General features: G+C 49.9%; 8 protein-coding genes and 1 long non-coding RNA gene across 11 annotated transcripts in view; 7 read left to right on the top strand and 2 right to left on the bottom strand.

Moving 5' to 3' along the window:
* STAT5B (signal transducer and activator of transcription 5B) overlaps window positions 1–55,329 on the top strand; it is a 65,756-nt gene extending 10,427 nt beyond the window's left edge. Inside the window, exons 2-19 of one of the 2 annotated variants that reach the window (XM_042965388.1) lie at window positions 28,471–28,608; window positions 32,048–32,204; window positions 33,333–33,422; window positions 34,601–34,775; window positions 38,465–38,595; window positions 38,855–39,006; window positions 39,508–39,663; window positions 40,091–40,270; window positions 40,655–40,742; window positions 40,821–40,943; window positions 42,404–42,496; window positions 44,796–45,002; window positions 46,038–46,132; window positions 46,233–46,363; window positions 47,215–47,385; window positions 51,640–51,691; window positions 52,024–52,131; window positions 52,663–55,329. In XM_042965388.1, coding sequence (XP_042821322.1) covers window positions 28,481–28,608; window positions 32,048–32,204; window positions 33,333–33,422; window positions 34,601–34,775; window positions 38,465–38,595; window positions 38,855–39,006; window positions 39,508–39,663; window positions 40,091–40,270; window positions 40,655–40,742; window positions 40,821–40,943; window positions 42,404–42,496; window positions 44,796–45,002; window positions 46,038–46,132; window positions 46,233–46,363; window positions 47,215–47,385; window positions 51,640–51,691; window positions 52,024–52,131; window positions 52,663–52,789 — 2,364 coding nt within the window. In that variant the 5' untranslated portion in view covers window positions 28,471–28,480 and the 3' untranslated portion in view covers window positions 52,790–55,329. Of the gene's footprint in view, window positions 1–28,470; window positions 28,609–32,047; window positions 32,205–33,332; window positions 33,423–34,600; window positions 34,776–38,464; window positions 38,596–38,854; window positions 39,007–39,507; window positions 39,664–40,090; window positions 40,271–40,654; window positions 40,743–40,820; window positions 40,944–42,403; window positions 42,497–44,795; window positions 45,003–46,037; window positions 46,133–46,232; window positions 46,364–47,214; window positions 47,386–51,639; window positions 51,692–52,023; window positions 52,132–52,662 lie in introns of those variants that run through there. The other variant, XM_042965389.1, reaches the window with a different exon arrangement.
* A 5,751-nt stretch (window positions 55,330–61,080) lies between these two features.
* On the top strand, window positions 61,081–65,475 carry GHDC (GH3 domain containing). Of its 2 annotated transcripts, XM_007087660.3 has the most exons (10): window positions 61,081–61,175; window positions 61,368–61,452; window positions 61,638–61,918; window positions 62,216–62,337; window positions 62,486–62,987; window positions 63,384–63,576; window positions 63,677–63,748; window positions 63,822–63,955; window positions 64,325–64,410; window positions 64,679–65,475. In XM_007087660.3, exons 3-10 carry the CDS (start codon window positions 61,651–61,653, stop codon window positions 64,895–64,897), a joined length of 1,596 nt encoding a protein of 531 aa, XP_007087722.2. In that variant the 5' UTR covers window positions 61,081–61,175; window positions 61,368–61,452; window positions 61,638–61,650; the 3' UTR covers window positions 64,898–65,475. The 2 variants fall into 2 exon arrangements, with proteins under 2 accessions (XP_007087722.2, XP_015395526.2); XM_015540040.2 differs by having other exon boundaries at window positions 61,081–61,452; window positions 61,607–61,918.
* A 1,517-nt stretch (window positions 65,476–66,992) lies between these two features.
* On the top strand, window positions 66,993–68,580 carry HCRT (hypocretin neuropeptide precursor). The gene is made up of 2 exons (XM_042967400.1): window positions 66,993–67,299; window positions 68,142–68,580. Exons 1-2 carry the CDS (start codon window positions 67,279–67,281, stop codon window positions 68,511–68,513), a joined length of 393 nt encoding a protein of 130 aa, XP_042823334.1. The 5' UTR covers window positions 66,993–67,278; the 3' UTR covers window positions 68,514–68,580.
* Window positions 68,581–70,980: 2,400 nt separating this feature from the next.
* Window positions 70,981–88,209, top strand: KCNH4 (potassium voltage-gated channel subfamily H member 4). The gene is made up of 17 exons (XM_042967353.1): window positions 70,981–71,056; window positions 72,955–73,188; window positions 73,511–73,657; window positions 73,783–73,916; window positions 74,728–74,971; window positions 75,319–75,476; window positions 78,215–78,422; window positions 79,422–79,616; window positions 80,038–80,237; window positions 81,869–82,118; window positions 82,707–82,951; window positions 83,601–83,639; window positions 83,841–84,193; window positions 84,468–84,574; window positions 85,186–85,259; window positions 86,482–87,189; window positions 87,982–88,209. The coding sequence occupies exons 1-16, from the start codon at window positions 70,981–70,983 to the stop codon at window positions 86,875–86,877; spliced, it is 3,060 nt and encodes a 1,019-aa protein (XP_042823287.1). The 3' UTR covers window positions 86,878–87,189; window positions 87,982–88,209.
* A 1,705-nt stretch (window positions 88,210–89,914) lies between these two features.
* On the top strand, window positions 89,915–113,107 carry RAB5C (RAB5C, member RAS oncogene family). Its single transcript, XM_007087658.3, has 6 exons — window positions 89,915–90,034; window positions 108,468–108,722; window positions 110,231–110,382; window positions 110,589–110,711; window positions 111,626–111,719; window positions 112,459–113,107. The coding sequence occupies exons 2-6, from the start codon at window positions 108,557–108,559 to the stop codon at window positions 112,572–112,574; spliced, it is 651 nt and encodes a 216-aa protein (XP_007087720.1). The 5' UTR covers window positions 89,915–90,034; window positions 108,468–108,556; the 3' UTR covers window positions 112,575–113,107.
* Window positions 113,108–114,096: 989 nt separating this feature from the next.
* HSPB9 (heat shock protein family B (small) member 9) lies at window positions 114,097–114,802 on the bottom strand. Its single transcript, XM_007087657.3, has one exon. It carries the CDS (start codon window positions 114,605–114,607, stop codon window positions 114,119–114,121), a length of 489 nt encoding a protein of 162 aa, XP_007087719.1. The 5' UTR covers window positions 114,608–114,802; the 3' UTR covers window positions 114,097–114,118.
* Window positions 114,803–115,338: 536 nt separating this feature from the next.
* On the bottom strand, window positions 115,339–122,527 carry LOC122233435. The gene is made up of 5 exons (XR_006210980.1): window positions 122,304–122,527; window positions 121,762–122,074; window positions 117,836–117,889; window positions 117,000–117,190; window positions 115,339–115,749 (listed from the first exon to the last, which is right to left on the bottom strand). It is a non-coding gene; the product is annotated as an uncharacterized LOC122233435 (long non-coding RNA).
* KAT2A (lysine acetyltransferase 2A) lies at window positions 115,756–123,448 on the top strand. The gene is made up of 18 exons (XM_042965584.1): window positions 115,756–116,265; window positions 116,405–116,528; window positions 116,863–117,008; window positions 117,115–117,204; window positions 117,495–117,676; window positions 117,772–117,963; window positions 118,856–118,962; window positions 119,167–119,277; window positions 119,361–119,497; window positions 119,584–119,792; window positions 120,003–120,129; window positions 120,994–121,104; window positions 121,577–121,720; window positions 121,984–122,098; window positions 122,194–122,230; window positions 122,309–122,372; window positions 122,509–122,593; window positions 122,722–123,448. Exons 1-18 carry the CDS (start codon window positions 115,828–115,830, stop codon window positions 122,913–122,915), a joined length of 2,613 nt encoding a protein of 870 aa, XP_042821518.1. The 5' UTR covers window positions 115,756–115,827; the 3' UTR covers window positions 122,916–123,448.
* Window positions 123,449–123,776: 328 nt separating this feature from the next.
* DHX58 (DExH-box helicase 58) lies at window positions 123,777–132,141 on the top strand. Its single transcript, XM_007087656.3, has 13 exons — window positions 123,777–124,044; window positions 124,174–124,342; window positions 124,549–124,750; window positions 125,134–125,324; window positions 126,078–126,194; window positions 126,798–126,924; window positions 127,081–127,272; window positions 127,933–128,186; window positions 128,695–128,844; window positions 128,932–129,093; window positions 129,841–130,031; window positions 131,105–131,201; window positions 131,497–132,141. Exons 1-13 carry the CDS (start codon window positions 124,025–124,027, stop codon window positions 131,680–131,682), a joined length of 2,058 nt encoding a protein of 685 aa, XP_007087718.1. The 5' UTR covers window positions 123,777–124,024; the 3' UTR covers window positions 131,683–132,141.
* Window positions 132,142–137,925: the final 5,784 nt, after the last annotated feature.

Below are 137,925 nucleotides of genomic sequence, written 5' to 3'. Positions count from 1 at the left end.
TTGCTAGGTTTATGGATTTTTGTCCTTGTAATTCCATTAGTCATGCTTAATGACTTCTCTAAATGTTTATTATGTGTTCATTTGGGAGTATCTGGTAAAGGAAATCTCTAGTGAAAGATACTTTCTCTTGGGTATATGTCATTGCTAATACAAGAGACTTGTGTTCTGCCTTAATTAAATTCACATTAAGTAGTTTCTTTGTAATTAAATTTAGTGTTTAAAAGCATTTTAACATTTTAAGAAGTTTAAAGAAGAAAGATGAAAATAAGTTACAACTTGATGTTTTAGGAGAATTCTGGAGCACAAGTATTTAGGTCTTAGCACTTTTGCAGCAAATAATATTACAATCTTAAAAAATTATATATATGTATTACATATGTATTACATATATATAATTTTTAAGGTTACATATGATTGTATATGTACATATATATGCACATATATATGATTTTTAAAGATTATATATGATTTTTAAGACTATATATACATATATGTGTACATATGTATGTATATACAATACGTATGTATGTGTATATGTATATATAGTATACATATATATGTACAATATATGCACATATACATACATACATATACATATATATGTATACATATACATATATATGTATACATATATATGTGTGTGTGTATATATATATATATATATGTATATATTCTAGGCTTATATATAATAAGCCTAGAAGATGACCTACTTATTTTTTTATTTTTTTAATTAAAAAAATTTTTTAAAGTAATCTCTACACCCAACGTGGGGCTTGAACTCACAACCTCAATTTCAAGAGTTGCACACTCTACCAACTGAGCCAGCCAGGTGCCCCCAACTTACTTACTTTATGTATAATACAACTTGGTAAAAATCTTACTTCACCTGGATTGTGCCTTGTAATTTATCATAATGGAACTTGCTGTGACAGAACTTTAAGTCAGTTTTGAGAAAACTAAAACATAAAAGAAATCATATAGTACTTTTGAGTGCGTTTTAAACCTAAATCCATAAGTAGTTAATTCAAATGTATAAAGACAAATAAATATTTTTGTGTATTAAAGATAAAACCACAAACATATTGCTCAAAATGCCTTCATAAATAGATCCTGTTGATACTATGGTTCCTTTTTGCTTATTCTTACCTCCTCTGCCTCCTGAAAATGTGATCAATCTTATTTAACCCAAAACTATGTTTTCCTTTGGCTTCAGTTCATTTATCATTGCTGATTTTCTCTGTAATCTGTTTTATCACTATGATATTATTATGACCAGTTAGAATAATTCTCTTTCTTCTTTTATGTACCTGAATCACTTTTACCAAATTATGAGATATTTTGAAAATCCTATAAATTTGGAGCCTCAAATTTAGCATATATATTTTATAATATGGCATCAGTAAATTGTAGAATATATTTGAATATTAATATACAAAATGATTCATTGCTTTCTTCATTTAGAACTAGATACTTGATTGTGTTCTAGTCTTTATCTGATTTTGAGAGCTTGGTTATCCTCACAAAGATTTCTTTTCCAAGTCTATAAGTCTTACGGTTACCTCTTTAATGGAGTTCAAATATATGTAAGATTCAAAGTCTGTAGAAAAATTACTTCCTTCAGAAGTTAACATTATAATTTGTTTGAAATTCTGTAATCTGCTTTTTGTCTCTTAGCTGCCAGAGGGCTTTTTTTTAAATCAATAATTTATTTTTTAATTTACATCCAAGTTAGCATATGGTGCAACAATGATTTCAGGAGCAGATTCCTTAATGCTTCTTACCCATTTAGCCCACCCCCCCTCCCACAACCCCTCTAACAACCCTCTGTTTGTTCTCTATATTTAAGTCTCTTATGTTTTGTCCCCTTCCCTGTTTTTATATTATTTTTACTTCCCTTCTCTTATGTTCATCTGTTTTGTATCTTAAAGTCCTCATGAGTGAAGTCATATGATATTTGTCTTTCTCAGACTAATCTCACTTAGCATAGTACCCTCCAGTTCCATCCGTGTAGTTGCAAATGGCAAGATTTCATTCCTTTTGATTGCTGAGTAATACTCCATTGTATGTATATATACCACGTCTTCTTTATCCATTCATCTATCGATGGACATTTGGGCTCTTTCCACACTTTGGCTATCGTTGATAGTGCTGCTGTAAACATTGAGGTGCATGTGCCCCTTCAAAACAGCACACCTGTATCCCTTGGATAAATGCCTAGTAGTGCAATTGCTGGGTTGTAGGGTAGTTCTATTTTTAATTTTTTGGGGAACCTCCATACTGTTTTCCAGAGTGGCTGCACCAATTTGCATTCCCACAGAGGGCTTTTTGAGGTTGTGTACATCTGTGTATTTAAAAACACTTCTGGGGCGACTGGAGTAGCTAGCTCAGTCAGTTGAGTGTCTGACTGTTGATTTCGGCTCAGGTCATAATCCCAGGGTCTTGGGATCGAGTCCTGCATCAGGCTCTGTGCTGAGCATAGAGTCTGTTTAGGATTCTCTCTGTATATTTGTCTCTCTCCCTCCTCCTCTCCCTCTCCCTCCCCCTCTCCCTCCCCCTCTCCCTCCCCCTCTCCCCCCTCCCCTGTTCATGCATACTCTCTCTCTCTAAAATAAAATAAATAAAAATAAATACACTTCCAAAGTGAGTAAAGAAATTTATTCCAAAATTTTCCAGTAATTGGGCTACCAATCAGGATAAAACTTAGTGAATATTTGTTGACTGGTAAATGAATGGGCTGTATAATCACATATGCTTTTAAGGCAAAATTAGACAAGATACCCCATTAAACTATATTTGCCAGAGATTCTTAACCATTTGGGGATTAGGGGACCTTTTGAGACTCTAATGCAACCATTGACTCTCTTCCCAGTAAAATACGCATAAACATAAAATTTTGCATACATTTCAAGAGGTCCATGGACTCAGGTTACAAGCCCCTAATATAAACAAACAACCAGCCCTCCATTAACACAGGTGGTGGAGGTGGGCACATATGGAGAAGAGATAGATGATCTAAATTTATAAAATGTGGACTGACTTAGAAACCTCTAGTCTGATCTTGTTACCTGGGGACTCAAGAGGGACTTATTTTCCCCCAGGAACTCAATAAATATCAATCTACTTCAACATTTTAAAGGTCTGTATTCCATTGGATAGCCCCAGCATAATTTAGTTAATCCACTAATATCTATTCATGGATATTTAAGTTGGGGACACCTGGGTGGCTGAGTTGGTTAAGCGTTGGACTCTTGATTTTGGCTCAGGCCATGATCACAGGGTCATGGGATCAAGCCCATGTCAGGCTCTGTGCTGGTCATGGAGCCTGCTGGAGATTCTCTGCCTCTCCCTGCTTGCTTGCGTGCATTCTCATTCTCTCTCTCTCTCTCTCTCTCTCTCAAAAAAAAAAAAAGATATTTAAGTTGTTTCCAGTTTTTCTCTTTTATAGACAACAGTGTGGTGCAGATTCTTAGTCTGAGTGTGTTTTTTGCATTTACTGTACCATCCTTTTAATGTAAGTTCTACAAGTGGAGTTGCTGAGCTCTCTGCATAGATAGTGCCAAACCACCCTCCCAAAAGACCACCCCAGTCAACATGCCTAACAAGAACTAGTTCATGAAGGGGATGGCCATTTCCCCACATCTTCCATAACTGAGCGTTGGTAACCTTCATATCTTTGCTAGTCTCTCATATTTGTATTTCTTTGATTTCCAGCAAGGTTAGATAGTGCTTCACATGTTTATTGGCCATTTTGTTTCTTTGTGATTTGCCTTTTTTTTTTTTTTAACATTTATTTATTTGGGGGGGGAGGGGCAGAGAGAGGAGAGAGAATCCCAAACAGGCTCTGTGCTGTCAGCATAAATCCCAACATAGGTCTCAATCCCACAAACCATGAGATCATTACCTGAGCCAAAACCAAGAGTCAGATGCCTAACAGACTGAGCCACCCAAGAGCCCCTGTGATTTGCCCTTGTATACAATTAGCCTGTTTTTCTATATAGCTGTTTGAGTTTTCCCAAAGATCTTTCTGTCTTGCATATTACAAATAATTTCCTCCCAGTTTTTTCTCTTCTTGGCTTTCAACTTTGTATAGTATTTTTTGCAGTACAAAATGTTAAATTTTTATGTTGTCTAACAGCTTTTTCTTCTCTGATCTGGTTATTAAGACATGCTTAGAAAAACCATCTCTACTGAGAGATTATAAAATTTTCATTTGTATTTTCTTTTAGAATGTTGTGTGGTTCTGGGTTTGGTTTTTGGTTTTTTTTTGCATAAAGTTTCTCCATCCATCTGGAATCTATTTCTCTGTAAGAAGTGAGGTGGGGGGCGCCTGGGTGGCTCGGTCGGTTAAGCGTCCGACTTCAGCTCAGGTCATGATCTCACAGTCCGTGAGTTCGAGCCCCGCGTCAGGCTCTGTGCTGACAGCTCAGAGCCTGGAGCCTGTTTCGGATTCTGTGTCTCCCTCTCTCTCTGCTCCTCCCCTGTTCATGCTCCGTCTCTCTCTGTCTCAAAAATAAAATAAACGTTAAAAAAAAATTAAAAAAAAAAAAAAAAGAAGTGAGGTGGGAATTGTAGCTTTGTTTTCCTGAAAACAGTATATTTAGTGGTCACTCACCATGTGCCAAGCACTGAGCTAAATGTTTTACATGTATTAACAATTTTAACCTAAATCAGTTCCAAATATCTGGCCAATTATCAAAAGAAAAAAATCCACCATTTCCCATCAGCTCCTTCTTTCTCTACTGATAAAGCACATGCTTATCATATATTCTAAGTTCTTATATCTGTTCAGATCCATTGCTTCTCTCTCCTGTTCCAGAGATCAGTTTGTCTCTGCATATACCACATTGTTGTAATTATTGGACGTTTTATTTGGATCATTACATTTTTTTTCAGAGAAGTCAGGTGAGAATTTTCATGGACTTCTTTGTTCTTTTTTTTTTTTAAGTGTTTTTTTTTTTTTTTTAATGTTTATTTATTTTTAGAGAGAGAATGAGAGAATGCGGGGGAGGGGCAGAGAGAGACTCCCACGCAGGCTCCACACTGTCGGTGCAGGCCCAACGTGGGGTTCTATCCCATGAACCGTGAGATCATGACCTGAGCTAAAATCAAGAATCGGATGCTTAGCCAGCTGAGCCACCCAGGTGCCCCTGGACTTCCTTTAAAATATGCATTAGGACAGATTTTTAATCTGACTCAAAGTGAATTTCACATTCTTTGAGTAGATGGTAGATAATCACCAGTAGTTCCATTAAAGATAACACTAGATTTAGTCTTAAACCTATCTTCCTACAGAGATGGTAACAGAAAGGTAATTTTTTAAAAACAATACTTTGTCCACTCAACTCAAATAGTGTAATTTGATTCTGACATCTCAGTAAGTATAGTAAAACTTTATTTTTTAAATTTAACTTAAAAGCTTAGGTTTGCTGGGGCACCTGGGTGATTCAGATGGTTAAGCGTCTGACGACTTCAGCTCAGGTCATGATCTCACCGTTTGTGAATTCAAGCCCCACACCAGCCCTCTGCTGTCAGTGCAGACCCCGCTTCGGATCCTCTGTCCCCCTCTTTCTCTGCTCCTCCCCCACTTGCACACTCTCTCTCTCTCAAAAATAAATAAACGTTAAAAAAAAGAAATTGGGGCACCTGGATGGCACAGTCGGTTAAGCATCTGACTTCAGCTCAGGTCATGATCTCACAGTTTGTGAATTCAAACCCCACGTCGGGCTGTGCGCTGACAGCTCGGATCCTGGAGCCTGCTTCGGATTCTGTGTCTCCCCCTCTCTCTGCCCCTCCCCCGCTCGTGCTCTGTCTCTCTCTCTCAAAAATAAATAAACATTAAAAAAACTAAAAAACAAAAACAAATAGGATCTCGTGCCCTCTGGGAACAGAAGCTATTCTTACCTGAAGAAGATGGTATTCCTAAAACTTCCTACCAGACCCCCACTCCAAAGTACACAGAAACGTACACATATGCACTTCCTTTTTGTTAAACTGCTACCCTGAGGCATGGTTGAAGCATTATCTACCTCCTGGAAGTCCTCTTTTTTTGAGAACAGGAGACTAGTCTGTGCTGTGTGGTAGCTGGTCTGGAGAATAGACAGGGGTAGAGGAATTATTTTGTTACTTAATGGTATTCCTGACTAGAAATTTTAACATCTTTTCCTTCAGAAACAAAATTATAAAGGGTAACTAAGTTTTCTAAGATTGTAGATCAACTGAGGTTTTGCGGTTTACCTAGGTATTTTTCATCTCTCTAGAACTTTGTTCCTATGGGAAAATGTTCCATGTTCCAAACAACACATGTGCAAATGAGTTTTGGAACATGAGTCCATTTGTAAGGTGATCGGGAAGAGGATATGGGGAAGATGTTGGGAGTTGCCTATTGTTTTTATTACAGAAAGGTGTAAGGGCCTGAGTATTGAACTTTGATGCGTTGACCTAAATTGTCTCGTCACCTCTATGACCCTGCAACCCTGGAACTAAAACATAAAACAGCTCATTCTGTTGTAGGTGTAACTCAGCTATCAAATCACTTTTAGGTAGAGTTTTTTGTTATTTTGTTTTCCTTCTGTGTGTGTGTGTGTGTGTGTGTGTGTGTGTGTGTGTGTGTGTGTTGTTGTTGTTGTTTAAACTGAATTTTCCTAGAAAAGAAAATTTTTTGATCTTAGCTACTATTCATTTTTATGGTGTACATAAAGTTGGTGCTTGGAATTTGAGATCTTCTGGTTACAGATGAAATTTTTTCCTTTCAAAAGAGAGTTCTCCTCCAATATTAGTTTAATCTTTGGAGATAACCTAAGGAGGGGAGTAATTTTTTGTTCTCTGGAGATGAGATGATAACTCCAACTGTGTGTGAAAGACTGAACAAACAGAGCTTCAGAAGGCTGACTTGATAGAGAGATTCTAGAACCTAGTAATGCCTAAGCCCCGCTTCCTTCCATTCTTCAGTCTTTTCTACTTAGTTTATCTTAATGATCTTTTTAGATTTCTGATTGTAGAAGGAACCTTTGAAGAAATGGATGGAACTTCTATGTTGCTTTGAATATTGGCTGACCTCAAAGCCATATTAGTTGGCTTCTTAATGTTCAATAAAACATTCTAGCTCTTACTACTAGGTAGGCCTTAGGAACCCCTTTATTTTAGTTTGGTGTCTAAATACGTTAGTTATATTAAATATATATATTTTAGACATCCTGATAAAGTCTACTGAATATAAATTATTCCTCAATAAAATTGAGGATTATTTCCATAAAGAAAAAAATCCTTTTTTCCAAGTATGACAGCCTATTTTAGAATATTTAAGATATTTCCTTAAAAATGAAAGTTTTAAAAAATTGTTATGCTTTAGGGAGTCTGATTCTTTTGTTTTAAAATTCATTCTACTCATTATGTTGCACAAAAGATTGTTGTGTTGAATTGAGAAACAGGTGGGGCATTTTCAAGTATTTCAAAATATTTTTGTTATACCTAGGTTTTCACCCTAATGGTACTTGTTATTTTAGTAGAATGTGACCTATATTTTATTCCGTGGGAAAAAGAAGAAACGAAGTGTTTGCTAGTCACCTACCATCTTGTGCTGCTATGCATTGATAGGTAGAAACTTGAGTCCTATTGAGTTTTTAACTCTCTGCCCTATATTTTTAGTACCTTGTAGAGATGGAATCTGCAAATCATCTTTGAAAGATAAATGATTTGATTTGATTGTATCAAGCAGGAAAGCTATCCTCTATATCAAACTGAGTATCTTGAAAAAAAGCTAGACTAATACCACACTGAAATGATCTTAACTGTGGAATCCTTTATTAGACCTGATTTGTTTTGCATGTACTACATAGCTCCGTAGAGATGACCAGCTTTCAACAGGGATGAACAGATGTCCTGGTTTTATCAGAAATTGCTTGCACATTGCCAGGCCTTTCACAAAAGCCAGTCCTCAACCTCCATCTGATTTTGTTGAGGTGCTTTTCAAACGTTTCCCCAAATGTTGGTTTGAATACACAGACTTTTAGTGTTTACTTGTAAGATTTTGTAATAGTCCGGTGGTATCCTTTACACCCAACGGGAAAAAAAAAAAAAAAAAAGGAAAGAAAATTAAAAGGCAAAATTAGGAAGTATAACATAGTGTGTGTTTATTTGAATTTTCAAGTGTTTAATATCTGATACTAGAGTCTAAGTTTAATAAAAGTCATGTCTGTTTTTTTCACTGCTGTATCCTCAGTACCTAGAACAGAACCTGGCATCTAACGTGCTCTTTATAAATACTTACTGTTTCTGTGAGGGGGTTTGATCCACTTTTGTTTACAGTAGACAGATACAGTAGACAGATACAGTAGACAGCCAAAAACATTGGCTGGTGTTGAAGAGACCTTAATTCCATTTCATTTATTCCCCTTTAATCTCAATGGACAGCGTGTGTATCCAGAGACCGCTTCAGCCCTCAGTAGGGCTGAAAGTGTATGCCTTTTACTGTGGAAGAAAAACGAGAGAGGGGAAAACCAATTCCCTATATTTCCTTTGGATTTCATTTACCGGTTTAACTAGTTCAGTTCCATTAAGTACATTTACATTGTCTTGCAACAATTGTCATGCACCTATCACTGTCTATCTCCAGAACTTTTTCATCATCCCAAACTGAAACTGTATCCATTAAACAGTAACTCCCCATTCCCTTCTCCTGCAGTCCCCAGTATCCACCATTCTACATACTTTCTTTAGAAGTTTGACTATTCTAGGTACCTCATACAAGTGGAATCATGTAACATTTGTCCCTTTGTGTCTTTTTTTTTTTTTTTTTTTGTCTTTCCCCTGAGTTTTTAGTTTTTGCTTTGTACCTAGACCTAGCCGGTGATGCATACAAAATAAGTATCCAGACAACTTAATTCAGCAGCTTGTTGCATACCACTCGGGGGTTATTAAAGCTTTGAAAATGTGATTCCTAATCTTTATGTCTGTAGGCTTATCTCCTCCAGGGCTTGCTGATAAACCTGCACTGACAGTAATAGCAGAGATTAGTCTTTCTTCATGTTTCATAAAGCAAAGTGTTCTCTTCTTATAGACTGATGATGAACTGGAAAATTACTGGTACATTGTTGTAATTGTTTATACCGACATTAAGACAAACTCTAAGGGACAGCAGCTCTGAGAGAGGTTTAATTGTTGCTTCATTAAAAAAATATGTTCATAACTTGTTTCTTTTCTGTTTTCTATTCTCATTATATCTTCTCGTTCCTTCCCTCCCTTTCCTTTCCATGCCTTCCTTCCTCCCTCCCTTCCTTCCTTCCTTCCTTCCTTCCTTCCTTCCTTCCTTCCTTCCTTCCTTCTTTCTTTTTCATTATTATTTTCCTGAGTAGTTGCTGCAGAGACAAGCAGATGCTATGGCCCAAATATAAATAAAACAGTCCACGGCTTTCTATCATTCTACCTGGAAGGAGAGGGAGAAAGAGAGTAAGAGAACTAAACTGAAGGAGGAAATATCCCTAAGTTTTTTAAAGGACAGAACCTGGTGTGTTGAGAGAAAAGAGAAATATACTGCTCCCAGTATATTTATATTTGTCTGATGGGTAAAGAAAGAAAGAGAGAGGAGGGATAGCCTTGGAGAATGATTTGAAAAGCAACCTGTGCAATTTCTTTATTTATTTTTTAAATTTTTAATGTTTATTTATTATTGAGAGACAGAGAGAGACAGAGCATGAGCATGGGAGGGGGAGACACAGAATCTGAAGCAGGCTTCAGGCTCCAAGCTCTCAGCACAGAGCCCAATGTGGGGCTTGAACTCACCAACCGCGAGATCATGACCTGAGCCAGAGTTGGATGCTTAACCGACTGAGCCAACCAGGCGCCCCGCAACCTGTGCAATTTAAATTTTAAGTAGGATCTTAATCTTAATGTATGCACTGTTTTAGAGCCTCCTAAACAGAACATAGAACATAGAGCCAGTAAAGAGATTTTCTACCACTGTATGCCTTGCTCACTGACTCTGGGCAGATCTTTTCTGCTATCCTTGACTCCGTTTTTTCGACTTGTAAAATAGAGGGTCACCAGTTAGGTTCATAACCTTTGGAGTTTGGGCCGAAGCCATTAGAATATGAAAGCCATTTTGATTATTTATTTACTTTAAAATTTTTATTTTTAAGTAATCTCTATACCCAACATGGGGCTTGAACTCACAACCCTGCGATCAAGAGTTGCATGCTCTACTGACTGAGCCAGCCAGGTGCCCCTGGAAGGTATTTTTTAAATTCAACTTTTTTTTTTTAATCTACAAATGCAAGTGTTACTATGCCAGAGACAGAAGTATTGACAATGAGAAATTATCCAAAACCAAGATTAGTTCCTGTTAGAAAGGTGGAAATATTTGTCATGGAATTCAATAACTGTCTTCTGGGATTTCTGTGACTTTCAGGATGTTGGGGAAATATTCCAGTTCTTGTTTAAATATTAATGAATATAGAGGCCCCTGGGTGGCCCAGTCAGTTGAGCATTCGACTCTGGCTCAGGTCATGATCTCACAGTTCACGAGTTCGAGCCCTGCATCGGGTTCGCTGCTGTCAGTGCAAAGCCCACTTTGGATCCTCTGTCCCCCTCTCTCTCTGCCCTTCCTCTGTGTGCCCTCTCTCTCTGTGTCTCGTAAATAAATAAACATTTAAAGAAGTATTAATGGTTATAGGTTGCCATTATTGCCCTGCCCCCACTTCTCCCAAATTTAGATTGCCAGTATTTCTAGTTTACTGGTCATAAGTAGATTTTTGCATTTCCTATTTCTTGTCATAGGGCCCTCTTGCAGTTCAATATGCTTTTATTGGCCTTACTTTGGTTTTCTTTACAGCAGCAGCTGCTAATTAGTGACAGCTTTTGAGCAAGCAGCTTGTCATTTTTGGCAGGGGTAGGGGACATCCATAGCAATTCAAGACTATATTTTCACTTACTAAATTTACTTTGCTCCATGGAAATATATCTTAAATAAAAAATAGTCTGTAGCCAAAGGTGGCTGTATTTACAGAAATATCTTCCTGAGTTGGCATTCGGTCCTATAGCTGAAGAATTCTCAGGAGATTAAAAAATAGGTTCAGTGTCTATCAGACCGATGCCATTAGTCCTGAGTCATCCTTCTAACGTTAATCTACATTCTGGATGTAGAGCCTCATCATCTTGTTTTGGCATAATAATAAACCTTTCTGGATTGTCTTTGGTAGTATGCATGGTAACCGAAGGAATGAATTGTTGATAAACGTTGTGCCTTCCGTTTATACTCAACTTCTTTCTTGACACATAATTAAAGGAAAGAAATGGTTTGGTTTGCATAAAGGAGAAGCTTTCTTTGGAATTTCAGCTTAGTATTAGCACCATCATATTTCATGTAATTCTCTTTGAAATTGCTGCAGTGAGGTGTTGGCTCTATTTTACAAACTTGTCACGATATTTATGGAATGGTACATTGCGATTATATTTACCTTGATTAGCACCAATGATGAGTCAAAACCTCCATCACAGTTTCTATAAAGTGTGATTCAGTCCCATTATTCCCGTAATAAGGATTCAAGTTAATGACTTCCACAGTGTTAAAAATAACATCTGAAGGAAATAACTGACCTACTATTCATTTCCCCCAATTTAGGGTTTTTCTGGTAACACAGAATTCTACAAAAATTATATTTAACACGCAATTATTGATTACTATGTACCATGTACTGTATTGAGGAGATCAAAATGAATGAGACATGGTTCCTGCCCTGGGATAACATATAGTCTAGTAGTTGAACAACACATAACTCAAAGTTGCCTTGGTTCTTATGTCCAGAGTATAAGGTAAATTCTAATTCTAGAGAGATAAAGCATCGCCTCTTTTTAAAAATAGGATGATCAAAATGATAAAAGGCATAGGATACAAGTATTATGTTGATTCTTTTTTCAGCTAGAGTTATTGAAGACTGTATGGGGCACCTTTCATAAGAGTATGGAATTGTCAGGTGTCCTTGTCCCAGATTTTCCCTTGATTTATTGCACAGCACTATTAAATTCAGAAGTTGTCTTTCACATCAGAGTAACTACTACTTAATGGCGTGGCTTAGTGAACCCACATGATCTCCTAACATTGAATTAATATTTATTGTGCACTGTGCACACTCACATAATTGTTTCTATATTTGTCATACTAGCATGTATCAACTATTGCAGGAATTTATCATTTGTACCTTGTTTGTAACTTCATGTGTGCATCAGTGTTAGGTAAGTCGATGTTTAATTATTGATATAATGTAAATAGTTACCAAGATAACTGACTTCAGTAGTTTTTAAGATCCTGTCTTACCTCCTAGAACATTTCACTAGTTGTTGTCTCATTTGTATTAATGATATTGTCCCTTTCATGAGAAATGTTTTCTTCCAGCAGAAAAACCTGAGTTTAGGATGATCTCTGGTAAATATTGATGATGGATGGTGATGTATCTAAGGGAAACCCAACTGAGGAATTCAGGAACAAATGTAACAAATGTAACCACTCTGCTGCTTAGAGGAAATGTCACAGTGCTAATTTCTGACCACAGGTGGTCAGGATCTAGGTTTTGGCCTCTTTGGAAAGTTACTCACCTCCAGAACAGTTCTGGTTATTCTCCTCCCACTCCATTTTACAATCTGAAGCTTTTAGCTGATTTCTGATTGAGTTAGAGGGGTGAAGATGAGCCCCCAAACACCTAACATGGCTTCTTTTGATTTGTTTGAAGGTTTGTCATCTCGATGTTCTCTGACCTTTAGGAAAGGGGAGTCCCATCTAAAGCATTTTTGGATTGTCAAATAATTTTTCACATCTACTTGTGAGTTGTACTTTTTGTTAATTCATTTTGTAGTGTTTATCATAAAGCAGTCTTGGGCCACAGGTATCATGTCAGGAGCTAGGTGTGGACCATTGAGAGCATGAGCCCCGAAGCGGGGCAGCCTAGGTGCTAATCCCTGCACCTTCACTTGCTTGACGCAGGACTTTGGGCAAATTCCCTCTTGAGCCTGTTTCATCTATAGGAGGGGGATACTAATCATATTGCCTCATATGTTTGTCATGAGTATGTGATATGCATACAGCAGTGCATAATGTAGTAAGAGCTCCTTGAACGTTAGCCGTTACTATTGTTAGTTACTCTTATTACTCTCTGGCTTGGACCCTCTTTTTTCTCCTTTCCCAAGCTAATCCCTTTGTTATTATTTAAGTTTTGATGATTAAGTATAGGAAAGGCTTGGGAATTTAATAGTTTATTTTGGTTGCAACATGAAACAGTTTTTGTTTCCAACATGAAACAGTTTTATAACCTAACTGCAGTTAGGTTATAGCGTATGTAACAAACTAATAAGTTTTTCCTTAAACCCCAAATTGTCTTCCTTTCAAGCGAGGTATTGTCAAGAGTGGGTTACATTCTCTTCATCATCAAAGCCTAGAATCTTTAGAACAAGACTTTGTCTCAGAAAAAGCCTCCTGTCTCCGTTGCCACCACAATCTGAAACTAACGAGGTAGAAACCACATAGAGACCTATGACATGCTGTAGGAGCCCTTGCGAAGACCCGTCACATTTTCTTCTAGGCTGTACGTAGGTAGTTAAGCCAGGAATCCATCTGGTTGAGAAAACTTAAAGAAGTTTTCATTTTTCCTTCCTTCTCCTTCACTTTTATTCTCAAAAGGGTCTAATTTTGTTGCCTTTAGGAAGATTGAAAGTATGGATGCTTGCTTAATTTAAAGAAGCCTACATGAGAATGCTGTGTTGTTTCTTTGGGAGTGGGAAGACTTCAGTCTTATTATTCCATTAATATTAATTATTCAGTAATTAATTACAGAATTAATATTCAGTCTTACTCCATAACTGCTAGGGGTTACTACCTAAAGAGGATTTAAAATCATATTTTCTGTCCTCTTCCCCTTTTTGTTATTAGTCGTATAGCCTTTTCTCCCCCCATGTCTGATCTAAGAAACTATATAATCATATATACGCTTCTGCTGATTGTCAGCATTGAACCTGGCCATTGCCTTAGCATGTTTGGCAACTGATGTGACTTCAGTTTGAGAAAAGGAAAGCTAAAGATTTATTTTTATATCAATCAACTAGGGAGCTTATATGTTGTCACATTTATTATAGCCAAAATACTATTTTATTTTTAGGTGGAGAACTCTGGAGCATTGGTATAAAATCTGGGATGGTTCCAAGTCTGTTCTTTTCCTCATACTAAGTCCACATTAAATCTGGTAGTTCTTAACGGTTCCATTGCCGTTTAAAAAGTGTAGCTCTGTGTGATCTTATTGTCTTTAATTTAGTCAAGTGAGACACTTTACATTGCCTCAGTTCTGGGTGTCACATTTGCTTTGTTTTTCTTTGGAGCTTTACTGGAAACCAAATGCTCTTGCGTACTAGCTGCAGAAGCAGGAGGGGAAGTTGGCAAGAATTAACTGCTTTCTGTTTGGTCTGTCTGAGGCAGCTGACCTTTTGGAAGGAAATCGCTGCTCTTTGCTTCTTCCTGTAACAGTGCAGCCTGTGAAAGAACATATATGCACAGGAGGGTTCTGCCGTTATCCTGGCTGATGTCTTGGGGCATAAGCTGTTATGCTTTCACTGCCTCTGTTCTGTGCACTCAAGTTCACGGTGCTAAGTTGTGTAGAAATATCCTCCTCAGTACATAGCGAGAGAGAATGCTTTTCCAGAAAAAGTAGTTTGTTTTAGCAAAAGTAATTGTATTGCAGAGACCCAATGTTAATGCTGTGGTATACGTGGACAATTACTTGGTGCACAATTTTAATTCATCTTAGTGTTGAACGTTCTGATATCAGTATTACCTCTTATACCAGACAACCTTTTTTCCTGAGAGAACAAACATTTCGCATTTTGATTTTCTGAGATGTGAGCATTTATTTATATACTTACTTATTTCAGTTTATTTATTTATTTTGAGAGAGAGAGCTTGAGCAGGGGAAGGCAGAGAGAGGGAGAGGGAAAGAGAATCCCAAGCAGGCCCCGCACTGTCAGCACAGAGCCTGATGTGGGGCTCAAACACACAAACTCTGAGATCATGGCCTGAGCTGAAACCAAGAGTCAGACCCTTAGCCAACTGAGCCACCCAGGTGCCCCAGTGTGAGCTTTTATTTAAATGTCATTTTACCTCAGAATTAGAATTAGCTTCTTAACATACCTGCTATCCATTGTGGGACCACCTTTCCTACAGGACTTGTTTTACTTAAACACAGTGAGCATTTTACCCCACATACTGACATCATTTTCCAAAATCTGCAGTCGGGCTTCATAAATGGGTTATCAGCCAGTGAGTAACAAAGGAACCAACTGATGGGACATTTCTCTCTTAAAGAGCAGATTTTAGTCTTCCCTTATTTTAACCAAAGCATATTTAATTTTTTTTTAACGTTTATTTATTTTTGAGTCGGAGAGAGACAGAGCATGAACAGGGGAGGGGCAGAAAGAGAGGGAGACACAGAATCCGAAACAGGCTCCAGGCTCTGAGCTGTCAGCACAGAGCCCGACGCGGGGCTCGAACTCACGGACCGTGAGATCATGACCTGAGCCGAAGTCGGATGCTTGACCGACCAAGCCACCCAGGCACCCCAAACCAAAGCATATTTAAGTTCATTGTTTTGTTTTGTTTTTTGAAATGATTTATATTTAAGTAACTGTAAGCAAAAATGAAGTTGATTATGATTATTGGTAAATGCAAAGAATACAGCTACATGGAAAGAGGGCAGAATACTGTGTTCTCCATTTAGTTGGGGTTCACTGGATAGGTGTGCTTTTCCAACATATTATTGGTTTCTCTCCTAGTGTTTACTGTTGATAGTAAAGATACTGTTGATAGGTGAGCATTAGTGTTGATGTGCAGAAAAGATGTAGGGAGGGAGAATTAGCTCAGGGCTTCCTTAGCAAGATTTCCCTACAGTGCTTCTTTTCTGTTCTTGGAAACTGGTCTGATCTGTTCAACCTTCCTGAGATAGTGAAGAATCCCAGAGGGAGTGCAAACCTTGCTTAGGCTTTGGGTGTAGGTTCTTGACACAAAATCAGTCAATATCAACATAATAGGAAGACTTTCCCCCAGTTCTGTTGGCCTAGGAGCACAGTGAGGAACTGATGGCTAAGGCCTTCCGGGATCTGATCTTGTAAGTATAATCTTCTATAGCCTTGAATTGTTACCTTTGAACTATCAAGGGCCTTCACCTAGGCCAGTTGTGTTCAGGTGCATCATTAGGGATAATAGAAGTGTAGTTTTTGTGGGGCGCCTGGGTGGCTCAGTTGGTTGGGTGGCCGACTTCGGCTCAGGTCACGATCTCGCGGTCCGTGGGTTCGAGGCCCGCCTCGGGCTCTGGCCTGATGGCTCAGAGCCTGGAGCCTGCTTCCGATTCTGTGTCTCCCTCTCTCTCTGCCCCTCCCCTGTTCATGCTCTGTCTCTCTCTCTCAAAAATGGATAAAACGTTAAAAAAAAAAAAAAGAAGTGTAGTTTTTGAAAAGAAAATCTTGCACTGTTGTGAGTGGTTTTCTGTGTATTCCATTCTGTTTAATAATTGGTACAAGTTTGCAGGGACATTTAGTCATATTGTGGATGAAAAATCATCCAAACATGAACCTAAGTATGTAGTATTTCTTGTCTTGAAATATGACTTTCCCATTCTTTTTTTTTTCTTTCAATTTTCCATGTTTCTTTCAGAAGTCACAATAAAGCCTTCTAAATTCAAACTCCATTACCCCTGAGACCACTAATATTCAACCTGGTCTAAGTTCTGGTTTACCCATTTTTTGCCCTATTGGTACTTTGAACTTTTTGGTATGAACATTTTCAAACATACACAAAATAAGAGAATAGTATATAATGAATATCCATAAATTCATCCCTCAAGTTCAAAAATTACCAAAGTGTTCTTAACCTTTTTTCTTCTACTCTCCACAAACACACTGTTTGGTTTCTTCTGGACTTGAAATAAATACTTCAAAGTATATTTTTGTGCCGTTTACTTTTATACCACTTTTAAAAGAAGGGTTTGTTAAACGAAAGAATAACATTAATAAAGTTATTGAATGCAAGGCAACTTAGGGGATTTAAATAAAATGTAAATAGATGTCAAAATTACAGATTAATCTTAGCCATTAATAGTCTTGAACTACTACTTGAAAACACATTGTGTTGCTGTGTATTTGAAAGTGATAGAATTGTGCTTCTTTTGGGGGCGCCTGGGTGGCGCAGTCGGTTAAGCGTCCGACTTCAGCCAGGTCACGATCTCGTGGTCTGTGAGTTCGAGCCCCGCGTCAGGCTCTGGGCTGATGGCTCGGAGCCTGGAGCCTGTTTCCGATTCTGTGTCTCCCTCTCTCTCTGCCCCTCCCCCGTTCATGCTCTGTCTCTCTCTGTCCCAAAAATAAATAAAAAACGTTGAAAAAAAAATTAAAAAAAAAAAAGAATTGTGCTTCTTTTGAAAGAATTGCGATTCTGAATTTTTATTTCATGCCCTACTTAAGTCTACCTAACTTGTAAGAAAGTGCCATAACCTGGATATTGTCATGTAGGAAGTATTTGTTTCTATGTCTTTTGTGTGTCCCTTTGTGGTTGGTTCTTGTGGAATGAGTAGTACCAATTGCTCATGCTCATTAAATTTATATTTCAAATTTACATTTTAAACAAAATTTAATAAATCAAAGACTTTATTAAAAAAATTGTACCAAAATGCCTTCACCTAAATGGAACAACTGTTTATAGTTCTCTTTGACCTTGCTCTGTTATTTGTTCTTTAGCATACACATTGTGTATACTTTTCATTAAATATTCTTTTCTTTATATTTAAAAAATATATGTACATTGCCTTATATCTCAATATTGTGTTCATACTTTATTTAAATTGTCACACAATACTCTATCAGATTAATATATTATAGTTTAACCATCCTCCTATGTTGAATTTAGGTTGTTTCCAGTTTCTTACCGTTGTATATTATCTAATTTAACTAATGCTTGTCCCTGGGAATTGCCCTAGTGTAAGGTGCTCTTCAGAGCAAATTTTGTTAAATGGAAACTTAATGCTACTGTAATTCTCAATGGTAAGAGGGAAGATGTGAACTTTAATGAGGAAAATATTGGGAACATATAGAGATTTATTAATAAATTGCCCTTTTTGAATCAAAACAAGAAGGAAGGGATTATCTTTCATTTAAATGGTACAGAAACTGAGTATATTGCGGTAGGAATTTTTGTTTCCTGAACTAATTCAAACTATACAAAAGCCACATTCTAAGATGAGTTGGTCTTGATTAACAGTATAAAATGGGTACAGCTATAAACATTTATTAGAAATTCTGAGGCTAACATAGGGCTACATGGCAGTCTCACATCATTTCTTACTTTCCATAATGCAGAAGGTCATTATTTGTGGGCTACAGAAAATGTTTTTAGTTATCTGGAAAATGGCATTGATGTAGCTTCTTCCCAAATGGGTTGTTCAGGTTGCTTAATGGATTTCAACACAGATGATAATGCACGTGTATTCGAGCCGGAGGCCAGCGTGGCATGAAGGAGTCCAGTTTGTATAACAGTGTCCTACCAACTTCAGCACAATGTCTCAGAAGTCCAGACTTTTATGTACTGCCAGGGACAATTTCAAGATGACAGTCAAACCTCTGCTCTGTTTTTTGTTTTTCTTTCTTGCAATTTTTGCCCTTAATTTTGATTTTGAAAAACTTCTAAATTACTGAAAAATGGAAAGGACAGAACAATGAACGAACGCTCATGTACACTTTGCCTACATTGATCAATTATTACCTTCCCTTTATCACCCTTCCTACCACCACCTTCCTTTCCTCTTTCCTTTGAAAGCCTGCTGCAGCCATCATGACCATTTTTTATCCTTAAATGCTTGAGTGTGTATCCACTAAGAACAAGTCCAGTATCGCCTCAATGCCATTATCGGTCTCAAGAAATTTAATATTGACAGAGTAATATCCAATCTATAGGCTATATTTAAATTCAATTTGAATTTAAAATTTTAATTTTTAATTGTCCCAGTAATGTCCTTTAGAGATGTGGTTTGTTTTGTTTATTTTTAAAATTATGCCCTAGGTAGTTATCATGTCTCTTAGTCTCCTTTAATCTAAAAATTTTTAATGTTTATTTATTTTTGAGAGAGAAGGAGACATAGACTTCGAAGCAGGCTCCAGGCTCTGAGCTATCAGCACAGAGCCTGATGCGCGGCTAACTCAGGAACTGTAAGATCATGACCTGAGCCAAAGTTGGACGCTCAACCGACTGAGCCACCCAGTCACTCCTAGTCTCCTTTACCATTTTTCTGTCTTTCATAAGAGTCTTACAATTTGGATTTGTCTGACTGTTACATGAGTAGAAGTGAAACATTAATTTGTGTATTCTTTTCAGTAGATCACATTTGGAGGCATATGCAACAGCCCCCCCTTATCCACAGTTTCACTTTCTACAGTTTCAGTTACCCACGGTCTTTCTGACATATTGTCAGAAGGTTAATAGTAGCCTAATGCTACATCACTTTGCCTACGTCATTCACCTCAGTTCATCTCATGTAGGCATTAACATCACAGGATGGATGGGTGTGGTACAATAAGATACTTAGACCACATTCATATAACTTTTATTATACTACATTGTTACAATTGTTCAGTTTTATTTTTAGCTACTGTTTTTCATCTCTTACTGTGCCTGATCTATAAATTAATCTTTATCATAGGTATGTATGTATAGGAAAAACATAGTATATATAGGGTTCCGTGCTATCTGTAGTTTCAGGCATCCACCGAGGGGTCTTAGAATATATGCCCTGCGTGTAAGCGGGGGGGACTACTCTAATGTCAGTTTGTTCCATGACTGAGGATATTTGATTATTTGGTTGTTCATCATTTTCTTCCACTGAAAATGTACTTTTCCCTTTGTGAATAATAAGTAATAGGTGAGGTAACACTTTGAGACTGTGCATATCCTATTCCCCAACAAGTACCACCTAATGGTTTTAGTTGCTATGATATGATCCTTGTCTGAGTCTACTCTCTTTATTTTTGAGGTTGCGTTTTTCACTAAGATGCCTTATATTTAGGTGAGCATTTTAAATACATGATAATCCACTAAGACTTGATCTGTATATTTCACAGATAGCTCCCTCTCTCTACCTGTCCTCTGCTTCTCCATCACCCCCTTTCCTCTCACTCTTCTTCCCAGAGCAGTACGTAATGATTTGGCTGTGACATGAAGATTTGTGACTGATTGTCTTCCCAGAATATTATCATCTCTGTGTTGCCTGGGCAAATTTTGCCTTGTTTGCTTCTTTGTGAGCCAAATGCTTTGATTCTTTCTGTTCTCTTCCCATCTGTTTAATAATCTGATTTTGTTAGAGAATTGCCTTCCTGATTGCTTATAAAGTAGTGTTTAGAAATTTTTTTAAAGAGCAGATGGCTCTGGTATTGACCTACTTTTAGATGGGATCATTTTACTCAAACCGTACTTGATATTCAGTTTAATATGAGTAAAGTTTTAATCCACTGTTACTGCTATTTCACATTTTTCTGTCCCTCCAAGTTTCTACTACTAGGTTAGGTGACCACCACCACTTAGTATATGTAATAATGTTGGTATTGACAGTAATGCAGTAAACGTAACTAAGGAACTGCTCTTTATATTCTGTCCAAAGTCTTTAAGTATTAAATGGTGCTGGTATAGTTAACAGTTTTGAATCCTGATTTCCTTGCCTTAGACTTTTCAGATCAGAAGCAATGTTTATGTATCTCTTATTTCATCTGCCAACTAGCCCAAGCCTTTGCCCAAATCAGAGCCTTATCATATTGGGTTTCTTACTCTAATTTATTTTTCTTTTAAGTTATGAAATATAACAAACATACAGAAGAGTACAAAAAATAATATGACAAACCATGACAAGTTCTCAGGGCAAAGGCCACCTGATAAAGCGGTAGACTCCCCAGATCCAACACAGACCAGTGGTGTGGGACCTGGAGCAAATTTTTCATCCCCAAAAGAAATACATACTCATTAAGAGTCACTTCCCATGACCGCAGCCCTTGGTAACCACCAACTTTCTTTGTGTCTATGGGTTTGTCTGTTTGGGACATTTCATATAATGGAATGTATAATAGGTAGCTTTTTGTGTCTAGCTTCATTTAGCATAATGTTTTAAGGTGCATCCATGTTGTAGCATGTGTCAGTATTTCATTCCTTTTTATGTCTGAATAATACTCCATTTTATCCATTTTATTTTTCCACTTATATCCATATCATCCATCCCTTCGTTGATGGACATTTGGGTTGTTTCCTCTTTTTCGCCATTATGAGTAATGCTGCTTTGCATATTTGTGTACAAATTTTTTGGACATAATGCTTTCAGTTCCCTTGGGCATTTACCTAGGAGCTGAACTACTAGGTCATATAGTAACTCCATATTCAACCTTTGAAGAACTGCCAGATTGTTTTCCAAAGTTGTTATGCCATTTTACAATCCTGTTTAATTTGTTGAGCCTTGATTTCCTCATCTGTAAACTGGGGATAATAATAGTGTCTACCTCCTAATATTTGTGTGAGGATTAAATGAGTAGATTCATAAAAGCATTTACTGTTATAAATAATATATAATTTTTTTTAATGTTTATTTATTTTTGAGACAGAGAAAGACAGAGCATGAACAGGGGAGGGGCAGAGAGAGAGGGAGACACAGAATTGGAAGCAGGCTCCAGGCTCTGAGCCATTAGCCCAGAGCCCGACGCGGGGCTCGAACTCACGAAGTGTGAGATCGTGACCTGAGCTGAAGTCGGACGCTTAACCGACTGAGCCACCCAGGTGCCCCTGTTATAAATAATATAGTAGATATCCAGTAAATGATAGTAAATGATAAATCTGGATGGTGGATAATAACAGTAGTAAATGTTATTTTAATTCATTTTGGATCTGATTTCTGAAATTTATTTTTTATTTATTAGATGAATCAAAATATTTGTTGCTAACAATTCATACTTTAATTAGTAGGGGTCAGGTGTGTCCTTGGAAAAGGCACAACTTCCTGCTGGCTTGGTCTTCTCTGTCAGAAAAGCACATTGGAATGGATGTTCTTTCTTTCTTTTTTGAGTTTATTATACTCAGTCTTGCTCTTGTTACACTACCCTTCACAATTCTTGGGGTTCTAATTCAGTGGTGGGAGAACAGCCCTCTCAGTGTGCTCACTCACTCTTAAAATAAATAAATAAACATTAAAAAATTGGACACAGGGAGAAGGAAGCCAACTTTGTAAGTTTAAGGTTGTAAAGTCAGAATAATAATTGAGAACTTACGGTGAACCAGGCACTGTTTTAAGCATTTATACATATTAACTTATTTTTACAACTCCCCAAGGGATGTATTATTAGCACTGTCTTATAAATAAGGAAACTGAGGCACAGAAAGGTACAAGAAGTTGAATCTCACAGAACTCTGTTTAGGTGAATTTGCCATGATCTGCAAAACTCTAACTCCCATTTTAGAGACTTTAGTCCCGGGATATGATGTGATGGGGTGGTGGTTGTGGTGGGATGGAGAGTAGGAGTTACAAAATGCTTTAAGGGGGGCGCCTGGGTGGCTCAGTCAGTTAAGCGATTGGCTTCGACTCAGGTCATGATCTCACACTTCGTGAGTTCGAGCCCCACATCGGGCTCTGTGCTGACAGCTCAGAGCCTGGAGCCTGCTTCCGATTCTGTGTCTTCCCCTCTCTCTGCATCTCCCCTGCTCATGCTCTGTCTCTCTCTGTCTCTCAAAAAATAAATAAATGTTAAAAAAAAATTTTTTTTAAATGCTTTAAGGTACACATGAGGGGCACCTGTGTGGCTCAGTTGAGCGTCCGACTCTTGATTTCAGCTCAGGTCATGATCCCAAGGTCGTGGGATCAAGTCTGCATTGGGCTCTGCACTGAGCATGGAGACTACTTAAGATTTCTCTTTCTCTCTCCCTCTCTGCCCTTCCCTGGCTTGCATACAGGCCCGTGCTCTCTCTTCCTCTCTTAAAAAAAAAAACAAAAATTATGCACACAAGCCCAGTGCAACAGATCCCTACACACATTTTAACTCCTCCCACTCCCACCCCAAACTAGAATTTATTCACTCAGTTGGCGTATATGCATTGGGAGCCTTCAACTGTCATGTACTCTATACTTATCTTCCTCCACAGTTTAGCTTGGAGGACCTTGGCACCATGACCTTGGCCACAGTGTTCTAGAAGTCTTCAGAGAGAGCGATGTTTTTCTTTTTCTTCTTCTTCTTCTTCTTCTTCTTCTTCTTCTTCTTCTTCTTCTTTAAACGTTTATTTATTTTTTGAGAGACAGAGGGAGCATGAGCAGGGGAGGGGCAGAGAAGAGAGAGAGTCACAGAATCCGAAGCAGGCTCCAGGCTGTAAGCTGCCAGCACAGAGCCCAACATGGGGTTCGAACTCATGAACCATGAGATCATGACCTGAGCCAGAGTTGGATGCTTAACCGACTGAGCCACCCAGGCGCCCCTAGAGTGATATTTTTCTTGACAAAGGTTTATATTTTACTTTTAAAAGGGAAGGCATCTAATAAGAGTGTATTTATTATTGAGACAAGATTATTCCTAAATCCCACTCACACATACCATTTATTAGTGGACATTCATTTTTATGGTTTTCAGTAAGACTGTAACATTATGAGCTATTAGACTTTGAACTTTTTTTAAACAAGTGCCTGACAGTCTGCTTTATTTGAGACTCCTAGGATATATCCAAATATATAGGGTTGATTTCCGCACGTTAGGCTTTTGGAAAGTATGACATTCTGCATCCAAGGCTAATTTGGGTTGTTTGGAATGCTTATGAACACTAAGAATGCAACTAAGCAAAACTCAACTGATTCTCATCTTTGGCTAAAAATAAGATTGTGAATCCATTTCCCAGTCTTTAGAGAAGCCCCTGTGATGATTTACCAAAGATACAAACCACTTCCTTGTCAGAACATCACACGTTGAAGACAGAGCTGCCTGTAAATAAGCAGAAGAAAGCCTGTATTGAGGACAGTTACTGCATATGTAGAGTAGTATTTGGTGGCAGAATGAATACTGGTGACAAAGGACAGGGTCTCAGCTCATGCCAGGCGTAGGCATAGCTTAATGATGGGTGTGAAGAGTTTGGGCATGTACGAGGGAAAGCGCTACTTAGGTTCTAGGTTCTACTGATACAGTGGGGGTGGGGTGGGTTTTTTCTCCAAATTGTATATTTTAAATTGTTACATGACAATTGCAGTAATTCATCTTCTATTCCATGCATATATAATTCTTAGTTAAAAAGTAAAATGAAAATGATGCTGTACTATTTATTGTACCTTTATTTTATATGTTCTTGATTAGTAGGCAAAATCTACTCTCCAGCTCTATCAAAGCATTTTTATGTAGTGAAATTAAAAGTATTTTGTACTTATCAAAATAAGGTGGTTACCACCTTATATTTACCAGCTATTCTTCAAATAGCATTTTAGAAAATATTACAACATGTTCATATTTAGAACCATAAAAAACATTCTGACAGATTCTAAGAGTTCAGCATTCTGCTCTTTGATAATAAGTGAAAACTAATATAAAACTTAAGACACAATGGTATGATATTTATATAGTACCCCTATATATATGGCATATTACCACTGTACTTCTTTCTTAAAGCAATAATGGATACTTGGAATATGCTCAACCAGCAGGATATGTGAAATATTTAACACATATGTATTTATTCACTAGCAAATATGTCTTGATTACTTCCTTACCATGGCAGCCATTATACTTAGGCATTAGGGAACACAGTAGTAAATAAATGTGCTCCCTTCACTCACTGTTTTTTTTTTTTTTTAATGTTTATTTTCGAGAGAGAGATTGAGAGAGACAGAGTGTGAGCATAGGAGGGACAGAGAGAGAGGGAGACACAGAATCTGAAGCAGACTCCAGGCTCTGAGTTGTCAGCACAGCCTGATGTGGAGCTCAAACCCACGAACTGTGAGATCATGACGTGAGCCAAAGTCGGACGCTTAACCAACTGAGCCACCCAGGCCCCCCTCCCTTTACTCACTGTTCTTAGACTTCAGTGGGGAAGATAAACAAAAATAAGTTAACAAAAACTAAAAAGTAAAATTACACATTGTGGCATATGTTATTAAGGAACAAATAGAGTATTGTTAATACAGACTCATCTGAGTTATAAAATCTGTTCCCTTTTCTGGCCTTGGTACTGTATTTCTTTCCTTTTTTTTTTTTTTTCTTCAATTTTTTAATGTTTATTTATTTTGAGAGTGAAAGTGAGAGCAAGCATGAGTGTGGTGGGGAGAGGCAGAGGGAGAGAGAATCCCAAGCAGATTCCATGCTGTCATCATAGAGCTGGATGCAGGGCTTGATCCCACGAACCACGAGATCATGACCTGAGCCAAAATCAAGAGTCAGATGCTTAACCAACTGAGCCACCCAGGTGCCCCACCGTGGTATTTTATACTGATACCTTGTTCCACAATAACTTTAAAAAGACCTGATGTATTTGACCAAATTGTGTGTATACATTTATTTGTTCACCAACAACAAAAATTTACGGAATGCTTATGTGCCAGGCACAGTTCTAGGCCCAAGAGAAACAGTGAACAAAACAAAGTCATTGTGTTCATGGTGATTTCACCGTAGTGAGAAGGCAGTAAACAAATACATGATAAATGTCGGGAATGATAAATCATGTGAAGAAAAGTCAAGTAGACCAAGAGGATACAATGGACCAGAAAATACTACGTTCTTTCAGTGGCCTAAGGGGCCTCTGAGGAGATCAATGTTTCCCCCCAGTTTTTTGTCTCTTGGGTCAGTTCAGCTAATGAATGGAAGATTCAAGAAAATTTTTGTATCTGTTGGTATTGTTCACATACTCATTAAGACTGCTAGTGAGGTCCTACTTCTTTCCAGTTCCTTACCACCAAAAGAGATGAGTGCCTGAATTATGTTCTTCATTCCTTCATTGTTCTTCCATACACTTCAGTGCCTAAAACCTCCACCCAACCCATCCATCCCTTCACCTTTTATCCAAAAAACAAGCCTTTGATATCTTTTCCAATTTTCCAAAATCTTGGGATATGATTCATTTAATTAAAAATTATATTGTACAATTAAATGTCTTCCAGATGTTGGATTATAACATGGGATTGCTTCTGGAGAGAGCTCTTTTATCCGAGTCTTTCTCCTAGTAAACTCCCAGCCATTGAAATTTGATGTCTTGGATGATCTTACAGTGATCCCAGCTTTAATGCCCAAAGCCCTAAATAAAATTGTACACCGCTCAAGTGTTCTATAGCACTGCACAAGTCTAAAATAGGTAACTGGCATCCACCCCACACCTCATTGTTGGCTAACTGACTTGTCCCATAAATAGCTCAGTGTTATACGATCGCGCAACTACAACTAACAGAGAAGGGATTTTTGTTTCCTAACACACATGTGTAGTCTCTGGTACTCAACAAAATCAAGATTTGATTTACTGCACCCTAAACGTAATATACTTAAGAGAATTGTGCAAATCAGTAGCCAAATCATTTTGGATGGATTTCAAGTTAGCCTTGCCTGACATCAAATTCTACCCTGTGGATCATAGTATTAGAGCAAGATTCAGTTTTACTACCTTGTGTACATGAAAGTGATGTTGCTGCCGCAATCGGGTTGATCCCAGAGAGTTTCTGCCAAATGAATTAAAAACTCTCTGGTAAGTGGCCAAAATGAACAAATCAGGAGACTATAGATGCTGGAGAGGATGTGGAGAAACGGGAACCTTCTTGCTCTGTTGGTGGGAATGCAAATTGGTGCAGCCACTCTGGAAAACAGTGTGGAGGTTCCTCAAAAAATTAAAAATAGACCTACCCTATGACCCAGGAATAGCACTGCTAGGAATTTACCCAAGGGATACAGGAGTGCTGATGCATAGGGGCACTTGTACCCCAATGTTTTTATAGCAGCACTCTCAACAATAGCCAAATTATGGAAAGAGCCTAAATGTCCATCAACTGATGATGAATGGATAAAGAAATTGTGGTTTATATACACAATGGAGTACTACGTGGCAATGAGAAAGAATGAAATATGGCCCTTTGTAGCAACGTGGATGGAACTGGAGAGTGTGATGCGAAGTGAAATAAGCCATACAGAGAAAGACAGATACCATATGTTTTCACTCTTATGTGGATCCTGAGAAACTTAACAGAAACCCATGGGGGAGGGGAAGGAAAAAAAAAAAAAAAGAGGTTAGAGTGGGAGAGAGCCAAAGCATAAGAGACTCTTAAAAAGTGAGAACAAACTGAGGGTTGATGGGGGGTGGGAGGGAGGAGAGGGTGGGTGATGGGTTTTGAGGAGGGCACCTTTTGGGATGAGCACTGGGTGTTGTATGGAAACCAATTTGACAATAAATTTCATATATTGAAAAAAAATTCTCTGGTAAATCTGAGAAGGCATCTTGGTAGTTTTATAAAACCTTTTCTAGAGTCAAGAGCATGTTTTAAAAATCTACCTACTATTGGAATACAATGGTTCTTGTTTTTAACTCTTAGCTGGAATGTATTGTTTTTATGTCAGAGAGATTTTTAAATACTATAACAGAAGATTGTTTCATAAATTCCTTCACAGTAACTCAGAAAGTGACACTTGGGGCATTTTTCCAGATAAATCTGTGTCCTTTATGTGTAAAGCATTGCAGCTTAGGTAACTAGTAATAACACATAGGGTTCAATTCATGCTTTAGATATTTTCACTCTTCTTTTACTGGGTCTTTTTCAAAATAGCACATTTATTACATTTCTTAAAAGTCAGAATACCAGATCCAAAACAAGTGATTCTTTTAAAAAATTGCTAATTATTTATCCTGTTGAAATGCTGCTTATTATTATTTTTATAATGTTTCTTTATTTTTGAGAGGGAGAGAGAGGGTGGCGGAGGGGCAGAGAGAGAGGGAGACACAGAATCCAAAACTGCCTCCAGGCTCTGAGCTGTCAGCACCAAGCCCGATGTGGGGCTTGAACTCATGAACCGTGAGATCATGACCTGAGCCGAAGTTGGACACTTAACCGACTGAGCCACCCAGCCGCCCCAGAAATGCTGCTTATTATTACTTCAAGTTTGGAACAAAAGTAAAGAATATGTGATATCAAAGCTATAGGCAGTTCTTCCCCTAATGTTGGCTTTGTACTTTTACTTGTAGGACTTCAGTTTGTTTTACAGTCAGAGCTTCATAGACCCAGTTATATACCTTCCCATGGCCACGTTGAATGTGTACATTTTGAAACATCTTTAAAGCTAAAATTCAGTTCAAAAATACTGATCTACCAAGAAGGGCTTAAAAGCATTTGTCTCTAGGTTTTATAACTGTGAATATTTAGTCTAGTGGATTTAAAAGCTGAAGGGAAAAAAAACCAAAAACCCCACCCAAACCACTGATTGTTTGTTTAACAGGTTGCAAACCATGGCTGTGTGGATACAAGCCCAGCAGCTCCAAGGCGATGCCCTTCATCAGATGCAAGCATTATATGGTCAGCATTTCCCCATTGAGGTGCGACATTATTTATCCCAGTGGATTGAAAGCCAAGCTTGGTAAGTGAACAGTTTTTTTTCTATCAGATTTAGTGAAACATGGGCATATGGGAAGGAAAACATGATGGAGACTTTAAAAGTTGTACATTTTTTAAATAATGACGTGGGGGCGCCTGGGTGACTCCGTCGGTTGAGCGTCCGACTTTGGCTCAGGTCATGATCTCACAGTCTGTGAGTTCGAGCCCCGCATCGGGCTCTGTGCTGACGGCTGAGAGCCTGGAGCCTGCTTCCGATTCTGTGTCTCCCTCTCTCTCTGCCCCTTCCCTGCTCATGCTCTGTCTCTCTCTGTCTCAAAAATAAATAAAAACATTAAGAAAAAAAAAATTAAAAAAAAAACAAAAACGACATGACCCATAAGACCCATAGCTTAGATTTTAAGCAGGTGGAATAACTCTTAGGATTTTTAAAATAGGATTTCCCCCCTTTAGTAAACTCTGGCTAAAAGCATTAGAGTATTGCTGCTAATAAACAACAGTTAACAAATATGTTTTGAGTGCCTCTAGGGTGTAAGATAGGAACAGATAAAGCCCTTGTCCACAGGGATGCCTGGGCGGCTCAGTTGGACGTCCGGTTCTTGGTTTTGGCTCAGGGTCATGGCCTTGCGGTTCATGGGGTTGAGCCCTGTGTTCAGGCTCTGCACTGACAGTGAGGAGCCTGTTTGGGATCCTCTCTCTCCCTCTCTCTCTCTCCTGTCATTGCTGGCGTGCACTCGTGCACACACTCTTTCTCTCTCTCTCTCTCTTAAAACAAATAAATAAATAAACTTAAAAAAAAAAAAAATGAAAAGCCCATGTCCACAAAGAATTTAGTGCTTAATGGGGCAGCTAAGGTATGCATATGCATATCACTTAATAAAATGTATTGATAACAAATTAACAATGGAGATGTTGGTGTTTTTAAAAATTTTTTTAAATGTTTATTTACTTTTGAAACAGAGAGAGTGTGAGCGGGGGAGGGGCAGAGAGAGTGTGAGACACAGAATCCGGAGCAGACTCCAGGCTCTCAGCTGTCAGCACAGAGCCCGTCGCAGGGCTCGAACCTACCGACTGGGAGATCATGATCCAAGCTAAAGTCGGACACTTAACCGACTGAGCCACCCACGTGCCCCTATGTTTTAAAGTTTATGCATACCCATAAAGGCTAAAAGCCAGCACACCAAAATATTAACGATAGTCATGTCTTGGTGGCAGATTTAACAAGCGTGTTTATTTTTATTTTCCGAATTCCTGCTTATATGCGCAGAGAGAAAATTGTTTTTAAATTCTTTCAGAATTAGTATAATGTAGTAGATTGACAACATTATTGCAGGCTGTTGCTGCTCTGCTCAGGGTCTGGGAGCATGTTGGGAGGCCACCAGCCTGTCTGTCTGATCTGACGTGCTCATCAGCTACTTCACGCCCCCCACCATCATGGCGGGGTGCGGTCCTCTCTGGCAGAGCCCAGGAGAAGCCGGCCACTGTCTGGGGAGAGCTGGGTACCTGTCAGTAATGCTGCCTTGGAATAATTGAGGTTATGTGTTAGTAACAGATTTCTGTTTGAAAACTAGAGAGCACCAAAGGAAGGCAATTTTCTGGGCAATTTAAAAAATCTCAGCCTCGTGTAATGAAGTGATAAGAAAAAAAAAAGAGCTAAATATAAGCATGTCGGCTGCACCTTGCTTAGTGTTTTTCCATTTCCTTTTCATTTTCTTTCCTGTTTTAATGATTTGGAGAGTTCAGAAAACTGTTGGTAGAAAGTTTCTGGTGATTTAAAATTTCATTTAGTAGATCTCCCATGTAGTTTCTCACCGAATGAATGTTAAAAGACTTGTGTTGCTATGAAGGAAAGCCTGAATTTTATTTATTTTGGTTTTCTTAAGAACATAAAGATTTCAATAAAAAAAATGTTCAGTTCTTCATGTTTAAGCTAAGAAAGGCTTTTTTTTCCCTTTCTTTTCTTTTTTCTTTTAAGCAAAGAATTGTGTTTTTTTATTTTATTTTTTTTCATTTATTTATTTTTTGAGAGACATAACAGAGCACAAGTTGGGGAGGGGCAGAGAGAGAAGGGGACACGGAATCTGAAGCAGGCTCCAGGCTCCGAGCTGTCAGCACAGAGCCTGACGTGGGGCTCGAACTCACAAACTGTGAGATCATGACCTGAGCCGAAGTCGGACGCCCAAACGACTGAGCCACCCAGGCGCCCCGAGAATTAAGTTTTTAAGTACCAGAACCAGTACTTGATTTCCATGAGTTTTGCTCAGAGACAGGATCTTCTCAAGAGTGGGTTCCTCAGACAAGGAGCATTATTGCCAACCAAAACAGAGGTGCAGCTGCCCTCCATTCCTCCCAGCTTTTATTTAGTACATATTTTATTTAGTTCAGAGAGCATACGTATTTAAAATTTGGCTTTCTCTACTGTCTTTGCTTAGAGTGCAGATTTGGGCGTATTATGTGATGAACTACATTATCAGTGTTGTGGCACACCTGTTTGTGCCTTTGTTTGAAATTACTTGCTAACTGACTTCAGGGGTTTCGAGGTGACGGAGCCTTTTAGCTACCTCTAGATCTCTTGTTTGGCTCCAGACCGGTCAGCAGTAATTGAATGTTATTTCAATCTGACAGCTGTTTGGTTTCTTCAGTGAGCTGAGTTAAGCGATTTCGTACTGCCCAGTAGCAATTGTTGCCTAAATTGTTTTAAAAAATAAAGAGTTGGAGAAGGGAGTGGGGAAAAGAGGGAAGGCAGGAAGGGAGAGAAGCCATCCAACCCCTGTCACCCGTTCAGTGCCTCTGAATGAATACAAAGTCCATGGAGTGGTTTCTCTGCCTCACAAGAAGAGTTAGCACTGCCTGCAGGTCCCAGATCTGCAACTGGTGATAGATAGAAATGTCTGATTTGTGTACATAGTTGGCAGGCACTTTCTGTCCTAATATCTCATTTCCAGGGCTCCTTAGAAATAGTAGTGTTGTTTCACCTGCCTCTACTTAAGAAATACTATATGTGGAATTAGCACATAGAACTAGTCAAGGCTGGAAAAAGCATGTAGAACATTCTTGACCTTGTGCCCCCTTACACCCTTAAGGGGTAACTATAAATAGGAAGTTATCAGAGCCCTTATTTCCTTCAGAGTACACGAAGCACTTTCCTTTTCCCTTCATTTCTAGAAGCAGATAGCATAAGCACCAGAGAAGTCAGTAGGAGGAAGGAGAAAGGGCAGTACATTGTTTAGAAAAAAAGAAGAAGAAAAGAAAAGAAAGTATCTAGTCCACTAAGCTAATTAGTGGATTAGGGATAGATTAACATAGGCATCTAGTTGATTTGAATTGAAGTGCTTCCTAAAATTTGCAGTGAGCATTATGAAGAAATCACTTTAGCTAAAGAAAAGGCGTGATGCGTTGAGGCTGCATTTATACAGGCTCATGTGCATGTATGTATACATATGTATGTAATTTTTTTCCCCTAGGGACTCAATAGATCTTGATAATCCACAGGAGAACATTAAGGCCACCCAGCTCCTGGAGGGCCTGGTGCAGGAGCTGCAGAAGAAGGCGGAGCACCAAGTGGGGGAAGATGGGTTCTTACTGAAGATCAAGCTGGGGCACTATGCCACGCAGCTCCAGGTGGGTGTGAAGGCTGGGTCACACTTAATCCTCTCCTTCATTCAGTGCTTCCCGTAGAGATTTTCTTTCTCCTCTGGAACCCAGTGTTGCGGACTTACATGTTCGCCGTGTAAAGTTCTTACTGTTTGGCTTTGTGGTTGTAGCCTTTTGTTTTTAAACTTTTTATTTGAAAACAATTTCAAATTTATAGGAAGTTGCAGGATTGATACGAAGAACCCGTACACATGCCCAGATCCACCCGTCGTTAACATTTGCTTTGTCATATTCTGTCTCTACACACACGTACACACACATTTTTTTTGTCACCCGAGAGTAAGTTGCATACGTCATGTCCCTTTGCCCCTGAGTACTTTAGTGTGCGTTTTCTATACATAGTTATAGTGCAGTTACCATCTTTAGTACCTTTAACATTGATAGAACACTTTTCAGTAATCTTGTATCTGTATTTCCATTTTGTCAACAGTCAGTTGAGTCACAATAAAGTCCTCTAGGACATTTTTTTCCCACCAGCCCAGGACCATATATTGCATCTGGTTGTCATGTTTCTTTAATCTACTTTAATCTGGAACTGTACTCAACCTTCTTTGCCTTTTATTACATTGACATTTTAAAATAATTCAGCTCATCTATTTTTTAAAGATAAAATGAACATCTTTTTGGGTCTGTGTCATGTCTCCTTCTGATTAGATTCAGGTTACACATCCCTGATGAGAATCCTGAGTAAGTGATGTTGTGTCCTTCCCAGGGTATCACATCTGAATACATACACCGTCCATCTTCCTTGCACTGGGGGTAGTCATTTTGATTGCTCGGTCGAGGTGGTGTCATTTCTCCTCTTACGTGGCCTTTTCGAAATTTATGTATCCTGTTTCCAAGAATGACACCCTAGTACTTTAGGCAAATTAGGAGGCAAGAAATAAAATAACCTTACCTTCTCACTGTAATTGGGTTTCCTATGATGTGCTTTTCTTGTCCCCCATTAGTATTGGAGGAGCCACATTGCTCATGGTTATGTCATCATGTCTCCAGGAGTCCCCTCATCATAAAATCTTACCCCTGCTCTGAGGTAGGGTTAGGCCCCATAGCACAGAGTGGAACAAAGTGATGTCTGCTATTGGGTTCTTTCAGAACACATATGACCGCTGCCCCATGGAGCTGGTCCGCTGCATCCGGCATATTCTGTACAACGAGCAGAGGCTGGTCCGCGAAGCCAACAATGTGAGTGTCCCATGGATGTGGGGAGAAGAGCTGTGAAGTCCTTCCTTGCCCCCCTCTCTCTGGACCCAGATCTCTCAAGACAACTCAGTGTGCATCTGTTGATGTTTCTATAAACAGAGCATTGTCCTAAGGGGCACAAAAGAAATAGAACACTAGTCTCTGATCTTAATTGATTCATGACCTTGGTGAGATTACCACCACAAAACAATGTGAACAAGTGCAAAATAATTTAACCCCAGCTGAACAGTTTTTGAGTAAAGGCATGCTCATGTTCAGGTGAGATTACTTAAGAGGGGTTTCTGCTGAGCCCTCTCTTAGTCAAGCATAGAGGGAATGGCTCAGACCAGGTCACTTAAATGGCTGGATCCGTAAAATCCTTGCTGTGCCTGCCCTAGAACTTTGGGGTCTCCATGATACCATGTGTGAGAGATTCAGCCTCTTCCCTCAGTTAGAATAAGGTCTTGAGTGAAGACACAGATGATGTACGTTCACACAGCCTTCTTCCCCACTGTGTCCCCAGCACCTCACATGGTCCATAGCCCTGGATCAGTGCGTGAATATGGAATGAGGTGTCATTATCATTAGTAGGAAAACCCAGGTATATCCTGGATGTGTTCACTTCTAGTCTCTCTGAAGGGAATTAGATGGACCCTGTTTGGGCAACTCTGATGGAGGCCAGACTGTGAAAGAACTTTCTATTATGGCATATGAAGGTGCCACGGTTGGTCAGGTCACCTATTTCCCCCTCCTTTTATCTCCCCTCCACACCAGTTCTCACAAATGATGTTTGCAATTCCTCTGACTCACAATTTTGCTTTTGGGGTTTTTGCTAGGTTATAGGTGCTAGCATTGGCTTTTTCTTCAGATTAAGGCCTGAGGTTTTCTTTCTCTCTCTTTTTTTTTTTTTAACATTTATTCATTTTTGAGAAACAGAGTGTGAGTGGGGGAGGGGCAGGGAGAGAGGGAGACACAGAACCTGAAGCAGGCTCCAGGCTCCGAGCTGTCAGCACAGAGCCCGATGCAGGGCCCGAACTCATGGATGACAAGATCGTGACCTGAGCTGAAGTCGGATCCTTAACCGACTGAGCTACCCAGGGGCCCCAAGGGCTGAGGTTTTCTACCATCCTCACTGCCCAGCTCACTTCCGCCCACACTCTCCTCCCCTGATATGTCCTCAGGGTACTTCTCCAGTTGGAAGTCTTGCTGACACCATGTCCCAGAAACACCTCCAGATCAACCAGACGTTTGAGGAGCTGCGACTGGTCACACAGGACACAGAGAATGAGCTGAAGAAGCTGCAGCAGACTCAAGAGTACTTCATCATCCAGTATCAGGAGAGCCTGAGGATCCAGGGTGAGGCCAGGGCCGCCTGGGCGGTGTGTGTTGTGAGGGCTACAAGGAAATTCAGGTCAAATTGGAAGAGAATGGGGTTTCTGTTCAGAGGCACTCCCCTTTCTGTGGAGTAGCCGGGAACCATGTGCACTAAAGATCTGGCAGGGAGGATGAGACTTAGGAAGGGGAGGAGTCACGAGCTTGCCTTTGGAGAGTGTGGGTCTCACTCAGGCTTCCCACACCCGGGGAGCTCCTGGTCTGCTGGGGAAGAATTTCCTCCTGTGGGAAGAAGCTCACAGTCTAGTAAACAGTACTTTTGTATATAATTGGTGTTTCATAAATGCTGATTTGCTGAACTGTTAAATTCTCCAAGCAGGGAAAGTATAAAGGCTAAGGGCTGTGTTTGTGGTGACAAACCTTTAATGTCTTGTGCAGTTATTCAGAGAGGCTGTCCTGACACAGAGCCTGCTAATGCACCTCAGTTAGCCTTGATAAGCAAAGGGTCCCTTTCCTGGTATAAATCCTGCTAGGTACTGGAGTACTGAAAACGTCAGTCTTGAGGCTGACGCTTGGAGCCCCACCAGCGCCCCCTATTGGCCTTGTTGAGAATTTGGCAGAGTGACTTTAATACTAATTTTGTCTCCCTGCAAGCATGCCCAGCTGAGAATCTCAGAAAAGCCTCTGCTTGCCCAGCTGTACAGACACATACCCATCTATGTAGCATGTGCGCCTCTAATACCATGCTTGTGGGCTCAATTTTATAGTGATATTGCTATTATTATTAACTCAGTCTTCCATACTAATTATAAATTTTTGAGAAGGGATTGTGTCTTATCTCTGTACCCTGAGGTTGGCACATTGGCTGAATCATAGTAGGTATGAATAAGTGTTGATGAGATGATTCTAGCATGTTTTCTTCCATCTGAATCCATCTCAGACACAAGAGAAAGGGTGGCCCTCTTCCTAGATTAGGGAACGGGAGAATTCAGGCTATTAGTTCTACCCAAAAGCCTTTGACTGGTTGATAGTACTTCCAATCCTGTTCTTGGGTTTTCTGTTTCCTATTTATGGATATGGGTTTGATTCTGGTTTGGGTTTGTACCCATTATGCCATGTCAGTTCAGTCTCATGTATCAAGTTCACCCATCAGAAACACAGACTATCGATCTATTTGTGCAAGTGGAGGCTCAGCTTCCTCCAGTGGAGCAGAAATTGCCTCATGTCTGCTGGCCTCCCTCCCAGAAGCTTCTGCAAAGTGCCAGGAGAGACCTAAGTGGGTCACCTGCATAGGGAGGTTGGGCCCAGGTGTGGGGCTCACCACCGCCTCCCTGGGGATGGGGGCAGGATTTCCGAGGTGGCTCCATACTGCTCTGCTGTGTTCCAGGCCTGGACAGTATTCTTCTCTCTCAGTCCCCAAGAGTGGAATCCAAACCGTATTTCCAGTTGTCTTCTAGCTCTGGGCTTTTCCTGACTGTTAGAGTTGCTTTCGTCTGTGAGTCCCAGCTTGTGTGTCCATGAGGCAGGACATAGGTCAGTGTGAGAGGGCCCTCAGCGGCCTGCCAGGAACTTGCCCAAGATGTGCTGATGCTCACCTCCTCTTGACTCAGCCCCAAACAAGGACACTGGAATATTCTTTTTTTTTTTTAATTAGAGAGACTGCACACCCAACATGGGGCTTGAACTCACAACCCTGAGATCAAGAGTTGCATGCTCTATGGACTGAGCCAGCCAGGCACCCCGACACTGGGATATTCAAATAGGTGATCGGCAAGGCGTAATAACCCCAGCATTTAGGATAGTGGTTACCTTTGGAGGCAGGGACGGATGTGCAAGCAGGGAAGGATGTACAGGTAGTTTTCAACGTGGAAATGTTTGATTTCTTTTTTTTTTTTTAATGTTTTGTTTATATTTGTGAGAGAGAGAGCATGCATGTGCACGCAAGCGGGGATGGGGCAGAGAGAGGGGGGCAGAGTTTCCAAAGTGGGCTCTGTGCTGACAGCAGACAGCCCGATGTGGGGCTAGAACTCACAAACCATGAGATCATGACCTGAGCCAAAGTCAAACGTTTAAACGACTGAGCCACCCAGACACCCCGAGAAATGTTTGATTTCTTTAAGCCGGGTTACTGAAAGACAGGTGTTCCTTGCATCATTCTTTCTGCCTTCCTTGGGTCTTGAGAATTTCATAATAAATGTTTTGTAAGAGGGTACTGAGGCCTCACCGACTCCCCTTTCCTGCCATGGATGAGCTTCCCAGCAGCTAGTGTGGAGAGAATCTGCCTCCCTCTCTGGCACCCTTGGGTGCTAGAACCTTCCCTCTCCTGAGAGGATCTTGCTGCTTTCGTGTTGCCAGTGGGCCCTGGACATTCTGTTTCCCCGTCTCCCTCGCCTTTTCCCTTTCGCCCCTTCTCTTTCTGTCCCTCTCCCTCCCTCTCCCTCCCTCTCTCCCCTCTCTCCCTTTCTCCCCATCTACCCCTCTACCCTTCTATCCCTCTCCCTTCCTTGCCCTCTCTCCTCATCTGTCTCTCCCTCTCCCTTTCCCTCTCCCTTTCCCTCTCCCTTTCTCTCTCTCTCTCTCTCCCTCTCCCTCTCCCCCTCCCCCCTCTCCCCCTCTCTCCCCTTCCCCCCCTCTCCCCCCTTCCCCCCCCCTCTCTCCTCTCTCCCCTCTCTCCCTTTCTCCCCCTCTACCCCTCTCCCCTTCTGTCCTTCTCTCTTCCTTGCCCTCTCTCCTCATCTGTCTCTCCCTCTCCCTCCCTCTCCCCCTCTCTCTCTCTCCCCTCTCTCCCCTTCTCCCCCTCTACCCCTCTCCCCTTCTGTCCCTCTCCCTTCCTTGCCCTTTCTCCTCATCTCTCTCTGCCTGTCCATCTCCCTTTCTCTCTCTCTCTCTCTCTCTCTCTCTCTCTCCCTCTCTCCCTCTCTGTCTCCTTCCAGTTGGTCAGCTGAGCTCATGGTGACCCAACCTGGACAAACAAACACGTTAGGCACCTCCCAGCACCTAGAGAAATGCCTTCTTCCCTAGGAGAGACTGCTGTGCTCCCGGGGATGGGACAAAGCTGGAGATGGGACAAAGCCAGCAGGCAGGGGCTGCCCTGAGGGGGCTCTGATGTATGGGGTGGGGCTGAGCGGCTACTGGTCTCTGTCACCCTTTAAGCCTGCCCTGGGACCCCCTAACCAGTAAGGACACGCTCATCCCTGCAGCGTGTGCGTGCCGGGCAGTTCCTTGAACGTGTTCTGTGTTCCCACATATTTAGTCCTCAGCCACCCACCGAGACAGGGGCCAGGATTCTCCCATTTTGCACATGGGCAAACTGAGGCACAGAAGCGTGATGCACGAGTTCACCCAGTTAGTAAACGGTGAGGGCACACATCAAACCAGGCAGTGAGGCTCCAAGCTGGACCCCGTGTGGCGTGAGGAGGTCTGGGCAGCCAGCTGTGTAGACTGAGGTGGGAGGGGAGGCCGTGGGGCAGGATCCTCCTCAGCTATACCCTCAGGTTTCCACCTACACACCCCCAGGAGGGGAGATCAAAGGCGAGAGGCCAGAGACCAGAGCCTGCTCATCTCTGGCACCCTTGGCTGCCAGAAGCCCAGCTTGCCATCGGTCAGATGTGTCCCTTGAGGGTCTGGCCTCCAGAACAGGTGTGTGCGTTCCCCTGGGCTTCCTGCAGGAAGCTGGGAGATGATGGTCATGGGTGTCCTGTCCCCTCCTCTAGCTCAGTTTGCCCAGCTGGCCCAGCTGAATCCGCAGGAGCGCCTGAGCCGGGAGACGGCCCTCCAGCAGAAGCAGGTGTCCCTGGAGGCCTGGCTGCAGCGGGAGGCCCAGACGCTGCAGCAGTACCGTGTGGTGAGTGGGATCCGCGTGCTCTCCTCCCAAGCCTTGAGGTGCACATCCCAAGGGGCGCGGGGAAGCCGAGAGAGGGCGAGAGCCAGGAAGAGAGCAGGACCCAGCAGAGCTGGAGGCCAGATCGTTCTCTCCCGTGGGGGGCGTGTGAGGCAGAGCAGGTTGGGAAGAGGGGAAGGCCTGGGCCTGGGGCCTGGTCCCTGGCCCCCAGCCCTGCCTCCCGAGGCCTGCAGTTGGGCGTGTTCTCCCCACTTGCCTTCAGGAGCTGGCCGAGAAGCACCAGAAGACCTTGCAGCTGCTGCGGAAGCAGCAGACCATCATTCTGGATGATGAACTGATCCAGTGGAAGCGGCGGCAGCAGCTGGCGGGGAACGGAGGGCCCCCCGAGGGCAGCCTGGATGTGCTGCAGTCCTGGTAATGGTGTGTGGGGGGGTGGCGGGGGGCAGGAGGGGGCGGCAGGGGCTGGGAGTGGTGCAACCAGCTGCTCGTTGTGCCTCCTGCGTTTCCATGAGCAGCCGGCTCCCTCTGTCCTGCGGCAAGACTCAGTTCACTAGGGGTTCTGGTTCCTGATGCGGACTTTGGGGCCCCCGTCTGTGCCCCCTGCCCAGGAAGGGAGTCACCGTGCTGGGGAGTGGGGCAGGGCTGGGTGTGCAGAGTGAGCTCGGGCCGATTGGACCCAGTTCAGGCTTGCTGCCTCTGTATTTCTCTGTGTTTCTGGAAGGCGGGCGCTCTGCTCCGCTCCTCTCCGCTCCGCTCCGCTCCGTGGTCGGGAGTGGCGGCTTAGGCGCAAAGCCTTCCTGGGTGAGGGTGGAGCTGGGTCTTGGGGCGTTCTCCTCAGACCGGAGCCTCCCAGCCTCGAGCCTGGGGGATGGCGTGATGCCATTGTCCTCCCGTTGGCCTGGGGCTCCCGTGCAGGTGTGAGAAGTTGGCCGAGATCATCTGGCAGAACCGGCAGCAGATCCGCAGAGCTGAGCACCTCTGCCAGCAGCTGCCCATCCCTGGCCCAGTGGAGGAGATGCTAGCTGAGGTCAATGCCACCATCACAGACATCATCTCAGCCCTGGTGACCAGGTAATTCCTGCCTCGGGCCACACCCAGCCCCCGTGCGGTTGGCATGGGGGAGGCAGGTGGTGCTTTGCTGATGGTGGGGGTGAGGGTGGGTGGGCTCTTGCTTGAGTCCTTGTCTCTGTTTGCCTCGGGTCCCCGTCCCCGCTCTGTCCTCAGTTGCTTTAGCTGCTTGGTGTTGACCTTGCCCAGTTTCTGTTGTGGACACCATGTGGACTGCCCTTGTCCCCCGCAGCCCATGCCAGCTGCTGAGTCGTTTCACTGCCTCCCCTCCAGCCATCTCCTCTGACTCTCAGTGGCCTCCCTGGGAACAGGGGCGGTGCCATGTGCCTTCATTTGCCTGCTGAGCCCCGGCAGCCTCCCTCCACAGGGGAGCCAGACCCTGTGCCCTGAGCCGGCATCATGTCTGGTGTGGTCACTTGTGTCCCCGCAGCACATTCATCATCGAGAAGCAGCCCCCTCAGGTCCTGAAGACCCAGACCAAGTTTGCAGCGACGGTGCGCCTGCTGGTGGGCGGGAAGCTGAACGTGCACATGAACCCCCCCCAGGTGAAGGCCACCATCATCAGTGAGCAGCAGGCCAAGTCACTGCTCAAGAATGAGAACACCCGCAAGTACGTGTGCCCTTCCCTCTGTCTGCTTCTTTTCTCCGTCCTTACTACAGGAGGAAGTGCTCGGGCCTCCTAGCCCACACGCTGGACTCCGCCATTCATTATACGAGCCCCATTAGCCCCACTGTCCCCTTCCGGCTCTCAGAGAAACAGTGTAAGGAGTTTCTTCTGTGAAAAGAAACATATGATTATCTTTCATTTACTAGGGATAAATCAAGAAAATTTCTTTATGTTAATGTATATTTATTTCTTGTATATTTCAGCAGCTACCATTTCCTCTAAATGACGTCGGTTTTTACAACGTTCTTTATTGCCCCCCCTATATAATTTCTACCCCACGTTTACTGAGATGCGTGGGTTTAGAGTCGAGTGTCTCTCTCTCTGCAGCGACTACAGTGGAGAGATCCTGAACAACTGCTGTGTGATGGAATACCACCAAGCCACCGGCACCCTGAGCGCGCACTTCAGGAACATGGTGAGGATGGGAGAAGAGGAAGAACACATTTTCCCTGGTTGTTTGAGGGCTTTGTCCTCTTATTTCTCTCCTTTGCAGTCCCTGAAGCGAATTAAGAGGTCTGACCGTCGTGGAGCAGAGTCAGTGACTGAAGAAAAATTTACAATCCTGTTTGAATCACAGTTCAGTGTTGGTGGAAATGAGCTGGTTTTTCAGGTCAAGGTAAAGGCCTCCCTCAGCTGTGGTGTGTGTGTGTGTGTTGTCTGTGTGTGTGTACTTTATATAAGAAAAAAGTTGTTTTGATCACGTAGTGTCTTTACTGTTAATGAACAGAAACTGGGGAGACTTCATCCTTAAAACTGTATCTCTTAGATTCTCTTAGGAGCTACAGTAATAACAAACTAAAATAGCTGGAGAAATAGGTAGGAATGAATCTAGAGAAACATCACTCCAGATGAATTTGGGTAACAGTTTGTAGTAAGTTTTAGACATTTGTTACTTGCTCTTTTTTCCTAGAAATGTCTCTATATTCTTTCTCTTTTCTCTTGTTCTCCATTTGAGAAACTTAGTGTATCCTTCAGAAATATCCAAGCAACATCTTATTTATTTATTTATTTATTTATTTATTTTTAATATTTATTTATTGTTTAATTTAGCATGTGGTGCAACAATGATTTCAGGAGTAGATTCTTAATGCCCCTTACCCATTTAGACCATCCCCCCTCCCACCACCCCTCCAGCAACCCTCTGTTCTCTATATTTAAGAGTCTTTTAAGTTCTGTCCCTTTCCCTGTTTTTATATTATTTTTGCTTCCTTTCCCTTATGTTAATCTATTTTGTATCTTAAATTTCTCATATGAGTGAAGTCATAGCAACATCTCTTTTAAAGTATCTAAAATCTGGGGATGCCTGGGTGGACTCAGTCAGCTAAACATCTGACTTCAGCTCAGGTCATGATCTCCGGGTTTGTGAGTTCACCCCCCACATCAGGCTCTCTGCTATCAGCCCAGAGCCCACTTCAGATCCTCTGTCTCCCTCTCTCTGCCCTTTCCCTGCTTGCACAGGGAAAAATAAATAAATGTTGGTGTGCCTGGGTGGCTCAGTTGGTTGAGTGTCCAACTCTTGATTTCAGCTCAGGACATGATCTCCCAGTTTGTGAGTTCGAGCCCTGTGTCAGGCTCTGCGCTGACAGTGTAGAGCCTGCTTGGGATTCCCTCTCTCCCTGTCTCTGCCTCTCCCCTGCTTGCGCTCTTTTTCTCTCCAAAAATAAATAAGTAAACTTAAGGGGCGCGTGGGTGGCTCAGTCAGTTAAGTGTCTGACTTCGGCTCAGGTCATGATCTCACAGTTCGTGAGTTTGAGCCTCACATCAGGCTCTGTGCTGACAGCTCAGAGCCTGGAGCCTGCTTCAGATTCTGTGTTTCCATCTCTGTCTTCCCCGCTCCCATTCATGCTCTGTCTCTCTCAAAAATAAACATTAAAAAAATAAATAAAATATCAAAAATCTCTAAGATTGCACCATTGTGTAAAGTCCTGTGATTCTTGGAGCCATTGAGATTTTGTATTCACGGGTGACATTTACTGAAACTTGAAGAGAGAATGAATATGTTGTGATAGAGGAAAACAAAAGCAAGACAGGAGTGTGCCGCTCTGGGTACTCAGCCCTTTTCCTTTGTCTTTCTAGACTCTCTCCCTCCCGGTGGTGGTGATTGTCCATGGCAGCCAGGACAACAATGCGACGGCCACTGTTCTTTGGGACAATGCTTTTGCAGAGCCTGTGAGTCAATCCCTCGAACTTGTGGGTCTCAAGATCTTGATGCTGGTGTCCTGAATCTCTTTTATGTGTTCTTCCCCAGGAAAGCATAGAAAACTGTAGTTTTCTACAGTGGGCAGGTAGAGAGTATGTGGAGAATGGAAAGAGCATAGGCTTGGAGTCTGGCCAAGGGCTGAACTCATGCCTTACCGTTTCCTCATGTTGTGACCATGGGGAGTTCACTTTCCCTCTTTGAGCCTAAGTTTCCCTAAGTATCTGCACCACAGGGATAATAATCCTTCATAGTGCTGTTAGGAAGATGAAATTAGGTAACATTCAGGGGCTCCTGGCTGGCTCAGTCAGTAGAACATGCGAATCTTGATCTTGGGGTCATGAGTTCAAGCCCCATGTTGAGCATAGAGTTTACTTAAGAAAAAAAGAAAGAAATGAAATTAGGTAACATACGAAATACAAAATGCTTGTCATATAGTCGATACTTAGTAGATATTAATTTGAATCTTTGGGTGAGACCATGAATGGAATTTGGGACTCCCAGTTTCCTTCCAGAAGTGAGACCTCTCGGGAGGTTACTTTAGCTTAGCAGTTGCTTCCTGTCAACTTCCCTCCAATAAATGAGGGTGCCATTCAATGTGCTCCAAATTTTAGGTTATGTGATTCATCCCACGTCTCTCCAAGAACGAGATGCTTTGTCTGAGGGAATGAATATGGTTTTATTGACTTATACATCAAATCAGAAAACCACTAGTGTGTGCTTGTTGAGCACTTTCAGAACATTTCATCAGGAAAAGTTGTAGATGTTGTACATTTACAGTGGAGAGTAGTCCATATGGTAGGTATTCAGGACATAAAAGTGAATGCTTGTCTAACGTGACTCTAACGTGAAGAGTCTAACCGAGTTATCTCAATGGTCCTCTTTAAAGAACAATATTTTGGCTGCAAAAGGCAAGGTTTTTAGCAGAAATCCTACTGTGCCCATTCTACAAATCTTGAGTTTGAGTCTCCTCTCAAAACTCTCTGCCTGTGTTGCTTCCTAATAAGCCTCCTGGATAGAAGTGCCCCTCTTCTCTCATTCCCTTCCCTGCCTGCCCGCCGAGCTCGCTCCCCATGTGACTTCGACATCTCCTGCAGCATGCCGTTACTGAATAAATTGCCTAAGTTTATTTAGGCCTGGCCTAAATAAATAAGCATTTTTAACATTTTCAGTTGTGCTAATGACTGGCGTACATCTCACACTGTTTTAAAATAAATACATACTTGTGGGGATTTATTCTACAGATATATTTGCATATGTGTCAGATGATTTACGTGCATCGCAGCATTGTCTGTCATAGCTGAAGATTGCTAGGCTGACACACAGATGTCTGTCTACGGAGGCCTGGTTAAATATCGTATTGTTCTTCCAGACTGTGGGGTATTTAGCAGCCACAAAAAGAAATTTCTTGAATGTGCTGCTATAAGTAAGGTCTTGAGAGATAGAATTAAGTGAACAAAAGGAAGATGCAGAACATGTGGATTTTATGCTACTAATAATTTTTGAAAGGAAAAATGTGTGTTTCTTGGTAAGCATTGAATACCTGTGGAGGCACACACGGTCAACTAGATTACATGCTCTGGGCCTGCTGGGTGGGACACAGGTTTAAGAAAGTGACTCCATCAGATACCCTCCCATGCTTTTTAAATTTTATATCATGTGAAGGAATTGCCTATTCCAAAACAATTTTTTGTGATAATGAAAAAAGAAGAGGAGGAACTATGGCCGAATAGGATGAAAAAAAACAGTTTATTAAAAATTAATGTTGTAAACTGTTTCTGAATAAAGTGGTCCAACTCACAGTTTCCACTCTTCCGCATGAAATTTTTTCAGTTTGAGCTGGAGTTCAAGGGCAAAGATCACACCTGTGCACATACGTGCGTGAGCACACACCCATTCTTTCTGCCTGCCCTTAGAGAACCAGTCTTTCAGATTTCAGTTCCCACGGGGTTTACGGCGTAAACCAGACCTTTGGTCACGTTTTGTTTCTGCGGCCTTTCGAACGTAGGCTTAAACTGTACGTTCAGCAGCTCATTTACAAAACACCATAGACAGTGTGAGGTTACCTTCTAGGCTGTGTGTAAAGAAGGCAAAATGGAACCTTCTGCATCTCACAGAGCTGCATATGCCATAAAAGTTAGAATTTATCCTCAGGCTCAGCAAGACAAATGTGTGTGACTACATTGAGCCATCACTGTTTTTGTTTTGTGGGTGGAATGAATAAATCATGCAACTGTTTTCTCCTAAGATCCTGGCTTCTCTCCCTCGCAGGGCAGGGTGCCATTTGCCGTGCCCGACAAAGTGCTGTGGCCGCAGCTGTGTGAGGCGCTCAACATGAAATTCAAGGCCGAAGTGCAGAGCAACCGGGGCCTGACCAAGGAGAACCTCGTGTTCCTGGCACAGAAACTGTTCAACAGCAGCAGCAGCCACCTTGAAGACTATAATGGCATGTCCGTGTCCTGGTCCCAGTTCAACAGGGTGAGGGACCTGCCGCCAGCTGCCATTAGATCAGTCCTTCCAAACCAGATGCCTTCCAGAGTCTTCCTGCCCCAGGGCACTTGTTCTTCATGATGCTAATAAAATGTGCCCAGCGTAATCAGCAGTTTCTGAATAGATGGATAAGCACATAGCTTTTTTCATGTAGAAAACTAGATCTTTGAATATTTAAGTAAGCTGGGCTTTGTGTGCAGCTAGTGTATTTTTTTCCTTTATGAAGGAAACAGAGCAAAGCAAAAGGTAACATATCTCAAAAGAAGTAAAGCTATTGTGGCCAGAAGTCCATGGCTGTTTCCCATGGACTCGCTGGTGCTCGCTGCTGTGTGACCCTGCAAAACCAGACTCCCCCCAAGACCCTCAGCCCACAAAAGGGAATGCTGGTAGAGGAAACTTCTCCTCTAGCATCGGGGAATTCAGATGTCACCTATCACATCTTTGTGTGTGTGTGTGTGTGTGTGTGTGTGTGTGTACTTCAAGCATTTTATTTTTGAGAGAGTGCAAGCAGGGGTGGGAAAGAGAGGGGGTGGGGACAGTATCCAAAGCAGGCTCTGCACTGACAGCTGTGAGCCTGACATGGGGCTTGAACCCACAAGCTGTGAGATCATGACCTGAGCTGAAGTCAGACGCTCAAATGACTGAGCCACCCAGGTGCCCCACATCTTTGACTTTAAATCCAACTTTTGTTTCTTTGCTTACGGCCTCCACCCCTCAGGTGTTTTACATGACCTAATTCAAAAACAGCAAAGAAAGTCAGCTCAGATCCAGGTGGAGGTTTTTATAGCAGGGGTCCACTGGGTGTTGGTAATCGTTGTTGTTTTTTCCCTTCTTTCCTCTTCTCTCTTCAGCTTTTTGATTGTAGGACCATTTGGTAAAACTCGGACAGGCATGTATGTTTGTACGATTCTGACAGTGTAGATGTTTGTTTTCCATTTGATTTTTTTCAGTTAAATCATATGCAGGCAATATTCCAAGTGTTACTCTTGGCCTTCTTGTGTTCACTGTTGTATCTCCAACCAGGAGAATTTGCCAGGACGAAATTACACTTTCTGGCAGTGGTTTGATGGTGTGATGGAAGTGTTAAAAAAACATCTCAAGCCTCATTGGAATGATGGGTGAGAATCCTTATTTCCTAAGTCAATAGAGGTTGAAGCTCTTCTTTCCTCTGTTAAAACATCACACTCTGCCTCTGCTCCTTTGGCCTTTGCAATCCAGGGCCATTTTGGGTTTCGTGAACAAGCAACAGGCCCATGACCTACTCATTAACAAGCCTGATGGGACCTTCTTGCTGAGATTCAGCGACTCTGAAATCGGTGGCATCACCATTGCTTGGAAGTTTGATTCTCGTGAGTTCCTCCCTTTTTAAAACCTATCTCGGCTCTGGTTAGCTGCTTCTGTTGCAAAATTACTTTGACAAATGACTTACTGAATATTCGTGATGCGGTCAGCTCTGAGGAAGGGAGTGCAAAGGTGTCACCAGGACCCAGTTGCTGCTGCTAAGGCAGACCTTGTAGAATCACATCACGGGAAACACAGTTAACTGATTTTGAGAAACGAAACTGTGTAACCCTGACATGGCTACCTGTAATGCAGCATTCTGTCCACAATCTCAGCTGCTTCCCTTTTGAAATGTCTGCCGCTTTATTCGACCCTGAGCTTATTTCAGTGAAGAATTACTTGGATGAGTTGGAGTCATTTTAATTATTCCTTTCTCCTAATCCACATAAAGGCATGGCCACAGATTATTTCCATCCAAGAACAGCTTTTTCTTCTGATCCTCAACATAAGAGTAGCTTGCTAGTTTTTTTTGCAACTTAAAGATATTCCCAGCCTTTCACAGCTCTCTGCAGCCTCTGGCTGTCGGCAGGCTTCCTGTCTCACTCAGATGGTTTTGTACAGCAATCAAGGATTGGAGTCCATAAGAACTATTTCTTCTACAGAGGGACCGAAAAACCATTTGAACTTGAAACTACCTGAGATCATTGGCTCTCTAGGGAAGTGCCATATGCATTACCTGCTTTTTTCCCCCCTGGCTTTGATAAATGACTTGAACTACAACCTGTGGTTAATTTTAAATGGAGATCTTTATTGGGACAGTTTTAATGGAGAGTCTTTAATTTGTAGCATGTTTGGATTTTTTAAGATTTCCTGTTCAGAAATCATGTTTAGAATACGATTATTCTGTTTATTGCTCTAGAGGAAAGAATGTTTTGGAATCTGATGCCTTTTACCACCAGAGACTTCTCCATCCGGTCCCTGGCTGACCGCTTAGGGGACCTGAATTACCTTATCTACGTGTTTCCTGATCGGCCAAAAGATGAAGTGTACTCCAAATACTACACACCAGTCCCATGCGAGCCTGCCACTGGTAATGCATTCTGATCTGGTTTTGTTGCGATTTGAGTTTTCTTTTGGTTTTTGTGTGTGTGTGTGTGTGTGTGTGTGTGTGTCTGTCTGTCTTGCATGAAAACCTACACAGTCAGTATTTAGTTATTGCTGTTTGAGTATTATTCAAGGCAGTCGTAAATCCTTGGCTATATTCTTCAGTCATATAGAAAACATATCTGCTGCTGACCCCAAATATCAAATTGAAGGGAACAAATTTATTATCTTTTTTCACATTGCTTTTATTTATTTATTTTTTAATGTTTTATTTATTTTGAGAGAGAGAGAGAGAGAGAGAGAGAGAGCACACAGGTGGAAGGAGGGGAAGGGAGAGAGGAGACAGAGAGTACCAAGCAGGCTCCATGCTGTCAATGTGAAGCCCAGCTCAGGGCTTGATCTCACAAACCCACGAGATCATGACTTGAGTCAAAATCAAGAGTCCAACGCTTAACCGACTTGAGCCACCAAGGCACCCCTCAAATTGCTTTTAAAACAAGTTTAGATCAAATAAAATTAGAAAGGTGAAATTTGTTCTTCAAAACAGAGATGGTTTTATTGTTTTCTGAGTGTAAAAGTATTCTGTATTAATTGTAAAATTTCCAGAAAAGTATGGAGAAGAAAATAGATATAGCATCTCTCATTCAGAGATTGACCACCAAAAAAAAAGTGTAGCAAATATTCTCCCTGTCTGTGCAGATATGTATTCTTCAGTCAGTCACCAGATGCTTGTTGGGGACTTCCTGTGTGGAGGTTACAACCTAGTAGTGGAAGGACAACAAACAAACAAATTCATGTATTTAGTGACGGATGCTATGAAGACAAGAAAGCACAGTCAAGGGGTAGAGACGGGTTAGGGAGGAGGATGGGGGTAGCATTTCAGTAGAGTGGTCAGGCAAGGTCTCTCTGAGAAGGTGCTGTCAGCACAGAGCTGAATGAAATCAGGAAGCTAGCCATACAACGATCTAGACCAAAACCTTCTAGGTTGAGAGAAGAAGTGCAAAAACCCTGAGGTGGGAGTAAGACTGGTGTATTTGAAAAACCCCACGAGGGGGGCCCAGTAGGCCAGAGCTGAATGAGCAGGAAAGTGTGGGAGGTTAGGGCAGAGCAATAGGGGTGCCAGATCATGTCAGGCTTGGAGTTCAGTAAACAGTTTGGGTCGTATTATCCATCATCTTTTGTGATCTGATTTTTTTTCCACGTAAAAATGTACCATAGGCAGGGGCACCTGGGTGGCTCAGTCTGTTAATCGTCCAACTTTGGCTCAGGTCATGATCTTGCAGTTCATGAGTTCAGGCCCCGCAATGGGCTCAGAACCCAGAGCCCAGAGCCTGCTTCAGATTCTATGTCTCCGTCTCTCTCTCTCTCTGCCCCTCCCCTGCTTGTACGCTTTCTCTCTCTCAAAAATAAATAAAACATTTAAATAAATTAAAAATTTTATATACCATAGGCAGAGTTGCAGGTCTGTAAGTATAATCTTACAACATCACTATAATGATTGCATGGAATTCCATATACAGTGAGTGATTCGATGTCACTGATTTGAGAGACTGACAATTTTTTTTCTTTTTCTATAATTTATTTTTTATAATTTACATCCAAGTTAGCACATGGTACAACAATGATTTCAGGAGTAGAATCCTTAAGCCCCTTACCCATTTAGCCCATCCCCCCTCCCAAAACCCCTCCAGCAACGCTCTGTTTGTTCTCTATATTTAAGAGTCTCTTATGTTTTGTCCCCCTCCCTATTTTTATATTATTTTTGCTTCCCTTTCCTTATATTTATCTGTTTTGTATCTTAAAGTCCTCCTATGAGTGAAGTCATAGGATATTTGAGACTGACAATTTAAGTTATTCACAGTTTTCTGTTGTGAATTAATATTGAGATAAGCTGGGGACGCCTGGCTGGCTCTGTTGGTGGAGCGTGTGACTCTTGATCTTGAGCTCATGAGTTCAAGCTCCGTGTTCAGTGTAGAGCTGACTTAAAAACTAATAATAATAAAAATAAAGAAATAAAAAATATTGAGATAACCTGGTACATTAATCTTATTCAACTACTACCCTGGGATAAACTCCTAAAGTAGAATTTGTATCAAAGGATATACATGCTTTTTAAGCATTTTGACAGATCTTCGCAGAATCACCCTCCAGAATGGGGAATCCGTTCTCACTCCCACCGATGTCTGTTGGACCACCTGCTCCTCCATATCCCCTGCCAGTCATAGATTCTGTTCACTGGCTTCATTCTTGCCAGTCTGACTGGCATAAAAATGGTGTCTTGGTTCTTATTTTCATTTCTTTGATTCTAAGTAAGATCAAATGTCTTTTTGCATAATGATAATAGCAAAATTGTAACTAGAGTAATAACAGCTGACATTTGTTGAGTACTTCCTGTGCACTGGGCCCTTCCTGGGCAGCTTTCATATAGTATCTCATCTAATCCTCAGAACAGGTCTGGGAGGCACGTCTGTTACTCTCCTCACTTTACATAGGAGCACTTGAGGCACAGAGAAGTAACATAATTTGCCAAAGTCCACACAGCTAGAAAGTGACCAAACCAGGGTTTGAGCTCAGAGTCTAGCTGCAGAGTCTGTTTCTTCACTTCCATGTTACTGGCTGTTTCTATTTTTTCTGTGAAGTGTGTTTCTATTCCTTGTCCATTTTTCTTTCGGGGTTCCATCTTTTCCTAATAAGTTGTAAGAACTTTTATATAGTAAATAAGCCTTTTAGTATATATAGCAAATATTTTTCTCAGTATGTCATTGTTCTTTTAACATTTAAGTTTTATTTTGCTGAAGTACAAAACTTGTATTTTCTATACAGCCTAATCATTCATCAACCTATTTCCTGTATAGAGCCTTTTATATCATGCCTTCCCATCCTGCAAAGATGATTCTATTTCTAGGTGGGAATATAAGCCAAAATTTTTCAGATTTATGCGGCATTTTAGATTAAATCTACCATGGTTTCTTTTTCTGTTAGCACAGCTAGTTTAGGTTTTTAAATCCTATTTTCTACAGCATTTCTTTGGGTTTTATCTTTTTTGCCAATCCATAAAATTCTTTAGAAACTGTAAAGCACAAAAAGCATGCAGTATTATAAAAAGGCAGCTCCTGACATTTGAAGGCTTAGAAGAAGCAGGTTAGGGTAACAAGCAACTTGTGCCCCGTGTGCCATTTCATCATCTTGGACTGTTTCACTGACAAACTTTTTATCCTCTTGACCTTAGTGTCGTCTTCATTGTCTGACATCATTAGGATTATATGTATTCCCATACTCACATACCCAAGAAATGAGACTTCATTCACCGACTTCAGACTATCACATTCCTACTACTCACTTAACTGGGTTTCTACAGTCAGCCTCTTAAAAAGGTAACTGTGGCTGACCAGACCACTCTCCGATCTGTCCCCTAGCCTCCCACATCCCAGTGGAGGTTCTGGGGAGAGTGAAAGAGAGACACACGGACGTTCTTGTTAACCAGCCACGGGGCATGGACAGCACTCACCTGGATGAGTGACCATCAGATTACCCGCAAATGTAGAAAGCCCACAGACACAAAAGAGCACACAGACACCTGCATGACACTCCCTTTCCTAAAAGAGGAGATTCTCAGAGTCAGAGTAACTCCAGGGGCCACCAAGTCAAATTCATTCCTTTCTTTGATTTCTCTGTGCAACCCCTGACAAGTGTTTGTACTCCTTCCATCTGAAGATCTCCAGGGGTCGGGAAATCAGTTTTTCCCAAGACAACCCATTTCTTTTGTGGGCAGTTCTAAAGTTCTAATTACGACAGTGTTCTTCTCTCTGTGATTGACAGTGTGTTCCCTTTTGTGTTCTCTTCTGATCTCCTCCCAGTGTTGTTGCCTGGGACACAAAGCAAATCCTGCTGCTCTGCCACATCTGTGACTTTAAACTTTTAAGATATTTTTTCTTTTTACACTTAGTGTGCAATTAATGTTTGGTTTAGATTTGTCCTGGAGCATACATTTTCTGTGGCTTGAAGAATTTATCAACACATCCAAGCCAACTCGGAAGATATCTTAACTTGCAGTTTTAATATTAAGGCTTCTCCTACACCAGGTCCCCCTAACAGATTCAAATATTAAGTGTTTGTATCAGATCCTAAGATAGAATTAGGTGCTTGTGTCCTGTCATGAGAAAAGCTGTGATTCTTAAGGGAGATTGCATTTTCATTTCTTTGAGAACTTTGGTTCTCATCACCATCCCCCCCTCGGCAGCTAAAGCGGTGGACGGATACGTGAAGCCACAGATCAAACAAGTGGTCCCTGAGTAAGTGTCCAGGGTCCAGCCCTGGTCTTCTGCTGCCTCCTTTCCCTTCCCCCCGCCCCCCCTCCACCCCTCACCGCTGCCCCTCCTGCTTATAGGCCCTGTAGGGCCCAGCACCCCCTGGCCCCCTGAAACCTGGCTCAGCCCCCAGAGAGGGAATTGAGCTTAGTCTCAATGGGACCAGGACCCAGGACCCCACTCCCGCAGCCGGACCCCCAGACCCAGGGGGCGCTTTGTGCTTCCACACCCCAAAGAGATGTAAACATGCCCCCTGAGCCCTCCCCAGGTCAGCCGCTGCCCTGAGGTCACTGAGGCTTCTCCTGTTCCTCCTGCAGGTTTGTGAATGCGTCTGCAGACTCTGCCGGGGCCAGCGCCACCTACATGGACCAGGCCCCCTCCCCAGCCGTGTGCCCCCAGGCTCATTATAACTTGTACCCACAGAAGTAGGTTGTGTTCTCTGGGGCTCCGCAGGGAGGAGCTGGGGCTGGGGCTGTGTTCTCTGGGGCTCAGGCTGGGCCCCGGGGGGCTGGTGGACAAAGGGACCCAGAGCTCCTGTAGGTCTGAGACCACCCAGGCCAGGCACCAGCATATGCCCAGGTGGGAGACAGAGATTTGAACAGAAGGTATTGGTAGTTTAGAATGGGGTTGGGCAAATGTCAACTACTCTTCTCTCTCAAAATGTAGATTTTTCTTGCTTTGTATAAGGAGCACATGGGCTTTACATGTGTGGACAGCCAGGGTTAGGGACAGCTGGGGTGGGTGTTCTAGCCTGAGCCTCTCTGTCCAAATAGCAAAGGACTCCACTCCCCACTGTTCAGATCAGGAGCATCTTTCCCCTGAAGCCTAGGCCAAGGGCACAGGCCATCTTGGGCTGTTCACCCGGTGGGGTGTGGGGCTTGGGGTGGTCTCTGTGGCTCATCATTGGCCTTGGGCAACCTTCCCCTTCCCTTTATCTCTTATCTTTTTCTCCCAAGCCCTGACCCCGTCCTTGACAATGATGGGGACTTTGATCTGGATGACACAATGGATGTGGCGCGGCGTGTGGAAGAGCTCTTGGGCCGACCTATGGACAGTCAGTGGATCCCTCACGCGCAGTCATGACGCCCCCATCTCCATCTTTAGCTTCTTCGTCCTCGCCAGAGGAGTTACTCTTGTGGATGTTTTAATTCCATGAATCGCTTCTCTTTGGAAACAATACTCATAATGTGAAGTGTTAATACTAGTTGTGACTTTAGTGTTTCTGTGCATGGTGGCACCAGTGAAGGGAACGTGTGTGAGTGTGTGAGTGTGAGGGTGTGTGGGTGTGTGTGTGGGTGAATTTTCACATTGGGCTGTTTCTCCCCCTTGCTGTCCAGAGTTTAGTTGCAGCACTGGGGCCGTAAACAGTGGCTGTGGTTGTTTTAACCTTGTGTAAAAGGCAGTAGTTCCATGAACCCTGGAACTTGGCCATGTGTCCAGAGGGTGGCTGAACTTTGACATGTGGCTGTTCAAGTCAGAGAAGGACAAAGGGAGGAAAAAGCACCTCTCCTGTGAGATTTGTCACTGTGTCTGCCAAGCAATTGATATATAACCGTGATTGTCTCTGCTTTCCTCTGAAATGTACAAATTGCCTTTTGAAAAAGAAAGCCGTCCTCCCTCCTTCCCTCTCCCGGACTCCCGTTTTCCTGGGTAGGGATGGGAAAAAGCGGGGACATACAGTGATTGTTGGGGCAAGGGAAGTCACGGGTTGTCTGATGGGTAGTTGCTTTTTAAGTAACACTGAACCCATCTACATGTTCTCTCCTTCCCCCTCCTTCCATCCACTGTGTGAATTACCCCTCAGTTCTGTGTGTGTGCACGTGCGCAGACACGTTTGATGAACCAGAGAAAAGAAAAGAGGGTCACATAACCGCAGCTTATAGTGCTGATGTCCTTTGTGTCGCAGCCAGAGTGGAAGGCCAGCCGTGACCCACAGGCGCTGAGAAAGCTGCCTTGCCACCCGGGGCAGCTGCCCTCTGGTCTGCCCGTCCTTCTGCGCGGCTACCCCACGGCTTACTGATGGTGGCCACTCGCACAGGCTGACTGGTGTTTTGTTTCTAAATCAGGACTTCTTGTTTTGCTCTTCCCACCCTAATCTGATATCACAGCCCTTTCTTCCTGTGGCAGGTCCTGTGCCATTCACACCCAGGTCACCTCGATTCCCTTCACTGTCCACACGGGCCATCTCAGGGAGGGGCCGGTGGGGGTGCAGTTCGAACCCAGGGCCAGCGTGCTCAGCGACGTTGTTGCCCACTTGGTACGGGCCACTGGGTGTCAGCGTTGGTAATCTGGGGCAACACAGTCAGTGGGTTTCCTAGGAAGTTTGGTAAGCTGCAGAAAGCAAACAAAACAGCTTCAGTACAACGTCCACGATTTCTTCCGTAGCTTTACCCCAGAAGGAAGGAACCGTCTATCACAGTCAGGTGGGAAGAGGGGGAAGCAGGTATAGCTTTCGGGGTAGGCCTAAAGGTCACTCACCCCCGGCCCCCTTCTCCAAAAGAAGGAATGACCACACCAGGAGAGAATGGCCCTAAAAACCTTATTTTTATACATGTGAGTAAATAAACATATTTTTTTTACAAAAATGACTTCTGAATTTATCAGTGTTTTGATGTTAAAGGAAAATATTCCTCTGTAGTAAATTATTTATTGGAAGATGACTTTTTAAAAGCTGCTGTTTGCCCTGGCTTGGTTTCATACACTGATTTATTTTTCTATGCCAGGCAGTAGAATCTCTCTGCCTCTGAGGAGCAGGCCGACCCTTCCATGATACCAGCAGTGACATAGGATGTCGCTAAGCCCTTTACATACCCCTCAAGATTTGATTAAAATTCCACCCATGAGGATGAGTGTTGGGGAAGCGGGAGGAGGAGGCCTGACCGCTCTCGGACCCAGTCATAAAGAGCCCTTCCCTGCCTGCCCCTTGGACTTCACCAGCACCGGCCCCTGAGTTCCCTGAGTGCCCTGAGTGCCGTGGCAGGCCGGCCGGGAGTTCAGCGGCCCCGATGGGGCGGGACTGACACACTTTCACGTTGGCAGGGACCCAGCCCCAGGGTGTGCTGTGGGCAGAGCTTGCCCTTGACAGTTGGCACTGGAGATTGGGGGGACGGGAGCCGAAGAGCGTGGCTGCCCCGAGCAGAGGGGTCCCATGCTGGTACGGTCGCTGACCTGTCCTCCGTTTTCCTGAGGCTGCGCTGATAGACGGGAGAGATGTTTGACTGAAAGGTATGCTCGCTATCTGCGTTGTGTTTTCTCTTTTCTCCCTGTTCCTGCAAACCACAAAAGAGGCAGTGGCAAGTCTTGACCTCCTCTGCCTCTCACTCGCCCCCAGACACGCACACACATAAGTCATCAAATGTTTCAATGTGTGGTATGTGCCGGGTTTTTGTAGGGGGGGTGGGGAGACTAAAAGTGAATAGAACTTAAAGTGGAAGTATACTTTTTATAATTTTTCTTTTTAAAACTTTGTGAAATTATTTCAGATACATATTTTAGTGTTGAGGCAGATTAGTATGTAGCCACCAAAAAAGTATTGTGTACAATCTGGGGCAGTCACAAAATCGTGTATTTTATGTTACAATAAAGGCTTCCTCTGAAGGGACAATATTGAGTTCTGTTTTTTTTTTCCATCGAGGTGGTGAGGGAGGGTGGCTTTGATAGGGAAATATTTGCGATCATCAGTGTGACTGTGAAAAACGGAACTGGTGGCCTCAGAGAGTGTGTCCTAGCTTTGATGGCAGAGGGGGCATTTCTTACCTTCCTGTTCATATGATGTTTTAAAAATTAGAGTGATCGTCTGTACCTCCTAGCCTTCTGATTCCACACTGTTCCCATTACAAAGCTTACCCTTAAATTTCAAGCACATTTCGAGTTGCCTTCTCTGAGCTGGGCATTGTGAGTGGGAGGAGAAATTGTTCTGCCCTCAAGAGGATCGTGGCCCAGGAAAGATGACAAACATAACCAAACATGATAGGAGATAGGCTTGCGCTGCAATAAAGCTGTCCTGAGGCCGTAAGGGAATACAAGAGAACATGGAAGAAGGGCACCAGTTAGCTTGAGCTGACCCCTAAAGAACACATGGGAGTTAGGAGAGGCGCTCAGGCGGAGAGAGCAGCGCAGGCAGAGGCTGGAGATGCAGGAGGGCCAGATACGGCCGGATAGAGGGTGACGTCTGCTTCTCAGCTCAGGCCTGCATCACAATCTCCTGGAAAACTGGCTAAAGTGCAGATCGCTGGGCGACTCTCCAGAGTGTCCCAGCCAGTAGGCCTGGGGTTGAGCCTCAGAATTTGCATTTTTTTTTTAAATTTATTTATTTTGAGAGAGAGTGAGCAAGAAAGGAGCGGAGAGAGGGGGAGAGAGAGGATCCAAAGCGGGCTCTGTACTGACAGCAGAGAGCCCTTTGGGGGCTCAAACTCAGGAACCATGAGATCATGGCCTGAGCTGAAATCAGACATTGAACCTCCTGAGCCACCCACATGCCCCAGAATTTGCATTTCTAACAAGTTGTCAGGTGATACGGGGGCAAGGACCACACTTCGAAAACTGTGGCCAGTGATGAAGCCTAGTGTGCCAGGCTAAGAGTTTAAACTTCACCTGAGCATGATGGCAAGTGAAACCTTACCAGACTTCAAGCAAAGGAATGGCCAGAGTCTCATTTTAGGAAATACTATAGCGACACTGTGTATGATGGATTGAAGGGAGGCAAAAGAGGAAGGCAGGGATCCGGGGAGGCTGTTTCAACAGTGTGGGTCAGAGGAGAGGAGGTTCTAGATGAGGATACCACAGCAGTGGCCCTGAGGCCTACTATGCAGACATTGTGACCAATGCTGGAGAGCAGGATTCGAGTCTAGAGTAATTCCAGGTCTCTGGCTTGGGAAGTAATTGATAGAGATGCTCCTCAGTGAGATGGGGAGGGGAAGATGTGGGAGAGGAGCAGGTTGGGAGGAAGATTGAGTACAAATCCAGATACGTTGGAATGTCCAAGGAGACGTGGGTGTGCAGCTTAAGAATGATCAGGGCTAAGAGATACGGAGGAGGGGAGGGGGGCGGGACAGAGAGGCAGGCTCTGAAACAGAAAACTTCGAATCTCTCCTCAAAAGAACGGACTTCATTTGCAAGGGAAGTTCAAGCTTAAGGGTGCTCTCTGAAACCTTGGAGGTTGTGAAAGGCAAGTGGCAGGAGAATGATAGCTTTATTGGAGGTAGAGGTTGAGCTGGGCTAGCGAGTGTGCTAGAGAAAGATGGGGAAAGAGACAGCCGGGAGGAGCTCTCTCGGGGTCAGAACAAATCTCAAACACTGGCCGTGAAACTGTCCCTTCAAAGAAACCTGAATTTGATTGGATCAGTTTGTGGAGCCATTTCTTCCCCCAAAGCATTGTTGGAAAATATATAGCAATTAGCCAACAATTCGTGTAGCTTAACAGCTGGGTGTGGTCAGGGAAAGAGGTGAAAATCACTGTCATGCTAGGGTTACTGGGCATACTCAAGTCTGCACCCCCTGAATGAGCAATAGCAGAGGCTTTGCACTGTAGGGAGGTGGGGGGTGGGAAGTATATGGACTCACTAAAATGATCAGCCACTCACTACCCAAATAACAATAACAAGACAAGCCCTGGAAAATTCACAAATATATGGAAGTTAAACAATATACTCCTAAATAACCAACTGAAAAAGAATAAAGTTGAAGTAGTCACATGTCACAGTAAGTCAAAACTTAGTACAAAGCAACAATAATCAACCTAGTGTGATACTGGCATAAGGATAGATGTATGGATCCATAGAATAGAATTCAGAGTCCAGAAGGAAACCCATGTGTCCATGGTCAACTGATTTTTCACAGGAGTGCCAAAACCATGCAATGGGGAAAGAATAGTCTTTTCAACAAGTGGTGCTGGGACAACTGGATAGCCACATGCAAAAGAATAAAGTTGCGGGGGGCTAGAGAGGGACGCCTGGGTGGCTCAGTCAGTTGAGTGTCCAACTTTGGGTCAGGTTGTGATCTCACAGTTGGGAAGTTCGAGCCCTGCATCGGGCTGCTGCTGTCAGCCTGTCAGCCTGTCAGCGTGGAGCCCGCTTTGTATCCTTCTGTCCTCCTCTTTCTCTGCCCCTCTCCTGAGCATGCACGTGGGCGTACTCTTTCTCTCAAAAAAATAAAAACATTAAAAAAAAAAAGAATAAAGTTGGAGCCTTATGTTACATCACATACAAAAATTAAAATGGATCAAAGACCTAAATGTAAGAGATAAAACTATAAAAATCTTAGAAGAAACCATAGAAAACTTCATGACATTGGATTTGGCAATGACTTCTTGGCCATGACACCACAGGCAACACAAGATAAATTGGACCTCATCGGGGTGCCTGGGTGGCTCAGTCGGTTAAGCGTCCGACTTTGGCTCAGGTCATGATCTCATAGTTGGTTGGTTGGGTCCTTCATTGGGCTCCACCCTGGTGCAAAGTCTGCTTGGGATTCTCGCTCTCTCCTCCCTGTCTGCCCCAACCCCATTCGTGCTCTCTCTCTCACTCAAAATAAATAAATAAATAAATAAATAAATAAACTTAAAAAAAAAAGTAGACCTCATCAAAACAAAAACTTTTGTGCATCAAAGGACACTGTTAGAGTGAATAGACAACCCACAGATTGGGAGAAAATATGTGCAAATTATATGTCTGATAAGGGATTAATATCCAGAATATATAAAGAATTCCTACAAGTCAACAACAATTTAAAAAAAAAAATTAATGTTTACTTATTTTTGAGAGAAAGAGCACAAGCCGGGGAGGGGCAGAGAGAGGGAGACAGAGAATCCAGAGCAGGCTCCAGGCTCTGAGCTGTCAGCACAGAGCCCGATGCAGGGCTAGAACTCACGAACTGCAAGATCATGACTCGAGCCAAAGTCAGACGCTTAACCGACTGAGCCACCCAGGTGCCCCATTTTTAAATGGAAAGGATGTGAGTAGACATTTCTCTAAAGATACACAGGTGGACAATAAGTACACAAGAAATGCTCAGTCATTAGAAATGCAAATCATGGGGTACCTGGGGGCTTAGTCAGTTAAGCATCTGACTCTTGATTTCGGCTCAGGTCATGATCTCACCGTTTGTGAGTTGGAGCCCCGAGTTGAGCTCTATGCTGACAGCCCGGAGTCTGGAGCTTGCTTCAGATTCTATGTCTCCATCTCTCTCTGCCCCTCCCCGCTTGCTCTCTGTATCTCTCCCAAAATAAATAAAAAGAAACTTAAAAATTTTTTCTAAAAAAAAAATGCAAATCACAACTACAATGAAATACTTCTTACCCATTAGATTGGCTGTTATCAAAACAAAACAAAAAAACAACTTGTAGGGGATGCGGAAAAATTGGAACCCATGTGCGTTGCAGGTAGGCATGTAAAATAGCAGCTGCTGTGAAAATACCATGGAGATTCCTCAAAAAGTTAAACACGTGATCCAGCACTTCTGGGTATATACTCAAAAGAATTGAAAGCGGGGCTCAAACAGATATTTGTGCACCCGTGTTCGTAGCAGCGTTATTCACAAAAGCCAAAAGGTGAAAACAACACAACTGTCCATCGGTGGGTGAATGGGTAAACTAAATGTGGTCTAGACATACAAGGGAATATCATTCAGCTTTAAAAAGGAAGGAAATTCTGACACATGCCACAACATGGGTGAATCTTGAAGACATTATGCTGAATGGATAAGACAGACATAAAAGGACAGACATTGTATGGATGCCCCTATGTTAGCTACCTGCAGTAGTCGAATTCATGAAGACAGAAAATAGAATCATGGTCATCAGAGGCTGGGGAGAGGAGGAATGGGGAGTTAGTGTTTCATGAGTCACACTTCAGTGTAGGAAGAAGAAAAAGTTCTGGAAATGGATGGTGGTGATGGTTGCACGATGGTGTGAATGTACTTAATGCCACTGAAGTGGATACCTGATCGGGTTAAAATGGTAAATCTTAGGCATATTTTACCACAAGAAAAAACAAATCAAAGACCTAAATGTAAGAGCTAATTTTATGAAAGTATTGGAAGAAAACATAGGAGTAAATCTTCATGACCTTGGACTTGACGATGGGTCCCTAGATATGACACCAAAAGCACAAGCAACAAAAGAAAAAGTAGACAATTAGACTTCATCAAAATTTAAAATTTGTGTGCTTCAAAGGACACTATCAAGAAAATGAAGAGACAACCCACAGAATGGAAGAATCCATTTGCAAATCATCTATCTGACAGGGGACTTGACTGCAAAATATATAAAGAACTCTTACAGCTTAATAATAAAAAGACAAATAGCCCAGTAAAAAATGGGTAAAGCATCTGAAAAGACATTTCTCCATAGAAGTGTATAAATGGCCAATAGATACATGAAAAGATGCTTGGTCATTGGTCATCGGGGACCATGCAAATTAAAACAGACTCAAGTCACTTCACACCCCACTACGATAGCTGTGATCAAAAAGTTGGGTAATAACAAGTGTTTGCAAGGATGTAGAGAATTTGAAACCCTCATATACTGCTGGTGGGGATGTAAAATGGCGCAGCCACTATGGAAACCAGTTTAACAGTTCCTTACACAGTTAAACAGAGCTACTATGCAACCCAGCTATTCTGTTCATTGGAATGCAGTAAATCCCTTGCATTCATCACATTTTTATGCAAGAAAATAAAAACATATATCCACAGAAAAACTTGTACACAAATATCCGTAATAGTGTTACACATAGTAGCCAAAGAACGGAAATGACCCCAAATGCCCATCAACTGATGAACGAATAAGTAAATGTAGGGTGGCATATCCATACCATGAAATACATTTGGCAATAAAAAGAAATGAACTACTGCTACACGGTACGACGTGGAAGAACCTTGAAAACATGCTAAGTGAAAGGAGCCAACACAAAAGACCACGTGTTCTGATTCCATTTATATGAAATGTCCAGAACAGACAAATCTATATGGAGAGCAACTAGATTTGTGGTTGCTTATGCCAGGGGTGGGGATTTATTTCTCTACCACCTTTGTGAGGGAAAGCTGGTAGATCTTTGTGGACATGGTTTCTGGACTGGGAGAAAAAAAAAATGTTTTTTTAACAGTTCTCCAGCTTGAACCTGCTCTCCAGGGGTGCGCCCTTCTCCCAACTCAAGCTGCTTCCTGAACTCTTTCCCACACTCAGCTTTCTCTTCCTTCACCTGCAGGAGTTTGAAGACAGCAGGAGTTTGAAGTCTCCCGCGGTAGCTTCCTCCCACCTGCCAGCTTGGGCTTGGGCCCTTAGGCAAGCTGCCCCTTTAAGAGCACCCCCCCCCCCAGCTCCTCCCTCAGGCCTGTGACCGGATTTCCCCATCAGGGCCCCTCCCTTTAAAGCCACGGCTCCATCTTTCTGACTGGCTGTGTACAGAGACCCAAGTACCCACCGCCGAGGGGGCCCTGGGTGCTGAGAGTCTGCGCAAGTGGGCTATGACAGGTGCACGTGGGACATGGAACCACTTCCCCGGGGCTTAGGAGGGGCCCGGAGTGGGGACAGGGTGGATCCTGGGATGCAGCAGAGCCACCCAGGAGTGGGCAGGACATGTCACTGAGCAGCCGCTGTGTGCCAGACACTGTGTCAAACCCCGTCTATATCTTCTGCGAAGCTGTTATTATTCCCATTTTACAGACAGGGGAACGGAGCCCAGAGCAGCTGGCTGACTTACCCAGGGCCCTACGGCTAACCAAGTGTCAGAGCCAGGGTCCGACCTCAGGTCAGTGTGACTCCAAGGCCTTGATGTTGTCTCCTCTGCATCACCTGCCTGACGGGTCCTGGCTTCTTCCCAGACTTCCTTTTTCCTGGGTTTCTTGTGCGGTAGAGTGGGCTTAAGGCGAGGGAGAAATGGGTTATCCTCTCCTCCCCCCCAGGACCAGAACTTGGGTCCCTTCCTCCTCCCAGGAGCTGCTTGGAGATGCTGCTGCTGCTGCTGTTCCTTCTCTTGCTGCTGCTGCTGCCACTGCTGGCCGTGCTCTGGCAGCGGCAGCCCCAAGATGCCAGGCTGTCCTGGCTTGCTGGTCTCCAGCATCGTGTGGCAGCAGGGACCCTGTGCTGGGCAGCCGCCTGGCAGCAGCGGAGACTAGAACAGAGTACACTGCACGCGGGCCAGAGCCAGCAGCAGGCCCTGAAGTGGTGTCTGCAGGGAGCCCAGGGGCCCCGCGGTCCCCTCAGGGGGAACACAGGTGTGTTTCCAAGGGGCTGGGGAGGTGGCCCCAAACAGATAGAAACCCCACAGGATAGTCAGATTTCAGAACCCAAGGATTCCCTCTCACCTTCTACCGCCAGCACAGAGGGGCCCAACGCAAAGACCCTACCCAGGCTCAGGATTGTTCAAGATGAATTTTCCATTCCTGGGCCCCAGTAGCCCCGCTCAGCCTAAGCCTATGCTGGGTTCCTTATTAAGGGTCTCACCCATCTTGCCTGAAACTCTTGGGAAACTGTGGCTTCAGGACGAGTTTATGATGTCTTTGGGGCTACAGATATAAGCACCTTCCGGAACCATCTCCCACTGACCAAGGCCAGCCAGGCCCAGGAGGAAGAACATGAGGGGCAGCTCTCGCCTCCTACCTCAACCCAGTACTACGGGGAGGCCTCTCTGCAGGTAAACTGAGAAGGCTGGAGCCTAGCCCCATTAGAGACCCCTACTTGCAGCCAAACCCTCCCAGTAGGGTGGGCAAAGAACCCCCAAACTGGGGGCTCAGGGACTGGCTCAGGCCCAGGGCCAACACCCTCTTCTTGTCTCCCTCCAGGCCACCTTGCTGGGTCTGGCAGCCCTAAACAAGGCCTATCCAGAAGTGCTGGCTCCGGGAGGCACCGCCTGTGTGACCCCTACGTCCCCCTGGCCCTGCCCTCTCCCCTGGCCTTGGCGTGCCTTGGGCCAGGTTAGCGCCCCTGGAGCCAAGCGCCCTGGGGCCCTGCTGCTGAAGGCACTGAGGTCCCCAGGGCTGCGGGCACTGGAAGGTGGGACGGCAGCCGAACTCCTGGACGTCTTTGTGGGCCTGGAGGCGGATGGCGAAGAGCTAGCTGAGACAATAGCTGCCGGGAACCCAGGGGTGCCTCTCCCCAGACGGGCAGCTGAGTTGCGGGAGGCCCTAGAGCAGGGGCCCCGAGGACTGGCCCGTCGGCTCTGGCCGAAGCTACAGGTGGTGGTGACTCTGGACGCAGGAGGCCAGGCCGAGGCTGTGGCTGCCCTGGAGGCATTGTGGTGCCAAGGGCTAGCCTTCTTCTCCCCGGCTTACTCTGCCTCTGGAGGTCAGCAGGACTCAAGGCTAGTGAGCTGGGGCAGGGGGCAGAGGTCACACGGCTAGCTGCCAAACACTGAGCCCTACCTAATCATTTAATCCCCCCAACACCAACAGCTCCGTTATACACATGCAGAAACTGAGGCTCATAGAGGTTAAGAGACTTGCACAAATTCACACGGCGCCAGCATTTGGCGCCAGGTCTGCCACCCCCCGAACCACCGCCTCCTCCCAACTGGGGCCTCAGAGGTGGCACACTGAGCCTGGGGGAGCCAGGAAGGAGGGGTGGGAGGGCAGCAGTGGGAACAGCTGCTCAGAGAACTGGGGCCTGGGGGCCCGGGGGAGGGGCTACTGCCTAGCAGAAAGCAAGGGCACCGGCCACTGAAGGGCTGCTTGCTCCCCACAGGGGTGGTGGGCCTGAACCTGTGGCCAGAGCAGCCCCGCGGGCTCTACCTTCTGCCCCCTGGAGCTCCTTTTATTGAGCTGCTCCCAGTCAACAAAGGAGCCCAGGAAGAGGCTGCCTCTACCGTCCTGCTGGCCGAGGCCCAGAAGGGCAAGGAGTATGAGCTGGTGCTGACCGACCACATCAGCCTTACCAGGTGATCGCCTGCCCACCCCTCTGGGACCCTATCGAAGGCCAGGGATATGAGCGAATGGGCCCCTGGGGCTGACCTCGCCCCCCACTCCTCCACCTGTCAGGTGCTGCCTGGGTGATGTGGTACAGGTGGTTGGTGCCTACAATCGGTGTCCAGTCGTCAGGTTCGTCTGCAGGTACGTGACCCCCTGGGGAGCTGAGGGGCCGTCCTTGTGCCCTAGGCTCCTCTGTCTCCTTCCTCCTCCCCAGGCTGGGCCAGGCCCTGAGTGTGAGAGGAGAAGACATTCGAGAGGATGTGTTCTCTGAGGCCCTGGGCCGGGCTGTCGGGCAGTGGCCAGGGGCGAAACTGTTAGACCACAGCTGTGTGGAGAGCAGCATTCTGGGTAAGCTTCTCCATCAGCTCCTGCCCCCCATTCTTGAGTTGGCTGCCCCCCATGCCATTCCATGCGGATGGAAGAACTTTAGAAAAGAGGTCAGAAGACTTGGCCTCTTTGGTTGCTCCTAACACAAGTCCTAGCTCACTCAGGTCTAACTCCCATCCCTCCTGCTGCAGTCTCTCCCCCTTTCCCTTCCCGGCCTGCTTCATATTTACGATTTGGTTTTGGGTTCCTCTCCATTTACCCTCCTCTCTACCAAGGGATCCCTCTTCTCCCATGAACGTCAGAGTAAGGTGGAACAGGTAGGAGCACCGGCATTGGCGTTGGGAGCTGCCCTGTTGACAAAAGTGTGTGAACATGGGGGTTTGTCTGCAGATTCCTCCGAGGGCTCGGCTCCCCACTATGAGGTGTTTGTGGCGCTGAGGGGCCTGAGAAACCTGTCAGAGGAAAATCGAGACAAGGTAAACAAGACAGGGATAGGACAGGACGGGACTGCGTGTCTCCTTTACCCTGCATGACTCCAGGTGCCCTGGGCGCAGTGGAGTGATGGGGAGGAGGGGGGCGGGGAGGAGAGCTTCCCTGAGGCTCTGGGAAGGGAGAGATGAATTCCCACAGACACATATGGACACATGAAACACCTACCACACATACCCTGGGCACCATCAGGCATCCCTCATCCACATGCCACACAGCTACACACCAGCCTCACTCAGGCCGTTCTGTTTCCAGCTTGACCACTGCCTTCAGGAAGTCTCTCCCCGCTACAAGTCCTTGCGGTTCTGGGGCAGCGTGGGCCCTGCCAGAGTCCACCTGGTGGGGCAAGGGGCCTTCAGAGAACTCCGGGTGGCCCTTGCAGCCTGCCCTTCGTCCCCCTATCCTCCTGAGATGCCCCGGGTCCTGAGGCACAGGCACCTGGCCCAGTGTCTGCAGAAAAGGGTGGTGTCCTGAGCTGAGAGGCCTGCCTACTGCCCCATCCCCCTCATAGGCCACTTGGTACATTCCTCTGTGGCCTCTCTGGATGGGAAGTCTTGGCCAGGGTCTTCAACTCTGTGTCATGGGACAGTTGCTCATCAGAACCCCAGGCCTGAGGGAGGTCTAAGCTGTTCAGCCCGTTCTGAGGAGCCCACGTCAACTGGCCCCTGCAGTGCCCTCCCTGAAGTCCCGTGGCGCCCTCTGTGGGACACTGCTAGAGTTCCCACATACTGCCGATGTCTCCTGTGTCTCCAGGCCCAGTCACTGGGCAGGCTGGACGTGTTAACCGTTAATGTTCCCCAGGAGCAACCCTCAGTCAATGAGAGACAGAAGTCAGAGAAAGAGACCTCAGCGTCACTGTCCCTGAGTACAATTCTCAAGTGTCTTCTGCACCGGTTGCCCGTAGTGGTAACCCTCTGATTAACACAATTCTTACTGGTTTTCCTTCCACCCTGCCCATCCCCATGTTTTCATGTGCTTTGTAGGATTACCTCCCAAATAAACCACTTGCACCCAGATTCTGGACTCAGGGTCTGCTTATGGCGAAACTGTAGTAGTCTCATTCATCCTGCTCTTGCTGCAGGCTGGCTTCCCCCACCTTCAGCTCTGGACACCAAGGCTTTCCCCCCACGCTCCACTCCAGGTTGGGGTAGGTCCTGGGGACCCCTACCATGGCCTAGGTCAACCCAGAAGACCCAGAACCCACTCCTCCTCCCTCTCTCCACTCCAAGCTTACTGTAAATGGGGAAGGACTGCTCCTCAACTTAGCTGGCTTAGCACAGGTGCCTGTCTGGCCCAATACCCACAAATCACCTCCATGGGCAGGGGCTATACTACAAGTCAGGAAGTATCACAACAGGAAGCAATCTCAGAGACCATTTGGGTCAACTGCCCATCTTAGCAGTGGGGAAACTGAGGCTTCCTGAGGCTGTGAGGCTTGCCCAAGGCCCCACAAGCTCCTCTTAAGTAACACAGTCCCTGTTCCTGATCAGTTGCCAAGTCACCAGTTCTACCTCTGAATTACTGCTGGATCCCATGCCACATCCAGGCCACCCAACCCCCCATCAACCCCACAACTTCTTCCTGCTAAAACTCTCCTGTGTCTCCACAGTGGCCACAGGATTCAGACCAATCAGCTTAGCCTGCAAGACCCTTTGACCCACCCTGGCCCTCACTTACCTGTCCAGCCACCTCTCCCCTGAGAAGGAAGCCACAGCTATGATGACCACACCCTACTATCCTGCATGAGCTAAGCACTGTCACCTCCAGGTCTCTGCTCAAGCTGTGCCTTCTGTGGAATGCCTCCTCCCCAATCTTAGCTGATGGAAATCTACTTGGCATGCAAGGCCTTTTTGGGGTCCTTTCTCCCACGAAGCTATAATTATGCTAGGTTGCCTCCCCACCTGGACTTTGGAGCTCCTGGAAAATTGGGCCATGTCTGATGCACACTGTCCCTCCAGTGCTATGCAGGGCCTGGCTGAGAGCAGGTGCATAACGGACATGCCCTGAATAAAAGAGACTCTGGCTTGGAGATGGAGCGGTCCTCCCCGCCCCGGGTCGTTCACTCTCTCCTATGGTGGTATTGGGACTCCATCCCCTACTCCAGGCCACCTGAACAGGAGGGAAACTGGGCAGGTCCAAGAACAACACCAGGTTTGGCTGTTTCCTCCCCCTACCCAGGTTGAGTTTCCAAGCTTTTCCCCCTTGGAGGTTCGTAGAAGGGGCAGAGGGAAGGAGAGAACTGGGGGAAGGGAGAGGTGTAAGAAGACTTTTCCATTAAGGAAGAGGGCCATGGAGCCTGACAGACCCCAGGGACAGCAACAAGGAGCTAGGCCTGCAGCCTAGCTGCCCTCCCCCCACCCCATATACCATGTGGAGAGTGGGTCTCACAGCTGCCTTCTCTCCTGCCCTAATTAGCAGTTGCCCCCCCCACCCGCCCCAAACACACATGCATTGTCCCAGGCCAGGGCCCCAGCCAGGGCCTCTTTTGTGCTCCCAGATTCCTGGGTGCAAGGTGGCCTCATTAATGCCCGGAGACCGCCCCATCTCCAGGGAGCAGGCAGACAGACAAGGGGGGGACCCTGGGCACAGTGATCGAACTCCCGCTTCTGAGAGCCTTGGCGGCCATTCTTTGGGCCCAACCTGGAGACGGCTGCCCTGTGGGAGGCTAATCTTAGACTTGCCTTTGTCTGGCCCCAGAGCAGACGCAAGTACCCGTCTGTCCTGCACCACCTCAGAGCACTATAAACCCCAGGCCCTTGATCAGTGGTCACAGTCAACGGCCTCGAAGTTCCTGGCTATTTGGACCACTGCAGACAACACCTTTCTTGGCTACCCCACTCTGAGCGCCAGACGCCATGAACCCTCCCTCTACAAAGGTAAAGATACCTGGGGATGGAGGGGTAACTCATCATCCCAGGGGGGCAATGAGACTGCTTGCTCAGGGGGCTGGAAAGAAGTCTGAGATGTCTCTACTCTTGGTCTTTTCCCGGGGGGGGGGGGGTGCTCTGAGGCAGGGGACTGGGTGGGGCCTTGGAGGAGGGTCGGCCTCTGCTAGCATGGGACTGTGCCCAGCTCCTGAGAGCTCATGTATCAGGTGCTGTTTGCAGTCTCTCATGTCCTCCTCCTGGCAGCCTGCACTATAGGAATTACTTAACCCGTTTACAAGTGAGGAAGTTGTGCCCCTAAGAGGGTAGGAAACTGGTGCAGAAGCCACAGAATACAGTTTCCCCTGTGAGGGAGCAGGCAGACAAGACAACCTGGATCCTGCCGGTCCTTGACTGCACCCCAGTCCTTGGTTTGCCCATGTTGGGACTATACTGGGTCTGTTTCCCTGAGTGAACAAACTTCCGGTGCAGACTCACACACCCTGTTTTCAGGTGGAGTGGTAAGCGCTCTAATGGGGGTAACGAGAGACTTAAGGGTACCCAGAAAAGAGGGAATCACTCTGCCCAGGAGTCTCAAAGGGCTTCCTGGAGGAGATGGTGTGCTGGGGCTTGAGAGATGAGTAGGTAAAAGAGCCAGAGAGGAGCCCTCCAATACCGTCTTGCAGACAGAGGCCGGGAAACTAGGGGACGCAGAGTGTTAGGACCGCAGGAGGGAGGGGGCGCAGAACCAACTGGGCGGGGCCTGGGCCTGGGGGCTGAAGGTGGGCGCGGCGGGAAACCCTCCGCCCCCCCGCCCTCCCCCCACCCCAGCGCCTGGCCTCGCGTCTCCCTAGGTCCCCTGGGCCGCCGTGACGCTGCTGCTGCTGCTTTTGCTACCGCCCGCGCTCCTGTCGCCGGGAGCGGCAGCGCAGCCCCTGCCCGACTGTTGCCGCCAGAAGACGTGCTCCTGCCGCCTCTACGAGCTGCTGCACGGCGCGGGCAACCACGCGGCCGGCATCCTCACGCTGGGCAAGCGGCGGCCGGGACCCCCTGGCCTCCAGGGCCGGCTGCAGCGCCTCCTGCAGGCCAGCGGCAACCACGCAGCCGGCATCCTGACCATGGGCCGCCGCGCAGGCGCAGAGCCAGCGCCGCGCCCCTGCCCCGGGCGTAGATGTCCCGCCCTGGCCGCTCCCTCTGCGGCGCCTGGGGGACGGTCTGGAGTCTGAGCCGTTGCTCTGGCCGGGTTCTGGCCCTGCCCTCTCCTCGCTGCCCGCCGGGTGTCAGCCCTCAGAAAAAGGGCAATAAAGACGAGTCTCTGTTAGTGAAGCTGGTCTCTGTTCCTTTGCTGTCGCATCCCGTCCTGCAGGGGGCGTGAGAGTCTGTAAAGAGCCCGAGGGCCTGGCAGCCCGGCCCTGGAGCACCTCAGCTCTGGCTGGTAGAACACAAAACACAGAGCAAGGAACTGTGCTAGGCCCAGTGGTACGGAGAGAAACGCACGTGTGCACGCTTGGAGGGGGAAAAGGGGGGGGGGGGGGCAGACTCATCTCTCAATGCTCTCTCCTCGTCATTCTGTATCTCGACCTTTACAGGCAGACAGGGATGGGAGGTAGCTAGGAATGTTGCACAGAGGAGCGGAGTCTGGCTGGAAAGGGAGAGGAGCCAAGCTTGCCCAAAAGACCGAGAATTTGAGATTCAACATGAATTTTCCCGAGTGGCTGCAGCACGGGGTTGACGGTGTGGGGCGCGGGGAGACGCTGGAGGGGAGGCTCTTCGGTTCCTGCAGCCTGGACTGTGAAGGCTTTATACTTCATTCTGTAGGTACCTGGGAGTCAGGAGTTCTTAATCAGAAATGGGGCAAGATTTTCCTGCAACTTTAGCCGAATGCACCCCCCCACCCCCAATTCATATGTTGAAGTCCTAACCCCAGCACTTCATAATATGACCTTATATAGAAACAGTAGATATAATTAAGATGAGGTCATACTGGAGTAGAGTGGACCTCTAATCCAATGTGACCAGTGTCCTCATAAAAAGGGGGAATGTGGACTTACAGAAACACACACAGGGGGAACCCATGTGAACATGAAGACAGAGGTGGAGTGATGTATCTACAAGCCAAGGAACACCAAAGATTGTCAGCAACCCACCAGAAGCTAGAAGAGAGGAATGGAACAGATTCTCCCTCACAGCCTTCAGAAGGAACCAGCCCTGCCTTCTCTTGATCTTGGACTTCTAGCCTCCAGAACTGAGACATACATTTCTGTTGTTTAAGCCAGTTGGTGGTACTTTGCTATAGTAGCCCTAGGAAACTAATATAACATCCAGAAGTAGAGACACAGAAGGATGTGGGACTTTTAAGCAATCTAACATTCCAGATAATGCCCAGGTCACACTTGGGGATGAGGAGTACTGGTGAGGGCCTGAGATGACCACCAGCCTATCTTCCCATTCTCACTGGCTTTAGCTGCTTTGTTCTGGAAAGCAGCCACCCTAAGCCACCACCCTCAGCTGCCCCCCACACCCCCGCCTGGTGATTTTCTGCTTTGGTAGTGAAAAAGTCCGATGTCTGGTCTCACCTGGGTCCTTCTTGCTGCTGCACTGGTTCCCTCTTGGAGAAGATGGAGCTCAAAGACCACCAATACACCTTTAAAGATTTGCAAACTGACTCTGCCTAACTTGAAACTATCTTTCTCAGCCCCGAACTTGCCTCCAGCCTCTCTTCCACTTGAATGGCAGCCGAGAGAAGGAAGGTTAAATCAAGACTACAGGAAGAGAGAGACAATTGCTCTCCAGCACACTTATTGTGTACCAAAAACATGCATTATGCTATTAAATTCTCACGACCGCATGAGGTGAAAATTATTAGCTCAATTTTACAGATAAGGAAAGGGAGGCTTGACGAGGCTAAATCACACAATCAGTGAGTAGCAAAGCTGGGATTCTACCCCATGGACTCCAAAGCTCTTTTCATCCACCAGGCTGCACTCAGAGACAGAGCTCGCCAAGGTTCCCTACCAAACTGGGGCGCGAGTGAGGGTTAAGCTATTCTAGAAGTTCATTTCCAGCCGTCCCGTCGACCCACCACCGGCCCAACGAATCTCTTTAACCTTGCTATCACACTTTGGAGCGCAGGGAACTGAAATATCCCAATTCCAGCAGGCGGCACTGTGAACCAAACACCATCCGCAGCGTGGGCGGCGCGCGGGGAAACCCGTAGGGCGGAGCCACAAGGAGTCGCCTGGGAACCACGCGTGGGGGCGTGGTCACCCCGGAAGGGGGAGTGTCTGCCAACCAAGCCCCGCCCCACCTCCGTGGTCTCTGCTCCAGGTGGGCGTGTCCCGAAATCTCTCTGGGAGAGACACGCGTGGGCCGCTCCCCCCTGGGAGGAGCAACGCGGAGAAGGGTGAGGGTGTCGCTGGCGGCCCCTCCCCGTACCGGCCACGTGGCGGGTGCGGGCCGAGCCCGGGGGAAAGAACTTGGCCCGTGGGGAGGTGGGGGGACAGAGGCGGCGCCAAGCCTAGCCGAGAGCTGCAAGGTTCGGAACCGAGAGGCAGCGGCGGCGGCGGCGCTGAGAGGAGGGGAGGAGGCAGGCGGGCGCATGGGGCGCCCCGGCTCCGCCGGCAGCGCGCCCCCTCCGGCCCCGCCGCGCTGAACGCCCCCCAGCGCCGCGCCTCGAACCCCCGCCCCGAGGCCATGCCGGTCATGAAGGGGTTGCTGGCCCCGCAAAACACCTTTCTGGACACCATCGCCACCCGCTTCGACGGCACTCGTGAGTGGGGCGAGGCTGGGGCTGGGTGTTGGAGCTGGGGTCAAGTCGGCTTCGGCGCCGGCGCCGGGTCTCCTGGATATGGTGACACCCGAGGCGGGGAGAGTGGACTTGACGGTCTAGGAACTCCCGAAGTCGCCGGGAAAGGAACAGGACTGGCAGTGCCCTGTGAGGGGAGGCGAGGAAAGGGCCAAGAGTGCAGGGGGCTAAGACTGGGAGTGTGACTGAGTCAGGAAATGCTCTTTGTGCCGCAAAACGAAGGAGGGGGCCGTGGGAGCCTCCCGCTGCGGGGCAGAGCTCTGCTGGGGACGTATGGGGGGTATCCGAGACGCAGAGGTGGGACGAAGCGGTCAGGCGCTCTGGAGTCTACTTCCAGAAGGCTCCAGCATCTCCTTCCCCAGGAAAAAAAAAAAGAAAAAGAAAAAAGAAAGAGAAAAGATCAGACTTAGGCAGCACCTTGCTTGGATTAAGGTCACGCGCCCCCAAATCTTGGCGCGTCTGCATCTGAGGGAGGTGAGGCAGGAGGAGGGGGTGGTCCGTGTGACGGAGGGAACTCTCTGCTCACCCACCCCCAGCTTGGATTCCAGGTTCAGCACCTTGGACAGCCACATTCCTCCTTCTCTGCCACTTCTCCCGCCTTTCCCTTTTCCTACTTTGGAGCTGAGAGATCTCCCCCTGCCCCCTTGGGGTACCCTAGCCAGTATCTGGAAGGTAGGGGGAGCGGTACCCGCGGGCGGAAACCGAGCCGCCGGGGCCTTAGCCGCCTCCCCACTCTCCCCCCACAGACACCTCCCTTGTTTCCATAGCTCCCATCACCCGGGCAACGGGCCCTGGGATGGAAGAGGGAGGCTGCTGCCCAGGGCCCAAAGCCTCCCAGGCACCTTCAGCCCCCATCAGCCACTCCACCCCCAGACAGTCACCCCTCTTAGCTCCCAGTACTGGTTGTGTCTCAGGCCCCTTCCCTCAGTGGAGACTCTGCCCCTGGATGGCCCACAGAGCCCCTCTTCGACCTCCACCCATTGGAGCCATAGGGAGCCAGCTCACGTTCTGCTGCTGGGGTTGCTGGACTAAACTTCAGCGCCCAATCCTGTCAGACTTTGAGCACTGGGACAGACCCCCTGAAATTACCTAAAGAGATGCTAAAAAGAGGACCTTTCCTGGAAGGCAGAGAATGAGGACACTACTCATCACTGTCTCTCTCCCCCAACAAAGGAGATTTGTGAGTTTGGATAATCTCCATCTTTTGGTTTCCTATCAATACAATGGGTGTGATATCACCAGAATCTCTGCCCTGTCCACTCTCTAATAGGATGACAGGGTAGCAGCTATGCATGTGTCTTGCAGGCTGTGGGAATGCGGCGGGCAGTGGGGGTTGGGGTGTGTGTGGGGGTATTGTCGTACCTTGTCAGTGTAGCACTTAGTGAATGCTAGGATCTGTTTTCCTCAGGTAACTCATATAACTCTCACGACAACCATGTGAACAAGATATATTATCCCCCACTTTGCAGATACGAAAGCTGAGGCACAGAAGAGAGTTCATTAACTTGTCCAAGGTTACGGTTGGAAAGCGGCAGGGGTGTGGTGCTGGAGCCCATGCTCTTACTACTATAGGTCCTCTGTATAAGCTCACCAGCCTGAATGCAGGCAGAAGGACTGCATGACCTTCTCCAACCCCCCAGTGATCCCTGTGCCGGTTCCGGGCCACCCTTACGTCCTTGTCCTTTTGTTCTATCTCTTCGCACTCTCATTTCAGAATATCCCAGAGGGGACCCAGGAATCAAATGAAGCCTGGGAAGCTTCTGGCTCTGACTTCTGACCACAGCCTGGGGGAGGTACTTACCCACCTTGAAGCTAAGCTCCCCTCCTGGCCTTGACCTAACCTTGACCTCTTCTTCCCACAGACAGCAACTTCCTGCTGGCCAACGCACAGGGCCCACGGGGCTTTCCCATTGTGTACTGCTCTGACGGATTCTGTGAGCTCACAGGCTACGGCCGTACCGAGGTCATGCAGAAAACCTGCAGCTGCCGCTTCCTCTATGGTCCGGAGACCAGCGAGCCAGCACTGCAGAGGCTGCACAAGGCCCTGGAGGGCCATCAGGAGCACCGGGCTGAAATCTGCTTCTATCGAAAGGATGGTAAGGAGGCCTGGCCTGCCCTGCAGCCCCGCAGCCCTGCCTAGGTGCCTTACCCAGAATTTGCCTGGCATGGCAGAAATCTGGGTGCTGGTCCGCCCACTGCCACAGGCTGACTAGGTGACGCCAAGTACATCCCTGATCCTCTCGAGGACTTTGTTCTCCCATCTGGAAGGGAAGGAGTCAGCTAACATAATCTCTGGGGTTCTTTCCAGATCTAAACCTTTGCCAAGCCCTTTGACTATGCTCAGGAACCATGGGAGGTTAAGGGGAAAGGGGTGCCATGGACTGCTCACCCTCCCATTCCACCTCTCCACATCTATAGGCTCAGCCTTTTGGTGCCTCTTGGACATGATGCCCATCAAGAATGAGATGGGAGAGGTCGTGCTTTTCCTCTTTTCCTTCAAGGACATCACTCAGAGTGGAGGCCCAGGACTTGGCCCCTCAGGAGGCCATGGTGACAGTAATCATGGTAACTGCAGGCCTGGGGAGGAGGCATTAATGGTCAGAGGTCCTTGCTGAAGGTCACACAAGACCTCTCCCTACCGGGCCTCACGGGATGCGCCCCCATTTATCTTGCACCCTTCTTCCCAACAGAAAACTCGGGCGGTTTTGGTAGGAGGGGAGCCAGCTCAAGACTTCGATCTGCCAGGAGGCAGAGCCGTACTGTCCTACACCGGCTGACTGGCCATTTTGGCCGCCGGGGCCAGGGAGGCATGAAAACCAATAATGTGAGTCCTGTCTGCACCCCAACGTCTCCCAGCTGTGATTCTGAGACAGCCTTGCTACTGTCTCCCCGTCTCCCTGCCTATCTGATCTCCCTCCCGTGGCTTATTCCTCTGTCCACCCGTTGCTCATGTATGACTCTCTGCTGTGTCCCATCATGTCCCCTCACATCTTCCAACCCCATTTCCCTTGCTTCCTTCTGATTGACGTTACTCTACTATGATGATGTCATAAGGGCAGGGATCTAGCAGCAATTACATCACCTACCTCTGGATGATAGAGTTACCTATGCGGGGGAGGAGTGAAATCACAAGCTGTGGTCCTAGGGAGAGAGCCCCCAGTGGGGTCCTGCTGTCTAGCCCTAGGACCTTGATAAAGCCTTGGGATCAATTGTCCAGCCCTCTGAGTTGTTTTGAGGGCTACAGGGAATGGGGTGTGCCGTGCCAGCCTCCCCTCATCTCTGGGATATCCCCGTCCCCCACAGGGCCCCCAAATACCAAGAGAAACTTAAGGGAGATGTTAGTGACCCCTCAGCTAAGGCATGTGCCTGATTTGTCATAATCTCCCTCTCAAGTAGGGGGAAGGCCCATCCCCTCTCAAAACGTGATTGATCAACAGGGGGCCTGAGCAGTTGCTTGGCAGAGGTAGGAAGTGTTAGGTGACAGCCCCTGACCCTCTCCCCTGCACCTTCTATCTCCTGTCGTGGTCATGCCTGCAGCACCCACTCCCCCCTTCCCCATCCGCTGCCTCTCCCTTCCCCAAGCCTCGGCTCCTCTTTCCCTTAAATGTCCCCAACCGCCACCCCTCTCCCCCTAGAACGTGTTTGAGCCAAAGCCATCAGTGCCCGAGTACAAGGTGGCCTCCGTGGGGGGGTCCCGCTGCCTCCTCCTCCACTACAGCGTCCCCAAGGCCGTGTGGGACGGCCTCATCCTCCTCGCCACCTTCTACGTTGCGGTCACCGTTCCCTACAATGTCTGCTTCTTGGGCGATGATGACACCCCCATCACTTCCCGACACACCCTTGTCAGCGACATCGCCGTGGAGATGCTCTTCATCCTGGGTTAGACCTTCTGCCCCACATACCCTGGTGGGTGGGCTGGAGGGCCCCACTCCTCCAACCTTTGCTCGATCCTGGGCCTGCAGTACCCAGGCATTCAGAGCCCAACCATTTCTGGGTCTTTAAGTCCTAATGGTCCATGTGCCCTGACCTCTGACCCCTTCAGCCTTCAACCTTTAGACCACTCCTCCCTGGAGACCAGCCAGAAGCCCGAGCTCTCTTCCTCTTCCCTGCCCCCACCTCCATTCTGGGCCTCAGGCTTGTTCCCAGCTTACTCATTTCCTTGGCCCCTCGGCCTGAGTTTCTGGGCACAAAGCCCCCTAGTAACCAACAGCCTCTTGCACCCCCAGATATCATCCTGAACTTCCGCACCACCTATGTGTCCCAGTCCGGCCAGGTGGTCTCTGCTCCTCGTTCCATCGGTCTTCACTACCTGGCCACCTGGTTCTTTGTTGACCTTATTGCTGCTCTGCCTTTTGACCTGCTTTATGTCTTCAACATCACCGTGGTGAGTGACCCCCAGGCCACCCTGCAGCCCAGCCTCCCAAATTAGCCCAGCATCTCCTATGAAGGCACCGACCCCAACTCAGACTCAGTCCTTCCCATCCATCCATCTGCATGTAGTTGTCAGGCACCTGCCGTGGGCTGCTCAGAAGGAGCTGGGAGGGTCTGCGCTCTCGGGGAGCTCAGCTCACAATCACTGAGGGAAGCTGAGACAAATGAAAAGCTAACTAGGGCTACCAAGGCGGCATTGGTCTGATGCCAAATGAGTGGTACTTTTCACATTTTTATTTAACAAACAACCGATGAGCATTTAGCTGTCTGCAAAGCACTGTGTGGAGCATGGTCACGGTGGGGAAAAGGGACAAGGATTCAGCCTCCAGGCAGCTAAGCTGGTGAGGGGGCAGGACTGGTGGAGGGGACAGCAGGAACAGAAGAGGTGAATGGAGAGGAAGATGGGGCCCAGGTGTTGCTGGCAGCTGGGCAGGAGCTAGCCGACCTTGGAGTTCCAGGCAGGAAAGTGGGCGTGCGTACAAATGATCTGAAATCTAGCCAGCACCTGGGAGGCCAAAGCACTGCAGTTGGAAAAAGGCCAGGGGTGGTCTGGGAAGGATTCCTGCAGGAGACAGAGCAGAGCTAGACCCTTGACAGAGAGCAGGATTTGGCTGGCAGAAGATGGGGAGAGAGCATCTGGGGGGAGCGTTGTAAGCCAAGACAAGGAGGCAGAGGCTGTGGGGTGGATTTGGAGGCAGACAGTGCCAGGTGCTGGGCCCTCTCAGCTCCCCGGGGACTGCCCGGAGGTGCCCTGAGTGGTCAGCTCTGCACCCAGCCAGCAGATAGCAGGTGCTCTCGAGTCCAGGGTGAGGGAGTCCCACCCTGTGTCCCCAGACCCCCTTGGCTGTTGGGTGGGGAGGTGGAGAGCAGTTTCCCTGTGCGCTCCTCTCTCTGCCACACTCAGCTATAGTGGGAAACCACCTACACGCAGCCGGATTTAACTAGCCGCCAACGGGCTGTGGGCCTCTTCTCCTGGCTGGGTACACGTGTGTGCACACTCCCACACACGTGCATGTGTGTATGTCTGCCCTGAGGCTCCGGCCACTCCGAGCAGAGCTCCCCACCCCTCCCTGTGACTGCACTCTCCCATCCCGTGCCCACCAGGCTGTGTCAGCCAGCCGGACAGCTGTCCTGGGGAGAGCTACAGAGAATCCCCTGTCTCTCCTCCCAGGCAGTCCCCCTCCTCTGATACCTTAAGGAGCATCTTACATTTACTAAGTCCTTTCGCCCACATCATCACATAGGAGCCTCACAGTAACCCTTCAGGGCAGATTCTCTTTTTCAGAGGTAGATGCAAAGGCTCAGAGAGGTTAAGTGACTTGCCGCAGGTCACACAGCTAGCAGCGGCAGGCAGGAGATTGGAACCAGGCCTCCAGACTCCTAGTCTATGCCTCTTTCTAACGTACCACCCCGGTTCTCAGGAACCCCATGCACCCAACTCGATGATGTGGCAGAAGGCGGGAGGAGGAGCAGTGTGGGGCTGGAGGGAGACAGAGCAAAGATAGAGGATGAGTAGGCACTGGCAGAGCTGTGGACTTGAAGGAGCCAGGCCTGGGACACTCTGGTCCAAGGAGAAGGAGAGGAGGGCCCCAAGGGAGTGGGGCTCAGAGGCAGGTGACTAGGAGAAGCTCTGAAGGACTCAAGTTTGGAAGCAGAAGCTCTGGGAGCTGGAGGCAGGCGTTAAGCCCTGGAGACGGTCCATGTGGAGGAAGCAGGGCCACCTCCTTTCCAGCTCCTTCACCTAAAATTAGAGAAAAGGACAGGAGGTGGCTCAGGAGCCGTGCCGGGCCAGGGCTGTGGGGGATGCTGTCGGAGGCTTCTGAGAGGGCCTTCATACCAAGTTCCCCCGGCGCTGCCCCAGAGCCCCCAGCCCTAGCTTCCAAGCTGCCCCCTCCCAGAGTAGTGAGAGGATAAGTTTCCGTACCTGCTCCTCGTCTCCAAGCTTTGGAGGGCTAATTGAAGCACTGGTGACCACAATGACAACAGTCGTGGTGGTAATATTAGCTAACACAGGATGCTTACGAGGTGCCGCCAGCTCCATAACCCCCACCTAAGCCCCACAATGGCTAAGACCTTGAAACCCAGGCTCCTTCACTTTCTGCTCTCCTTGCCCCAGCACTTCGGTATGCGCCTCTCATCAGCAGCTCACCCACCATGGCCGTGGCCCCTAACCTCCCCCTGTCCCCAAGCCTCTTGCCTGTTCGCGCCTTACCTTGCTACTCTGTGGGTTGAGGACGGCTCCCATCACAACTGCTGTCATCGCCAACAACCAGCTCTTGTCCGCAGCTGGTTGTGCCCAAGACTTTGAGGGCTTCAAGCAGGGGCCAGAGATCATTGTGTCTGTTCCCCTGCCTCTGAGCCTTAGTTTACTCATCTGCAAACTGGAACAATGATGATAACTGAACTGAAGGCATGAGTGTGTCATGAGGATCGTAAGTGCTTAGCCCAGAGCCTGACACACATATAGTAAGTACTTACATAAGTAAGCAAGTACACATAGTAAGTGTTAGCCTTTATTGGTTTTAGTATTATTCTCTCCTGGCCACATTCCCTGGTCACTTTCTCAGGACAGCAGGGACGGTTTCCCCTGCTGCAGCTTCCCCTGGCTCCAGGGCATCTGGGAGGGGACGCAGGGGCTCCGAGGAGGCGGAGGCGGGCCTGCTCCCAGCCTCCCCCACCACACTCCTGCAGACATCGCTGGTGCACCTTCTGAAGACGGTGCGGCTGCTGCGGCTGCTGCGGCTGCTGCAGAAGCTGGAGCGATACTCACAGTGCAGCGCCGTGGTCCTCACACTACTCATGTCCGTCTTCGCGCTCCTCGCCCACTGGATGGCCTGCATCTGGTACGTCATCGGGCGCCGGGAGATGGAGGCCAATGACCCGCTGCTTTGGGACATCGGTGAGCCACCGACCCCAGGCTTTCGTTGACATCCGTCCACCTGCCCTGTCCACTCAGGCCCCCGGGCTGATGCCTCTTCTGGCACCACACCCACCACCCCACATTCTTCCCTCTGGGTCAGGCACGGGGGTACTGAAGTGAAGACCAGGGGTCTGCCTGGGCAGACCTCACAGCCTAGCAGGGGAGCAAGACCGGTGACAGGCAATCAAAGCAGTACAGGAAACACTCTCATGGTCAGGAGGGTGTTTGGGGCAGAGGTAGTGCTCCTTCTCCCCCCGACCCTTTCAGTGGCTCTCCACTGCCCTCAAAATAAAGTCCACACTCAAAAAAAAAAAAAAAAAAAGTCCCCACTCAATCCACACCCTGCATAGCTCTGCTGCCTTCTCTCTCCCCACTTGGTTTCCCTTTCTTCCCTGTGCCCTGTGCTGCAGCCACGCTGGCCTCCTTCCAGCTCCCCGGGATGCACTGCTTTCTCACAACGGCCTTGAACCTGTTTTCCTCTCGGGAATCTTCTCCCTTTGTCTTCCCTCCCTTCTTCCCCTAAGTGACTTTTCTATTCCTTGCAATCACCACTAAGCTAACTCTCCCTAACTCATTATGGCTCCTAGGACGCCCCGTACTTCCCTTTTCGTAGCTCACTGCCCACCTGTCATTTATTTCATGTGTCTTTCCCCTCCAGACGGTAGGTTCCATCAGGGCAGGGAGAATGGTGGGGTCAAGTGCCAGCACCCTGTACACAGGGGTGCTCAGTAAACTGTTAGAGTGAGGAGGGTCCCCCCAAACATTCAGGAGCTTAGGAAGTTTGCAGCTGTAACCAGTTCACTGTGGGGAGTCCCAGGCCCAGACCACTGGGGACATTTTCTGTCCCTGCGGGTGCAAACCTCCCCTCGCCTCTGTAAATACTTGCCCAAGGTCAAGCGCAGGCAGCTCAGGGAAGGCCAGCTCTCCACTGCCTGGGCCGCCGCTCCTTGCCTCCCTCCACTACCCCCCCCCCCCCAGGCTGGTTGCACGAGCTGGGCAAGCGGCTGGAGGAGCCCTACGTCAATGGCTCGGCGGGCGGCCCGTCGCGGCGCAGTGCCTACATCGCTGCCCTCTACTTCACGCTGAGCAGCCTCACCAGCGTGGGCTTCGGCAACGTGTGCGCCAACACCGACGCGGAGAAGATCTTCTCCATCTGCACCATGCTCATAGGCGGTGAGGCCGGGCCCGCCATGCCCCAGGGTGGCCCCGCTAAGCCCAGCGTGCAGATGGGGAAACAGGCTCAGAGAAGGCAAGATGCCCACCCACGTCCAGACAGTCGTGCATTCATTCATAGCCGTTTCCTCAGCATCTACTACATGCTGGTCCCCGGCGGGGGGGTGGGGGGGTGGGGGGGTGGGGGGGGGCGTGCTGGCCTTCTGCGAAGGGAATGGGAAACCCAAGTTCATGACCTAGCTGGAGGGCAGGAGAGGAACATCAGGTCTGGGTATTCCCTGAGCCAACCCAAGCCCGCTGGCTCTCCTGCCCCTCCCTCCCCAGGCGCCCAGAGCCGTCCACAGGCAGGTTGGGTCCTGGGGTGGGGGTGGAGGCAGGAGGGGTGGCCGTCCCTAACCCGCTGCCGCTGCCGCCGCTGCAGCGCTGATGCACGCCGTGGTGTTCGGGAACGTGACGGCCATCATCCAGCGCATGTACTCGCGCCGTTCACTCTACCACCGCCGCATGAAGGACCTCAAGGACTTCATCCGTGTGCACCGCCTGCCGCGGCCGCTCAAGCAGCGCATGCTCGAGTCCTTCCAGACCACGTGGGCTGTCAACAGCGGCATCGACGCCAACGAGGTAGTGTACCCGGACCCCGGCGCGTGGCGTCAGAGTGGGAGAGGGGTCGCCGTCTCTCTGGGGTTGGGATGGAGACACCTGGGGTCCCGGGAGGCGAAGCCCTGCTCAAAGGGGCACGGCACCGACCCCCATCCACATCCCTTTTCCTTGGCACTAGAACACGGGAGCTGAGAGGGAGCTCAGGCCTTAGCTAATGCCATCCCCCACCCCCACCCCCCTCAGCCAGCCTTTCCTGAGCGCTTGCTTTGGGCCAGCCTCTGTGCGGGACACAGGGAGCTCAGAGATGATGACACTCAGCCCTTGTCCTGAGGGAGACACCAGTTGGGTGAAGGAGGCAGACAGGTAAACAAATAATTACGCAGTGAATAGGACTCTGCTGGAGGGATGGCAGAGCAATTAGGGGACGTTGTGCCTGGGCCTAGGGGAGTCAGGGAAGGCGGCACGGAAGAGGGGACATCGTGAGGGGCAAGAAGGAAATCAGCCTGCTACCAGAGGCCATTCCAGGCAGAAAGAGGAGTAGGAACACAGACCCGGAAATGTTGACACAAAAGAGCAGGGGAGTTCAGGGAACTGAAAGTCAAGTCAGTGAGCCTTCAGGACTGGATGTGTGAGTGCTGTGGAGGGGAGGAGGGAGACCGGAGTGCAAGAGACAGGGCTGGGGAGGCGGGTCAGGCCAGCTCATGGGTGGTCTTGAATTTAGATTGTATTCTGCAAAACTTTTAGGCTGGGAAGTGACCTGAGGATCTAGGAGGTATCTCTGAGAGCCGGAGCCGGAGGACCTGGTGATCGGCTGGTTGCAGGAGAGGAGCTCAGAATGGGCCCCAGGTCCCTGGTTTGGGCAAAGGGGCATGATGGGGGCATCACAGGAGGAAGGTGTGAAAATGAAAGTCCAGGATTAGGCCATGATGAGGGTGTGGTGCCTGTGGGAGATCCAGGTGGAGGCTGTTCCATCGGTAGTTGAAAATATAGGTCTAGACCCATAGGTAGGGCTCCAGGCTCACAGGGAGTAGGGAAGTCATGGAGCTGGCTGCCACGATGCGGGCAGAGTGTGGAAAGTTAGAAGAGGAGCCTGGGGAGGAAATGGGGACAAGAGGGAGAGGTCAGCAAGCCCAAGTGGCCTAGGGGCTCCCTAAGATGAGGATAGAACTATGAACATTGTTTGGCTCCTCAGAGATCATTGGTAATGTTCAAGGTCTTGTGTAACCCTGCGTTTTACAGATGGGGATATTGAGGCCCAGAGAGAGCAAATGGATTGCCCGAGGTTCACAAGGACTTAGGGGCAGAGCTGACTTCTAGTTTCCTGACTCCCGGTTGAAAGCTGACCCACCAGGGCAGATCCTTGTACGGGGTTGAGTAACCAAGGACATGTGTGAGTGACCACCGTGTGTAGTCACAGGCAGTGGACACATAGGAAAAGGCCTAGTCTCTGCTCCTGAACTTGGGTTGAGAGGTCCACACACAAGCAAAATTGAGGTTTGATACACAGAGGTCTTCTTGAAGGTCAAACACAGGTAACTTCAAAGCAAAAGGCAAGTTTTGGAGTCCTCTCCTTGGAGACAGCTCAGCACATTTATAGAACTCAAGTAGCAGCTGCAGGGGGATGGCCAGAATGACCTATGCCCCTTATGCAGTTACTGCGTGACTTCCCAGACGAGCTGAGAGCTGACATCGCTATGCACCTGAATCGGGAGATCCTGCAGCTGCCGCTGTTTGCAGCAGCGAGCAGAGGCTGCCTGCGGGCCCTCTCCCTGCACATCAAGACCTCGTTCTGCGCTCCAGGCGAGTACCTGTTGCGCCGTGGGGACGCCCTGCAGGCACACTACTACGTCTGCTCCGGCTCGCTTGAGGTGCTTCGAGACAACATGGTGCTGGCCATCCTGGGTGAGGATCCCACCACCGCCTACTACCTACCCCAGAACCTGCCCCCAGGGGCATTGGGTGTGGCCAGGGATCTAGGGCCTGGGATACCCCTAGTGGATATGTGGAATTCCTGCTGAGGGGGTCCTCTTTCCTGGTGCCTTCACCTTACTACTTTCCCCTTTTGACCATACCCTCAGATTCTCCCCTAATCCTCCTATTGGCCATCAACCCGTCAGCCCTTCCCCAGTGACTCTCCCCCAACTCCACTGATCCTTTCCCGCTGCACCATCTCCCAACTCCATTGACTCTTCCCCCCTGACCCTCAACTCCATTGACCTTTACCCTTTAGCTGACCCCTCTGGCCATTCTTTAACTGATCATCTAGTTCCATTGATTATACTGACATTTCCCATTGACTGTCTCCCAACTTCATCAGTCACTCTCCACTGACTTCTTCCCAACTCCATTGATTATTTCCACCAATCCTATTGATTGATCCTTCTCTGACCGCCCTTCAAACACACTAACCATCCCCCAGCTCCACTGACCACTTCCCGCTGATATCCTCTTGGTCCCTCTGCCCCAGCTGACTATCCCCATCCCTTACAGGGAAGGGGGACCTGATTGGGGCAGATATCCCTGAGCCGGGGCAGGAGCCTGGGTCAGGGGCAGTCCCAAGCTGCGTGCTGAAGACCAGCGCTGACGTGAAGGCACTGACCTACTGTGGCCTGCAGCAGCTGAGCAGCAGAGGGCTGGCTGAGGTCCTGAGACTCTATCCTGAGTACGGGGCTGCCTTCCGGGCTGGCCTGCCCCGGGACCTCACCTTCAACCTGCGCCAGGGCTCTGACACCAATGTATGTAGACCCCCTATGGCCTCCACCTCCTCCGAGGTCCCCTCCTTCAGGGCAGACCTCCCCATCCCAAGAGAGAGTCTCATGCATCTCCTTCCACCCGGAGAACATCATTTCTCAATCCCCGGCACCCCCTTCCATTGTCCCTTCCACGCTTAACATCTTCCACCCCCACCTGACCCTTCTTCATTGGCCATCACCCAACCCCATGGACCGTCTCTCACCACTTCTACTTCCGACTCCTCTGACCCATCATTTCCTGTTGGCCACCCCTCAGCACCCCCCTCAGACCCCTCAGAGGGACCTCACTTTGGAAACAGTCCCCCTCGCGTGCTCCTCCTCCAAGTCCGTCTCTGAACTGGGCATCATCCCCTGGGTTTCCTCTTCGGCACTCACCAAATATTTCCTGACCCCATTTTGGCTTAGCCTCTGGGCCAGGTCTACAGTTTACACCCTAGGCCTTTGTCTTTCACTGCTTTTCAGACTTACTTTGCCACTCAGACATCTCTGAGTTGGAGTTGGAAGTATCTCTGACTCAGTTCCACAAAAAGGCCCCACATTCTCAAAGCCCACAGCACTGATGGGGAGGAAGAGCTGCACCAGGAGAGGGGGGAGGTGTGAGTCAGCTTGAATCCCCTCTATGTCCCCGCAGGGCCTCAGCCGCTTTTCCAGATCTCCTCGCCTCTCCCAGGTAACACCATCTTCCTGGGAGGTGTGGGGTGGGGTTTGAGGTTGCATGGGGGAGTCTGGGAGCTGGAGGCACCTTTCCGTGGCTCCTCTGCTGCAGGGAGAAGGGGGGGGGGATGGGTGGCTGCATCTGCCAGTGAAGGCTGTTGCTTAATGAAGGGGCCTATTGTTCACTGTCCTGACATCAGCTGCCCTCTGCCCACAGCCCCGCTCTGAAAGCCTTGGCTCCTCCTCAGACAAGACCCTACCATCCATCACAGAGGCCGAGACTGGGGTGGAGTCTGGGGGTGGTTCCAGGCCCCGCCGGCCCCTCCTGCTGCCCAACCTCAGCCCAGCGCGGCCCCGGGGCTCCCTGGTCAGCCTCTTGGGCGAGGAGCTGCCCCCATTCTCAGCCCTTGTCTCCTCCCCTTCCCTGTCCCCATTCCCTTCCCCTGCCCTGGCTGGCCGGGGCCACAGCCCCTCCCCTCATGGCCCCCCCAGGGGTTCTGCTGCCTGGAAGCCCCCCCAGCTTCTCATTCCCCCACTGGGAACCTTTGGACCTCCGGACCTCAGTCCCCGGTGAGACGCCAGCCTCCCCTGCCTTCCCCATACCCCTGCTGGCTTCCAGAACCTTCTCTGGGCTCCGTCCCCAGCCTTCCAACCAGTGCTCTTCCTATCTCTGCCCCATCTGCCCACCCGCCCTTCCTGATCCACCACACTTGCAACCCCACCCCTCTTTGACTGCTGCTCCTCCCCAGCTCCCTGGCACTGCTGTCCCCAGTTACCCTCCGCCTGCTCTGCTCTGGCCCTTGCCCTCTCCGCATGGGACTGATGATCACTGCCCCCATCCCAGGATAGTGGATGGCATTGAGGACTCTGGCAGCACAGCGGAGGCCCCTACCTTTCGGTTCAGCAGGAGGCATGAGCACGCTAGGCCCTGCTCACAGGCCCCTCCTTCAGGTAAGGGCCAGCCGTAGACCTCACTCTCCGTCACCCATTCACCCGCCATCCGTCCACCGGTCCGTCCCTTCAGCCGTCCATCCCATGTGTAGTAAGGGCTGACCATGTGCCGGACTCTGTGCTGGGAAAGCATAGATGTATCAGACCTGGCCTGCACTCTCAGTGAGCTTCCAGTCTAGTGGGGGACACACCTGTGTCCTCAGATAAACGATTCCAGAACAGGGTGTCAAGTGCCACAACCGAGACAGGAACAAGGCTCTGAGGTAGGAGGGGAGGGCACCCCTAACTGTCCTTCTTAGAGGAGGGGACACTTGTAGGGGGTCTTAAGGGTTGGGTAGGAGTTTGAGGGGTGGAGCAAGGCAGTTGTTGGGATAAAGGCAGGAGAGAAGAGCATGTTGTGTTCAGATGCTAAAGAGAAGCTTTTGCATGTACAGCTGGGGCAGGGGTCAGGGGAAGGGGCAGGGAAGAGTCTGGCTTTCCCATCATCCTGAGCCCAGAGCTTCTTCTCCTCTCTTCTCTGCCTGCCCAGCAAGAGGAGGGGACCCGGCCCAAGCCGTAGACTCCCGCTCCTTGCACTCACCCTGCACCCTTCCACCCCATTCTGGCTGCAGGGACCAGGCCCAGCCAGGAACTGGCCACTGAGGCCGAGGAGATGAAGGAAAAGGTCTGCAGGCTAAACCAGGAGGTAGGTTGGGGTTGACTCCTTCCCTCCAACCTTGGCAAATAGCATCTTGGGATCAGCGATGTGCCTCGTATGTAAGAGCATTTGAGGGTTTGGAGCCAGAGTCCTGAGTTCACTTATTCACACTAGCCGGGTGACCTTGGGCAAGTCCCACAACCACCCCAAACTTCAATTTCCTCATCGAAAAATGGGAAAAATGACCCGTTTTTGCCAGAGTTGTTGAGCATGATATAAGAGTGCTCACGTGCCTGGCCCAGCCCCTGGCACAGGTAAGTACTCAGTGCCTGCTGCCTCCACCCTTTCCCGGCTGGCTCAGGCTATCTAGCCCGCAAAGACAGCCTCTCCTCCCTCCTCCACTGTGGGGTTCTCTCCTTTAGGGAGCTGCCCCCTACCAAGTCCTTTTCCTTCCCCAGCCCTGGGAAGGGAATGCTCAGCAAACTTAGGGGTCAGAGGACAGGGAGGCTGAGAGGCCTTCAGCCCTGGGAGACCTGGATCCTCACGTCTAAACCCTGGTCAGGAAGAGCCCAGATCTTGTATGCCAAGGCTCTGCCTCTGCCTCCTCCCAGGGGATCTCTGAGCTGTCATCAGGGCACAGTCAGGCCCAACCCTTAGGGAGTGGGCCTTCCCTGGGTTCTGATAAACATCATCTGCATCCCAGGAGGGCAGCCCCTGGGGCTGGGGGGCGGGACCAGGCCCTGTTGGGCCAGATGGAGGGCCAGTCCTGCTTGGGTTCACTGTTCTAGGTGGTGTTTCCCGCACTTGAGTGTCTGTCAGCACCATTAAGATGCAGACTCCTGAGCCTCACCCAATTTGGAATGGCTGGGGCGGGGCCCAGGAATCTGCATTTTGACAAGTTTCTCAGTTGATTCGTACTCCCTGAAGTTTGCAAAACACTGAATAGATGCTTGAGCTTGTGTGCGGGGGTCACCGGAGAGTAAGGCTGCTGTGTCTGTCACTTCCAGCTTTGTGGCCTCTTTGAGCCTATTTTTCTGCCTCTTGTAAAAGTGGAGGAGAGAGGATAGCAATACCTGCTGTCCCAAAGCCTTTTTGGAAACAAGCTGAGTGTTTACATCTAGACAAAGATAACCCCTGCCCTGCCTTTTTCTCGCAGTGGCCATGAGCAGGAGTGGCTGGGAAAGAGTTTTGTACACAGTGGAGGGGGGCGCACCGGGGAGATTGGTGATTGTTGTGGCATCTGGGAAACGATCTGTTGTGTTTTCCACAGATCTCCCGCCTCAACCAGGAAGTGTCTCAGCTGAGCCGGGAGCTTCGACACATCATGGGCCTGCTACAGGCTAGGCTGGGTCCCCCAGTCCACCCAGTAGTCTCGGCTCGGCTCCCAGACCCTCCTGGTCCCCAGCTGAGGCCTCCACGCATCTCACCCTGTCTATCTGGACCACCGCCCAGCCTCCAGGATACTACTTTTGCTGAGGTCCACTGCCCAGCCAGTGTGGGGACAGCAGAGATGGGGGCCGCCCCCTCCAACCTGAGGCTCTCCGTGCTGTCCCCCTTCCCCTCAGAGCCTGAGCCTCTGGGACCTTCCCCAGTGCCAGAGGCCCCATCCCCGACCCCAAGCCTCATGCAGCACAGCTTTCGGTCCAGGTCAGACACGTTCCACTGACCCTGGCCCTGGGCCCAGGCCCGTCTGGGGTGGGCACTGCTGCTTACCATCCAGGGAGGGACTGGGCCCCTTGGCCTCCTGCCTCCGGTCAACAGCCACCGGCTGGTCTGGTTGGCTCTGCATTCTCGGGACTTTTTAACAAAGCCTGGTTACTTCGGACCCTCTTCCCTTTTCTAAACCTTCCCGTATCCTTCCCCTCTGTGAGGGGGAGCCACCTGAGGCTGTGGAACCCAACAGGCATGAGACAGAATGCAGTGCCGATCCGGCTGGGCAGATGACATGTCCTGCTTTCTCCCCAGGATCTGGAGGCAGGTAGATACCAGGGAGCACCGGGGGTTGGGGGAGGGTCCCAGATCAAGCCCACGAAGACTGAGGCAAGAGCAGACAGGATCTTGGTGTCTAAGGCGAGAGGGACAGATTGCAGATTCTGCAGCAGAGATAGCTTAGTGATATTGTGAGGCCTTCTATCCCAGCCCCTGGATTCTGCTGGACACCTTGAAAGTGATGTCACCTTGAGACAGGTAGGTTTGAGATCGCAGCTGGTATCTGAGGAGCCCAAGACTCCTTAGACCTCCCACTACCAGCCCAGGCTGGAGGGGCTCACCCCATCCCTCAACCCACACAAGAAACAAACGGGTGGCCCGCAGATATGTATTCTTCGATTCTCGCAGATTTGTGTGTGTGTGTGTGTGTGTGTGTGTGTGGTAAAATGCGAATGAGTTGCTGACACTAAAAATCAGAGTTCACACAAATATCCAGATATTCCAGTTTCTCTAAAAAACTTGGGGCGTTCTGGCAACCCTGGGCCAACATTCCACTGGCAATAATCCACTGGTGTTGAGTGGCCGCAGTCCTCTTGAGATGGGGCCTGTGCTCGCCACTTTTTCACAGTCGCCACATTTCTGGATCATCTCCTGACACTTAGCTGGCTTCCCTCCTTTGACTTCTTTGTCTGGTCTCTGTAGGTATTTGGATTTGCAGTTCCTGCCTTAGAGTGTCCTCTCCGGGTTCCTGTGCTCCAGAGAGTGCTTTCTGGGCCCAGAAATGCCAGCTTCTACCCCTGGGCCTGGGCCTGTCAACATCTCTGTTTCTGTGTTTCCGCAGGCTGTCCCTGAAGGTGGTCTTTTCTGCTGCCAGCAACTTGAAACAGTCCCCACGGCACTCCCTACCCCTCCCCTCACCAGACCTCTTCCGAGCCTGTTCTCCCCACACCCAACACGGTCTCACTCAGGGCCCTGACTTCTCACAAACCCACCCTGTTCTCCAGTTCTCCTTTGCCACCCAACACCCAAGGCTCACTTTTGGATAGGAAATAAATGCTTTATTTTTGTAGTTGTTGGCTCTGGCTGTTTCTGGGGGTTGGTCTGAGAGCTCCAGGGCTTTGGAGGAGCCTACAGGGCAGTCACTCCCCACCGCACCCCAGGGCCCTGTTGCTGTCTCTAGGAAGGGCAAAGGCGCCGAGCAATCCACTTGGCACCACATTCACGCCACCAGAAGCCCCAGGGATGAGGTAGAAACCTTAATGAGTCACTGCGGGCCCGTTATACCCCTCCTCCTCCCACCCATGACAGCCACAGATTCAGACACAGTGTGTGAGAGGCACAGAGTCCTGACTCAGACCCACCTCCAGCTCTGGAAAGGTAGCCAGTGGGACGCCCCACTGATCTTGTATAACCAATCCTGTACCTGTTACAGGCTAGGTACAGCAGGGTCTGGGGGGAAAAGCTTGTCACTAGCCAAGAACCTGCTAGGAATTCCACTCTGCCCGTCTCCTTTGCTCTCTTAAGTCCTCTCTTCCCTCTTAGCTTTCACTTCTCAGATGATCACTGCAGGGATGCAGAGGTGGGGAGATGGGGGTTACGGCTATTGTTAGAAAGCGGCGCTCTGGTGACCAGATGGAACTAGGTGTGGGCAGTTTTGCGGCAGGCGGTCCCAGACAGGTTGATTCTTCAGCTCAGGCTCCAAAGTATGATTGGTGTCAGCAGGTGTCACAGGAACAACGCCCACAGCTGTCTCTGGACTGAGCTTTGATTCCATACAAGTTTTGAGTAGTATTCCTGGGAGTGGGATGCAAACGCAGAGGAGATACCGGTCCGTGTTGGGGGAGGGGGGTGGGCGGAGACAGAAGTGGTCCTAATCCACATTAAGGGAAGCAAAGAAAGAAAGAAAAGAAAGAAAGAAAGAAAGAAAGAAAGAAAGAAAGAAAGAAAGAAAGAAAGAAGAAAAGAAAAAAGAAAAATAGAAATAGTCCTGATCCATATGGAGGTCAAGGTGGGGGAGGCAAACAGAAATGGTTCTAATCTGTATTTATGGATGGGGAGAGCCAAAGCAGAAGTAGTCCGGCTCCATATTTGGCATCAGAGACAGGAGCTGGTTCGGGGTCGGGGTCGGGGTCGGGGGAGGCAGAGGTAGAGGTGATCCTGGTGTGTCTTGATGTTCAGCCAAAGGAGGAGGGTCCTGGCTTACGGCTGAGCAGTGGCAGGAGCTCTCCTTTTGATCTCTCTGGTTCACCTCCAGAGAACCCTTCCTATAGCACTTCCGTCACCTTCCTCATTACAGAATGTCCCCAACAGTCGGGCTCCCAGAGCTGACTTGGCAGCTCTGTGCAGACAGAGGCTTCTCCGGTTTAGCCAGCGCTCAGGACTGCGGCCTCATGTGCATTATTCATTCACACCATATTTTTCCTTTCCCAATTCTGCTCACAAAGTCGTCTGCCCTCTTCCAGCGCTCTGCCACCCGCCTCCCCTCGGGGCTCCTGGAACCCAGGGTGACGCGTTTGGCAGCCCTGGCTTTAAAATTTTCCCGGCCGGGCTCCGCCTCGCCGGCAGCGGGCTCCACCCTAACCCTAAGTCCCAGGCGGCCACCGGCTCCTCCCAGTTCTCTGAACTACAAGTCCCGCCGTCCCTCGCGCGCGCTCTCCCGCCTCGCCCGTGCCCCCCACAGGCGTCGCCTGTAAATCGGTCAAGAGTGCCTCCCATTGGTCTCTCCGCCCTGTCAGTCACCTGGGAGTATTGAGGGGCGGGTCTGAGGTGGAGATCCGGATCCGGAGCGGCTGAAAGGCGGAAGTGGAGGCCGGAGCCTGGGACACCGCCGGGGGGAGAGGAGCGGAGCCTGTCCGAGCCCCGGCCCCAAGTAACGCCGCCGCCCCGGAGCCGCCGTGAGTGTGCCTGTCCCGCGACCCAGTGTCTCGCTCGCGTTGAACCCTCTTCGGGGCAGCACTTCCTCCCGCCCAACCCCGGCTTAGGGGGATAGTGACCCCTCCCCCGACCCGTAGCCCCCTCCTAAGGGGCTCCCCAGGCGTCGGGCCAAAGGGGGGCCCTTCTTACCCACTCTAACCGGCCCTTTATGAGCCTTGGGACACCCCCAGGGCTCTCCTCTGGCCTGTCCAGTTCAGTTGTGGGAGGGAGAGACCCCAAATTCTGCTCCCTCTGCTCCCAGAACTGGAGGAATCTTTGCTAGGTATGAAGGAGGCGGTCTTCCTTCTCTATAGAGGTGGCGAGGAGTGCTGTCTGTCGCGGTTTTCCTCCCCGCCGGCCCACACCGTCCCACAAAAACAGTTGTCCCCTCCAGCCCTAGGGAAATTTTATCTCGATTTCCTGGGGGGGGGGGGAGGGCGGAGGGGTCCTGGGTGACAGCGTTCCACTCTCACAGGCTCCCATAGCTCCTCCCTTCCCCTCTTTCCTCGAGCCAGGGAGCCAGCCAGGATCTCAGTAGAATTTGAAGTCTTGGCCACTTTTAAGGGATGAACTGCCTTCTTGTCTTGCCCCCTCCACCCCCATATCTGTCCTCTATTTATATTGTTCCCTAGTTGTGTTTTCTGAGTGTATTTCTCTTCCTGCCTCTGAAAAATTTAGCTGAGGTTTGCTTAATCCTAGCTACAGATCACAGATCAGGGTGGATCTGCCCATTCATTATCTTCTTTCTCTCTCCCCTCTCCCCCTCCCCCTTGCTCCAGGCTCAGCCCTGTCCTCCCAGAGCACGTGAGTGGTTTCCAAGCTGCTTCAGAGGGACTGCTCCTCCTAGGACTGCTGTCTGTTGGTCTTTAGGGTGGAGGGAAAAGACCAAAAATTAGGAATCTGGAATCAAAGGGTCCTGGCTCATCTCTTTCCCACTCTCAAACACACACACATCTCCTTGATCAACAGGTCTATGCCACTTCTAGTCCTAGGGCCTCTCCAGTCCCTTCTGGGCTTGGACAAATTGTAGATTATAGAGGAGCAAGGTGAGAGCACAGTGGCACCTCTGGCTTCTTGATGTGCTGATTTTTGTAGCCCAAGGGATTCCCATACATGCCAGAAAGGGCTGATTCCCCCCAGCCTTTCCAAGAGGCAGCCTGTACTGACATCTGATCCTTGTCTAGTGCTTGGGACTTAGGTGTGTGAAATGGCTGTTGTCTCAGACCAGCCTGGAAGGTTCTTTGTTATGTGGCCAAAGTACAGGCCAAGACTGTACCTTAACGAGAGTAGCCTGACTCTTTGAGGCCATGACCGACCCTTGCTATCACATCCAAGGAAGGGAGGAAAGGCCATGCAGTCTTTGGGAATTTCTGTAGCTCTTCAGTGTTCTGCACCGTCTTTACTGCCCTTACAGGTGCTAAACGTTTTTTTTTTTTTGCCTTGAGACCTTTTCTGACTTCTTCTGGACAGTCAGTCACCAGTGTCTCACTCCTACAAACTTTTGAGCTAGACCTGGGATGCACTCGTTTCGTTTTTTTATTGGACAACAAAAAAGCCTACCTTATTGGGGTCAACAGTTGGACCACTAGTGTGGTCTTCTTTGGAAGGTTGTTGGAGACTTCTGTGGCCAGTCTAGTTTCTCTAATCTGGTCAGCCTGTGCCTCTGAGGGGCAGGGCTGGAGAGGCCTGACTGCTCACTGGCCATCGGTCTCTGACCAAACTTATCTCGCCTGTCGAGGGTTGTGGTTTCTGGAACTCTTTGAGAGTCACAGGATGAGGCTGCCAGCCTTCTGAGGGGACCCTCTTTGTCTGGACATGCTCTCCCGGCCAGAATTCTGAAACAGGTTTTTGAAGGAGAAGCTCTCCCTTTCAGAGAGATGTGGAAGGCATCAGTGCCCCCGGTAGTCAGGCAGCCGCTTCCGGTATCCAGGGATTGTAGAGTCCAAGCAGAGATCTGACATTGCTTGGCAAAAAGAGGAAGGGCTCTGTGTGCCACAGAAGCCTCTCCTCGCTTGCCTCTTTTGACTAGTTGGCCTTTTCTGCCTTCATGCAATAGAGAGGTGGTAACGATGGCTTTTTAGAAATCATTTTAAAGTTGCAGGGTTTTTTCACACACGATCCTCCCAAGAAACAAAGTTCTTTTCATACCTGTTCCTTACCTTACAAGAATCCTGGGAGATCATGAGATTTTGTATCTCCATTTTAGAGATGATGCTGAAGGAATTTAAAGTAGCTAGCCTTAGGTCATCTGGTTAGAAGGTGGTAGAGCCGGGGCTTGGGATTTAGGAATCCACGTGCCTCTTTTTCCCTAAGAGTGGGCCCTTCTTCGGGCTGCTTCAAGGAATGGGCACGCAGGGTGAGCAGGCAGGGGCCCCGCTGCAGACCCTTTAGCGTCCGTGTCATTGATGCCCTCCTCTGCTTCTGTTTTTTTCCCCACCCCCACACCACCTTCCTAGCCTCCATGACCCCCATCTCCTCTGCCTCTGGGGACCATGGTAGTTATGAGTCCCAAGTCAGTACTCTTCGGGGCGGGAGTTTGCTGACATCTGTAGCATTCACTTCTGGGAAAGTCGTGATGGCTAGAAAATGAAAGTAAAAGTGAGTGGGCTCAGGGGTCTCTCTGGGCCGGGTTATGGGTGTTGGGAGCCAGCAGCGCGGCTTCTGCTTCACCCCCTGATTCCCCTTGCTGCTCGCGGGTGGGAAGAATGTGGCTGTCCACCAGTAGCTCCTTTCACTAGAATTTACATGGAAACAGCAAGGTCAAAATTCAAATTCAGCCCCACGAAGCAAGTCCTTCTTAGAGACATCCTTCTTCTGAGCCTTGTCCAGTAAACAGAGAGGTAGTATGGTAGGGTGGAAAGCACAGGAGCTTTATAGAGTCAGCCAGAGCTGAGTTGTTGTCTGGACTCCCCCACTTACCAGTCGCCTGGCCTTGGACTTGTGACTTGATCTTGTTGAGCCTCTGTTTCTTCCAGTAAAATGGGGATACGAAGTATTTTGCAGAATTAGAAACAGGGTAAAGGAGCTAGTCCGGTGCCTGGCACAGGATAGCCAGATACCCACAAATAGCAATTTTATGGATCAGTGGGGTTTCGAAGGCACATTATAATTCATCCCGAAGATTCTGCTTCAGCATTGGTACCAAGTGTTGCTGTGTCGCCTGGTGCTCTGCTTCATGGTTTCGCACGTTGTCTCATCTCACAGATACCGGTCAGAATCGGTGTGGGTTGTATTCCCATTTTGCAGAAGAGAATGCTAAGGCCATGACTGTGCTTCTTCATCTGGGGTTCTTGGACCCTGCGGGGGTCCTGTGCTGTGGGTAGTCCAAGCCACCAACTAAGAGGGGTCTTTGCATCTTCTAGGCACTTCCATCTTAGTTTTAAGCATTTTTGTATTAAAACAGTCATGGATCTATTACAGATTGGAATGCAAAGTTTACATGAGTTTAAGCTAACACAAGAAACTTAGAGACAATATTTTGTTTGTGGCAGGCTGCTTTGGGTTCAATTCCCAGATTCCTGGAGTTTTGCATTTCCTCTCCCCTGACTTTAATCAGGGGTGCTTTTGTTGGGGCTGTTTGAGAAGCACTGCTTCAGGTAGGATTTATAATACTTTTTTTTTTTTTAAGTTTATCTATTTATTTTGAGAGAGAGAGTGAGAAAGAAAGAAAACATGAGCGGGGGAGGGGCAGAGAGGGAGAGAGAATCACAAGCAGGCTCCATGCCATCAACACAGAGCCTGACGCAGGGATCCAACTCATAACCTTGAGATCATGACCTGAGCTGAGATCATGACCTGAGATCATGACCTGAGGTGCCCTGTAGGATAGGATTTATAAACTGGGATGTCACCAAGTCCAGGTAATAGTGCTTCCAAGAGTCATGGCAGAGAATTGGAATATATCTTAAGGAGTCTTCCACATTAATAGCCTGGTATTTTAAGAGAGTAGTTCTCAGATTAAATACCCCGTCTCCTGTATATTGGAATAATAATACAAGTAAAAACGCAACTTTTTGAGCTTTGCTACGCTCTTCTTAGCCATTCATGTGTCCTGACTCCTTAATCCTCCTGACAACCCCAGGAGGGTGGTACTGTGTTTAATCCCCTCGTTATGGTGGGGAACTCCCAGTCGGGTCAGAATCGAGTCTGTGCTTGGATTCCCCTCTTGTCCCATTTCTGGGCTGTGTGCTCCTCCCTTTGCCTCCAAGGCTCTTCTCCGCCTCACCTGCCTCCGAGGCACATTTCCTGACTTTTCCTCTTAAAGCGCGCAGTTGGCCCTTGGAACATCACTTCCTCTGTGAAGCCTTCCCTTCCTCTAAGTAGGCTGAGGGCTTTTCCCCTCCCTGCACTTTGGTCTTAGTACCCCTTGTCTAGTGCCTGAGCCCTGGAGGGGTCATGTCCTGTTTTCTCTGTGTGTCCAGGCCTCCCATGGTCCCCATCATGGAAGGCCCCTGCTGGGGTTGTTAAAGAAGAGGGCAGACAGTCATAGGTGCCCTTGAAGCACATGTCTGCCCACGTCTTTTAACACACACTTTCTGAGCTCACACAGTGTGGATCCCGAAGCCTGGCCCATATCTTTGGCCTGTCCTCCAGGAAGTTGCTCACACGCAGGAGAGCAAACAGGTGAACGGGATGAATGTTACAGTGCAGATGACATGGGGGTGGGGACAGGTCACAGACTGAATTTCCAGAGGGTTGCCGTCTCCCAGTCTCCAATCTTCCCAGTGAAGGGTTTCATGGGGAAAGGCGGCCGTGGCTTTGGCCATCCACGGTTCCGCCGGCCACCTTCTGCCGCACGTGTACCCGGTAGCTGTGCTTCGGTGGCTGCTTGTGGCGAGGTGGCACCGATGGCAGGCTGGGACTCAGCAAGATCACTGGGGGTGACTTCACCTCTGACGCGGGGCTGCTGCTTTGCACATCTGCATGGGCTCATTCGTGAAGGGGGGAGCTCTTAAGAAAGTGGCACCAGCAGCTGTGTGGACAGGAGTGGTGAGAGCAGCCTTCCCTCTGTGACCTACTCCCATGGCCTTCAAACTCTCAGGCCCTGTGCCTGTGGGGTGGGGCACCTCGGGACCACTGATGCGGCTCCTGCCACCCCTCTTCCCACACACCCCTCAGTGTGGCTCCGTGGAGAGCTCACTTGTCTTAGGAACATGAGTTCATGGTCACTGGTGTCCTTGGATCTCATTTTGCCACAAGATGAGCCACTGCCTTTTTTTTTTTTTTTTTTAAATTAACTTTATTTCAGAATAGTTTTAGAAAAACTTCATAGGTAGCACAGCTTTCAGTTTTCTCATCGGCTCACTTTCTGCTACTATTAACCTCTTACATCAATATTGCACATTTGTCACACTGAGTGAACCAATTTTGATACGTAATTGTTCGTGAAAGGTCCGCACCTCACTCAGATTCCTTTCGCTTTTATCTAAGGTCCTTTCTCTGTTCCAAGATCCCATCCAGACACCACATTGCATTTAGTTGGCGTGTCTTCTTAGGCTCCTCTTGGCTGAGCCAGTTTCTTAGGCTTTCCTTGTTTTTGATGAGCTTGACCATCTTGAGGAATACTGCTCAGGTATTTTTTAGTGTGTTTTCGGTTGGGATTCGTCTAATGTTTTCTTCACGATTACACTGGGGTTATGAGTCAGGGGAAGGAAGACCACACAGGTGAAGTGCTGCTTTCATCACACATCAAGAGTACATGCAGTTAACGTGACTTATCTCTGTTGATGTCAGCCTTGGTCACCTGGCTGAGGTGATGTTCGTCAGGTCTCTCCACTGGAAAGTCGCTGTCTCCCCTCCCCTTTCTGTACTGTCCTCTTTGGAAGGAGGTCATTATGTATAGCACACACTCGAGTGGGGGACTATGCTTCTCTCCTCGAGGGCAGTGTATCTACGTGAATTATTTGGAATTCTGGAATAGGAGAGATTTGTTTGTTGTCCCTCAGTTCTTTATTCTTTTTTTAAAATTTAATTAATTTACTTACTTTGAGAGAGAGAGAGAGAGAGAGAGAGAGAGAGTGAGCAGGAGAGGGGCAGAGAGAGAGTAATGGAGAGAGAGAATCCCAAGCAGTCTCTGCACTTACAGCACAGAGCCCGATGCAGGGCTCGATCCCACAAACCGTGAGATCATGACCTGAGCTGAGATTAAGAGTTGGATGCTTAACCGACTGAGCCACCCAGGCGCCCCAATTTATTCATTTATTTATAACAGTATGGACTCATGGATATTTATATTTTGGTTTGTAATCCAGTACTACTTTATTTTATTGCTCAGATTGTTCCAGGTCTGGTCACTGGGAGGTCTCTCAGGTCCCTTTGACCCACCCCATCATTGGGGTGGGGGGGGGGTCATTTTTTGAGCACCTTTTTTTTTTTAATGTTTATTTTTGAGAGAGACAAACAGAGCGGGAGTGGGGGAGGGGCAGAGAGAGAGGGAGACACAGAATCCGAAGCAGGCTCCAGGCTCCGGGCTGTCAGCACAGAACCAGATGCGGGGCTCGAACTCATGAACCTCGAGATCATGACTGGAGCCGAAGTCAGACACTTAACCACCGAGCCACCCAGGTGCCCCTTTTGAGCACTTCTTTATTTTTCGTCACTACCAGATGCTCCAGGCTCACCTTGCATATTTCCTGCCCCAGTCCTAGAATCGGCTATCTCTTCAAGACCACTGCCTTTTTTTTAGCAACTGTTTCCTCTAAGTATGTTGATATGGACCTGTGTGGCTGGGTCCAATTAGTTTCTTGTCTTGCTGGTTCGTCACTGAAGACACCAGAGTTCAACAAGGTGAAGATGCCCCTGGGAAATGTGTGTGGGAGACTCCTGGCAGTTGACCCCAGGAGCAGGCTGTTGCTTCTCGACTCACCCATTCATACTTCTTGTACCCCTGCCTGATGTTTTGACTGATCCAACAACTGGACTGATCCCCGAATGGTCAGATTTGGTGTTTGCTCTGGAGTTCACTATCCATTTGGGAAGATAAGATACATGACCGTCCTCTATTTCAGGTGCCAAGTGCTCCAGCCAAACCTTCGGCCTTAGAAGGGAGTCCCTGTGGCCTGGGCCGGTGTTGTTTTGCTGCCATTCAAGAACAGACCTCCCCTTTGGGAGGGTTTGTGGCTCTAGGCAGGCCCAGGGCAGGCTGTCACTTTGAGCTGTGATCCTGAATCATTGAGTAGCTTAAATCCTTCTGTTGTACTGTCAGCCCTCTGAAGATGTGTAACTTGAGCCCTTCTGGCAACACTAACTTGGGATCTTAACAGGAGTTGGTTTACAAGCCTCTAGTCTTCTATTCCTAGCTGCCTGTGTGTCCTCTTCAGGTGGCTCTGTCAGAGCATCCCGGGAATGGGGGAGGGCGTGGGTGGCCTTCCTCACCCTGGCTGCTCTCCTAGTCATCACATTGCTCTCTGAGCTGCTCAGAGGCTGTGGTGATTAATGACGCCAATTTCCAAACCTCTAGCATTTCCAGCCTGGTTCTTTAAAAGGAACTCTGGTTTCTTTGTCAGCTGTCCTAGTCCTGCCCCCTCCCCCCCCCCCACAACTGAACTACTTCTTCCCTTTCCTGAAAGAGGCTTTGAAATGGAAGGAAGGGCATTTGGGCTTTGAGATGCTTTCTCTTGTGGGGCTTTTTCTTTCTTTTCTTTTTTTTTTTTTAAGGGGTTATTGTTTACCTGTTTGAGGGTTCAACCCTGCTGATTTTTCCGGATAGTGGTGGTCCCCTCTCCATTCTTGTGGCTTTGGAAGCCAGTCTCCAGAGAATACAGGGTGAGGGTTATTGACAGGACACAGGACATCAAGGGTGAATTGGTCCTTTTTCTAGGACACTGTTAAAAGTCGCCGTCTTAGTCTGTTCAGGCTGCCATACCCAAATGCCACAGACTGCCCGGCTTATAAACAAGGACATTTATTTCTCACAGTTCTAGAGGCCGGAAGTCCAAGATTAGAGGGGCAGCCAGCATGGTCAGGCTGTGGTGAAGGCCCTCTTCCAGGCCGGCTTCTCTCCATGTCCTCACATGGCGGGAGGGGCAAGGGAGCTCTCTGGAGTCTCCTTTAAAAGGGCACTAATCCCAGTCATGAGCGTGCTGCCCGCATGGCTTAATCACCTCCAGATACCATCACATTGGGGTTAGGATTTCAACGTATGAACGCGGCGGTGGGGGAGGGGGGGTGGTGCACAGACATTCAGACCGTAGTCGATGTGTTCAGCATTCTCTCCAAATGAGGGACATTGAAGAATGGGGTCCAAGGAGACTGCAAGCAGAAGGAACGTGTGAACAGGGAGTGAACATACTGATTGAGGATCTCCTTCCTTCGTAGGGACCTCCAGGGTCAGGGGCTTCCCTGCCCCAGGAACATTTATGAAGGGCTTGCTCGGAGCCAGGCCCTCTGCCAAGTCTCACGTGTATCCTTTTGCCAGCAGCCTTGGGAGATGGGCATTAGTCTTTCTATCTTATGTATCGGAAAATGGGTCCAGTGGTAACACCAGGTCACCCCAGTACATGGTGGCTCCGGGACTTGAACTGGAGTTGGTCTGACTCCAAGACTTGTGCTCTTGACCCCTATGCAGAAGGAACCTAAGAGGTCCTATCTGAGGTAGTGAAGAGGTTCCTTGGCTGGGCTGGGCTGGGCTGGGCTGGGCTGTGGCTTGTGATGGGGTGTGAGCAGCCTGGCAGGTGGATGTGGATTTAAGCCTTCAACTGCCGCATCACTTGCCGGACCCAACCAGGCCTGTATTGCAGCTCCGTTCACCACCTACTGTGTGTGTATTGCAGTCTCTGTTTACGAGCACCTACTGTGTGTCTGGCTTGATATCATGTGCTGTTAAAACAAAGGAAACCCGTAGTGCAGCCTTGGAGAATGTTGTTGTGTGCTCCTTTTCATCTGTAACAGTGCCCTTAATTTCTCTACCCTCTTCACTCCTCATCTCAAGCCCCCAAGTTCTCCAACCTCTTGCCGGACTCGTTCATTGAAACTTGTTTAGACTCATTCATTGCCTGGTTTCTTCACCTGGCACTCTTTCTGCATTTTGTTCAGCAAAGATTAAGGAAGAAAAAGTCAGGGGCGCCTGGGTGGCTCAGTGGGTTGAGTGTCCGACTTTGGCTCAGGTCATGATCTCGGGTTCCTGAGTTTGAGCCTCGCATCAGGCTCGCTCCCGTCAGCACAGAGCCTGCTTGGGATCCTCTCTACCCCCCCTCTTTCTGCCCCTCTCCTGCTCTCTTTCTCTCTCTCTCAAAAATAATAAACGTTTAAAAAAAGAAAGAAAAAGCCCACCTAAGATACTGTGCTTTGTATCCAGGCTCTTGAGAGTTGCCTTCGTCCCTCAGATCTCACAGTGGGAACTTTGACCTTGTTTCTTGTTAGTTGGGCGGCCTCTGAACCACAGTGTATGTGGTGTCTGAGCAAGAGGAATTTGGTTTGCTGGTGTCTGATACCTGATTCTCTTTTCCCCATTCACTTCTCAAACACGGTCTCTGCCCTCTGCTCTCTACTTAGGAGCTGAGGGCAGTGAATTCACTTGGCTTTCTTTTGTTTTCATTTTTTTGGTAAAGACAGGAAGGGTTTATGAGGGATGTCAGTTGCTGGTCACTTGTTGGTATGAGTAGCCCAACAAACAGGTGTGGCTGATGACCCTGACATTCGGCAGAGGTTCTTGGCATCTTTCTGGGCATGTGGCAGGAGCAGAAGTGGCAGCTGGCCCGGCTGGTGCTCCTGGCCCCCGCAGAGACCCTCCAGAGCCAGAGGGGAAGACGGGCTCTGCGTTGCTGAGATCCCAGCTAGAACTGTCCTAAGTAAATAGTAACTGCATGAGGGCGCCTGGGTGGCTCAGTCAGTTAAGCATCCAACAACTTTGGTTCAGGTCATGATCTCATGGTTCGTGAGTTTGAGCCCTGTGTCAGGCTCTGTGCGGACAGCTTGGAGCCTGGAGCCTACTTCGGGTCTGTGTCTCCCTCTGTTTCTGCCCCTTCCCTGCTCAATCTCAAAAATAAACACTAAAAAAAATTTTTTAAAGAATAAATAAGTAAGTAAATAAATAAATTAATTAATTAATTAATTAATAAAGTAACTGCATCAGCAGAACAAATACAGGGTAGTTGTGAGGCTTGTGGGTCAGCAGGGCTCCCATGTCTGAACTCACTGGCTTTCACGTAACTCGCACTCTGTCCTGGGATCACAGCAGGGAAGAACCTGTGCCTTGGCCGGCTCTCTTCGCATCCTCTCTCTGGCACTAGCAAGTGAAGAGCTGGGTGGTGGCCTGTGAGCCACTGCTCTGCTTCAGTCCTGTTCCCACCACATCTTGTAGCTAGCTGCGTGTGGATTTGTGTCGCAGAAGGTACCAAACTTTAATCCAGCTTTTGCTTGAGACTTCTTAGCTGCCCCGTTGGGGCCAGAGGGTCCACTGCAACCCTGCCGACTGGGGTGTGCTGAGTCAGGAGATTGGGTCGCCTTAGGGAGAATAGTCTCTTAGGAGTGTCAGTGTCAGCACCTAGGGCCCCTAGTGCCTCTTAGAGTCAGGAGACAGGACGAGTTTTGCCTGGTGCAGCCGCAGGTGGTCCCCTGTCTGTCTGGCCTTCCTCACTACCTGCCGCCCCAAAGTCTGGCTCTGTTGGCCAGCACGACCAGTGAATGAGGTTCTCAGAGCTACCCATGACTCCTGGGGCCCTTCTGTGGACAGTACAGGCAGCCCACAGTGACCAAGCTGTGTCAGCAAATATGTGATGTTCCCCCCCCACCCCCGGCCCGGCCCCCATCAGTCATCCTCCCTATAGGCACAGGGGCTGGAGGTTTTCATCCTCTGCCTGAAAGTTAGCGCTGAGTCTGCTTCTGTCAGTCAGCCTCTCAGGATCCTCTGTTGTCGAGAGCCGAGAAAGCAGCGTGAAGCTCAGGGAAGGCTTTCTTGATGTTCTTAATGGGGCAGGGCTCCGGGAAGCTGGGGATCTGTCCCTCAAGGGTGGCTTCCGCCTCACTCACCTTGGCATCTTCCTGCCCAGGAGAAAGGGCTGTGGAGCCCGGTTCTGCCCGGAGAGTGGAAAGGACCGCTTGGTCATGTGCCTCTAGGGTTTCAGACTCCTGGAGCTCCTGCACCCTGGCCCCTTTTGCAGGTGTTAGTGCTGTTAGTGGCTCCAGCAGGAGCCCCTGTGGACAGTGTCAGGGCCCCGTTGTGGTGGGGAAGTCCAGGCAGCCAGCCCCAGCAGAGTTCTCGTTGAAAGGGGAGTGAGCTGAAACTGATCCCAGTTAAGGGAGATGGATTAAGGGCTCGGGCAGATTCAAGGGCATCTTGCAGTGGTAGGGGGCGCAGCTCACCCTGGGCAGCTCTCTGGGATGCTTTCCTTCCCTTCCCCCTGGAAAGGCAGTCCTCTTACTGTGACTGTGTAAACGCGGCACACCTTCCTCCCCTGCTGCCAGCTCTCCTGATCCTGAATCCCCTACTTTGTGGTGGGATGAGGGGCCCCAGCCCTGGCCTGACACACCCCATCAGCGTTCTCCCCAAATCTCAACCTGGCCTTCTAAGCCTCTGGCTTCCAGGGCCAAGATTCCTCTGTTATCTTCCAGGTGGGACACAGGTCCTCTGTGTTGCAGTCCCATAGTACTGGTCACATGGGAAGATGCCCCTCTCTTTGATTCCATCCCCCAACCTGCACCCCCTAAACCCTGCAGACTCTGCAGACTCCCTCTGGACTGATTGGAGAGTGCACAGCGTCACTGTGGTAACCTTTCTGCTCACTGAAAAGACATAAATGTCACCTTCCCTTTTTATTATGAAGCTTTAAGCAACTTTAAAATTCTTCAGCCCACAGTTAAGTGCAAATATATTCTTAGTATGTGTGTAGCGGTCCTGTTTGTATTGAATCCTATTAGCTTGCGCCTTGTTAGCTGGGTACTTTTGTTCTTTCTCTGCCCTCTATTTTTTTTTTACGTTTATTTATTTTGAGACATTTGTTCTTTCTCTGCCCTCTTTTTTTTTTTATGTTTATTTATTTTGAGAGAGAGAGCATGAGCACATGCGTTCGTTGGGGAGGGGCAGAGAGAGAGGGAGAGAGAGAAAATCCCAAGCAGGCTCTGCACAGTCAGCGCAGAGCCAGATGCGGGGCTTGAACTCATGAATTGTGAGATCATGACCCGAGACAAAACCAAGAATCGGATGCTTAACTGTCTGAGCCACCCAGACACCCCCTCTATTTTTTTTTTTTTGTTTTTTTTGGTTGTTTTTTTTTTTAATTTATTTAAGCAATCTCCACACCCAGCATGGGGCTCAAACTCCCAACCCCAAGATCAAGAGTCGCGTACTCCTCTGACTGAGGCAGCCAGGCTCCCCTCTTTTAGTCCTCTTCTAATTCAGGCATCCATCTTTTTGATTGTCTTTATTATTCTGAATTTTGTTATACTAAAGAGGAGACAGAAAATATCTTCTATACAGGGAAGCTAGAATGGTTTCATAGCATTTGTAAGCTTTACTTTCTCACTGTTGTATGCAAAATTGGATTCCGGAAACATTCTGTATTGATGTGTAACTTACACGTAGTAAGATTTATACATCTCACTTGGACAGCTTGATAGATTTTTACATTTGTGTACATCTGTGTGTCTACCTCCCAAATCAAGATATAAAATATTCCTGTCTAGCAGTATTTTTTTTTTTTTTACAGTTTGATACAAACTCATTTTTCCATTGTTAAAAGCCATATTCCATTAAAGCCTACGTAGAAGGCTGTTATTTGTACATAGAACCCCTGTTATTTGTAGTGGCTGTGATGACACTGTTAATATTCTCGGGTTTTCTATCTGTGACGAGGAAGCCCTGCTAGAATTACAAGTCCTGGGCTTGGGTTCTGCCACCACCTGACTGTGACTGCAGGCAGGCCACCTCACCTCAACTTCATTTCTTCTGTAATTGGAAAGAGGAGGATGAGGTCTTCAAGGACCTTGAGCTTTGGCAACCAGTGAGTCAAAACTAGTTAGTTAGGCCCTTAGGACTGTAAGAAACCTGTCATTTGCTAGAGCCTCGCCCTCGGCCTAATACTGTGTTACGCGAACTATGCATTGTTTCATTTAACCTTGACAACAACCCCATGCGATTGGTATTAAACAATACCGTTTTATAGATAAGAGACTGAAGCTGACAGTAGTTGCCTGTCTGACTTGGCCAAGGTCACTCGGCTAGTAAACGGTGGAGCCAGGCTCTAACTAAACCAGTCTCCCAAGTCCTAATCTGTGAGCTGTGCTGGGGAATGGTGAGTGGGTACCTCACGTGGCTCATGGCTTGTGTTGCTTCAGATTTTTCTTCCTTCTGAGTCTGCAGCCAGTCAGAGGCCCGGTAGTCCTTCTGTGAGTCTGCCCTCTGGTCCTGTGTGCTGGTAGTGGCGATTTTCCCCTTTGAGGAAGGCCTGTGTTCTGGCGCCTGTGGGTAAATCATCTCCCTGGCTGACTCGAGCTTTTTAGTGTCTTCTAGCTTCACCTTTGAACCTAACTACCTCTTCTCCTGTGCCCCACTTTTCATTCTCTGCAGGCTAACACATTGCTTCTGCTGTCATCGTTTCTTGCCCAGCTCTTGTGGTGTTAGATATTCAGGAATGCTTTCATCTAGAGTATAGCTGAAGAGTCACTGGCCAGGACCACCTTTTAGGGGGCCCTGGGCAGGGTCACTTGGTTCTCCGTCCTTCCCCCACCAGGGGCTAACCTTGAGTGAGCCCTTCTCAGCCTCTGGTCAACGGAGTCTGATTGGTTTCCCTAATCAGCTCACTGTCCAGGCTGTGCCAGGACTGTCAGCTAGAGGAAGTCTCTGAAGCAAACAGGAAGTGTGAGAGACGCCCATCAGCTGGAATTGCTCACTCTTTTACCAGGAAGGACAAAAAGCATGAAGTGGGTGACTTCACGGTTAGAGAAGAGACATATCTAGTGGAGGCTAGGGTGAAGGGCAGTAGCATCTGGCATCTTAGAGGCTTCAGTAGTTGCATGAAGCCAGGAATCAGTCCCCACCCACGGTCTGATCCACCTGTGTTGTCCATGGCACTGATCTGGAAGGGTGCCTTTCTGTCTCTGGCATTCCTCCCTCCTTCCTGTATCAGCTATAGCTCTTTAATGTGTATTTATTTTTGAGAGGGCGTGCAGAGAGAAAGGGGGGGGAGAGAGAGAGGGAGACAGAAGACCTAAAGCACAGGCCCCATGCTAAAGAGCACAGAGTCTGATGTGGGGCTCGAACTCATGAACTGCAAGATCATGACCTGAGCCGAAGTCCAACAATCAACCGACTGAGCCACCCAGGTGCCCTCAGCTGTAGCTCTTGTGCTTAAATCGGCTGCCTAGAATCACTGGGGGAACTTACTTTAAAAACATTTTCTGGACTCTACTTTTAGAAATTTTAATTCAGTTGGTCAGGGTTATTTCTAAATGCCCTGGTGATTCTGATAAAAAAAAAGTTTGGTACCCACTGACCTTCTAGTGTCCAGAGCAGAGAAAAGCCAGAGTAAGTGTAGTATTTTGCTGTTTATCTCTCTCTCTCCCGCCCTTGGCTCCAGAACTGGCTGGGCATATATTTAGGAGCTTGGGTCCCTCTGCCCTTTCGTGTACATTGTGGGGGAAAGTGTCGGGTGCCCCCCAGTCCTTGTGATCTCTTCCATTTCCTATGAAGATAATAAGATTGGAGATGGTGCTTATACTCCATAGCCTCTGAACAAACCAAGGTTCTGACTTGGAGCGTAAGGGGAGCAGTCACGTCAAGGTGAGTCTTTTGCCATGGGTCTGAAGCTCTGCCCATTTTAGCAGCTTCGTGAAAATATCCAGGAGGAAATCCATCCTACTGGTGTGTTTTTCCTGGTGTTGGAGAAACTGGTTTAAAAAAAAAAAAAAAAAATCTTTTGGCCCATTCTGTATCTTATAAGAAACTCTGACTACAACTTTAGCTCTTAAAGAGAATTTGATTTTTACCTGAAAGAAGATTTTTGCTATGGCATTTTTGGTTATAATTCCATTACCTGCCTGTACCCGTGGGTAATTCTTGCCTCTGGTTCAGAAGATTCCCACAGTGAGATTCCCTCCCCCAGCTGGCAGGCCAGCTCAGTGTGTGAATTCACCTTTTCCACCTGCCTGGGTGCATCCTCAGCTTCCCAATCTTGGGAGGGGAGGGTATAAAGCTTCCTGGGGTTCTGGGCGTGGCCTTTGCCTGTCCTAAACACGCCCATGTCTTCGCGTGCCCTTTGTGGCAAAATCAGCTTCCTCTGTGTCTTTATTGTCTTGGAAGGTCAACACCTTTGTTCATGTGATCAGCCAGAGGGGCCAGGAATAATACCACGAGGCAACGGAGGCCATAAAAAGTGCCTTGTGTGCCTGCTCATGTGCCTCTGGAAAGCAGGATCAATATCCAGGCAGAATATGTCACCTGCCAGTTTGTGCCGGGGAGAGCACCTACAGCGCTTTTAAAAAATACAGATACTTCGGGCTCCTGGGTGGCTCAGTTGGTTAAGCATCCGGCTTTGGCTCGGGTCATGATCTCATGGTTTGTGAGTTCAGGCCCCACATGGGACTCTCTGCGGTCAGCAAGGAGCCTGCTTCGAATCCTCTGTCTCCCTCCCTCTCCACCCCTCCCCCACTCGGGTTCTCTCAAAAATAAACATTAAAAAAAAAAAAAATACAGATCCCAGGCCCTCCTCCAAACCTTTGTAGGAACCTCCAGGGGCCGGCTGCACAGGTGATTTTGAAGTACAGACAAGGTCAGGAACCACTGGATAAGAGTTACTTGTCTCTCCTGGCTTGTTAAAAATACAAGTTCTGTCTGGGCAGGTTTGGAAACCCACTGATTCGATGGGGACAAGACTTAGATGTTATCTCTGTATTTTTTGACTTATGGGTGCTGATTACTTCCCACCCCAGGAGCCCTCAGCCCCAGCTGCTTTGGTTTTGTTGGAATCGGGGACTTGATCTTCCGTTCCCCTCTCCCCACTCCTTCATACCTCCTTCTGTAGTGCCCCAGCCACACTCTGCCGCCCAGCCGGGACGATGTGTCACGTGGATTTGTGGTAATAACCAACTTGTAATTCCATTGTGGTTTCCCTCTGCTGCTGTCGCCTGCCTGGCCCTGGGCGGCTCCTCCCACAGTTGGAAGGAGTCAGGGCCTGCAAGATCACTGTGACTGTGGGCTGGAGCCACACCTTGCAGGCCAGCCGGGCTGCTGCCGCACAAGAAGGTCTCAGGGTCTCGCTCACCCAGCGACCGGAAACAGGGTGGGTGTTGTCTCCAGCATTCTTCCCACCGCAGGGAGATGGGCCAGGAGCACAGGAGGTAAAGGAGCACACAGGCAACCCGCATCCAGGTCTTCACCTATATGCTGGGTGGCCTTGAACAGGGCATTGAACACCTGAGAGGCAGGCTATTTATGTGAAAAAAAATGGGAGATTGTTTTAAAGCTAAAGGGAGATGATGGTTATGCAATTGCTCGGTGAATGCTAGCCGGCTCTGAAAAGGATTTCTTTGGTAGGCCTTATGAGGAAGGCTCTCAAAGAAGCCAGAAGCACAGACCCTGCCTCAAGGGCCGGAGAGTCTCGCAAACATCAGTGACTGGGGTGAAAAGAGAAAGTTGTAGGGGCGCCTGGGTGGCTCAGTTGGTTAAGAGCTGACTTTGGCTCAGGTCATGTTTTCGTACTTTGTGGGTTCGAGTCCCGCGTCAGGCTCTGTGCTGACCGCTTAGAGCCTGGAGCCTACTTGTGATTCTGTGTCTCCCTCTCTGCCCCTTTCTTGCTCATGCTCTGTTTTGGTCTCTCTCTCAAATATAAGTAAACATTAAAAAAAAATTTTTTTAAAAGAGAAAGCTGTAAAACTGTAAAATATCATAGCACTAGCATTTCTTGTTACTAATAGGGATTCCCCAGCTCCCCCCCCCCCGCCCCCCCGTACTGCCTGCCTTCCTGTATTCTTGGGGAAGAGGTGGCTCCCGGTTCAAACCTCTTTTCCCTTGGTGCTATCCAGAAAGGAAACTGTTTTTCCTGGCTAGTGAATCATGCTTCCTGAAGCTCACTTTTTAAATGAGTTGCTAGGAGGACGGGGATGCGAAAAGGGATTTCAGACTGAACAAAGCAAGCCCTTTGCCGTCAACTTCTTGCATGAGCATAGCCCGTCGCTGCCCACGGATACCCTTCTCTTCATTCACGCCCCCGTCCTCTGACTGTAGGGGGATGCACTCCCCTTGCCGAGGGGGCAGCTCTGGGCTGTACTTGCTTGGGCTCTTGTTCTGAAGACCCCTCCTGCATTGACTCCATTTTGCTAAGGGTAGTTGAATCAAAGCTTTTTCTTTCCAGCTTAGGTTCAGATGCTATATAGATGTTTAGGATGAAATACCTCGTCACAGTACTCGTCTGTAAAACATTCTGTAAACGTTCTGGTATTTTTTAGTATAAGTCTTCTAGAGGCTTCTGGAAATAGGCTCTTTATCCTTCTTTGTGCCTCCAAAGCTATCACTAACAGAGTGACTAAGATGTCAGTGCGGAACACCGGCTGCTTGGGGTGCAGGTCTCGGTGTCCCTCATTTGTGTCTGCCCTCCCATACTTCCCTGTTCCTTCTCTGCGTCACCTTCTGCCTCTGCCAGTAGAGAATGGAACTGAGGTCTCTGTTGAAAAGGGAAATTTGGCAGCCGTTCTGACTGCCAGCAGAGCTCTCTGGCTTGGGTGTGTGTTTGGTTTTGTGTGTGTTTTGTGTTTTAATGTGTGTGAGACTTCTGGTCCACCAAAAATGAGAGAACCAGGGGGAAGAGGTTTGGGATGAAGGAGTGAAATGGGACTTTGATTCCAGTGCACAGTCCAGCCTCCGACTGAGAAAGTTAGTCCTTCTAGAGACAGCAGGACAAAATGGCTATTTTGAATACAACTTGCACTGGCCAGTCCCTGGTCCCCGAGTGCCCACAAGGTTGGCCAAGCACCTTGTCTGATGAGCTTTCTATCTGGACTCCCTGTGCCCTGGTCAGCCTCACCATCCACTCTGGCTTTGCACCAAGGTGCGCTGTGATTTTAGCTACAGGACCACAGGTTCGTTGTTTGTTCATCTGGATCCTGGCGTCTTCCCGCATGATTTTTTTGGTACTCCAAGGAGCCTGTTGACTTAACTGTCACCAGGCTGCCATATGCCCATTGTTCTGCGTGTACGTGATACTTGGGATTGGGAAGTAATATGTTTGCTCAGAACCATGAACCTAGAGTTGGGAGACCACTTTTCACTGCTCAGATGATTGTAGGGCAAATAGATGTATAGTACCTCCTAGTTCGGACTCTTCTCCTAACTTCTGGGAGGTGGGGGCCGGGGGGTTGGCAGGATGGGAGGATTCAGGTCCTCAGGGAGGGCAGCGGGAGGGACCTGTGATTTAAGAGTGATTTGAAAAGGGCTTGCTGTGCGACAGTCTCTGGCCTGACCAGTACTGCTGATCTCTCTTGCAGTTGGAGGTCCCCCGTCCTCACTAAGTGCCTCTTCGCGCAGCACCGGCCCCCGCCCCACGCTCACTGGTACCACTACAGCAGGACGGGCCATGGCGGGTCGGGGAGGTGCAGCGCGACCCAACGGACCAGCCGCTGGGAACAAGATCTGTCAGTTTAAGCTGGTCCTGCTCGGGGAGTCTGCAGTGGGCAAATCCAGCCTCGTGCTCCGCTTTGTCAAGGGACAGTTCCATGAGTACCAGGAGAGCACCATTGGAGGTGAGTGGGCACAAGGGAGTGGGGCGGCCTCAGGAATGCCAAAGAAACGCCTTGGCGTTGAGAAGGGAGCTGCCTGCCCAGAGGGACTAAACGTGCCTGCGGCGGCAGCACCTCTTCCTCACCTGGGCCCTGGAATCAAATCCAACAGCTGGTCTCCATGCCGGAGTCCCCACCGCCACCCAGTAAGACTTAGCTGGGAGTCCAAAACTGGCTTCTCCTCCCGATTATGCCACTGTACTATTGCGCGGCCTTGGCTAAGGGCCTTCCACTGACCCGGCCTCTGGAAGGGAGACCCTCGGTCTGAGGGTCCTTCTGACCGTACCAGGCAGTGCGTCTGTCCTGGCCTCCTACTTTGCAGAATGGGGAAATGGCCTGGTGAGCGGGCCAGCGTTTCTGAAGTTGACCTTTACCCTCGAGCTCAGAGCCTATCATTGATTTCCTGGTGGTCAGCGTGTAGCCCGTGAGGGCGTGGGCTCAGTTCCCTGCCTCAGTGTCCTGTACAAACCTTAGGGGCCAGGGCGGACGTTGGGCTTGAGTCACCCTTTCTCTGCCCTCTTGGTAGGAGGTTTCCAGGCAGCTGGAAGCTAAACGGGCCGAGTCAGCAGTCCTCTGCTGCCTCCTCAGCACCCGAGTCAGGAGCTGGAGACGGGGAAGTGAGGCAGTTTCCCCCCCTCTGGGCCCTCAGGGGCATGGGGGGAGGGCAGAGCAGGGAGCTGGCTTCCACTCTGAGCTCTCTGGGATCCTCCCCTGGTTCCCAGCGGGGAGGGGACTCCCACCTGCCTGTCCCGGCTCTGGGACTCCTCCTGAAGCATGTGCACAAGCGCCACATGCTCCCTTGTCTCCTCAGACCAAAGATAGGGTCACTGTGTTCCCTGAAGGTCGAGCCACAGGGTGGCCAATCAGGAATGGGTCAAGGTCAAAGCTGGGGGTGGAGGCTAGCCAGCATGCCTGGAGGTGGCAGGGGCAGCCGGGAAGCCAGCCACCCAGCCTCCGCCTGGCAGTGGAACAGCGTGTACTTTCAGGCGGCCCCAGTGTAGCTAAGTGTGTGAGTGTCCTCAGGAAACCGAAGGCCAGCAACACCCCTGGGCCGGAGCAAACTGAGGGACTACGGAGGCTTCCAGCCTGACTGTCCCCTGTGAGGGGAGGTGGGGAGGGGGACGGGGGGAGTGGTGGGCCCACCCTTCTGTGCTTGGGAGTCCATTTTCCCCTGGGCTTTTCCCTCTCCTGCCCCTTGCCAGTCCTCCTCGGAGGTGCTCCTAAAACGGTTCAGGTGCAGACAGACATCCCTTCTGCCCTTGCCTAGTGTGGGTCTGTAAGGCCTGTGCAGCCCCCAGTCCCCTTGACACATGGCAGAAAAATACAAACACCACCTACCCTGCTTCAGCCGCTGGGCTGGGGGCTTTTCTGGGCCCATCTCAGCAAAGAGTCCACATGCAGTACTGGGGAGATATGTGGGGGTGGCTTCTTGAGCTCCTTCTTGCCTTATAACACCACCTTCCCTCTTACAGCGGCCTTCCTCACACAGACGGTCTGTTTGGACGACACAACAGTCAAATTTGAGATCTGGGACACAGCTGGACAGGAGCGGTATCACAGCCTGGCCCCCATGTACTATCGGGGGGCCCAAGCTGCCATCGTGGTCTATGACATCACCAACACAGTAAAGATTTCCCCTTACTTCTCAACACTTTGTTCCTGGATGGGGTGTGGGCAGATTTCCTCTGTCGTTTGGGGGTGTCTCACCAGAATCTCCAGGGCGGTAGCATCTTAGACACTTGGGCTCTGCCAGCTCGAGCTTCCCTAAGTGAGTGGCCCTGGGCAGAATGCCGCCTCTGTCTCTCTGACATTCTGGCCTTGTCTCCCCAGGATACATTTGCACGGGCCAAGAACTGGGTGAAGGAGCTACAGAGGCAGGCTAGCCCCAACATCGTCATCGCACTTGCAGGGAACAAGGCGGACCTGGCCAGCAAGAGAGCCGTGGAGTTCCAGGTGGGGGGAGGACAGGACTTGTGGGGGAGGAGTAAGCCGGCTCCACGCTTGGCTCAGCCTCGGCTGCTCAGGGGCTGTGCGGAGGGCCAAGTGGGGAGGCCGGGGCGCTTTCATCTGCCGTCCTCTCGTGACTTGAATGTGGGCCTAAAGGACTTCTCTGCTCCTCCTTGTTCTTTGTCATCGGCTGGTGGCGTGTGTATGCATAAGGATAGCTGAAGCTTCCGCTTATTTTTTGTGTAAACTGACTTTTCAATGAAACTTACTGAAAAAGGATTACTTTTATCCACATAAAACACGCACGAGTAAAATTTACGCGGTACAGGAAGATACATGGAATGAAATTTAAATCTCCAACCCAGACACTCAGTCTCCCTTCCCCCAAGTTCATCACAGTTTCTTATTTTTCTAGAAATATACCATGCGAATGAATCCCTTTCTTTACATCGATGGGGGTGTGCCCCATAATACTGTGTATTTTTTACCAGGCCCTTAACCAATGGACTTGTAGGTTGTTTGTAATAGCAAACGACTGGAAGCAGCACTGCGGTCAACATCCACATGCTTTTGTATTTTTTCCAAATGTGCATGTGCATTTGTAGGATAACTTTCTAGAAGTATTTTTTTAGCTTAGTGATTTTGAAGGGCAAAAGGCAGAATGGACTTAGGAAAACCTGAGTAAAACATCTGCCAATGTTTGTGAACTGAAAGGTGCTGTATGTGAAGTGGGGGCCTTGGGTGTGGTGCAGATTTGTGGGGGACCCAGAGCAGGAGAGCCTCGGGACTGAAAAATCCCTGCATTGTCTCTATTGTGTGTAAGGCGACTGTGAGGAGGGAAGATTTTTATCCTGGGCCCTGGCCCCTGCCAACTGTCATCATTTCCCTCCTACCCACTTTCTCACCTCCATCTAAACCAGGAAGCACAAGCCTATGCGGAAGACAACAGTCTGCTGTTCATGGAGACATCAGCAAAGACTGCGATGAACGTGAATGAAATTTTCATGGCAATAGGTGAGTTGCTCTCCTTCCCTCCCCTCCCCTGACCAGGGTCCTATCCTATCACTTGGCTGCTGTTTTGTAGTATGTGGTAAGTCTGTGGGGTCACTTTATCTGACTGCCAGATATAGAGAGTTCACCCCGGAAGTTTCTACAGCCTGGGCCAAAGTCTCAACATTTCACTTTCTGACCCTTTAGATTACCACCCACCGAAAACCCTACATCACCATCCCCCTACCCACTTCTTAGGATCTTTAGGCTGATCTGGCTCTGTAGTGAGTCATCCTGCCCGGGTTTGAATCCTTGTTTTATCATTTAACTCTGTGGTCCTGGGGCAAGTTATTTAATCTCTCTTGGCCTCAGGTTTGTTTTTTTAATGTTTGTTTATTTTTGAGAGAGAGAGAGAGAGAGAGAGAGAGAGAGAGAGAGGCAGAGAGAGAGGGAGACACAGAATCCAAAGCAGGCTCCAGGCTCCGAGCTGTCGGCACAGAGCCCGATGTGGGGCTCGAACTCATAAATGGTGAGATCATGACCTGAGCCGAAGTTGGACACTTTACCGACTGAGCCACCCAGGCACCCTCTTTGCCTCAGTTTCTTGAAACACTCAGAATGCATGCACCTGGCGCAAAGAAGCGAAGCTCCCCCATGGGTTATCCCAGATTGGGTGGTACAAAGGCCAGCTTCCACTCAAGCATACTTGGAAGAGTATTGGGGTAGCCCCACAAATGCATATTTCCCCTCCTCTTCCAAACAGCTAAGAAGCTTCCCAAGAACGAGCCCCAGAATGCAGCTGGTGCTCCAGGCCGGAACCGAGGCGTGGACCTCCAGGAGAACAACCCAGCCAGCCGGAGCCAGTGCTGCAGCAACTGAGCCCCCCTTGCCTGCCCGCTGCCCCCACCTCCTCCGCCTGACCGACCCGACTGGAATCCACTCTAACCAATCGCACTTAACGACTCGGGCTACCACTGGGGGGGCAGGGGGAGGGGTCCGCCATGATTTCTCCATAGAATTTTGATCATAGGCCGGAGTGAGTTATTCCACCTGCACCTTTCTGTACAAATACTAATTCAATTTTAAGTCTTAAGTCACTTTTTTAATATATATGATCTTCTGCTCTTCCCACTTCCAGCCCTTTCTACTGCTCTCCCACTCTTCCTCTGCTGGTAGTAGCCACGTGCCCCTGTTCCCCCCCCACCCTTGTATGTGGGGAGGCGGGGGTTGGAGCAGTTACCCTTCTTTCCCTCTTGCTGATTAGCAGACTCAGCAAGAGCATCCATATCCTTACTGTGTTTGGAGTGGGTTTGGTTCTGGGTGGTGGCCCTAAGGGGCGAGGGAAGGGAGAGGCAGCTCTTCCCTCAGCTGGCTGTCATCAGGCTGCAGCCCCCCCCCCCCCCGCCTCACCCCCTGACGCACAGCTGGGAGAGAAACCACAGCATTACCACAGCATTATTGTGACAGCCACCAACCCATTCCCCATAACCCCCCTCCCCCTCCGTCACCCTGACCTCTGGCTCTGAGCCCTGTTCTGACCAAATCACGATGATGAGTATTTGGGGGTGGGTGGGTAAGGGGGGGGGTGGGAGGGGATGGAACCAACTTTTTCTGTATTTTGTATTGTATGTTTTCTTCAACATGTAACCAATCAGTATCTTGTCAATATAGTCAGCCGATCGATCGACCTCCCACTTGTCTTCCTTGTCTCTCTCTGGCAGTTTATCAGACCGCATCTGCTCTAGCTTACTTGAACTAACTTCACTCCCCCACCCCCCACCCCGCAAAAGTGAAGGGATGCTGGTGGTGATGGTAACCAAGAGAAAGAGGCCCTTGCTCTACCAGCTCTAAGGGGTAGGGTGGGGTGAGAGTGACCTGGGGCTGAATCTCACCAAGTTTGAAGTTGAGGGGCCCGCATTTGCCTCTCCCCCACTCCCTCCAGATTCTACTGGGGTGATGTACAGTTTGTATTTGAAAATAGTTGGTCTCTGAAACACCAGAAACAACCTCTTTGGGGTTTTTCGGTTAGTCTGGACCAGGCTTGTGAAGGACTCGGTCCTCTCACCCTCCGCCCAGGTGACCTCTGAAACCTTGTGTTGTTTAGAAGGCCAAGGCCACACCAGGTCCAAGCCATCTGGTCCCTGGTCTGTCAGGGCCCTCTGCTGGTTGTGGAGCCTCCCGGACCTCTACTGCTCCCTGCTGGAGCTACTGCTCCAGGCAGTGAGCTAAGCTGAGTGGGCCACACTGAGCGGGCCCCCAGCTTCTCCCAGGACCACAGAGGCCCGGTTCTTGGTGGACTACCACCTTAAAGTGCCTTTCCTGCCTCCCCGAGCCCTCTTTACCTCCGTTATGCCTCGACCTCTGACCCCGACCCCAAGAAAAGACCACGGAACGCCAAGACTGCTGCTGCACACCAGGGTTGTTTATCGGGTCAGGCTAGGTTGACCCTTATTAGAGCCACGGCCCCGGAGTCTCAGGGATGGTCCTGTTTGGGCCTCAGGGGGAGGCAGCGCCCGGCACTGGCCTCGGACGCACAGCTGGCCCGAGGGAGTCAGGCTGCAGGTCATGGCGGCTGGATCCAGGTCCGGTGGTAGTTGCATCTGCCGGTGCACCCTTTGCGCTACGCGGTAGCCGGCCCCGTCCGGGCTGCAGCCCTCCAGCTGCCGCTTGCCCGTCACCATCAGACATTGGCCGTCCACTTGCACCAGCAGCTCGTCGGGAGTGAAGCCGTAGGTATCCACCTTCATCTGGAAGCCATCCTCCACGGGGAAGTTGTTCTGCGAAGCTGCCGAATCGTCCCTGAGCAGCCGTACCGGTAGCGTGGCCACCTGGTTCTGTTCAGCGAGGGCTGCACTGGGACAGGGGGATGCCACCCGGCTCCTGCTGGGGAGACCGCTACCGACCCGCTGCATCCGAGTGAGCAACTGCTATCCAAGGGCAGTGGCGCGAGGCACGCGGGCAGCGGCGCGCAGGTCCGGGGAGGCACTCGCGAACCCCGGCTCCCTCAGTGACCCCGGGCCGGCCCGCTTCAGCAGTTTCGGGTCAGCCACACGAATCCTGCTTCCACAGGCCAGGTGGTCAGCCACCATGGGGCACCGCTGCTGCTTTCATCCTGACTCCTGCCCCACTCTCAGGCCCTTCCCCGCTTCGGTCACAGGGCCCCACGGCTCTGGGCTGTGACCCACCTACGTACGCTGAACGACGCCAGACGTGCGATCCGGACCCTGGAGCACTCGCAAGCACCGGGCGGAAGACGAGATTGAGCCACTGCGCTCTTGCCCTTCCAAGAATCTGTCCCGAGGACAAGGATTGTCCCCTGGGACAGAGCCAACAGGATGTGACCATGGGGTCTTACATTCTCCGAAACCCCTTTTTCTGACCGCGCACAAATCCTGTGATGACAGATGGGGCTTGGGAGATGAACGCGACTTCCCGGTTTCCTGCATTCATCAGACCCTGGGCCTTCTGTGGCAGGCTCAGGGCTGGGTTCTGGGACAAAATTGAAGAGGCGGGCCCTGCCCTCGAGGTGCCCACGGGGTTACGGGGAGAGCCATTCACAAACACTGGGATGTGCCCTCCTTTACTTCTACCTCATCCCCGTCTCAGTATCCCTTGTGATCATGGCCATACCCCTGGCGCTCAGTGATTTTATAATAATCCTTTATTGCTGAAGTATCACGTATATACAGAAAAGTCCACCAAAGAGTAGAGTGGAAGTATCCCAAAGACAACAACACCCTTGCAACTTCACAGGTTCAGAAAGGTAACTGCTGCATTTTAATCTCCATCATAGGGGCAAGTCTGTGTCCGCAGTGCGGGCCAGGGTTGGGGCAGGAGGGGATGTGCCAGGAAGCCATCACAACTCCAGGCCCCAGAGCTGCACTTGCACCCTCGTGGGCAGAATCTACGATTCCCCTCAACTGAAGCCTGTTTTCTCAGATGCTTCTCCAAGTCCCCAAGAAAACAGCAATCTCCACTGTCCCAGAAGCCTCCAAGAGAGAATGAAGTGAGGAGGAGCCAATCTAGGGTAATGGCTCAGGCTTCACTCGCTTGTCTGGGACCAAGAGACAAGACAGAAAAGTCTGGAAGCCGCAGGCAAAGGGAGCGGCAGTGAAAGACTACAATTCCCGTCATGCCCCGGCGCAGCGACGCCTGCGCATTGTGCGCCGGTTGCCCATGCGGCCCTAGGGCTGGGAGCGCCGCGCCGCGCCGCTCCGCTGCGGGGGAGGCCATGGCGGAACCTACCCAGGCCTCAACCCCGGCGCCGGCCACGCAGTCCCGTCCCCTTCAGTCTCCAGCCCCTGCCCCAACTCCGACTCCTGCCCCCAGCCCGGCTTCAGCCCCGACTCCGGCTCCCACTCCGGCACCAGCCCCCGCCCCAGCTGCAGCCCCAGCCGGGAGCACAGGGACTGGGGCTCCCGGGGTAGGAAGTGGGGGCACCGGGAGCGGAGGGGATCCGGCTCGACCTGGCCTGAGCCAGCAGCAGCGCGCCAGCCAGAGGAAGGCGCAAGTCCGGGGGCTGCCGCGCGCCAAGAAGCTTGAGAAGCTAGGGGTCTTCTCGGCTTGCAAGGTGGGGGCGGGGCCTGGGGTGAGAGGGGGCGGGGCCTGGGGCATCCCAGGGCCCGGGTGGGAATAGGGGCAAATCTCTGGCTGGGGATCTGCTCCCCCTTCCCGGTTACAGGGTTACTGACTGATTCTTCTGCCTCCAGGCCAATGAAACCTGCAAGTGTAATGGCTGGAAAAACCCCAAGCCCCCCACTGCACCCCGCATGGACCTACAGCAGCCAGCTGCCAACCTGAGCGAGCTATGCCGCAGCTGTGAGCACCCCTTGGGTAAGGCAGGTAGTGCCCTTGGAGCTAGGGCGGGGTCAGGCTGGGTCCTGCTTGGACAGGATGATTTAAGTGCCACAGAGCTTCATTTGTGGAACCAAAAATATCTCCTAAGGAAGGATTGAGTTGGGAGCATGTATTCCCCAAGGGAAGCGAAAGGAAATTTGCCAGCCCTGAAGAGACAGTGGCCACCCAAGGACTGATGTAGGAGCAGTCAGTCTCATTGCTGGTCACGCTGGTTGGAGGGACCGAGGGTGTAAATTGCCTGGTGGTGAAGAGGGACAGGAAGCTCTGGTGATCTGTCCATTCTTCCCAACCCTACCACCTATCCTTGCAGCCGACCACGTGTCCCACCTGGAGAATGTGTCAGAGGAGGAGATTAACCGGCTACTGGGTATGGTGGTGGACGTGGAGAACCTATTCATGTCTGTTCATAAGGAGGAGGACACAGACACTAAGCAGGTGTATTTCTACCTCTTCAAGGTGAGCTTTGTCCAAGTGAGTGTGGATGAGCACGGTAGACAAGGCTAGGGAGTCGGCAGCTCTGAGCTCTGCTGACCTCTGCCCCTCCTTCTTCCTCTTCCTCCAGCTTCTGCGGAAATGCATCCTGCAGATGACCCGGCCAGTGGTGGAGGGCTCCCTGGGCAGTCCCCCGTTTGAGAAGCCTAATATTGAACAGGTGGGAGGAGGAAGGTGGTAAGAGAATTGGGGGCATCTTGGAGGACTGAGGAGGCTGTGTTCCCCATCCTGTCAAGTTGAGAATAAGGGAGAAGTCCAGAAAAGAGAGGATGTTCTGTGCTTCAGGTGGACATGGGGGTGGGAGTGGGGCAGAGTTTTTCTTCACCGGGAGACCCAGAATGAGAGGAGAGCTTTACCCTGCCCTCGGGAAGCACCAGTGTTTGGATTAGAAGCCCCTGCTTGCTGCTCACGTCTCCTTCCTGGTTCTGTCCCCTGCCCGTCCCTTCTCAGGGTGTGCTGAACTTTGTGCAATACAAGTTTAGTCACCTCGCCCCTCGGGAGCGGCAGACGATGTTTGAGCTCTCAAAGATGTTCCTGCTCTGCCTTAACTACTGGAAGCTTGAGACGCCTGCCCAATTTCGGCAGCGGTCTCAGGCCGAGGACGTGGCTACCTACAAGGTCAATTATACCAGGTAGGCCCAGCCAAGGGCAGCATGAGGAGAGGCTTGTAGGCCCAGCCTAGGTTCAACGTCTCCATTCTCACTTCCCATCTCCCCACTGGCTCCAGATGGCTCTGCTACTGCCACGTGCCCCAGAGCTGTGATAGCCTCCCCCGCTACGAGACCACTCACATCTTTGGGCGAAGCCTTCTCCGCTCCATCTTCACTGTGACCCGGCGGCAGCTGCTAGAGAAATTCCGGGTGGAAAAGGACAAGCTGGTGCCTGAGAAGAGGACCCTCATCCTCACCCACTTCCCAAAGTAAGGCTCATTCTGGCCTATCCGGATTTTGCCCCAGTTCACATCCGCCTGTTGTCCCCTTTTTTCCAGGAAGGCTTCCTGGAATGGTCCCTCCTTTCCCTCCATGAGCCTTCTGGGATCTGGGTGTCTACCTGGCAGACTTGTCCGGGGCCCAGATGCAACTTGCTGGCATTTGCCTTTGCGTGTACTAGACTGGGGATGGCAGGTACATTGCCCGAGTGCTAACATTACCCCTGCCCACGCCCCTGGTAGATGTGACTAATCATTTCCCACGGGGTCTGGACACAGCCTCAGAACCCTTCCCACCACAGCCTGCCGAGAAACCAGAGGTTACACTCGAGGTGAAACCGATTTCCACTCCTGTTGTAGACCTTTCTGTAAAGTTTTCCTCTGTTTTGCAACACTTTCCTCTCATTTGAAACCAGGATCGTAGCTACTCACCTTGAGAAGCCGTTACTGACTAATCCAGGCCCTTCAGTGCCCCCTCTGCCACCAGGTGGGAATATGAGGTGACAGGAGGGAGTAGATTCTGAGCCCCCATTTTGATACTGAGGTGCAGGGTGGCTCGGTGCCCTGCCTGGCCACATAGCACAGGATGGTGCCGGCTCACGCACCCGGTCGCCCTGTGCTACACACCGCAGCAGACTGGGCCTCTGATCTCTGTCCTGGATTGTCCAGTCCTGCTACTTTTGACTAGGGGCTCAAGAGAGGCAGGGGAGTGTCTCTCCCCGCCAACCCCTGCCCCCAGGCCAAAGGTTGTTTCTCTTCTTCAGCTCCCAGCCCCCTGAGAACCCGGTTTCTTTGACCTGCCTCCAGTTCTTCTGGCGTCTGGTCCAGGCTGCTGTGTGGGTCGGAGGACAGGGTTGGGAGACAGACTGTACCCTCCCCACAGATTCCTGTCCATGCTGGAGGAGGAGATCTATGGGGCGAACTCTCCGATCTGGGAGTCGGGCTTCACCATGCCGCCCTCAGAGGGGACCCAGCTGGTGCCCAGGCCAGGTACACGCCCTGGTAGGCTCTGTAGGCTTTCGGCTTGGCCTTCCTGGCTGAGCTTGGCCTCCTGCCGGGGAGGAGGCACTGTGGATGGCAGCCGCGGGGACATGCGGGAGGGTGCGTCTGGGGCTTAGAGGGCCCGGATCCCTTTGTGGGACCCATCGCCACCTTTGACCACCCCCCGCTCCCCCTGATTTCGCTCACCCTCAGCTACGGTCAGCGCGGCAGTTGTTCCCAGTGCCCCCATCTTCAGCCCCACCATGGGTGGGGGCAGCAACAGCTCCTTGAGTCTGGATTCCGGAGGGGCTGAGCCCATGCCAGGTGGGTACTTGACCCCTGACCCTCATTCACCCCTCCCCTAACCTCTTGCTGTCCATGGGAGACCCTGCCAACCTTCCCGGCAGGTGAGAAGAGGAAGCTCCCAGAGAATCTGACCCTGGAGGATGCCAAGCGGCTCCGCGTGATGGGCGACATCCCCATGGAGTTGGTCAACGAGGTCATGCTCACCATCACCGACCCTGCCGCCATGCTGGGGCCTGAGGTGGGCAGCCCGGCTCGCTGACCAGTGTGGGAAGGGGACCTCACCGGCCTGAGGCCCCGGCTCACCACCCCTCCTCTGGTGCCCAGACGAGCCTGCTGTCTGCCAACGCAGCCCGGGACGAGACGGCCCGCCTAGAGGAGCGCCGCGGCATCATTGAGTTCCATGTCATCGGCAACTCACTGACGCCCAAGGCCAACCGGCGGGTATTGCTGTGGCTCGTGGGGCTGCAGAATGTCTTCTCCCACCAGCTGCCGCGCATGCCCAAGGAGTACATCGCCCGCCTCGTCTTTGACCCGTGCGTCCCCAGAAGAGCCCCAACCACACCTGGGCACCTGTCCTTGGCCCCCCTATGTCCCCCTACCCCCTCCTCCTCCTCCAACCTGTGGGAATACTTGTTCCTCTGCTCTCGGCACTGAGTGCGGCCCTGCCCTCCAAAGCTGTGGGGATCCCGGGAGCATTTGGGGAACAACAGGTAGGGGCAGTGACCTGTCCCCTCTCCCCTTAGGAAGCACAAGACTCTGGCCTTGATCAAGGATGGGCGGGTCATTGGTGGGATCTGCTTCCGCATGTTTCCCACCCAGGGCTTCACAGAGATTGTCTTCTGTGCTGTCACCTCAAATGAGCAAGTCAAGGTGAGTGCGTGTTCCTGGCCCCAGCCCCTTCCAGCCACCTGCTTCTCAGTTTGGACTGGGTCAGAGCAATAATCCCAACCCTTCTTCTAGTGGCCAGGCAGTTCTTCCGGGCCCCACAAGGTGGCATTTGTCCTTTGATAACTGCGTATTAAGACACTTGTTGACAAATGGAGGCCCAAAACCAGTAATGCTTTTAAATGGACCTGAATTTCCTTCACAAGAACATTCACATACACTGGGGAGTTAATAATTTTTACACTAGCCCTGGGCTGGGTGATCGTCCTGCGTTCTGTCCTGGAATTGTCACAACAGACCCACTGGTAGGGTTCCCGGTTCTCCTGTTCTACATAACCCAGATCTGCAGGGTGCCTCCCTGGTCTAGACGTGTATGGAAGACACTCTCTTGAGGGTTCAAATGTTGCACTGAGTGGGGCTCTTGTGATTCCTCTTCCCCTTTCCCCCCAACTCTGACGCCTGGGAACTGGGAACCAGTGACACGTGGACGGCAACTTCCTGGTTGGGATTTCCATCCTGGCCTTAACCGTGGCTGGCTGTCTGACCTTGGACACGTTTCCTAACATAGTTGAGTTTCAGTTTTTTGTTTTTGTTTTTATAAAAATGGAGGTAATAATATTTACCTCATGGACTGACTTGAGAGTTGGTCTGTAAAGTACCAAGCACCACACCTGGCCCAGAATAAGTGCTCAGAAAGTCTCCTTCACATTCTCCCCACAAACTCCCCTTCCTCTGCCAGTTGCCTTTTCTCCTGTATGTCCAGGATCCCCTAGCTGTCTCTACATCCTATCCAGTCTGCTCCTTCCTCTCTGGGGCTCCCCTGGTAAGCCCTGCTCGCCTCCCCCACAGGGCTATGGGACTCACCTGATGAACCACTTGAAGGAGTATCACATCAAACACAACATTCTCTACTTCCTCACCTATGCCGACGAGTACGCCATTGGCTACTTCAAAAAGCAGGTGACCCTCCCCTCCCTGCACACTTGCCTGCTGCCTGGGGCTAGGGGTCATTCTGTCCATCCCCCTGTTGTGGACGGAATGGGAGTCCCTTCATGTCCCCTGCTTCATCCAGCACCTGCGAGGAGATCTTTCTCGCCCATCTTCCTGCCCCTCCTCCCCCCCCCACCCGCCGCGCTGCTGCCCCAGTGAAGAGTGAGGGCCTGGAGGGCAGTAGGGCAGGCTGGAGGAATGTTTCCCATCCAGGGAAACATTGCCAGGGAGTTGGGAGGGGCAGCTGACCTGGAACCTTTCTGGGGACAGAGTGATTGAATTCACACAACACAGAGCATTGTACCAGCCACCACAGGAGGGGATCCAGGAACCCGGGAGAACAGACAAGGCCTGCACCGCCCCTCAGAGGCTCCTGGGGGAAGAGCTATTCAAGTTGGAGAAGCCTTGTCGACAGATTGGGTCATAACTGTCCACTCCCTAGGGCTTCTCCAAGGACATCAAGGTTCCCAAGAGCCGCTACCTGGGCTACATTAAGGACTATGAGGGTGCAACATTGATGGAGTGTGAGCTGAATCCCCGGATCCCCTACACGGAGCTGTCCCACATCATCAAAAAGCAGAAGGAGGTGTGTGTGCACATGTGCGTGCACTCATCGTTGGGGCTTACCGTGTGCACGTGGGGGAGGGCACGCATGCGTGGGTGTGTACCACAGGTATGTGCGTGTGTGAGCCAGGCCTGGGGTGGGCCGGGATCTTGGTTCTTGCTTTGCCTCCCAAGGAAGTTAGGAGGCGAGGCGCCTGGACTCAACGGCAGGGCCTCTGACTGTGGCCCTTGGGAGGGTTTCCGCTGGGACTGGAGTCGGCCCCTCAAGACGCTGCCTTCCCTCAGATCATCAAGAAGCTGATTGAGCGCAAACAAGCCCAGATCCGAAAGGTCTACCCCGGGCTCAGCTGCTTCAAGGAGGGTGTGAGGCAGATCCCTGTGGAGAGTGTCCCCGGCATTCGTGAGCAGGGGTCTTGCTGGGGGAGGGGGCACCCTGCTCGGTATGTGTTCTCGAATTCTTAGGGATGCTCTCCCCACCCACTCCCCACTTTGCAGGAGAGACAGGCTGGAAGCCGTTGGGGAAGGAGAAAGGGTGAGTGCTGTGTGGAGGGAGAGGGTGTTGGGGGAGGCAGAGGGCCAAGGGCCTCAGACGTGGTGTCTCTCACCCCAGGAAGGAGCTGAAGGATCCAGACCAGCTCTACACAACCCTCAAAAACTTGCTGGCCCAGATCAAGGTGGGGAGACCAGGTTCCCTTCTGGGGGTGCCTGCATCAGCGACTCTGGCTTTATGACCCATTCTGGGGTGGGTGGCGGTCATGAGGTGGGCTTGGGGCACAGTGGGCCTGGCTCCAGCTCAGCTTTCCTCTCTAGTCACACCCCAGTGCCTGGCCCTTCATGGAGCCTGTGAAGAAGTCAGAGGCCCCTGACTACTATGAGGTCATCCGCTTCCCTATTGGTGAGGACACTCCATTCCGACCCTTTCCTTCCTCTTTGGCCCCCAAATCTACTCCTGCTTTCACTGGACCCCACAGCCCCGCTCGCCTCAGCCTCTTAAAAGCATGCCTTTACTTCCTGCTGCCCCAGACCTGAAGACCATGACGGAGCGACTGCGCAGCCGCTACTATGTCACCCGGAAGCTCTTTGTGGCTGACCTGCAGCGGGTCATTGCCAACTGCCGCGAGTACAACCCCCCGGACAGCGAGTACTGCCGCTGTGCCAGCGCCCTGGAGAAGTTCTTCTACTTCAAGCTCAAGGAGGGGGGCCTCATTGACAAGTAGCCTCTGGCTTTGGACCACAGCCTTGACCTGGAATGTCTCCACCTTGGGTTCTGATCCCATCCTGAGGGGTGCCCCTGGCGCCCAGGTTCCTCTCAGCTTAAAGCACTCCAGCCCCGGGCCCTGCAGCCCTTTCTGGATCCTCAGGCACCCCCAAGCCTGCAGCTCTGTCCCACTCTCCGTTGTATCTGACCTTGGGCAGGGATCTCCTGGATCTGGGCTTCAGCCCCTCTACAGTGGCTGGTGGCTAGAGGATAAACCCTGCCCGGCCCCGGTGGCCCCCAGCCCTGTCCCCGCAGAGCCACGAAGTCCTGGAGGCCTCAGCCTCGCCTGGCCCACTGTTTGCTTGAGGGCTAAGACTGCCACTTTTAGCTCGTGGGAGGGGGCTTCAGGGTTTGGAAGTTCAGCTGGGACTGGAGTGGCCATGCCTCACCCTGCACAGTTCTGTCTGTCCCCCAGGGGTGGGGGACCTGGGGACCATTCATTTCCTGGCATTAATCCCTCAGAGGGAACAATAAAGCTTTTTTTTTTTTTTTTTCCTTTTTCCCCTCTGTGTGATTGTTTCTTTGGTAGAGTCCATAGCCTGAACAGGCTGACCCTGTTCCCGGTACCTCCTACAAGCTGGAGTCTATTAAACTCCAGATTGTCCTGGGGCCACCCTCCCCAACAAGCCTCATACCTAGTGCCACGCCCCTGGGACGATGGCACCTGCCTGGCCACAGCCCTACTTCCACTCCTGCCCAGGTGTGGGTGCTGCAGCGGTCCCAATCACCGGGCCACCTTCACCTGGGTGGACATGGTTACAGCTGATTCAGAAGGGTGGGGGGTGGGGTGGAGACCACTCTTGGAGGAGGGGCCGGCAGGATCCCGGAGGAATGAAAGGGTGCTTTCCTGCAGGTTTTTCAGGCAACGGGGATTTCTAAGGCAGATCTCTGACAGAGCTGGCTCCTCCCCTGAGTTTCAGTTTCTGTTTCCTATCTCAGCACAGCCCCGGGCCAGCGACCAACACCAGGCATTGGGGCTAACCACCCTCTGTGCCTCGGCAGGTGGTGCAGATAAGAACTGGCAGGGCAGGGGTAAAGTGTAGTCTGTGTTACTCGCCTCCCCTTCAGATGATCAGATCAGATTCCAGGTAGGTCCCTTCGGTGCCCTGCTCCACCTCCCTCGAGTGGGATGGGGACGGCTCTGCACCAGAGTGGGCTGGCCAGGAGCGGGGAGGGAGCCAGGATGGCCAGTCATCTGAGCCTCCTTCCATTCCCAGAAGGGAGCTGCGACCCTACCAGTGGGAGGTGATCATGCCTGCCCTGGAGGGCAGGAATATCATCATATGGCTGCCCACGGGGGCTGGGAAGACCCGGGCAGCTGCTTATGTGGCCAAGAGGCATCTAGAGACTGTGGACGGAGCCAAGGTGGTCGTACTGGTCAACAGGGTGAGTAGCCCACTCTCCCCTCCTTGGGGTCTCAGCTCCTCAGGTGCCTCACAAAGCCCGCCAGATCTCCAGGGCTGCTGTGGCCACCTCTAAGCTCACCTGGCTTTTCTCCCCTTCCCGTCCCCAGCCAGTTCCTGGGGGTCACGTTGCCTCCTCCCCATCGCCCCAATCCAGCTCCCTCTCCCTGACTCCTTCCCCACCCCCAGGTGCACCTGGTGACCCAGCATTGCGAGGAGTTCAGCCGCATGCTGGACAAACGCTGGGCCATTATAACCCTGAGTGGGGACATGGGGCCACGAGCTGGCTTTGGCCACCTGGCCCGGAGCCATGACCTGCTCATCTGCACAGCCGAGCTGCTACAGATGGCACTGACCAGCCCTGAGGAGGAGGAGCACGTGGAGCTGAACGGTGAGGGCTGAGCCAGGGGGAAGAGTACACACCTGAGGCACCTCGACCTGCCAACCCCAGCGCATCTCTCCTAGTACGGCTGTTGGGATGTTTTGTGGGAGTGAGGGGATCCCCATTCGCCAAACCCCAGCATACACCCTAGTAGAAGCAGATCTGGCTAGAATGCAGGATCTGGGGCAAGCCTCAGCCCCACTGCTGAGCCTCAGTTTACTAATCTGCAAAATGGAGGTAAATCATCCCTGCCTCGGCCGGTCTCTGGAGCCTGGCTGCGGGTTGTGAAGGGAGGAAGGAGTTAGATGAACTGTGGGGACTACATGGAGAAAAGCTGATGGGGAAGGAAAAGCTTTGCAAAGGTCACAGCCTTCCCCTGTGTTCGCCCCCAGCCTTCTCCCTGCTTGTGGTGGATGAGTGTCACCACACGCACAAAGACACCGTCTACAACATCATCCTGAGCCGGTATCTACAGCACAAACTCCAGAGGACACGGCCCCTGCCCCAGGTGCTGGGTCTCACAGCCTCCCCAGGCACTGGTGGGGCGTCCACACTTGATGGGGCGATTGACCACATCCTGCAGGTCAGCTTGGCTCCTATGACCCTCCCGCCACCAGAGTCCTCCCTGCCCTGCCCCGCCCCATGCCCACCAGCCCTACCCAGGCTCTCCTGGGTGACCGTCTGGGCCCCTTTGTCACTGAAGCTGCAGCCTCCAGTGGCTTCTTCCTGCACTTAGAATAGACTCCCATCTGTCTACTGTGGCTTACACAGTTCCATACGACCCAGCCCTGCCTACCTCCCCAGCCTCATTTCCCCGCACACTCCCCTCACCCCTACCCCACAGGCCTTCTCCAGGTCTCCGGAGCATGTCCTGCTTGTTCCCCTTCTCAGGACCTTTGTGGTCACCGTTCCTTTTGCCCTGAATGCCCTTCCCCCTGCACTTGGCCTGTCTGGCTCCTTCTTGCCTTTCAGGGAACAGCTTAGTTGTCACCTCTTCAGAGTTCTTCCCTGACCTCCCCCACTGCACGCTATCACATCATCGAGTTTCATTCTCCTCAGAGCTCATTAACGCGGCCTGAAGCCCTCTCATTCTGTTATTCTTTCCTGCTTTGTCGATCTGTCTCCCCGACACCAAAATAAGACTTTCTGGATCCCCACTGCCTCCAAAAGCACTGGGCCCAGAGAGGACGAGCAATAAATATTTTGTTGAGTAAATGAATCCCCACTTCCAATGGCCCTGCTCAGTGGTAGCTGGGACCTGTCCTGTCCCAAAGTTCTGCCCGTTGTCCTCATAGGACTCTACCCCAGTCCGGTGAACCCCCATCTCTTGCCCCAGCTCTGTGCCAACCTGGACACGTGGCGCATCATGTCACCCCAGAACTACCGCCCCCAGCTGCAGGAGCACAGTCCTCAGCCCTGCAAACAGTACAACCTCTGCCACAGGCGCAGCCAGGTGAGTGGAAGGAGGGATACGGGAGTGGGGGGGGGGTGCTGACATGAAGTTAGGGCACCTGGGGTTGAGCCCTGATTCCACCTCCCCTAGCTCTGTGACTTCCCGTTACTTGCGTTTATATCCGAGCCTCTGTTTCTCCCTTCTGTGAAATGGGGAAGTCGCAGCCCATGCCCACAGCCTGCTGTTTGGTTTGACTCCGACGCCTCTCTGGGCACCTGTCAAAACCCTCCAGCACCCTGTCCGGTGCTTTGCAAACTTTAAACCTGGAGCACTTTGTGCTGAGGCTCTCCCACGGTGCAGACACTGTCTGGCGTCTGCTACGACAGGGCTGCACAAGGGCTTAGAGATTGCTGTTCTCAGGCCAGAGGTCAAGGGCACGTAGCGGGTGGAGGCAGAACAGGAACCAGGGGCAGCAACCTGACCCCTGCCTCCAGTCGGGACTCATTCACATCCCGGCAGGCCTCCCTCCGGAGCTCCTTCTCAAACACCACGGGTCAGGGGCAGCAGGAGCGGTGAGGCTTCACGTGGAGATCGGCGCTCCCGTTGGGTGCTCATTGCTCCCCCATGTGTATGGGAATCCCTTCACTCCCTCTTCTCATCCAGGACCCATTTGGGGACATGCTGAAGAAGCTCATGGAGCGAATCCACAACCGCCTGGATATGCCGGAGTTGAGCCGGGACTTCGGGACGCAGACTTACGAGCAGCAGGTGGTGGAGCTGAGCCAGGATGGTGAGAGGGGCTGTGGACGCGGAGGGCAAGGAGGCGGGGACCTGCCTGGGCGGAGCCTTTGGGGCGGGGCTTAGCCTCTCGGGGGGCGGAGTCTAGGCCGCTGGAGGCCTGAAGGGGCGTGGCCGCTCAAACCCTGAGCCCTCTGCCCACCTGCAGCGGCCGAGGCCGGGCTCCAGCAGCGCCGGGTGTACGCGCTTCACCTGCGGCGCTACAACGATGCGCTGCTCATCCACGACACGGTCCGTGCTGTGGACGCACTGGCCTCGCTGCGGGAGTTCTACGACAGGGAGCGCGCCACTAAGACCCAGGTCCTGCATGCCGAGCGCTGGCTGCTGGCACAGTTCAATGGTGAGGCTCGTGGGAACTGTACTGGTCGGGGCACAGGAGTCAACACAGGTTGGGAGGGTGCCAGTGAGGGTACTGGGGCCCTATTTTTCTAACCGAAAGTCGAGGCCGTGGATAGGGCAAAAGATGTATGCCCTCATCTGTGGAAGTTTGCATAGCTATGAAAACGAATTCATGATACTGCCAAAGATTTTTTAAAAGCCATTGAGTTCAGGGACTGTCCCTTGAAAGTCTGGGGTGTGTGGTACCTTTAACCTGAGCAAGCGAGGTGGTCAGAGGGTAAAGTTTAATGCAAGAGACCTCAGCAAGGCTGAGGGGCTGAAGGGGGGGGGGGGCAAGGATCTTTCTGAAGAGACCTGAGGTTGAGTTAGTTAATCCTGGGTGGCAGAGGTCAACATGGAAAGGTCAAGTGTCATCCTGGTAGCTGGGTTAAAGAGGGGTGCTGGGTGAGGTATGTCTGCAAAGGATTCTATACTGTAGGTCCCTGTGGAAGCCTGGCTGGCTGGGTGGGTCCTTTTGGTGCCGTTCAGGGGGAATTAGGAGCCGAGATCCTCAGGCTCCCTCTCCACCTGCAGCCCTATCCCTGTGAACCACGCCCTCTCCCATTGCCCTGCCCACTTCCAGGCCTGAGTTCTGTGCCTCTGTTTTGGGCTTTTCTGGCAGACTACAAGAATGAGCTGGCCGACCTGGCGACACGTAGCCCGGAGAACCCCAAACTGGAGATGCTAGAACAGATCCTGCAAGAGCAGTTCGGAAGCTCCGACGGCTGCCGGGGCATCCTCTTCACCCAGACCCGCCAGAGCGCTCACTCTCTCCTGCTCTGGCTTCAGCAGCAGCCGGGCCTACAGATACTGGACATCAGGGCTGACCTGCTGATTGGGGCTGGGAACAGCAGCCAGAACACCCATATGACCCAGGTGTGGGCTTTGGGGAAAGGAGCCGGGGCTGAAGGAGTTCCTAGGGGAGAAAGGGTGGGGACGGAGTCTTCACAGAGATATGGGGGGCTGATTCTCCCCAGGCAGAGGGCAGAGAACTGGGGGAGAGAGGTGGACACTGAGATCCCCAGTACTGAAGGTTTCCCCCATCTGGGGGTCCCTGGGGGCAGAGAGGCAGAAGCTTGCGGATCTGTAGGGAAAGAGGTAAGGGTGTTTTCAGGACAGAGGATCAGAGCTCTGGGGTCCCTTGCTAGAGAAGAATAAGTCCTGAGAGCTCTAGAGTAAAGGGGTGGGGATCCTTAGGGGAGACAGGGGTTAGGTGGTCACCTGGGAAGATGGGCAAGGCACTGGGGGTAGCAGTGGAGTCTCAGGCTCCCTAGGGAAAGGGACCAGGATTGTGATTAAACCGGAACCAGGTGAGGCTGGGCTGGCAGGAGGGCAGGCCTGAACCCACCTGGCCTACCATGCTCTTTCTCTTCCTCCACCCCAGAGAGACCAGCAAGAAGTGATCCGGAAGTTCCGGGCTGGCATCCTGAACCTCCTGGTGGCTACAAGCGTGGCGGAAGAGGGGCTAGACATCCCCCAGTGCAATGTGGTGGTGCGCTATGGGCTCCTGACCAACGAGATCTCCATGGTCCAGGTGTGTGAACCCCGTGATGCCAACAGCCCTCAGAGATCCTTGTGGGACCCCAGGCCCGCTCAGGCTCCTCCCTATCTCCTTCCTCAGGCGAGGGGCCGTGCCCGGGCTGGTCAGAGTGTGTACTCATTTGTGGCGACCCAAGGCAGTCGGGAGCTGCGGCGGGAGCTGACCAACGAGGCGCTGGAGACTTTGATGGAGCGGGCCGTGGCTGCCGTGCAGAAGATGGATGAGGCCGAGTACCAGGCCAAGGTCTGTGGGCAGCCTGCATGCCCTGCGGACAGAGGGGGGCTGAGGATGCTCTGCCTGGAAGGTCTCCGCGCACACACACACACACACCCACACACCCCTGCTCCCTCTTCCTCTGGGGGCTAACTTGGCCCACCTGGGAAGGCTTAAATGGACGTGAAGTGTAAAGGCCAAGGGTGGGGCTGCCAGGGAAGGCAATGGTTCTTCTCCAAACGCCTTGAGAACAGGCCTCGTCTGAGCTTTTAATTCCTCATCACCAAATACTTTGTGCATCTGTGAGAGCTGTCTTACAACTCTTCTGGCACCAGGCCGGGGGAGGGAGGGACAAAGACACATGTACAAAATAAGCCCAGAACCAGGACTTCAATCTGTTCCCCTGAGGCAGGGTCACCATCATCCAGCCTTGCCCGGGATGGCCCCTGTTTACACCTGTTATCCAGCGTAATTATTAGTGATGCCCTGTGTTCGATCCAAAGAAGCAGCTTTGCACAAAATCCTCCAAAGAGGAGGCAGAGACTCAGTGACAACACTCACTCTGCTCCCACCATGCCCCACCATGCCCCCACCATGCCCCCGTTCCATACTCTTTTCCTCCACAGAGCTGCTTCTAAAAGCCCCAGGGAAGGTTGAGGAAAGTTTCTTCTGGGTACTAACGATCTGAGGCCTCCAGGAGCCCTTTGTTCCCTGAGCACATTCCGGGGGGCAGGCCTCTAGGGGCCCCATCTATGTCGTGTCCCCTTCCGACTCCAGATCCGGGATCTGCAGCGGGCAGCCCTGGTCAAGCGGGCCGCCCAGGCAGCCCAGCGGGAGAATCAGCGGCAGCAGTTCCTGGCCGAGCAGGTGCAGCTTCTCTGCATCAACTGCATGGTGGCCGTGGGCCACGGGAGTGACCTGCGGAAGGTGGAGGGCGCCCATCACGTCAACGTGAACCCCAACTTCTCGTGAGACCAGCAGGAGGGGCCGGTGGGATGGGAGGGAGGGCACAGGCGGGATGGGGGACCGGGAACCCCTCCCATCCAGACAGAGCTCTGAGGGTTTGCGAGCTTAAACAGCGTTTTGACAAGTACCGAATCTGCGGACGGGTTTTATCGCCACCCCGTTTTGCAGGTGAGGTGACAGAGGCTCAGAGAGGCTAAATGACTTGTCCAGGCTCCCACAGCCACTATGTGGTTGAGCAAGAGCTGGAATTGAGGACACCAAATGCTGAGGGGCCACAAACTCCTCCCCCCGAACCCCCGCCGTCCTACCTACTCTGAAGGCAGAAGGGCTGGTTGTCCCTGAGCAATTCTGCCATCCTCCATCCCCTAGAGGGGAACCTTCCGCCCCCCTCCATTCGTCCATCCATTCATTAAGGATTGATTAGGGACCCGCCGTGTGCCAGGCCACTGTGCCAAAGATCTCCATGCAGGCTCTCTCATTTAAGGAGGTAGCACTTCAACCAGGACTTGCAGGCTGGATTGGGCTGGAAGGGGGGATGCGTACAGGCAGGGATGATGTGATGGGACTGATTCTGGTTGGTTTGAGTGGGAAAGGCCATGAAGGATGAGACTGAAGAAGACAGACTAGCCTGTGGAGAGCATTGAAGGTCAGGCCTGGAAGTCTAGCCTTTGTCTGGGAGGCAGTGAGGAGTCTTGGGTGAATTTTGAGCAAGGGAATGTCAAGGTCAGATTTACATTTTTAGAAGATCACCCTGGCAGTTGGCGGAAGGATGGCGTGGGTTGGGAGTGCGGATGGAATGGGATGGAAGGGTGGGGCAGGGAGATCTGTTGGGGGGTAGTTGGGATCATCCCGGTGGGTAGTCCTGAGGCCTGAACTTGGTTGGAGGGCATGCAACAAGGCAGCACAGACAGGGCTTATTGAAGGTCGGGTCTTCTGGCCCTGGGAAGTCTCTTTGCCTCTTGGCAGTCAGAAAAGCCCAAGGTCCAGGTGGAGGCCCAGCAAGCAGGAGGGCACAAGATCGGGGGCTAAGTGGGGGGGCGTCCTGAGCACTGTGGTCGCTCCCATTCCCCTCCAGGATCTACTACACTGTCTCCCGGGGGCCTGTGGTGATCGACAGAACCTTCAAGGACTGGAAGCCTGGGGGTGCCATTCACTGCAGGAACTGTGGGGAGGTAAGTATTGGGGCCATGGCCCTGAACTCCAGTCTTCAGAAGTCCCCAGTCTGAGAGAGGAGGCCCAGCCTCTGCCATCAGGACATCCTCACGGGGATGGGGGAAGCAGCTCTGCCCCAGGAGTCCCTCATCTGAGGAGAGAGGTCTAACCACAGTGTGACTGGGGAGACGGCTCTGAGGTGGGAGACCCAGGCCCTGCATTCATGGATGCATGATTCTCTCCTCCCCCAACTTGAGGAGAAAAGCCCAGTCTGAGGAGGGTGGCCCAAACCAGCCATCTCTGTCCCACCCTCAGGCCTGGGGTCTGCAGATGATCTACAAGTCAGTGAAGCTGCCAGCGCTCAAAGTTCGCAGCATGCTTCTAGAGACACCCCGAGGGAGAGTCCAGGCCAAGAAGTGGTCCCGCGTGCCCTTCCTCGTGCCTGACTTTGACTACCTGCAACACTGTACCCAGAACCTGTCTGACTTCTCCCTGGATTGAGCCTCCTGTCCCTGCAGTGCCTGGCTCAGGCTGCAGGGGGCGGGAGAATCCGTGGCAGCTGCCGTCTTCCACGGGGCGAAGCCCGGGCCCAGGCCCCTCTTGTCTGAGTCACCAGCTCGGGGTGTTTTGCTGACCAGCCACAGACGAACCCGGGCACCCAGGCTGGCTGAGACTCCCACGCCAAGGAAGCAACTGGAGAGCCACAGCTCAGCCTCAGTCTCCCTGCACACTCACAGATACTCCAGTGCACTAGATGGACGTGAGGGTTGGGGGGCATTGGGAGGGAAACTGAGGCAGGAGGCTAGCCCCACTAAACTAGCAATCACCACAACTTCCCTTGACCCCCTGACATTCCTTCCCTGCCAAGGCCACTTCTATTTTTGGAGGCTCCTCATAAATTGAAAATAAAGAAGTAGAAAATTGGTGTAGAAAAGTTATGGTATTTTAAAAATAGATTTGTTGAGGTATAAATGACATAAAATAAACTCCGTAATTACAGTGTATAATTTGATAAATTTTTATTAAAAAAATTTTTGTAATGTTTATTTATTTTTGAGAGAGACAGAGACAGAATGCGAGTGAGTTAGGGGCTGAGAGAGAGGGAGACACAGAATACGAAGCAGGCTCCAGGCTCTGAGCTGTCAGCACAGAACCCGACACGGGGCTCGAACTCATGAGCTGTGAGATCATGACCTGAGCTGAAGTCAGATACTTAACTGACTGAGCCACCCAGGTACCCCTAATTTGATAAATCTTAATCTGTCTTCCACAATCAAGACAGCAAACATAGCCATCACCCTCAAAAGTTTCCTTGTTCCCATGTATTCCCTCCCTCCTCCCTCCTCCCCTTCCCCCTGCACCGATCTGATATTTTTAAGGTTAAAAGTTGGTGGTGGTGGTGGTGGTGTTTTAACCACCCCTCTTTATGGCTCTTAGGTAACCTTATTTGGAGAGAGCACCCCAAGCCTCCATTTGAGAGCCATCCAGAATGGTCCCCCTGCCCCCTCCAACTCCTGAGAGTCTCCAACCCCAGCATCACCCCTCCATCTTCTCCTAAGCCCCGGGGTCACCTCCCTGGGCTGGGGAGAGGCTGAGAATCCAGGAATGGAGGGGTGGTGCTCAGGTAGGCACTGGAGCGGGGGAACTCGTAAAGGCCTACATTTTCTGTTCTCATTTTAACACGAAAGAAAAAGAAAGGCAAGATCTAGGTTGATTCTTCAGGGAAAGGGCTATTTCTGTAGTAAGAGGCCCAGCAGGCAGGAGTCACCTTCAAGAGGAAGGGAGGGGGCTAGAGCAGAGATTTGAAAGCAGGATGGCAGTCTTTCCTGCCGTCTAATCTCCTTCCTTCCTGCTACATCCTGGGTCCTGCCTAAGGGTAGATGGAAATAAGGCACTTTCTTTTCCCCAGCACCTCCTTTTGGATCTGTCTCTTGTCTGATTGAGGCTGAAAGTCCAGTTCCAGTCTTTTTTGGCCTCCATTGCCCCAGAGGGAACCCCTTTCCCCGGGGCCTCTCTTCCTCCTCATCTTCTCCAGGAGGCATCCCTCAGCATTGGTTCCAGGAGTCACCCTTCTTCTCCCTGCTGTCACATCTCCACCTCCTGGGGCCCGTCCTCTGCCTATCCGGTCCCCACTTCGCCTTCAGTTGTTATCTTCCCCTGCCAGCAACGTGCCTTTTTCAGGTCAATAAAATTAGCGACTGGGGGCAGAGGGGGGGGTGGCAGGGGCCCAGGGGTGCTAAGCTCAATGGCCTTGAATGCGGCTGGACGCACGGAGTCTGGACGCCTGTCATTCCAGGGCTAAACAGTGACAGCTGAGGGGCCTGAGCTGGTGTTGGGGGCAGGGGATGGTGTTGCAAGGAGTGATGGATTGAGGATAAAGATGACCTGGGCACCTAATGGTCCCCTCAGTGGCCTGAACCCCTACACAGCTGACCCCTGGATGGGGGACCCTGACTTCAGAGGAGGTGTCCTCTCACCCACCTTGCCAGGCTGGGAGAGCTTTCTTGAGCTAGGATGAAAGGGGGAACTCAGGCAAGGAGGGGTTCCTAGGCTTTCTTCTTCTGGTGAAGGGTCTTCACGTGGTCACTCCCTCCAGGCCATGTGGGCTAGGCTGCCCGAAGCGGGGGGATCCTACCTTCTCAGCCTTCGATAAGCCCAGCTCCAGACCCTCCCTAGTGGCCCAGAAGCTCTCCTCGCTTTCGGTCCCCCTGAATAAACCCGCCCACCGTACCCGACCGCGGCTCCGGGAGGGGCTCCGCCGCGGCTCCCTCTCCCCGGCCCCGCCCCCCGAGCCCGGCCCCGCCCCCTCCCCCGGCCAGCCGGGAGCCGCGGCGCTCCCGAGCGCAGCGAGAGCAGGTGGCCGCGGCGGGCTCCGTCTCTGCCCTGCAGGTAAGTCAGCGACGCGGGCTGGTCCACGCTGAGGACCTCGAGGGCAGCGCGGGAGAACAAGGTAGCCCCCTCCACCTGTCCTGTGCCCTCGTCTCAAAACTGGGGGGCCCCACGAGACGGCGAGGACAACCCTTTTGGTTCTGCGCGCCCCGACGCTCGGCATCTAGCTAGTGGGACTAAAAACTCTGGCGAAGTTTAGAGGCTCCTGGCTGGCTATCCCTGATGCCGGCGTGGGCTCTGAGGGATGAGAAGAGACAGAGCATTAGGCACGCAGCTTTCTGAAGGAGAGCGGGTTGGGGATGGTGACTGCAGGGCTCCGGGTGAGGACCCTTTCGCTGACTCCGGGTGCCCCGTGCCTCATCCAAGTGTAGCATCCTATTCCCACCCTTCGGGAGGGATAGGGTGAAGCAAACAGCTTCTGTTCTGTGGGTAAATGAGATAAGAGCACATAGCTGAGCTGGGACCTGGGTTTTCCCGTAAACCCAGGGCGCGTCCGCATCATTTGTTACACCTGGGTATAGATACACGTGGGTAACAGGGCTGAGGGAGCAGGGGATCATCCAGAAGGTCTGGGGAACCTAGAGAGCCGGGGGACTGAGTAGATCTTTTCTGTGTTCATGTCCCAGAGCCAGTCGGAGAAGATGATCACAGAAGGGAGCCTTACTGCAGACGCGGGGTGCATTTGTACCTTCCGCGTTGGGATTTGGGTTGTAGGAAAGGGGTCCTGCCTCCTAGTACTCAAGGAAGTCTTCCTGGAAGAGGAGGTCCTGGACTGACAGCTCAGATGTCATGCTCAGAGCTCTGAGCCACAAGGGAAGGTCAGACTCCGGGCCTTGGTGCTGGGCTGGGGTACAGCAGAGGATCCCAGATTGTAGAAAAAAGAGAGGTCAGGATGCTGCCCTCTGGATCCAGCCAGGACCCCAAGACCTTCTAGAGATCATCACAAGCTCACGGACGGAGATCCAACTTAGGTGGGAGGGCTTCTTTTGTATGTCTAGTTTCCCCATTCCATTGTCTCCTCCCACCACACAAACTGTCATTGTTGGGAAGTTCTTTCTCATAGCTGACCTTCATCCCTTCTGCTTCTGTGCCTGCCTCTTCTGGAAGGCAATGTGCTGTAGTGGAAAGAGTGGGGTCATTGCGGTCAGTTAGACTTGAGTTCTATCACCTGTACCTACTGTGTGACCTTGGGCAAGTTACTTAACCTCTTTGAGTTTGCTTCCCCACCTGTAAAATGGGGATAATAATAGAACCCACCTCATAGGGTGGCTGTAAGGATTAAGTGCGAATACGCATGTAGAGCGCTTTGCATACTGCCTGGCGCCTGGTAAGAGCTCAACAAGTGTAAGTGTCCCCTCCCGTGTAGGACAGCAAAGCCGATCTGCAGGGGGTGGGGGTGGGGGTTGGAAGGTTTTTTTTTAAACTTGGCCAGAGAGAGCAGTGCCCTTCACCACCACCACCCCTCCAGCCCCTGCCCCCTGCTGGCTCCTGGATCTGCGTTGGCCTCGTCTGGGCTGCCCAGGGACCCTCTCCTCCTTCTCTTTCAGTCGCCGTGGTTTTTTTGCGTCCAGAGTGAAGAGAGGGACCCCAACAAGTCAGGGACCAGTGGCAGCAGGAGCCCACTTGGGGCTAAGCCTCAAGGGAACAGACTGGCTTAGAGAACCAACTGAAAAAAAAAATGCCCCATTTGTCATCACCTCCCTGCCCTCCCCACCTCCAGAAATCCACAAGTTGGGATCAAGCCTCACTAAATTTTTCCAGGAAGATAAATAATACAAGTGACTGAGAGTCCTGTTTGGGGATTGTCCAAGCTGCCCTCCAAAGGCAGCTTCAGTCCCTGGCCCGTGCTCTGGAAGCTGCTGGGAAGGCTGGATCTAGTAAGCACCCTTAAACCTGGGCAGGGGAGGGAGTGTCCTTGCCCTCACTGGGTGCTTTCAAGGGCTCCGCTCTCATCCTCCTCTGGCCATTCCTCTCCCTGTGGGGTGAGGAGTCAGGAAGGCCAAGGGGATGAACCTGTGCATTCCCTTCAAGATCACATTCCCTGTACCTGTGACTCCGGAAGTCCCTGCCCAGATGGTCACCCAGCTTGCTCCCAGCCCCTGCAAGCCTCCACCCCAGGCCTGTTCTCAATGTAGGTCGTGTCACTAGCGTGTGCACCCCTCGGCCTGAGGGGCGACTGCAGATGGCTAAGGGGCAGCTGTTTGCAAGGTGTAAGGATGGAGCCAGGATGTGAGGCTCGGTGTCCACACGCACACATCTGGGTCTCTTGTGGTGCAGAAAGGAGCTCTCCCTCCATAGCGTCATTCTCCTGCAAAAGTCCCGGGAGTCAGAGAAATCTAAGTTGGAACCTGGTCTTCCAGGTTGTTATGGAGTGTACTTGTCAAGATGGGAGGTTAGAACATATTTCAATTCAGTTTGTTGGCTTGCCCCAGTCCCTGCAAACGTTCAGGGTGGGCCCGGCAGCATCCGTGACCGAAACTGGTATTTAGTGAATTTCCTCCCTGCCTCCCTGCTCACGCTGCCCCCCAGTAAAGCGGCACGCCCTGTGAAACTGGGCAGAGGACACGCCCACCTGGACCAGGAAGGAGTTTCAAGGTGACACGAAGACTGTCAGCTGTCATTAACAAGCAGTCCCCGCTTGGGCCTGCTGACCTCATTCTCCACCCCAAAAGTGGGACAGTGTCTTTCAAATGTCCTGTGATGCTTAAGAGGGAATGGATGAGAGGGGCACGGTTGCTTTTCTCCTGAGTGGGGGCAGGGCATGGGCCCCTGCTGGGCCCCAGGAGGTCAGCGGCGCTGCAGCGGGATGGGGGATGGATGTGACAGTGGGGGCCAGGGGGAGGTCAGAGCTGGACCCCACCACCCTTCCCGCTGCCCTGCTCAGAGGGAGACGCGCCCGAAGCCAAGAAGGAGCCGTGGGTCTGTAACGAGGGTCCTCCTGTAAGTTTAGGTCTTGGGCTTTGGATGGAGAAGAGCGTGGAGGCCAGCTGGCCAGGCAGTGGGAGTCATCCCCGGCGGGAACGAATGGCACACTGGTCTCGACTACAGCTGAGTGCCCCGTGGCACCTGAACACACCGTCTGTTCGCGGGAGAGAGACACGCGGCCTTTGTGTGGCCGTCTCTGACGCTCATCCGTTGTGATCGGGCTGTTTGAGGGTCAGACCTGCCGCTTTGGCCTCATTGGCACTGGTCGAAGGCTCACACTCAGATGCCCTCGCTCGGCCAGGCACACGTGCCCGTTTGCACCGGCTCACGGTTGCACGCTCAACACGGCTCCGAGTGCAATCTCGGGGTTGGGTCCCCACAGACCCGCCCTGACGTGTGCGCCTGGGCCACCCGCGTGCCTTCGCCACAGCCACGGTGTCACCCTCCCCTATCGGTCGGTGACTTTTCATTCACCTTGGGTGACCTGCCAGCTCCAGTGGCCAAGGGTTGGCTTACTCGAGGGTGGCTGGGGGCCAGATGCCTGCAGCGCTTCAGTGCCGGGGACAGAAGACGGCAGCAGTGCCCTCCTGGGACTCCCCACAGACCCACTGGACCCGACATTTGGCACCTCTGGTCCCCCAAATCTGTCAGGGGTGTCCCCAGGCCCTGAGTCTCAGTCTGTCTGTCTTTGTGTAGCTCTGTGAGCCTCTTTCTGCCTCCCAGCGTGTAAGTGCGTCTGTCCCTGTGTCCCCCGCGTGCTCTCTGCTCAGTCCTTCTTCCCCAGCCCCTGTGCCTGTCATTTCCGTCTCTCCTCCCTCCCTGTCTCTGGTCCATCTCTTTTTCTGTGTGTCTTTCTCTCTCTTTTTCTCTGTATGAGCACCTCTGTCTCTCTCTTTCTAAGTCTCTTTTTCTCTGCGTGTCTCTGCCCTT

The sequence above is a fragment of the Panthera tigris genome, chromosome E1 (genome assembly GCF_018350195.1).
Source record: "Panthera tigris isolate Pti1 chromosome E1, P.tigris_Pti1_mat1.1, whole genome shotgun sequence".
Lineage (NCBI taxonomy): Eukaryota > Metazoa > Chordata > Mammalia > Carnivora > Felidae > Panthera > Panthera tigris.
This window is presented reverse-complemented; position numbering and strand designations above follow the sequence as displayed.

Bases quoted from the DNA above. Each gene is read 5' to 3' on its own strand.
- RAB5C (XM_007087658.3), top strand. From the start codon at position 108,557: ATGGCGGGTCGGGGAGGTGCAGCGCGACCCAACGGACCAGCCGCTGGG. The intron at 110,383-110,588 runs GTAAAGATTTCC...TTGTCTCCCCAG, and splicing joins TCTATGACATCACCAACACA to GATACATTTGCACGGGCCAA. The intron at 110,712-111,625 runs GTGGGGGGAGGA...CATCTAAACCAG, and splicing joins AGAGAGCCGTGGAGTTCCAG to GAAGCACAAGCCTATGCGGA.
- GHDC (XM_015540040.2), top strand. From the start codon at position 61,281: ATGTCACTGAGCAGCCGCTGTGTGCCAGACACTGTGTCAAACCCCGTC. The intron at 63,577-63,676 runs GTGATCGCCTGC...TCCACCTGTCAG, and splicing joins GACCACATCAGCCTTACCAG to GTGCTGCCTGGGTGATGTGG. The intron at 64,411-64,678 runs GTAAACAAGACA...TTCTGTTTCCAG, and splicing joins CAGAGGAAAATCGAGACAAG to CTTGACCACTGCCTTCAGGA.
- HCRT (XM_042967400.1), top strand. From the start codon at position 67,279: ATGAACCCTCCCTCTACAAAG. The intron at 67,300-68,141 runs GTAAAGATACCT...GCGTCTCCCTAG, and splicing joins TGAACCCTCCCTCTACAAAG to GTCCCCTGGGCCGCCGTGAC.
- DHX58 (XM_007087656.3), top strand. From the start codon at position 124,025: ATGATCAGATCAGATTCCAG. The intron at 124,751-125,133 runs GTGAGGGCTGAG...GTTCGCCCCCAG, and splicing joins GGAGCACGTGGAGCTGAACG to CCTTCTCCCTGCTTGTGGTG. The intron at 129,094-129,840 runs GTCTGTGGGCAG...TTCCGACTCCAG, and splicing joins AGGCCGAGTACCAGGCCAAG to ATCCGGGATCTGCAGCGGGC.
- KCNH4 (XM_042967353.1), top strand. From the start codon at position 70,981: ATGCCGGTCATGAAGGGGTTGCTGGCCCCGCAAAACACCTTTCTGGAC. The intron at 71,057-72,954 runs GTGAGTGGGGCG...TTCTTCCCACAG, and splicing joins CACCCGCTTCGACGGCACTC to ACAGCAACTTCCTGCTGGCC. The intron at 74,972-75,318 runs GTTAGACCTTCT...TTGCACCCCCAG, and splicing joins GGAGATGCTCTTCATCCTGG to ATATCATCCTGAACTTCCGC.
- KAT2A (XM_042965584.1), top strand. From the start codon at position 115,828: ATGCCCCGGCGCAGCGACGCCTGCGCATTGTGCGCCGGTTGCCCATGC. The intron at 118,963-119,166 runs GTACACGCCCTG...GCTCACCCTCAG, and splicing joins CCAGCTGGTGCCCAGGCCAG to CTACGGTCAGCGCGGCAGTT. The intron at 121,105-121,576 runs GTGACCCTCCCC...TCCACTCCCTAG, and splicing joins TTGGCTACTTCAAAAAGCAG to GGCTTCTCCAAGGACATCAA.
- HSPB9 (XM_007087657.3), bottom strand. From the start codon at position 114,607: ATGCAGCGGGTCGGTAGCGGTCTCCCCAGCAGGAGCCGGGTGGCATCC.